Source organism: Aotus nancymaae, unplaced genomic scaffold (assembly GCF_030222135.1).
Source record: "Aotus nancymaae isolate 86718 unplaced genomic scaffold, 86718_ANA_hifiasm-v0.15.2.pri h1tg000008l, whole genome shotgun sequence".
Classification (NCBI taxonomy): domain Eukaryota; kingdom Metazoa; phylum Chordata; class Mammalia; order Primates; family Aotidae; genus Aotus; species Aotus nancymaae.
The window spans coordinates 64,101,983-64,242,669 of NW_026988419.1; the positions used below are offsets into that span (position 1 = coordinate 64,101,983).

The 140,687-nt window shown below is 48.4% G+C and overlaps 1 protein-coding gene across 1 annotated transcript; it reads left to right on the forward strand.

Annotated features, from left to right (window-relative positions):
* The first annotated feature begins 430 nt into the window (after positions 1-430).
* On the forward strand, positions 431-78,622 carry LOC135273589 (uncharacterized protein C2orf78-like). Its single transcript, XM_064372778.1, has 9 exons — positions 431-660; positions 1,717-1,838; positions 8,541-8,710; positions 10,112-10,213; positions 10,508-10,691; positions 11,468-11,624; positions 72,639-72,751; positions 75,124-75,888; positions 76,695-78,622. Exons 1-9 carry the CDS (start codon positions 431-433, stop codon positions 78,620-78,622), a joined length of 3,771 nt encoding a protein of 1,256 aa, XP_064228848.1.
* The last annotated feature ends 62,065 nt before the right edge of the window (positions 78,623-140,687 follow it).

Genomic DNA, 140,687 nt, shown 5'->3' on the forward strand with positions numbered 1-140,687 from the left:
GGAGGCCGAGGCGGGCGATCACGAGATCAAGAGATGGAGACCATCCTGGCCATGGTGATACCCCGTCTCAAAAAATAAATAAATAAAATAAAATAAAATAAAGAAAACCATCCTCATCAGACCTCCGGCCACCTAGAGGGCCAGGGGCAGGAGGGGGCGTGGGGGTGGGGGGTGGCGACCGGGGGGGTGAGGGGGGGCGAGCGGGAGCGGGTGGGGCTCCGCAGGTGGCTCCTCTTGGCCACTGGGCTGGTCTGTCTCTGTTTTCTAGCTGGGGAAACTGAGGCACTGAGGTGAAGGCAGCCCCCTCGCACATGAGGCCGCCGCTGGGGGCAGGAGTGATGGGGGTGGGTGCAGGGCGATAAGGGGGAACCACCGGGGACTTGGAGTCGGCAGTCCCACAGGCTCGGCCTGTCGGTCCATCCGTCCGACTATGGCTGCCTGCCTTGAGTCTGTGGCTTCTGGGCGGGGCTGGCAACGAGGGCAGCACGATGTCATGACTTTGGTCTGGATGACTCCCTGTCCCCGGCCCGCCTGGGCCCGCAGGGTGTTTGGTGAGGGTCACAAGTTGGACAAGAGGCGCCAGCTTGAGGAGTCCCAGGGGTCCAGGCCGCCGGTGGCGCCGGGCGAGGCCGAGTCCCTGCAGGCTGGGCTGGGCGCAGGGTGGAGCTGCTGGCAGGACTCAGAGACTGCAGGGCCAGGCACACCATGGGATTTGCCTATTTTTTAATAGGATTATTTAGGATTTTTGATTTTGAGTTATTAGATATTCTGGCTATTAATCCTTTGTTGGATGAATAGTGTGCAAAAATTTTCTCCCATTCTGTAGGTTATCTCTTCACTTTGTTTGTTTCTTTGTTTTTGACAGAGTCATCTCACTCTGTTGCCCAGGCTGGAGTGCAGTGGCATAATGCCAGCTCACCGCAACCTCCATCCCCTGGGTTCAAGCAATTCTCCTGCCTCACTCAGCCTCCCTAGTAGCTGGAATTACAGGTGTGCCCTACCATACCTGGATAATTTTTGTATTTTTAGCAGAGACGGGGTTTCACTATGTTGGCCGGGATAGTCTTGAATGCCTGAGCTCAGGCAATCTGTCCACCTAGGCCTGGGCTGGGATTATAGGCATGAGCCACTTCGCCTGACCTGTAGTTTCTTACATGTCAGTTTTTAATTAATTTTAATTTGATTTTATATACAGTGAAGCATAGGGGTCTAGTTTTACTCTTCACACGTAGATAGCTCTCATTTTCCCAGCACTGCTTATCGAAGACACCGTCTGTTCCCTAAGGTATGTTCTTGGTGCCTTGGTGAAAAAAAATCCATGGCTATAAATGCATGGATTATTTCCGGGTTCTCTATTGTGTTCCATTGGCCCATGACATCCTTCCTTTTTGATATTATAAAGTCACTATTTCCATCCTGTCAACCTCGTTGTGCTTGGGCCAAGCAGGGCCGGTAGGACCCAGATTTTAGTGTGGACTGGTGAGACCAGAGCTTCTCTAGGCTGCTCAAGAAATCTGTGCTCGGGGAAAAAAACAAAAAAAAGTAAACAAATCTGTGCTCAGGCCCTTGGTCTGCAGGGAAGACCAAATCCCCATGGATGACCCCACAAAAACACTGTTAGGTAAACCACAGTGTGAAACGGCTTGATAAATAGAATCTGTGTCATATCCAACATTTCCTCACACTCATGATTGTGCAACTGGGACACCTGAGCAGGAGGAACCAGAAGAGCACCCTCTTCACCTGCGTGTCCAGGTCCCCTTTGGGTCACCGAGGGTATGAGATGGAAGCAGGGGCGTCTGGGATGGGGCAGGTTATGGTCAGGGGCAGTGGGGCTGGTGAGCGCTGGGCAGTGGGGGTGGTGGTGTTAGTGAAAGGTCTGGGGCAGGGCAGAGATCAGGAGGAACAGCATTCCAGCAGGATTCAGAGACAGGTCAGTAGGTCAGCAGACACAGGAGCAGGTGGCCTGGGACTCAGAGGAGTAGTTGGCATTGGAGGAGAAGGGCTCTGTTTTCCTCTCATCTTCTGTTTGATGCTGCATGAGCACCCTACTGCACCGCCAACCCTGTCTCTCCCCTGCTCTCACTCCCAGGGTCTTCAAAACTCTTCCTTCAACCCTGGCACGCGCCTTCTTTTTCTTTCTTTTTTTTTTCTGTTTTTTTTTTTTGAGACGGAGTTTCGCTCTTGTTACCCAGGCTGGAGTGCAATGGCGCGATCTACGCTTACTGCAACCTCTGCCTCCTGGATTCAGGCAATTCTCCTGCCTCAGCCTCCTGAGTAGCTGGGATTACAGGCACGCGCCACCATGCCCAGCTAATTTTTTTGTATTTTTAGTAGAGACGGGGTATCACCATGTTGACCAGGATGGTCTCGATCTCTTGACCTCGTGATCCACCCGCCTCGGCCTCTCAAAGTGCTGGGATTACAGGCTTGAGCCACCGCCCTCGGCCCTGTTTTTGTTTTTTGAGATAGAGTCTTGCTCTGTTGCCAGGCTGGAGTGCAGTGGCGCGATCTCGGCTCACTGCAACCTCCACCTCCCAGGTACAAGCAATTCTCCTGCCTCAGTCTCCTGAGTGGCTGGGATTAGTGGTGCACACCACCATACCTGACTAATTTTTGTATTTTAGTAGAGACAGAGTTTCACCGTATTTGCCAGGCTATCTCGAACTCTTGACCTCAGGTGATCCACCTGCCTCTGCTTCCCAAAGTGCTGGGATTATAAGCGTGAGCCACCGCACCTGGCTGTAGCACACACCTTATTAAGGACAGTTCCTTTCTGGATTCTTCCTAAGGTTCTGATTTCTAATCCTCCCTAACCCAGCTCACTGCCCCATCCCCCACCCCATCCTCCCATTCTGCCTCACTTTCTCCTTGCCAGATTCCCACCATTTCCCACAATCCGTCTTAGCCTCAGATTCCTGACCTTCAGGTTCCAGTGTTCTCAGGAGTTTGCTACTAGCCTGGCCAACATGGTGAAACCCTGTCTCTACTAAAAATACAAAAATTAGCTGGGCATGGTGTTGGGTGCCTGCAGTCCCAGCTACTTGGGAGGCTGAGGCAGGAGAATCGCTTGAACTCAGGAGGTGGAGGTTGCAGTGAGCTGAAATCACACCACTGAACCCCAGCCTGGGTGACAGTGAGACTCCGTCTCAAAAAAAAATTAATCAACAATGTTTTAACTACAAGTTATAATTATAGAAACATTATCTTAATTGTATAGATTTTTTTGTTTTGCACTTTTTTGAACGTTTATGTTTCCTTGTTAGAGTTCTAGAACTTGTTTTTAGTTCATTGATTTTTATTTTAATTTTTGAGATAGTGTCTCACTCTGTCACCGAGGATGGAGTGCAGTGGCACAATTTAGGCTCACTGCAACCTCTGCCTCCCAGGTTGAAGCAATTCTGCCTCAGCCTCCTGGGTAGCTGGGATTACAGGCACGTGTCACCATAACCGGCTAATTTTTGTATTTTTAGTAGAGATGGGGGTTTCACCATGTTGGCCAGGCTGGTCTTGAACTCCTGACCTTAGGTGATCCGCCCACCTTGGCCTCCTAAAATGTTGGGATTATAGGCGTGAGCCACCATGCCTGGCAAATTAGTTATTCAATCATTTCTTTATCAGTATGAAATCATAGATATGTAGTTTATATTTTGGGTTATAATCCAATATTTATTTTGTTACTCAAATTGTTCCAGCTCTAGCCACTGGGAGATCTGTCAGTTGGCTCCTGGACCTCTGACATACTCTCATCATTGTGGGTTTGTGTTTGTTTGTTCAGCAGTTTTCTGCTTTCTGGAATGACAAGATGCTCCAGGCTTATCCTCTACATTTCCTGCTCCAATTTTAGAATCAGCCATCTCTTCGAAGAGCCCTGGTTCGTTTTTTGGAGAATGAGATTAGAAATCAATATCTGAGTGACAAGTGTGTTCTTTGCTACTGGGTGTCATTCCTTTTTAAGCCTCCCTCAACTGACAGAGCAAGGAAATGTGTATGTATGTACTACTCCATGCATATACATTACCTAAATATTTCTGTTCATAAGCATCCGTATCTAAATTAAATTAAACAGGAATTGCTGGACACAGTGGCTTATATCTGTAATCCCAGCACTTTGGGAGGCAGAGGCAGGTGGATCACCTGAGGTCAGGAGTTCAAGACCAGCCTGGACAACATAGCGAAACCCCTTCTCTACTAAAAATAAAAACATTAGCTGGCATGGCGGTGCATGCCTGTAATCCCAGCTACTTGGGAGGCTGAGGCAGAATTGCTTGAACTCGGGAGTCAGAAGTTGCATTGAGTAGAGGTTGTGCCACTGTACTCCAGCCTGGGCAACAGAGCGAGGCTCCATCTCAAAACAAACAAACAAACAAACAAAAAACAAACTAAACTAAAGATGAGTTCACAGTGATGACTCCAACTCTAATCCATTACCTCATGGATTATTCTTGCGTGAACTCACCCGTGCCCCCACTTATCTGTAACCTCCCATGCTGACAGTGAGAAACCTGGCTCCTACCATCTGCCATCTGTGTATTTAACTGTTCAGTTCTCTGTATATGTATAGCAGTGTTTCAACTGTTAATTAATACCCATGTGATAAGTGACTTTATCAACTGGTGACAGTGCTTGTGTATAGCTCCTTTTGCCCTTCACGTCATGGACTCCACTCATTTTCAGTGCTACTTAGGTTAGCACATTTCCCCCAAACCTCCTCTGTGAGGTTGTTTCATACATTTGTCCTGCAGTCAGATTGCCTTGTCCCATTCTGCATTTCATCCAGGGATTCCCCCAACCCTCTGAAGATTTTGTAAAATTTGTGTATATTAAGATTCACTCCTGGCTGGGCGTGGTGGCTCATGCCGGTGATCCCAGCACTTTGGGAGACCAAGGTGGGCAGATCACAAGGTCAGGAGTTCAAGACCGGCCTGACCAATATGGTGAAACCTTGTCTCTACTAAAAATACAAAAAATCATTCAGGCATGGTGGCTCATGCCTATAATCCCAGCTACCCAGGACGCTGAGGCAGGAGAATTGCTTGAACCCAGGAGGCTGAGGTTGCAGTGAGCCGACATTGCACTACTGCACTCCAGCCTGGGTGACGGAGAAAGACTCCAACTCAAAAAAAAAAAAGAAAGATTCACTCTTTGTGCCATTAAGTTCTATGAATTTTAATGAAACCCTATTATCATCTCTCCACCATTATTGTATCATTCAGAATAGTTTCATTCCCTGAAAGTCCCATGTGTTTTACGTATTCAACCCTTCCACTCTCCCCTGAACCCCTGGCAACCACTGATCTTTTTAATGTCTCTATAGTTTTGCCTTTTCCAGAACGTTACGTTAGTCCTTTTAGTGTAGCTAGAAAGAAATACCTGAGGCTGGGTAATTTATAAAGAGGTTTATTTGGCCCACAGATCTGCAGGCTATACAAGAAGCACGGCACCAGCATCTGCTTCTGGTGATGGCCTCAGCCTGCTTCTACGCATGGTGAAAGGCGAAAGGAACCGATGTGCAAAGATCACATAGTAAGAGAGAGGGGAGGAAGGTACTTTTTTAACCGGCTCTTTTTAACCACCAGCTGTCATGTAAACTAATAGAGTGAGTACTCATCCCATTGCATGTACCCCCTTCCCTTTCAGGGAGGGTGTGTTAGTCTGTTCTCATGTTGCTATAGAGAAGCACGTGAGACTTGGTAATTTACAAAGAAAAGAGGTTTAATTGGCTCATGGTTCGGTTTTGCGGGCTGTACAGGAAGCATGATGCTGGCTTCTGCTTCTGGGGAGGCCTTAGGAAGCTTCTAATCATGGCAGAAGGCAAAGGGGGAGTGAAGTGCCTCATATGGTGGGAACAGGAGCAAGAGAGTGAAGGAGGAGGTGCTATGCACTTTTAAACAATTAGATCTTACAAGAATCACTCACTATCAATTGTGAGGACAGTACCCAGGGGGATAGTGCTAAACCATTCATGAGAAATCCACCTCATGATACAATCACCTCCAGCACTGGGGATTACAATTAAACATCATGGGCTCTGGGTGGGGACACAGATCCAGATCATATCAGAGGATTTTAATCTATCCATGAGGGATCCACTCCCATGACCCAGATTCCTCCTATCAGGCTCCACCTCCAACATTGGGGTCAAGTTTCATCATGGGGCTGGGGGATAAATAGTCACATCCCTTTCAGACTGGCTCATTTCACTTAGCATCCATGGTTTTTCTATGTGTGGCTTGATAGCGCATTTCCTTTTGTTGCTGAAAAACATACCATTGTATTGATATACCACAGCTTGTTTATACATTCATCTATTGATGAGCATTTTGGCTGTTTCCAGTTTCGAGTGATAATGAATAAAGACGCTTAAACATTTGTGTGCAGGTTTTGTGTGAACATGAGTTTTCAAGTCAGTTGAGTAAATACCTAGGAGCATGATTGCTGGATCATATGGTTAAGAGTATTAAGTGTTATCTATTTAAGTCTATTGCGATTACTGTTTTAGATTTCCGTCTAAAATCTTAGTTTGGATCTAAGACCTGCTTTTCTATTTCTTTTTGTTCTTCCATCTGGTCTTCTTTTGAATTAACTGAGGTTTTTTTCTCCCATTACTGTAAAAGTTATACTCTCAAATTTTTTTTTTACTGTTACCTTGACTAAAATATTTTTGAAATGTACAAGTTTGCCAACCTCTTGAATACTTTGTAAAGGTCTAAGAATGCTTGAACTCCAATTAATCCCCCTTCAGTTTGTGTGCTCTTTTGTCCTGATTTTTAGTTGTATCTTATGTCCCAAACAAGACATTCTTTGTATTACTATGTGAAGTCAATGTTCATTCAGATTTTCACTCCCCTTTTTTAGCCACCATGCTTTCTTGAACCTTAGACCTTTCATCAGTTCATCACCTTTCTGCACAAAGCAAAGTCCCCTTTTTATTTATTTATTTTTTTTGAGATGAAGTTTCACTCTTGTTGCCCAGGCTGGAGTGCAATGGCATGGTCTCGACTCACTGCAACCTCTGCCTCCTGGGTTCAAGCGACTCTTCTGCCTCAGCCTCCCAAGTAGATGGGATTAAGGTGCCTGCCACCACACCAGCTAATTTTTGTAGTTTTGGTAGAGACAGGGTTTCACCATGTTGGCCAGGCTGGTCTTGAACTACAGACCTCAGGTGATCCACCTGCCTCAGCCTCCCAAAGTGCTGGGCTTACAGGCATGAGCCACCACACCTAGCTGCAAATTCCTTAACTTTCCTTTAGTGAGTGTCCACTGGTGACAAACACATCCATTCTGTGTCTGAAATGTCTCGTTCATCTAATTCATCTAGTTCATTCCTACAAGAGAGCTTCACTGGTTATAAACAACTTTGGGTGAAGAGTCGCTTTTTCCCTTAACTATTGATGACACTATTCCACTGTCTTCTGGCTTTCCTTGCTGCTGTTGGGAAGTAGGTAAGCCTCATCATTACTATCTCACAGGTCGTCTGACTTTTGCCACTGCCTTTACAAATTTCCCTGATATCCTGCAGCTTCAATATATGTGGAGGTATGGATTTATTTTATTTAATGCACTTAGGATTTGTGTAAGTTTCTAGATCTGCGTGAATCGGTGTCTTTCATTAATTCTGGAAAATGTCTTTATCTTTTTAAGTACTTTCTACTTCCGGTTCTCTCCTAAATTTCTGTGACACATACTAGACCACCTTAGTCTTCCACATCTTTTTTTCTTCCTTAAGAAAAGCAACAGGACCACATCTTTTTTTTTTTTTAATTGAAATGGAGTCTCGTTCTGTCGCCCAGGCTATGTAGTACAGTGGTTCGATCTCAGCTCACTGAAACCTCTGCCTCCCGGGTTCAAGCAATTCTCCTGCCTCAGCCTGCAGAGTAGCTGGGACAACAGGTGTGCACCACCACTCCTGGCTAATTTTTGTATTTTTTTTTGTAGATATGGGGTCCAGGCTACTCTCAAACTCCTAGACTCAAGTGATCCTCCCGCCTTGGCCTCCCAAAGTGCTGGGATTACAGGCATGAGCCACTGCGCTCGGCCTTCCAACCTTTTATTAGGAAAAAACTGCAAGCATTCAGAAGAGTTGGGTGAATGGTACGGTGATCACCAGCATCCTCTCATACTAGGTTCTGCTATTAACAGTTTACCCCACTTACCTCATCACCTCTCTCTCCACCTATCCAGCCCTCTAATTTTTTCCATGCAGTTCAAAGTAAGTTGTAGACATTGATACATTTCACCCTAAACGTTTCAGCGTGAGTTTCATTAAGCAGAGTGAAATGCATACATCTCCCTGAGTTTTGACAGATGTATACACCTGTGTGATCCAAATCCCTGTCTTGAGTCACAACATTGCTAATATCCTAGAAAGTTCCCTCATGCCTAGTTTTTCCCTGTTTTTCCCATCAAGGCTGTGATGAGACTCTGGGGACCTCTTGCTGCCTGCTAGAAGCTTCCTCTCTGCCTTGCATACCAGATTCTCCTTCTCTGTCTCTCACAGGAGCCTTGAACCTGGATAGTCCATGGCTGATGGTCTGCAGCTCAAAGGTTGTACTGGCCACACCAAGCTGAGTTCCAAGCTGTCCTGGAGCTGATGCTGGGCAAGGCCTGGACCCTAAAGGACTTGGTGGTCAGTGTGGCCTGCAGGAGTCAGGGCCCCAACAGGGAAGGCAATATCCAGGTCTACACCCCAGCTACCATCTACCTCCAGGTGAGCAGTGCTCAGCCCCCAGCACATGCCTGGTCCCCTGCCACTGAGATCTTTTTCTGGTACAGAGGCAGACAAAAGCGGAGGCCTGTGGGCAGATAGCAGCTCACAGATGTGTGAAGTTTGGCCCTCCCAGTCTCTACAACTATCAGAGTTAGTTCTTTTTGTGTGTGTGATGGAATTTTGCTCTTGTTGCGCAGGCTGGAGTACAATGGCATGATCTCGGCTCACTGCAACCTCCACCAACCAGGTTCAAGCGATTCTCCTGCCTCAGCCTCTGAGTAGCTGGGATTGCAAGCATGCACCACCACACCTGGCTAATTTTGTATTTTTAGTAGAGACAGGGTTTCTCCATGTTGTTCAGGCTGATCTTGAACTTCTGACCTCAGGTGATCTGCCTGCCTTGGCCTCGCAAAGTGTTGGGATTACAGGCAAGAGCCACTGTGCCTGGCCTCAGAGTTAGTTCTTAAGTGATGTAGGGAAGTAGACTTAAAAAAGACAATCTAGATTTCCCATCTTGCTGCTTAGCAGCTGATGGGTAGAGAAATAAGATAGGAAAGCAAGTGGAACCCTACTTTGGAGACAGGTAGATAGACATTCTACCTGACAAAAACAAAAGAGTGAAAACTTTTCAGACATAAGTCGCTTTTATGCCGACTACTGCATGTCATGAAGTTGCTACTCTGCAGGCGTTTGGTGCAGAAGCAAGAACGGGTTTGGGAGAAAACTCGTAAGTGTCATCCACAGAGCTGAGGGAACCTGGTGCACGGACTCTCTCCCTGTACTGGGTGATGGGAGGAGGTGGGGAAGGTCCGGGACTGACTGGGCTCAGCCGAGGGCAGCATAGTTCCCTCTGAGGCAGCGCTGGGTGGCATCAGGGTGGAGTCAAGGGCGGTGGTGATGTTAGGGACCACGAGGAGGCCTCTGTGTAGCAGAGGGTGCCAAGACAGGAGCTCGATGTGTGGACCACCAGCCGGCTCCCACCCTTCACCCAATCAGAGGGCATGGCTGCCTGGCCCAGGGTGGTGGCAGTGGAGGTGCCGGCAAGCGTCCAGATCCTGGAGATGCCAGATTTGCTGATGGATTGGCGGTGGGAAAGGAGTGACAGAAAGGAAATGTATGGCTCAGAGGTTTTGGCTCAAGCATCTGGTAGGATGCAAGTGTCATTTAAGGAAATGGGGAAGTTGGCAGTGGGGAACTGAGGGTCAGTGACATGGGACAAGGTGGTACAAAGTTCTGGTATTGGGTTGGAGGCTCAGCCACGCCCAAACCCTGTCTTGTCCTTTTCACTTCTCCCTGTGATGCCCCTGAGTTGTGTGAACAAGGGATGGGGGCCAGCAGGGCACAGAGTACCATGTGGGGCCTTGTGCCAGTTGGGGGCTGCAAGTGGCCTACCTCCCCCAGCCCCAAAACCAGCCAGATCACACCCAGCTCTTCCTAGGACTCCCAAAGACCACAATGATGGTGCAGGGAGAGAAGGCCACCTACCAGCGTGTACCCTTCAGGGTACAGACATCCTGCTACTAGTAATAGCGACCCAGTGAGGTCAGATTCTCTCCCCAAACTGGAGAGGAGACAGGGAAGTTATGTCTGTTCAAGGCTGGGGCAACAGAGAGGAGTATCTCTTCTTGCCTCAAGGCCCTGTAGAGACAACTAGCCTGCCTGCACTAGTCAGGTTAGGCCTCACAGAAATGGCACTGAAGGGCGTTTGAGGGATGAATAGAAAAGAGATGAAAGGGCATCCCAGGGGGAGGAAATAGGGTCTTCAAAGGCCTTGGTCCCCTCCCCACCTCATTGCAGGTTTCCACAGTGACAGTCTTGGTACAGAGCCTCTTCCACAGCTGGGGCAAACTCGAGTCAGCCTGGAACGCATCAGTGCAGGGTGAGATCCTTGCTGAGAAGAGCCAGGACCACAAAATCCTGCACTGCTGGTTCAAAGGCCCCCAGCAGGAGTTCAACCTAACAGCAGCCTACAGGCACCTGGGTGGGTGAGAGCCCAGGAAGCCGATGCAGCCAAGCGACCACCCAGTCCCTCCCCTGGCTCTCCTACCTCTCTCCCTGCTTGGGATGGAAAAGGGCTTTGTGCCACTGGCTCGGCCTGTGACCTCGGGCCTCCCTGAGCCTCTCTTTCTCTTTCCTTCTTCTCTTTTTCTGTATTTTTTGACAGTCTTGTTCTGCTGCCCAGGCTGGAGTTCAGTGATGCAGTCATAGCCCACTGCAGCCTCGAAGTTCTGGGCTTAAAGGATCCTCCCCACTCAGCCTCCCAAGCAGTTAGAACTATATCCACATGCCACCAGACATCGCTGACTTTCTTTTCCTTTTTCTTTTTTTATTAAGCAGAGATGAGTTATTGCCGTGTTGCCCAGGGTGGTCTGAAAGCCTTGGGCTCAAGTGATCCTCCCATCTCAGCCTCCCAAAGTGTTGGGATTACAGGGGTGAGCCATTGCGCCCAGACAAGCCTTAGTTTCTTGGTCTGTGAAATGGCCCCTGGTCACATTAGCTCAGATCCAGGAGCAAAGCTTGGCTCGTTTAGCTGAGAAGTCCAAGTTCTTTTTTCCCCCTGGGCACCTAGGGAGGTCTGGCCACGGTGGGAGCCGGTGGGATCCTGTGGTCTGATGAGGGTGGAGGCGGTGGCCCAGTTCAGCAGCTGTTCTTGGATAGCCATTTGTGGGGGTGATGGACAGGTTGTGGGGGGCTACCCCTTGCCTCTCTGTAAAGCGGGTCTGCAGCTTGGTCCTGTTGGCACATCCCTCTCTTCAGCCTGGATCTTGCTGCAGCCCTGGAAGACCCAGGTGCGACTGACAGCTCTGGGGACTGGTGCCCAGGGCCAGCCTCGGGGCCTGCAGTTGGAGAGAGAGCTGGAGGAGCTGAGGAGAGACAGGACATTGTACCAGAAATGGGGGACCTTGCTCCTTAGGTGCGTGCACCCCTTCTCCTAGGCGGACATCTCTGCAAGTGTTCCCTTTTCCAGCATGGAGGGTCCCCAGGGGGAACAGGATGGGCAGAGCTACCTGGAGAAACCCTGCTGACCTGCTGGGGCCTGGACAGAACCCAAATCCCAGAGAAGAGCCCCCTCCCCTGAAAGCTCCCACATCCCTAGCACCCTCCATTAGTTACTGAGGTGGGAGCAGACATCAGAGTCTCATCATCCTAGCCTGGAGCTGCTTGGGGAGTCTTCTCATTTGCTAGAGACAGAGCTCATTAAAAAGGTGGTTCCCTGTGTGCAGGGTACAGCATGAGGTTGGGATGAGCAGAGCCATCTTGGACTCCAGGCTATGCAATGAACAGCTGTGTGGCCTTAGGTAAGTCACCTAGAGCCTAAACAGCAGCAGTAATGACAAGGAACAGCAGCATCATTTGCAGATTTCATTTGTGTTTTACCTATTTACATTCATTGGGCACCTACTATGTACCAAGTGCTGTTCTGGGCATGTGGAAAATGGCAGAGAACAAGAAGGGCAGAAAACCTTGCCCTTGGGGAGCTTATGTTCATTTCATATTTGTTACCTCTAATCCAGATAATTGTGTCCAATGAATATTATTTTAGCCCCCGTTTTATAGATGGGGAAACTGAGGCACAGAGAGGTCAAGTCCTTTGCCTAAGGTCACACAGCTAGTGAAAGACTGTGCCTGGATTCCAGTCCCAGTCTGTGTGACACTAGATGCCGTGTGCTATCCATCCCTTTGGGTCTTTACTGTCAAATGGTGACAGAGACCCCAGCCATGCCCACCTCGCTGACACAGTGAGACGGTGAAGGGTGCAGGATGGCAAATTGTAAAAGCACGGGGCTGCCATGTGTCCTGATGTTCTCCTAACTCTGCACGCTCATGAAAGGCCCAGGCTGAGACTGTGGGGCCCAGTTGTCCCTGACACTGCCAGCTGCATTAGTGGCTTTGGCCTGTTTTTCCGTCTGCACACCAGGCACCCTTTGCACCTGCAAGGTGATCCTCCCACCTCAGCCTCCTGAGTAGCTGGGACCACAGGCACATGCCACCATGCCTGGCTAAGTTTTCACCCTGTTGCCTAGGCTGGTCTGGAACTTCTAGCTTAAGCAATCCACCTGCCTTGGCTTCCCAAAGTGCTGGGATTACAAGCCTGAGCCATGGCACTTGGCCTACCCAGTTGATTTTTTAAAATTATTTAGAGATGAGGGTCTCACTATATTAACCAGGGTGGTCTTCAACTCCTAGCCTCAAGTGATCCTCATGCCTCAGCCTCCCAAAAAGTGTTGAGATTACAAGTATGAGCCACTATGCCAGGCCAAATTTTGATAATTGCATTTTCTACTCAGAAAAAACTAGCTTGATGGACTTAGGGTGAGGGAACCTTTGCAGCACAGCGCCTTAGGTAATTTGCTTATTATCTTGTAGAGTTGGAGTGGAAACTGTCTGAATCTGGAGCAATTAGTACCGACCTGGAGGAAAACTCTAAGAAGCAGATTGAAGATGTCTTGTTGTCCTCAATGCGGCACTCTGTCCCCACGTGGAGGGACAGCGATTCCGACGAGGAGTGAGGCTGCAGCTGCAATCACATGCTGAACTTTCTGTGACAAATTGCCTGATTTTTTTTTAAAAAAGGAAAAAAAGCAAGAATGAATCCTTCTGATTTTTAGTTTTGTTTAAATTATGTTTTAAATCTTTACATTTTGGAAATCGTAACTGGAAATTCTGTTAAATATTTTACAACTTTTTTTTTAAATTATAGTATTTCCTCTAAAAAAAACTTAAAACCAGCTATTGGTATGGCAAATGTGTGTTTTCCTCATTTATACTTTAAGCAAGCCATAAAACCTATCACTATTTTTTGACATATAACTATAAAAAGAAATATTTAGGTTTAAATAAACATGAATAAATTATACTTGGAAAATTGCAAACTAAGTCATATAGACACATTGTTTTATTTCATAAAGAGCAGTGAGATTATCAACTCAATATAGGAATGGTCTCTAGGACAAAAGAATCTTAGTATTTATCCTATTTAGAAGAAACAGACCATTTTTGTGAAATATTCTCTTATTGAAGAAAAAACTGAAATATTTCAATTTACTGGCATATTTGGTTAAATGCGTTTTCTCTAGAATAAGTTATCTCAGACTGTTAACTAATTTTTTTTTTTCAGGTGCAGTTTTGCTCTGTTGCCCAGGCTGGAGTGCAGTGGCATAATCTCAGCTCACTGCAACCTCCACCTCCCGGGTTCAAGCGATTCTCCTGCCTCAGCCTCCTGAGTAGCTGGGATTACAGGTATGTGCCACCACGCCCAACTAATTTTTGTACTTTTAGTAGATACAGCTTTTAACAATTTTGGATGGGCTGGTCTCGAACTCCTGACCTCAGGTGATCCACCCACCTCGGACTCCCATAATGCTGAGATTACAGGCTGTGAGGCACCGCACCCAGCTTAAATGTTAAGAATCAGCACGGAGTTCTTTTAGATTATATTGTGAAATTTATTTTTACTCTAATTCAAAGAACAGCAAGGAGCTCTGACCAATTTTACTGTCAAAGAGTCTGAACTATTTGGGTTCCCCCACAGTCCTTTTTTTTTTTAAATGTAGAGTTGGGGTCTCCCTGTGTTGCCCAGGCTGGTCTTGAGCTCCTGGGCTCAAGTGATCCTCCCCGCTCTGCCTCCTAAAATGTTGGGATTACAGGTGTGAGCCACTGCACCTGGCCCACACACACAAGAGCCAGCGCTGCCAATAAAAACATTCCCTAGTGGTTTACCTTGAAGGTGCTTCATGGAATTTTAATTGCAGGGTTGGAACAAATTTGGTCAGTCCTCTTACCTGGATGCTGGTTCCGTGGGGTTTGTAGGAGAGCTGCCTTCTTGGATTTTTCTCTTGGTAGCTGACATTATAATGAGATCTTGGGGGAAGAACAAAGGTGGAAAGTTCAATGCTGTATTTTCCTGAAAGCTTAATATGCACATTTACAAGGAAAAAAAGGTGGTGGTTGAACAGGGGGCAGAGTCCACAGTGACGGAGAACAGCTTGAGTCCATTGTGAAGCCCACACAGGATGTAATTCTAAATATCTGCTGTGCCACTTTGATGAAAGTGTGAAAACTGCGCCTCATAATTTTGCTTGCACACCAGGCGAGTACAGAAAAAGCTCAGGTGCCTGTAGCATGGACAAATGAGGCCTGTCTGGCCCTCACAGCACCTGGGACCCAGGCAGCTATTGAGCTCTCTGACAACTTGATTCAGTGGTTTGGAACCTGACCTGCAAGTTCTCCAGGTTGATTAATTCTTGGAGACTTCCCTGGAATACTATCGTCTTCTTTCTAATTCCTTCAGCACATTAGTGATGTGACAGAGCTGATATGACTTAGTACTTAAGCATTGAGCTCCCCCAGTTCCATAGCAGGAACACAGCAGTGACCAGGTGATACACAAGGACACCTGGAAGCTGTCTTCTGTGCTTGGAGGAAAGGGCTGTGGGGAAGGTGCTAGGTAGCCCCTGACCTTTTTTTTTTTTTTTTTTTTGGACAGGATCTCACTCCGCTTGCCCAGGCTGGAGTGCAGTGGCACAATCTCAGTTCATTGCAGCCTCAACTTCCTGGGCTCAAGCGATTCTCCTTCCTCATCCTCCTGAGTAGCTGGGACTATGGGGAGCACCCCCTTACCAGGCTATTTCTTGTATTTTGTGTTGAGACAGAGTTTTGTCACGTTGGCCAGCTGGTATCGAACTCCTAGGGTCAAGCCATCCACCGACCTTGGCCTCCCAAGTGCTGAGATTACAGTTGTGAGCCACCTCACCCTCCCTAGGTAGCCCTTTCCAAAGTGGTTGGTGGAAAGTGTTCCGGAGAATTGGGATAGTAAATGACTGGGAATAGTGAAATTGATAAAATTATATAATCAAATACTTCCTTTTGTGGAGGAGAGAAAGGATGTGGATAGATTACATAAGCCTTCTGCATTGCACACCTAACTTCACCTTCTCACACTCGGAGGGGGCAGTGACTGCTTCTGCAGAGACCTGCAGCAGAGCCGCTCCCTGATAGTTCAGAAGGACTTCAGAAAGTTGAGCTGGCCTGGACTCGGTGGCTCACACCTGTGATCCCAGCACTCGGTGGCCTGAGGTGGGCAGATCCCCTGAGGATAGCAATTCAAGTACAGCCTGGCTACATGGTGAAATCTCTATTAAAAATACAAAAACTTAGCTGGGCATGGTGGTGCAACACCTGTAATCCCAGCTACTCGGGAGGCTGAGGCAGGAGAATCGCTTGAACCCAAGAGGTGGAGGTTGCAGTGAGCCAAGCACACCACTGCACACTCAGCCTAGGTGACAGAGTGAGACTCTGTCAAAAAAAAACAACAACAAAAAAAACTGTTGTGCTGGCTATGAAAGGCACCTATGAGAGAGATGGAAGGCAGTATAGAAGGGTGTCCCTCTGTCATCAGGGAGAGCCAAAAGTTTTTTTTTAAATTATTCTTTGGCATTTACTACCTCCAGCTTTAAACTCAACCTTTTTTTCTTTTTTTTGAGATGGAGTCTTGCTCTGTCACCCAGGCTAGAGTGCAGTGGCACGATCTTGGCTCACTGCAACTTCCACCTCTTGGGTTTAAGTGATTCTCCTGCCTCAGTCTCCCGAGTATCTTGGATTACAGGCACCGGCCACTAGCCTGGCTTAGTTTTGCATTTTTAGTAGAGATGGGGTTTCGCCACATTGGCCAGGATGGTCTCAAACTCCTGACCTCAGGTGATCTGCCTGCCTTGGCCTCTCAAAATGCTAGGATTACAGGCATGAGCCACTGCACCTGGCCTAATTTTTGTATTTTTTGTAGAGACAGGGTTTCACCATATTGGCCAGGCTGGTCTCCAACTCCTGACCTCAAGTGATCCACCCACCTGGGCCTCCCAAAATGCTGGGATTACAAGTGTGAGCCATTGTGCCCTGCCTCAACCTTCTATGTAATCCCAAATCTTGACCAACTACTTTTCAGGTATGGCAAGCAACAAGTGTTGTGACTGCAGCTTCTGCTTGAGACACATGCTCCTGTGAAAGGGGCTGGGTACAGTGGCTCACGCCTGTAATCCTCGCACTTTGGGAGTCCAAGGTGGGTGGAACACCTTAGGTCAGGAGTTCCAGACCAGCCTGACCAACATAGTGAAATCCAATCTCTACTAAATATAAAAATTAGCCATGCATGGTGGCGCACGCCTGTAACCCCAGTTACTTGGGAGGTTGAGGCAGAACTGTTTGAACCTGGGAGGCGTAGTTTGCAGTGAGCCAAGATTGTGCCACTGCACTTCAGCTTGGGTGACAGGGCAAGACGGTCTCAGATAAGTAAGTAAATAAGTAAATAAACAAGACTTTCTGATAGGACCATTCTGAAGGTCTTCAATGTAGTTTTTTCTTTCTAAGCAATGTCTCTGGCACCTATTCAATACTGAGGAGTGCATAAACTATTAGAAATAACTGTACAAAAAGCAAGTCTGGCCGGGCGCGGTGGCTCCCGGGTATAATCCCAGCACTTTGGGAGGCCGAGGTGGGTGGATCATGAGGTCAAAAGATGGAGACCATCCTGGTGAACATGGTGAAACCCCATCTCTACTAAAAATACAAAAAATTAGCTTGGCATGGTGGCTCGTGCCTGGAATCCCAGCTACTCGGGAGGCTGAGGCAGGAGAATTGCTTGAACCCAGGAGGCGGAGGTTGCGGTGAGCCGAGATCGTGCCATTGCACTCCAGCCTGGGTAACAAGAGCGAAACCCTATCTCAAAAATAAATAAATAAATAAATAAATAAATAAATAAATAAATAAATAAAGATGAATAAAATCTGCCTTAATTGGCATTAAAAAAAAAAAAAAGCAACTCTTTCCCAGAAAAAGTAAATTAGGCCGAAATGCACTATTCAGGCTGTGATATCTCACTACTTCCACAGACATCTATAGACTTTTTGGCAAGACTATCTTATATTGGAACAAATGAATTACAAACTTGTCTCCAAAATTTGAGAAATTCCTTTACATTTCCACCTTTAACTTTTATAAAAAGGGAAAAATAGTGACAACCCTCATACTTACATCCAATTGCATCACCTGGCCTCATGCCTTCTACATCAATCAAATAACAAGACAACATAATTTGGGTCATTTATATATATGAAAAGAAAACCAATCAAGTTTTTTCAAAAAAGGTCCTATTTCAACTTACAGACATAGATATGAAAGTCCTAATGAAATATCAGCATATCGAATCCAGCAATTATTAGAGGATGACAAACCATGACCACAAGAAGACATTTTTCAAGAATGCAAGGATGACTCAACTTCAGAAGATCTATTTACATATTTATTTACATTATTATGATTTAACTAATAAACAAAAGGAAATACAGAATCATTTTTTATCAAAATGCTTTATATACTAAAAACAGAAACAGACTTCCTTAATATGACAAAGTATTTATCAGAAACGAATGATAAAGACAAGACAAATTGGGAAAAAACGTGATATCTCAAAGAATACTGTATAACCAACAGAATGGGTCAAAAACTTGGGAGTCACCATCACTGTCAGCCATTTCATCCATACTCTCTTCAATCCACCACCAATTCCTGACAATAATATGACGTAAATATCTCTAGAATATGTCTATATCTTTCCACCAAAATGACCGCCATGGCCTGGTCCACTCCACCATTATGCCTTACTTCCTACAAACACCTCCTAACGTGTCTCCTTGCTTCTACCTTTCCCTCTGCAGTGTATTTTCAACTCAGCAGCAAAATGATAGGTTGAAAATGTAAATGTGATTATGTTTCCCACACCTATCCCCAACAACAAAAAATTCAACGGTTTTCTATTGTTTTTAAGATAGTGACAAAAACCTTACACATAGTTCTGCATGGTTTTAGCTCCTACCCCTACTTCCAGCTCCATTTTAATGCCATACTTCCACCATGGCCCAGTCTCCTGGCCACTTCTTCCAACACAGTATATGTTTTCCTGTGACATGGGCTTTGCTGATCCTTAATGTTCACAGTTCTCTCCACAACGGTCGTATCTGGTTAACACCTACTCATACTTCCGATAGTTGCTCAGACCTCTCCACAGAAATCTCTAGTCCTCTCGTTGAAGTCAAATCCTCCCTGTTCCATGCTCTCATTGTACCACGTTCCCTCTCCTTCTCAGCGCTCGTCAAGAGTTGTAATTCTATAGACATTTTTGTGATTCTTTAATATCTACTCCCTCCCTAGACTGTTAGGAGGCACAGGGCAGCTGAAGTCTCTTTGCTAGCACCCAGCACAGTGCCTACACATAACAGATGCTCAGGAGATATTTTCAGAATGAACAAACATAAATCAGCACAGTGTGGCAACATCCATGAAAAGCATAAGGACACATATGATTTGATTCAGAAATTCTACTTGGAGTGAAATTACCTCTGGGGCTATGGTGTATGCATTCAAAAATGTTTATATAAAAATGATAACGATGTCAATGTTTTTAATAATATCAAAAATTTCTGACTTTGGTGATCCTTGGTATGCAAAGGAAAACAGCCCTTAAAAAGAATGAAGAGTCCAAGTACATTCAAAGATGTCTATCACATATTAAAAAACAGAATGTATAACTATTATACCATTGAATCACATGTATGTTTGTATCTGCATTTTTAGAGTCTGAAAAGATGTGCACTAAATTATAAATGGTGGCAATCGTTGGGTGGGAGCAAGACTGCTTTCTACTTCATGTATTTCTATGCTGGTTCCTTTTTTTTACAACAGGATTACATTACCATTGTAAACAGACAAAGACAAATTTAAAATGGTCTCCCTCTGGGGTCAGCAACTTACCTACAAGTGAGGTAGCTAGTCCTGTTTAAACCATGGGTACAGTGGACACCAATAAGTTTGTCTATAAAAAGAAAATACAGGGTTAAGTAACCTAAGGACACACACAAGTGCATAACATTATCACTGCCCTGAAAATGAATAACTCTGAAGAGGAATTCTTTTTTTTAGGAACATACTATAAAGACTCACCTAACAGAATGCGAAAATTCACTGCTTCTGGGAAACTTGGCGTAGTCTCAATTAGACTCAGTGATGTAAACTACAGGCCTGGAAAGATACTAACAGCTTAATTGCAGTTTTGGACGGTGAATTAAAAGAAAAGAAAGATACTAACAGCTAAATCTGCAATGAGACAAACCCATCTATCTAAAAATAGAATGTCCAACAGTAATTAACTTAATTATACAAAAAGGGAGTGAAAGCAACAACAGGCTATGACAAGAATGAAATTTCTTTCTGAAAGAAACAAATGAAATGCCTTCACTCTTGATACTGACTAGTAAGGACAGTTTCCATAGAACTCGAGTTCCCAAAGGGCTTCCATTCCTTGTCTCATTCAGTGATCCACACCTGCCACAGGTGAAGTACTCAGGCAAATAGCACTATTCACAATCTACAACGAAAAGGCAAGGCTTGGAGATGCAAGTCAAACCAGGCAAACAGCACAAGACTAGAATCAAGTCTAATACTTTTACCATTAAACCACAGTGTTTCTTACCCCACCCTTTTAAAACATTATATGAGGAATTAAATAAAAAACATGTAGTTTATCGTTGTAAAATTTGTGTCTATGACTATGTAGCCCATCAACTTGGGAGTCTGAGGCGGGAGAATTGCTTGAACTGGGGAGATGGAACTTGGGGTGAGCCGAGATAAGGCCATTGCACTCCAGCCTGAAGGAAAAGAGCAAAAAAGCCAGCCATGACAAGCCATTGCACTCCAGCCTGAAGGAAAAGAGCAAAAAACCCAGGGAAGCCAAGCCATTGCACTCCAGCCAGAAGGACAAGAGCAAAAATTCCAGCCAGGCCAAGCCATTGCACCAAGAGTACCGATTGCACTCCGGCCTTAAGGACAAAAGCAAAAAAGCGAGCCATTCCAAGCCACTGCACCAAGCCAAGCCATTGCACTCCAGCCTGAAGGACAAGAGCAAAAAAGCCAGTCAAGCAAAGCCATTGCACTGCAGCCTGAAGGACAAGAGCAAAAAAGCCAGCCAAGCCAAGACATTGCTTTCCAGCCTGAAAGACAAGAGCAAAAAAGCCAGCGACACAAAGCCATTGCAACAAGCCAAGTCATTGCACTCCAGCCTAAAGGACAAGAGCAAAAAAGCCAGTTAAGCAAGCCATTGCACTCCAGCCTGAAGGAAAAGACGAATAAAGCCAGTCAAGCAAAGCCATTGCACTCCAGCATGAAGGACCAGAGCAAAAAAGCCAAGCAAAGTCAGCCAAGGCATTGCACTGCAGCCTGAAGGACAAGAGCAAAAAAGCCAATCCAAGCCAAGCCATGCCGTTGCACTCCAGCCTGAAGGACAAGAGCATAAAAGCCAGCCAAGCCAAGCCACTGCACTCCAGTCTGCAGGACAAGAATAAAAAAGCCAGCCAAGCCAAGCCATTGCATTCCAGCCTGATGGACAAGAGCAAAAAAGCCACCAAAGCCAAGCCATTGCACCAAGCCAAGCCACTGAAACCCAGCCTGAAGGACAAGAGCAAAAAAGCCAGAGAAGCCAAGCCATTGCACTCCAGCCTGAAAGACAAGAGCAAAAAAGCCAGCCAAGCCAAGCCATTGCACACCACCCTGAAAGACAAGAGCAAAAAAGCCAGCAAAGCCAAGCCATTGCACCCAGCCAAGCCATTGCAATCCAGCCTGAAGGACAAGCGCAAAAAAGCCAGCCAAGCCAAGCCATTGCACCAAGCCAAGCCAATGCACTCCAGCCTGAACGATAAGAGCAAAAAAGCAAGCCAAGCCAAGCCATTACACTCCAGCCTGAAGGACAAGAGCAAAAAATCCAGGAAAGATAAGCCATTGCACTCCAGTCTGAAGGGCAAGAGCAAAAAACGAGCCAAGCCAAACGACTGCACTCCAGCCTGAAGGACAAGAGCAAAAAACCAAGTCACGACAAGCAATTGCACTCCAGATTGAAAGATAAGAGCAGAAAATCCAGCCAAGCCAAGCCATAGGACTCTAGCCTCAAGGACAAGCGGAAAAAAGCCAACCAAGCCAATCCATTGCACCAAGCCATGCCATTGCACTGCCGCCTGAAAGACAAGAAGAAAAAAGCCAGCGAAGCCAAGCCATTGCAATCCAGCCTTAGGAGAAGAGCAAAAAAGGCAGCCAAGCGAAGCCATTGCACTCCAGCCTGAAGGACAAGAGAAAAAAGCCACAAAATCCAAGCCATTGCACTCCAGCCTGAAGGACAACAGCAAAAAAGGCAGCCAAACCAAGCCATTGCACTCCAGCCTGAAGCACAAGAGCAAACAAGCGAGCCAAGCCAAGCCATTGCACCTAGACAAGCCATTGCACTCCAGCCTGAAGGACAAGAGCAAAAAAGCCAGCCAAGCCAAGTCATTGCATCCAAGCCTGAAGGACAAGAGTAAAAAAGGGACTCAAAACAAGCCATTGCACCAAGCCAAGCCATTGCCCTAAAGCCGGAAGGACAAGAGGAAAAAAGTCAGCCAAGCCAAGCCATTGTACCAAGGCAAGTCATTGCAATCGAGTCTGAAGGACAAGAGCAAAAAAGCCAGCCAAGTCAAGCCATTGCACTCCAGCGTGAAGGACAAGAGGAAAAAAGCCAACCAAGCCAAGCCATTGCACCAAGCCAAGCCATTGCACTGCCGCCTGAAGTACAAGAGCAAAAAAGCCAGACAAGCCAAGACATTGCACTCCAGCCTGCAGGACAAGAGCGAAAAAGCCCGTCAAGCCAAGCCATTGCACCAATCCAAGACATTGCACTGCAGCCTGAAGGACAACAGCAAAAAAGCCAGCCAAGCCAAGCCACTGCAGTGCAACCTGAAGGACCAGAGCAAAAATGTCAGCCAAGGCAAGCCATTGCACTCCAACCTGAAGGAAAATCGCAAAAAAGCCAGCCAAGCCAAGCCTTTGCACCAAGCGAAGCCATGGCACTCCAACCTAAAGGATAAGAGCATAAAAGCCAGCCAAGCCAAGGCATTGCACTCCAGCCTGAAGGACAAGAGCAAAAAATCCAGGTAAGCCAAGGCATTGCACTCCAGCCTGAAAGAGAAGAGCAAAAAATCCGGCCAAACCAAGCCATAGCACTACATCCTGAAGGACAAGAGCAAAAAAGCCAACCAAGCCAAGCCATTGCACCAGGTCAAGCCATTGCACTGTCGCCTGAAGGACAAGAGCAAAAAAGCCAGCCAAGCCAAGCCATTGCACTCAAGCCTGAAGGACAAGAGAAAAAAGCCAACCAAGACAAGCCAGTGCACCAAGTTAAGCCATTGCACTGTCGCCTGAAGGACAAGAGCAAAAAAGCAAGCCAAGCCAAGACATTGCACCAAGCCAAGCCAAGCCATTGCACTCAAGCCTCAGGGACAAGAGCAAAAGAGTCAGCCAAGCCAAGACATTGCACCAAGCCAAGACATTGGACTCCAGCCTGAAGGACAAGAGCAAAAAAGCCAACCAAGCCGAGCCAATGAACTCCAGCCTGAAGGACAAGAGCAAAAACGCCAGCCACGCTAAGCGAAGGCACCAAGCCAAGCCATTGCACTCCAGCCTGAAGGACAAGACCAAAAAAGCCATCCAAGCGTAGCCATTGCACTCCAGCATGAAGGACAGAACAAAAAACCCTGCCAAGGCAAGTCATTGCAGCAAGGCCAGCCATTGCACTCCAGCCTGAAAGACAAGAGCAAAAAAGCCAACCATGGCAAGCCATTGCACTCTATCCTGAAGCACAATGGAAAAAAGCCAGCCAAGCCAAGCCATCGCACTCCACCCTGAAGGACAAGCGCGAAAAAACCAGCCAAGCCAAGCCATTGCACCAAGCATGCCATTGCACTCCAGCCTGAAGGACAAGAGCAAAAAGCCAGCCAAGCCAAGCCATTGCCCTCCAGTCTGAAGGACAAAAGTAAAAAAGAAAGCCAAGCCAAGCCATTGCACTCCAGCCTAAAGGACAAGAGCAAAAATCCATCCACGCCAAGTCACTGCACCAAGCCTAGCCACTGCACTCCAGTCTGAAGGACAAGAGCAATACACCTAGCCAAGCCAAGCCAAGCCATTGCACTCCAGCATGAAGGACAAGAGCAAAAACGCCAGTCAAGCCAAGCCATTGCACTCCAGCCTGAAGGATAAGACCAAAAAATCCAACCAAGCCAAGCCACTGCACCAAGCTAGCCATTGTACTGCAGCCTGAAGGACAAGAGCAAAAAAGCCAACGAAGTCAAAACATTGCACTCCAGCCTGAAGGATAAGACCAAAGAAGTCACCCAAGCCAAGCCATTTTACTCTGGCCTGAATTACAAGAGCAAAAAATCCAGCCAAGCCATGCCATTGCACTCCAGAATGAAGGACAAGACCAAAAAAGACAACCAAGCCAAGCCATTGCACCAAGCCAGCCATTGCACTGCAGCCTGAAGGACAAGAGCAAAAAAGCCAGCCAAGCCAAGCCGAGCCATTGCAATCCAGCCTGAAGGACAAGAGCAAAAAAGCCAGCCATGCAAGGTCATGACACCAAGCCAAGCCATTGCACTCCAGCCTGAAGGAAAAGAGCAAAAAAGCCAGCCAAGCGAAGCCATTGCACTCCATCTTGAAGGACAAGACCAAAAAATCCACCCAAGCCAAGCCATTGCACCAAGCCAGCCATTGAACTGCAGCCTGAAGGACAAGAGCAAAAAAGCTGGCCAAACCAAGCCATTGCACTCCAGCCTTAAGGACAAGAGCAAAAAAGCCAAACAAGCCAAGCCATTGCACCAAGCCAGGCCATTGCACTGCAGCCAGAAGGACAAGAGCAAAAAAGCCAGCCAAGCCCAACCATTGCACTCTAGACTGAAGGACAAGAGCAAAAAATGCAACCAAGCGGAGCCATTGCACCAAGCCAAGCCATTCCATTCCAGCCTGAAAGACAAGAGCTAAAAGCGAGTCAAGCCAAGCCATTGCACTCCAGCCTGAAGGACAAGAGCAAAAACCCAGCGAAGCCAAGCCATTGCACTCCAGCCTGAAGGACAAGAGTAAAAAACCCAGCCAAGCCAAGCCATTGCACTCTAGACAGAAGGACAAGCCCAAAAAACCCAGGAAAGCCAAGCCACTGCACCAAGGCAAGCCATTGCACTCCAGCCTGAAGGACAAGAGCAAAAAAGCCAGGCAAGCCGAGCCAAAGAACTCCAGCCTGAAGGACAAGAGCAAAAAAGCCAGCCACGCTAAGCGAAGGCACCAAGCCAAGCCATTGCACTCTAGTCTGAAGGACAAGAGCAAAAAAGCCTTTCAAGCCAAGCCATTGCACTCCAGCCTGAAGGACAAGAGCAAAAAAGCCATCCAAGCGTAGCCATTGCACTCCAGCATGAAGGAAAGAACAAAAAACCCTGCCAAGGAAAGTCATTGCAGCAAGGCCAGCCATTGCACTCCAGCCTGAAAGACAAGAGCAAAAAAGCCAGCGACACAAAGCCATTGCAACAAGCCAAGTCATTGCACTCCAGCCTAAAGGACAAGAGCAAAAAAGCCAGTTAAGCAAGCCATTGCACTCCAGCCTGAAGGAAAAGACGAATAAAGCCAGTCAAGCAAAGCCATTGCACTCCAGCATGAAGGACCAGAGCAAAAAAGCCAAGCAAAGTCAGCCAAGGCATTGCACTGCAGCCTGAAGGACAAGAGCAAAAAAGCCAATCCAAGCCAAGCCACGCCGTTGCACTCCAGCCTGAAGGACAAGAGCATAAAAGCCAGCCAAGCCAAGCCACTGCACTCCAGTCTGCAGGACAAGAATAAAAAAGCCAGCCAAGCCAAGCCATTGCATTCCAGCCCGATGGACAAGAGCAAAAAAGCCACCAAAGCCAAGCCATTGCACCAAGCCAAGCCACTGAAACCCAGCCTGAAGGACAAGAGCAAAAAAGCCAGAGAAGCCAAGCCATTGCACTCCAGCCTGAAAGACAAGAGCAAAAAAGCCAGCCAAGCCAAGCCATTGCACACCACCCTGAAAGACAAGAGCAAAAAAGCCAGCAAAGCCAAGCCATTGCACCCAGCCAAGCCATTGCAATCCAGCCTGAAGGACAAGAGCAAAAAAGTCAGCCAAGCCAAGCCATTGCACCAAGCCAAGCCAATGCACTCCAGCCTGAACGATAAGAGCAAAAAAGCAAGCCAAGCCAAGCCATTACACTCCAGCCTGAAGGACAAGAGCAAAAAATCCAGGAAAGATAAGCCATTGCACTCCAGTCTGAAGGGCAAGAGCAAAAAACGAGCCAAGCCAAACGACTGCACTCCAGCCTGAAGGACAAGAGCAAAAAACCAAGTCACGACAAGCAATTGCACTCCAGATTGAAAGATAAGAGCAGAAAATCCAGCCAAGCCAAGCCATAGGACTCTAGCCTCAAGGACAAGCGGAAAAAAGCCAACCAAGCCAATCCATTGCACCAAGCCATGCCATTGCACTGCCGCCTGAAAGACAAGAAGAAAAAAGCCAGCGAAGCCAAGCCATTGCAATCCAGCCTTAGGAGAAGAGCAAAAAAGGCAGCCAAGCGAAGCCATTGCACTCCAGCCTGAAGGACAAGAGAAAAAAGCCACAAAATCCAAGCCATTGCACTCCAGCCTGAAGGACAACAGCAAAAAAGGCAGCCAAACCAAGCCATTGCACTCCAGCCTGAAGCACAAGAGCAAACAAGCGAGCCAAGCCAAGCCATTGCACCTAGACAAGCCATTGCACTCCAGCCTGAAGGACAAGAGCAAAAAAGCCAGCCAAGCCAAGTCATTGCATCCAAGCCTGAAGGACAAGAGTAAAAAAGGGACTCAAAACAAGCCATTGCACCAAGCCAAGCCATTGCCCTAAAGCCGGAAGGACAAGAGGAAAAAAGTCAGCCAAGCCAAGCCATTGTACCAAGGCAAGTCATTGCAATCGAGTCTGAAGGACAAGAGCAAAAAAGCCAGCCAAGTCAAGCCATTGCACTCCAGCGTGAAGGACAAGAGGAAAAAAGCCAACCAAGCCAAGCCATTGCACCAAGCCAAGCCATTGCACTGCCGCCTGAAGTACAAGAGCAAAAAAGCCAGACAAGCCAAGACATTGCACTCCAGCCTGCAGGACAAGAGCGAAAAAGCCCGTCAAGCCAAGCCATTGCACCAATCCAAGACATTGCACTGCAGCCTGAAGGACAACAGCAAAAAAGCCAGCCAAGCCAAGCCACTGCAGTGCAACCTGAAGGACCAGAGCAAAAATGTCAGCCAAGGCAAGCCATTGCACTCCAACCTGAAGGAAAATCGCAAAAAAGCCAGCCAAGCCAAGCCTTTGCACCAAGCGAAGCCATGGCACTCCAACCTAAAGGATAAGAGCATAAAAGCCAGCCAAGCCAAGGCATTGCACTCCAGCCTGAAGGACAAGAGCAAAAAATCCAGGTAAGCCAAGGCATTGCACTCCAGCCTGAAAGAGAAGAGCAAAAAATCCGGCCAAACCAAGCCATAGCACTACATCCTGAAGGACAAGAGCAAAAAAGCCAACCAAGCCAAGCCATTGCACCAGGTCAAGCCATTGCACTGTCGCCTGAAGGACAAGAGCAAAAAAGCCAGCCAAGCCAAGCCATTGCACTCAAGCCTGAAGGACAAGAGAAAAAAGCCAACCAAGACAAGCCAGTGCACCAAGTTAAGCCATTGCACTGTCGCCTGAAGGACAAGAGCAAAAAAGCAAGCCAAGCCAAGACATTGCACCAAGCCAAGCCAAGCCATTGCACTCAAGCCTCAGGGACAAGAGCAAAAGAGTCAGCCAAGCCAAGACATTGCACCAAGCCAAGACATTGGACTCCAGCCTGAAGGACAAGAGCAAAAAAGCCAACCAAGCCGAGCCAATGAACTCCAGCCTGAAGGACAAGAGCAAAAACGCCAGCCACGCTAAGCGAAGGCACCAAGCCAAGCCATTGCACTCCAGCCTGAAGGACAAGACCAAAAAAGCCATCCAAGCGTAGCCATTGCACTCCAGCATGAAGGACAGAACAAAAAACCCTGCCAAGGCAAGTCATTGCAGCAAGGCCAGCCATTGCACTCCAGCCTGAAAGACAAGAGCAAAAAAGCCAACCATGGCAAGCCATTGCACTCTATCCTGAAGCACAATGGAAAAAAGCCAGCCAAGCCAAGCCATCGCACTCCACCCTGAAGGACAAGCGCGAAAAAACCAGCCAAGCCAAGCCATTGCACCAAGCATGCCATTGCACTCCAGCCTGAAGGACAAGAGCAAAAAGCCAGCCAAGCCAAGCCATTGCCCTCCAGTCTGAAGGACAAAAGTAAAAAAGAAAGCCAAGCCAAGCCATTGCACTCCAGCCTAAAGGACAAGAGCAAAAATCCATCCACGCCAAGTCACTGCACCAAGCCTAGCCATTGCACTCCAGTCTGAAGGACAAGAGCAATACACCTAGCCAAGCCAAGCCAAGCCATTGCACTCCAGCATGAAGGACAAGAGCAAAAACGCCAGTCAAGCCAAGCCATTGCACTCCAGCCTGAAGGATAAGACCAAAAAATCCAACCAAGCCAAGCCACTGCACCAAGCTAGCCATTGTACTGCAGCCTGAAGGACAAGAGCAAAAAAGCCAACGAAGTCAAAACATTGCACTCCAGCCTGAAGGATAAGACCAAAGAAGTCACCCAAGCCAAGCCATTTTACTCTGGCCTGAATTACAAGAGCAAAAAATCCAGCCAAGCCATGCCATTGCACTCCAGAATGAAGGACAAGACCAAAAAAGACAACCAAGCCAAGCCATTGCACCAAGCCAGCCATTGCACTGCAGCCTGAAGGACAAGAGCAAAAAAGCCAGCCAAGCCAAGCCGAGCCATTGCAATCCAGCCTGAAGGACAAGAGCAATACACCTAGCCAAGCCAAGCCAAGCCATTGCACTCCAGCCTGAAGGAAAAGAGCAAAAAAGCCAGCCAAGCGAAGCCATTGCACTCCATCTTGAAGGACAAGACCAAAAAATCCACCCAAGCCAAGCCATTGCACCAAGCCAGCCATTGAACTGCAGCCTGAAGGACAAGAGCAAAAAAGCTGGCCAAACCAAGCCATTGCACTCCAGCCTTAAGGACAAGAGCAAAAAAGCCAAACAAGCCAAGCCATTGCACCAAGCCAGGCCATTGCACTGCAGCCAGAAGGACAAGAGCAAAAAAGCCAGCCAAGCCCAACCATTGCACTCCAGCCTGAAGGACAAGAGCAAAAAAGCCAGGCAAGCCGAGCCAAAGAACTCCAGCCTGAAGGACAAGAGCAAAAAAGCCAGCCACGCTAAGCGAAGGCACCAAGCCAAGCCATTGCACTCTAGTCTGAAGGACAAGAGCAAAAAAGCCTTTCAAGCCAAGCCATTGCACTCCAGCCTGAAGGACAAGAGCAAAAAAGCCATCCAAGCGTAGCCATTGCACTCCAGCATGAAGGAAAGAACAAAAAACCCTGCCAAGGAAAGTCATTGCAGCAAGGCCAGCCATTGCACTCCAGCCTGAAAGACAAGAGCAAAAAAGCCAGCGACACAAAGCCATTGCAACAAGCCAAGTCATTGCACTCCAGCGTAAAGGACAAGAGCAAAAAAGCCAGTTAAGCAAGCCATTGCACTCCAGCCTGAAGGAAAAGACGAATAAAGCCAGTCAAGCAAAGCCATTGCACTCCAGCATGAAGGACCAGAGCAAAAAAGCCAAGCAAAGTCAGCCAAGGCATTGCACTGCAGCCTGAAGGACAAGAGCAAAAAAGCCAATCCAAGCCAAGCCACGCCGTTGCACTCCAGCCTGAAGGACAAGAGCATAAAAGCCAGCCAAGCCAAGCCACTGCACTCCAGTCTGCAGGACAAGAATAAAAAAGCCAGCCAAGCCAAGCCATTGCATTCCAGCCTGATGGACAAGAGCAAAAAAGCCACCAAAGCCAAGCCATTGCACCAAGCCAAGCCACTGAAACCCAGCCTGAAGGACAAGAGCAAAAAAGCCAGAGAAGCCAAGCCATTGCACTCCAGCCTGAAAGACAAGAGCAAAAAAGCCAGCCAAGCCAAGCCATTGCACACCACCCTGAAAGACAAGAGCAAAAAAGCCAGCAAAGCCAAGCCATTGCACCCAGCCAAGCCATTGCAATCCAGCCTGAAGGACAAGCGCAAAAAAGCCAGCCAAGCCAAGCCATTGCAATCCAGCCTGAAGGACAAGAGCAAAAAAGCCAGCCAAGCCAAGCCACTGCACTCCAGTCTGCAGGACAAGAATAAAAAAGCCAGCCAAGCCAAGCCATTGCATTCCAGCCTGATGGACAAGAGCAAAAAAGCCACCAAAGCCAAGCCATTGCACCAAGCCAAGCCACTGAAACCCAGCCTGAAGGACAAGAGCAAAAAAGCCAGAGAAGCCAAGCCATTGCACTCCAGCCTGAAAGACAAGAGCAAAAAAGCCAGCCAAGCCAAGCCATTGCACACCACCCTGAAAGACAAGAGCAAAAAAGCCAGCAAAGCCAAGCCATTGCACCCAGCCAAGCCATTGCAATCCAGCCTGAAGGACAAGAGCAAAAAAGCCAGCCAAGCCAAGCCATTGCACCAAGCCAAGCCAATGCACTCCAGCCTGAACGATAAGAGCAAAAAAGCAAGCCAAGCCAAGCCATTACACTCCAGCCTGAAGGACAAGAGCAAAAAATCCAGGAAAGATAAGCCATTGCACTCCAGTCTGAAGGGCAAGAGCAAAAAACGAGCCAAGCCAAACGACTGCACTCCAGCCTGAAGGACAAGAGCAAAAAACCAAGTCACGACAAGCAATTGCACTCCAGATTGAAAGATAAGAGCAGAAAATCCAGCCAAGCCAAGCCATAGGACTCTAGCCTCAAGGACAAGCGGAAAAAAGCCAACCAAGCCAATCCATTGCACCAAGCCATGCCATTGCACTGCCGCCTGAAAGACAAGAAGAAAAAAGCCAGCGAAGCCAAGCCATTGCAATCCAGCCTTAGGAGAAGAGCAAAAAAGGCAGCCAAGCGAAGCCATTGCACTCCAGCCTGAAGGACAAGAGAAAAAAGCCACAAAATCCAAGCCATTGCACTCCAGCCTGAAGGACAACAGCAAAAAAGGCAGCCAAACCAAGCCATTGCACTCCAGCCTGAAGCACAAGAGCAAACAAGCGAGCCAAGCCAAGCCATTGCACCTAGACAAGCCATTGCACTCCAGCCTGAAGGACAAGAGCAAAAAAGCCAGCCAAGCCAAGTCATTGCATCCAAGCCTGAAGGACAAGAGTAAAAAAGGGACTCAAAACAAGCCATTGCACCAAGCCAAGCCATTGCCCTAAAGCCGGAAGGACAAGAGGAAAAAAGTCAGCCAAGCCAAGCCATTGTACCAAGGCAAGTCATTGCAATCGAGTCTGAAGGACAAGAGCAAAAAAGCCAGCCAAGTCAAGCCATTGCACTCCAGCGTGAAGGACAAGAGGAAAAAAGCCAACCAAGCCAAGCCATTGCACCAAGCCAAGCCATTGCACTGCCGCCTGAAGTACAAGAGCAAAAAAGCCAGACAAGCCAAGACATTGCACTCCAGCCTGCAGGACAAGAGCGAAAAAGCCCGTCAAGCCAAGCCATTGCACCAATCCAAGACATTGCACTGCAGCCTGAAGGACAACAGCAAAAAAGCCAGCCAAGCCAAGCCACTGCAGTGCAACCTGAAGGACCAGAGCAAAAATGTCAGCCAAGGCAAGCCATTGCACTCCAACCTGAAGGAAAATCGCAAAAAAGCCAGCCAAGCCAAGCCTTTGCACCAAGCGAAGCCATGGCACTCCAACCTAAAGGATAAGAGCATAAAAGCCAGCCAAGCCAAGGCATTGCACTCCAGCCTGAAGGACAAGAGCAAAAAATCCAGGTAAGCCAAGGCATTGCACTCCAGCCTGAAAGAGAAGAGCAAAAAATCCGGCCAAACCAAGCCATAGCACTACATCCTGAAGGACAAGAGCAAAAAAGCCAACCAAGCCAAGCCATTGCACCAGGTCAAGCCATTGCACTGTCGCCTGAAGGACAAGAGCAAAAAAGCCAGCCAAGCCAAGCCATTGCACTCAAGCCTGAAGGACAAGAGAAAAAAGCCAACCAAGACAAGCCAGTGCACCAAGTTAAGCCATTGCACTGTCGCCTGAAGGACAAGAGCAAAAAAGCAAGCCAAGCCAAGACATTGCACCAAGCCAAGCCAAGCCATTGCACTCAAGCCTCAGGGACAAGAGCAAAAGAGTCAGCCAAGCCAAGACATTGCACCAAGCCAAGACATTGGACTCCAGCCTGAAGGACAAGAGCAAAAAAGCCAACCAAGCCGAGCCAATGAACTCCAGCCTGAAGGACAAGAGCAAAAACGCCAGCCACGCTAAGCGAAGGCACCAAGCCAAGCCATTGCACTCCAGCCTGAAGGACAAGACCAAAAAAGCCATCCAAGCGTAGCCATTGCACTCCAGCATGAAGGACAGAACAAAAAACCCTGCCAAGGCAAGTCATTGCAGCAAGGCCAGCCATTGCACTCCAGCCTGAAAGACAAGAGCAAAAAAGCCAACCATGGCAAGCCATTGCACTCTATCCTGAAGCACAATGGAAAAAAGCCAGCCAAGCCAAGCCATCGCACTCCACCCTGAAGGACAAGCGCGAAAAAACCAGCCAAGCCAAGCCATTGCACCAAGCATGCCATTGCACTCCAGCCTGAAGGACAAGAGCAAAAAGCCAGCCAAGCCAAGCCATTGCCCTCCAGTCTGAAGGACAAAAGTAAAAAAGAAAGCCAAGCCAAGCCATTGCACTCCAGCCTAAAGGACAAGAGCAAAAATCCATCCACGCCAAGTCACTGCACCAAGCCTAGCCATTGCACTCCAGTCTGAAGGACAAGAGCAATACACCTAGCCAAGCCAAGCCAAGCCATTGCACTCCAGCATGAAGGACAAGAGCAAAAACGCCAGTCAAGCCAAGCCATTGCACTCCAGCCTGAAGGATAAGACCAAAAAATCCAACCAAGCCAAGCCACTGCACCAAGCTAGCCATTGTACTGCAGCCTGAAGGACAAGAGCAAAAAAGCCAACGAAGTCAAAACATTGCACTCCAGCCTGAAGGATAAGACCAAAGAAGTCACCCAAGCCAAGCCATTTTACTCTGGCCTGAATTACAAGAGCAAAAAATCCAGCCAAGCCATGCCATTGCACTCCAGAATGAAGGACAAGACCAAAAAAGACAACCAAGCCAAGCCATTGCACCAAGCCAGCCATTGCACTGCAGCCTGAAGGACAAGAGCAAAAAAGCCAGCCAAGCCAAGCCGAGCCATTGCAATCCAGCCTGAAGGACAAGAGCAAAAAAGCCAGCCATGCAAGGTCATGACACCAAGCCAAGCCATTGCACTCCAGCCTGAAGGAAAAGAGCAAAAAAGCCAGCCAAGCGAAGCCATTGCACTCCATCTTGAAGGACAAGACCAAAAAATCCACCCAAGCCAAGCCATTGCACCAAGCCAGCCATTGAACTGCAGCCTGAAGGACAAGAGCAAAAAAGCTGGCCAAACCAAGCCATTGCACTCCAGCCTTAAGGACAAGAGCAAAAAAGCCAAACAAGCCAAGCCATTGCACCAAGCCAGGCCATTGCACTGCAGCCAGAAGGACAAGAGCAAAAAAGCCAGCCAAGCCCAACCATTGCACTCCAGCCTGAAGGACAAGAGCAAAAAAGCCAGGCAAGCCGAGCCAAAGAACTCCAGCCTGAAGGACAAGAGCAAAAAAGCCAGCCACGCTAAGCGAAGGCACCAAGCCAAGCCATTGCACTCTAGTCTGAAGGACAAGAGCAAAAAAGCCTTTCAAGCCAAGCCATTGCACTCCAGCCTGAAGGACAAGAGCAAAAAAGCCATCCAAGCGTAGCCATTGCACTCCAGCATGAAGGAAAGAACAAAAAACCCTGCCAAGGAAAGTCATTGCAGCAAGGCCAGCCATTGCACTCCAGCCTGAAAGACAAGAGCAAAAAAGCCAGCGACACAAAGCCATTGCAACAAGCCAAGTCATTGCACTCCAGCGTAAAGGACAAGAGCAAAAAAGCCAGTTAAGCAAGCCATTGCACTCCAGCCTGAAGGAAAAGACGAATAAAGCCAGTCAAGCAAAGCCATTGCACTCCAGCATGAAGGACCAGAGCAAAAAAGCCAAGCAAAGTCAGCCAAGGCATTGCACTGCAGCCTGAAGGACAAGAGCAAAAAAGCCAATCCAAGCCAAGCCACGCCGTTGCACTCCAGCCTGAAGGACAAGAGCATAAAAGCCAGCCAAGCCAAGCCACTGCACTCCAGTCTGCAGGACAAGAATAAAAAAGCCAGCCAAGCCAAGCCATTGCATTCCAGCCTGATGGACAAGAGCAAAAAAGCCACCAAAGCCAAGCCATTGCACCAAGCCAAGCCACTGAAACCCAGCCTGAAGGACAAGAGCAAAAAAGCCAGAGAAGCCAAGCCATTGCACTCCAGCCTGAAAGACAAGAGCAAAAAAGCCAGCCAAGCCAAGCCATTGCACACCACCCTGAAAGACAAGAGCAAAAAAGCCAGCAAAGCCAAGCCATTGCACCCAGCCAAGCCATTGCAATCCAGCCTGAAGGACAAGCGCAAAAAAGCCAGCCAAGCCAAGCCATTGCAATCCAGTCTGAAGGACAAGAGCAAAAAAGCCAGCCAAGCCAAGCCACTGCACTCCAGTCTGCAGGACAAGAATAAAAAAGCCAGCCAAGCCAAGCCATTGCATTCCAGCCTGATGGACAAGAGCAAAAAAGCCACCAAAGCCAAGCCATTGCACCAAGCCAAGCCACTGAAACCCAGCCTGAAGGACAAGAGCAAAAAAGCCAGAGAAGCCAAGCCATTGCACTCCAGCCTGAAAGACAAGAGCAAAAAAGCCAGCCAAGCCAAGCCATTGCACACCACCCTGAAAGACAAGAGCAAAAAAGCCAGCAAAGCCAAGCCATTGCACCCAGCCAAGCCATTGCAATCCAGCCTGAAGGACAAGAGCAAAAAAGCCAGCCAAGCCAAGCCATTGCACCAAGCCAAGCCAATGCACTCCAGCCTGAACGATAAGAGCAAAAAAGCAAGCCAAGCCAAGCCATTACACTCCAGCCTGAAGGACAAGAGCAAAAAATCCAGGAAAGATAAGCCATTGCACTCCAGTCTGAAGGGCAAGAGCAAAAAACGAGCCAAGCCAAACGACTGCACTCCAGCCTGAAGGACAAGAGCAAAAAACCAAGTCACGACAAGCAATTGCACTCCAGATTGAAAGATAAGAGCAGAAAATCCAGCCAAGCCAAGCCATAGGACTCTAGCCTCAAGGACAAGCGGAAAAAAGCCAACCAAGCCAATCCATTGCACCAAGCCATGCCATTGCACTGCCGCCTGAAAGACAAGAAGAAAAAAGCCAGCGAAGCCAAGCCATTGCAATCCAGCCTTAGGAGAAGAGCAAAAAAGGCAGCCAAGCGAAGCCATTGCACTCCAGCCTGAAGGACAAGAGAAAAAAGCCACAAAATCCAAGCCATTGCACTCCAGCCTGAAGGACAACAGCAAAAAAGGCAGCCAAACCAAGCCATTGCACTCCAGCCTGAAGCACAAGAGCAAACAAGCGAGCCAAGCCAAGCCATTGCACCTAGACAAGCCATTGCACTCCAGCCTGAAGGACAAGAGCAAAAAAGCCAGCCAAGCCAAGTCATTGCATCCAAGCCTGAAGGACAAGAGTAAAAAAGGGACTCAAAACAAGCCATTGCACCAAGCCAAGCCATTGCCCTAAAGCCGGAAGGACAAGAGGAAAAAAGTCAGCCAAGCCAAGCCATTGTACCAAGGCAAGTCATTGCAATCGAGTCTGAAGGACAAGAGCAAAAAAGCCAGCCAAGTCAAGCCATTGCACTCCAGCGTGAAGGACAAGAGGAAAAAAGCCAACCAAGCCAAGCCATTGCACCAAGCCAAGCCATTGCACTGCCGCCTGAAGTACAAGAGCAAAAAAGCCAGACAAGCCAAGACATTGCACTCCAGCCTGCAGGACAAGAGCGAAAAAGCCCGTCAAGCCAAGCCATTGCACCAATCCAAGACATTGCACTGCAGCCTGAAGGACAACAGCAAAAAAGCCAGCCAAGCCAAGCCACTGCAGTGCAACCTGAAGGACCAGAGCAAAAATGTCAGCCAAGGCAAGCCATTGCACTCCAACCTGAAGGAAAATCGCAAAAAAGCCAGCCAAGCCAAGCCTTTGCACCAAGCGAAGCCATGGCACTCCAACCTAAAGGATAAGAGCATAAAAGCCAGCCAAGCCAAGGCATTGCACTCCAGCCTGAAGGACAAGAGCAAAAAATCCAGGTAAGCCAAGGCATTGCACTCCAGCCTGAAAGAGAAGAGCAAAAAATCCGGCCAAACCAAGCCATAGCACTACATCCTGAAGGACAAGAGCAAAAAAGCCAACCAAGCCAAGCCATTGCACCAGGTCAAGCCATTGCACTGTCGCCTGAAGGACAAGAGCAAAAAAGCCAGCCAAGCCAAGCCATTGCACTCAAGCCTGAAGGACAAGAGAAAAAAGCCAACCAAGACAAGCCAGTGCACCAAGTTAAGCCATTGCACTGTCGCCTGAAGGACAAGAGCAAAAAAGCAAGCCAAGCCAAGACATTGCACCAAGCCAAGCCAAGCCATTGCACTCAAGCCTCAGGGACAAGAGCAAAAGAGTCAGCCAAGCCAAGACATTGCACCAAGCCAAGACATTGGACTCCAGCCTGAAGGACAAGAGCAAAAAAGCCAACCAAGCCGAGCCAATGAACTCCAGCCTGAAGGACAAGAGCAAAAACGCCAGCCACGCTAAGCGAAGGCACCAAGCCAAGCCATTGCACTCCAGCCTGAAGGACAAGACCAAAAAAGCCATCCAAGCGTAGCCATTGCACTCCAGCATGAAGGACAGAACAAAAAACCCTGCCAAGGCAAGTCATTGCAGCAAGGCCAGCCATTGCACTCCAGCCTGAAAGACAAGAGCAAAAAAGCCAACCATGGCAAGCCATTGCACTCTATCCTGAAGCACAATGGAAAAAAGCCAGCCAAGCCAAGCCATCGCACTCCACCCTGAAGGACAAGCGCGAAAAAACCAGCCAAGCCAAGCCATTGCACCAAGCATGCCATTGCACTCCAGCCTGAAGGACAAGAGCAAAAAGCCAGCCAAGCCAAGCCATTGCCCTCCAGTCTGAAGGACAAAAGTAAAAAAGAAAGCCAAGCCAAGCCATTGCACTCCAGCCTAAAGGACAAGAGCAAAAATCCATCCACGCCAAGTCACTGCACCAAGCCTAGCCATTGCACTCCAGTCTGAAGGACAAGAGCAATACACCTAGCCAAGCCAAGCCAAGCCATTGCACTCCAGCATGAAGGACAAGAGCAAAAACGCCAGTCAAGCCAAGCCATTGCACTCCAGCCTGAAGGATAAGACCAAAAAATCCAACCAAGCCAAGCCACTGCACCAAGCTAGCCATTGTACTGCAGCCTGAAGGACAAGAGCAAAAAAGCCAACGAAGTCAAAACATTGCACTCCAGCCTGAAGGATAAGACCAAAGAAGTCACCCAAGCCAAGCCATTTTACTCTGGCCTGAATTACAAGAGCAAAAAATCCAGCCAAGCCATGCCATTGCACTCCAGAATGAAGGACAAGACCAAAAAAGACAACCAAGCCAAGCCATTGCACCAAGCCAGCCATTGCACTGCAGCCTGAAGGACAAGAGCAAAAAAGCCAGCCAAGCCAAGCCGAGCCATTGCAATCCAGCCTGAAGGACAAGAGCAAAAAAGCCAGCCATGCAAGGTCATGACACCAAGCCAAGCCATTGCACTCCAGCCTGAAGGAAAAGAGCAAAAAAGCCAGCCAAGCGAAGCCATTGCACTCCATCTTGAAGGACAAGACCAAAAAATCCACCCAAGCCAAGCCATTGCACCAAGCCAGCCATTGAACTGCAGCCTGAAGGACAAGAGCAAAAAAGCTGGCCAAACCAAGCCATTGCACTCCAGCCTTAAGGACAAGAGCAAAAAAGCCAAACAAGCCAAGCCATTGCACCAAGCCAGGCCATTGCACTGCAGCCAGAAGGACAAGAGCAAAAAAGCCAGCCAAGCCCAACCATTGCACTCTAGACTGAAGGACAAGAGCAAAAAATGCAACCAAGCGGAGCCATTGCACCAAGCCAAGCCATTCCATTCCAGCCTGAAAGACAAGAGCTAAAAGCGAGTCAAGCCAAGCCATTGCACTCCAGCCTGAAGGACAAGAGCAAAAACCCAGCGAAGCCAAGCCATTGCACTCCAGCCTGAAGGACAAGAGTAAAAAACCCAGCCAAGCCAAGCCATTGCACTCTAGACAGAAGGACAAGCCCAAAAAACCCAGGAAAGCCAAGCCACTGCACCAAGGCAAGCCATTGCACTCCAGCCTGAAGGACAAGAGCAAAAAAGCCAGGTAAGCCGAGCCAAAGAACTCCAGCCTGAAGGACAAGAGCAAAAAAGCCAGCCACGCTAAGCGAAGGCACCAAGCCAAGTCATTGCACTCTAGTCTGAAGGACAAGAGCAAAAAAGCCTTTCAAGCCAAGCCATTGCACTCCAGCCTGAAGGACAAGAGCAAAAAAGCCATCCAAGCGTAGCCATTGCACTCCAGCATGAAGGAAAGAACAAAAAACCCTGCCAAGGAAAGTCATTGCAGCAAGGCCAGCCATTGCACTCCAGCCTGAAAGACAAGAGCAAAAAAGCCAACCATGGCAAGCCATTGCACTCTATCCTGAAGCACAATAGAAAAAAGCCAGCCAAGCCAAGCCATCGCACTCCACCCTGAAGGACAAGCGTGAAAAAACCAGCCAAGCCAAGCCATTGCACCAAGCATGCCATTGCACTCCAGCCTGAAGGACAAGAGCAAAAAGCCAGCCAAGCCAAGTCATTGCCCTCCAGTCTGAAGGACAAAAGTAAAAAAGAAAGCCAAGCCAAGGCATTGCACTCCAGCCTAAAGGACAAGAGCAAAAATCCATCCACGCCAAGTCACTGCACCAAGCCTAGCCATTGCACTCCAGTCTGAAGGACAAGAGCAATACACCTAGCCAAGCCAAGCCAAGCCATTGCACTCCAGCCTGAAGGAAAAGAGCAAAAAAGCCAGCCAAGCGAAGCCATTGCACTCCATCTTGAAGGACAAGACCAAAAAATCCAACCAAGCCAAGCCATTGCACCAAGCCAGCCATTGAACTGCAGCCTGAAGGACAAGAGCAAAAAAGCTGACCAAACCAAGCCATTGCACTCCAGCCTTAAGGACAAGAGCAAAAAAGCCAAACAAGCCAAGCCATTGCACCAAGCCAGGCCATTGCACTGCAGCCAGAAGGACAAGAGCAAAAAAGCCAGCCAAGCCCAACCATTGCACTCCAGACTGAAGGACAAGAGCAAAAACCCAGCGAAGCCAAGCCATTGCACTCCAGCCTGAAGGACAAGAGTAAAAAAGACAGCCAAGCCAAGCCATTGCACTCTAGACAGAAGGACAAGCCCAAAAAACCCAGGAAAGCCAAGCCATTACACCAAGGCAAGCCATTGCACTCCAGCCTGAAGGACAAGAGCAAAAAAGCCAGCCATGCCACGCCATTGCACTCCAGCCTGAAGGACAAGAGCAAAAAAGCCAAGCCAAGCCAAGCCATGCCACTGCACTCCAGCCTGAAGCACAAGAGCAAGAAAACCAACCAAGCGAAGCCACTGCACTCCAGCCTGCAGGACAAGACCAAAAAAGCCAGCCAAACCAAGCCATTACACTCCAGGCTGAAGGAAAAGAACAAAAAACCATCGAAGCCAAGCCAAGACATTACACTCCAGCCTGAAGGACAAGAGCAAAACAGCCAGCCAAGCCAAGCCATTGCACTGCGGACTGAAGGATAAGACAAAAAATGCCAGCGAAGCGAAGCCATAGCACCAAGTCAAGCCATTGCACTGCAGCCTGAAGGACAAGAGCAAAAATGCCAACGAAGTCAAACCACTGCACTTCAGCCTGGAGGACAAGTGCAAAGAAGTGAGCCAAGCGAAGCCATTGGACTCCAGCCTGAATGACAAGAGCAAAAAAGCCAGCCATGGCAAGCCATTGCATTCTAGCCTGAAGCAGAATAGCAAAAAAGCCAGCCAATCCAAGCCATTGCACTCCAGCCCGAAGGACAAACACGAAAAAACCAGCCAAGCCAAGCCATTGCACCAAGCATGCCTTTAAACTCCAGACTGAAGGACAAGAGCAAAAATCTAGCCAAGCCAAGCCATTGCACTCCAGCCTGAAGAACATCAGCAAAAAAGCCAGCCAAGTAAAGCCATTGCATCAAGCCAAGTCACTGACATCGAGCCAGAAGGACAAGAGCAAAAATGCCAGTGAAGCCAAGCCATTGCACTCCAGCCTGAAGAACAAGAGAAAAAACCCAGTAAAGCCACGCCGTTGCACTCCGGCCTGAAGAACAAGAGGAAAAAGCCAGTCAAGCAAAGCCATGGCAATCCAGCCTGATGGACATGAGCAAAAAAGCCAGGCAAGCAAAATCTTTGCACTCTAGTCTGAAGCCCACAGCCAAAAACGATTCAAGCCAAGCCATTGCACTCTAGCCTGAAGGAGAAGACCAAAAAATTCAGCGAAGCCAAGCCGTTGCACTCCAGCCTGAAGGGCAAGAGCAAAAAAGCCAGATAAGCCAAGCCATTGCATTCCAGCCTGATGGAAAAGAGCAAATAACACAGCCAAGCGAAGCCATTGCACTCCAGCCTGAAGGACAAGAGCACAAAGCCAGTCAAGCCAAGCCATTGCAGTCCAGCCTGATGGACAAGAGCAAAAAGGCCAGCCAAGCCAAACCATTGCACTCTAGCCTGAAGCACAACAGTAAAAAAGTCAGCCAAGTAATGCCATTGCACTCCAGCCTCAAGGCCAAGAGCAAAAAAGCGAGCCAAGCCAAGCCATTGCACTCCAGCCTGAAGAAAAAGAGCAGAAAGGAGCCAAGCCAATCCATTGCACTCCTGCATGAAGGACAAGAGCAAAAAAGCCAACCAAACTAAGCCATTGCACCAAGCCAGCCATTGCACTCCAGCTGGAAGGACAAGAGCAGAAAGCCAGCGAAGCCAAGCCAATGCACCAAGCCAAGCCATTGCACTCCAGAGTGAAGGACAAGAACAAAAAAGCGAGCCAAGTCAGGTCATTGGACTCCTGCCTAAAGGACAAGAGGAAAAAAGCCAGCAAACTCAAGCCATTGCACTCCAGCCTGAAGGACAAGAGCGTAAATGCCAGTGAAGCCAAACCATTGCACCCCAGCCTGAAGGAGAAGAGCAAAAAAGCCAAGCCAACCAAGTGAAGCCATTGCACTTCAGCATGAAGGACAAGAGGAAAAAACAAGCCAAGCCAAGGCATTGCACTCCAGCCGGAAGGACAAGAGCGTAAATGCCAGCCAATCCAAGTTATTGCAGCAAGCCAAGCCATTGCACTCGAGCCTGAAGGACAAGAGCAAATAAGCCTGCGAAGCCAAGCCATTGCACTCCAGCCTGCAGGACAAGAGCAGAAAAGCCAGCCAAGCCAAGGCATTGCTCTCCAGCCTGAAGGACAAGCACCAAAAAGCCAGCGAAGCCAAGCCATTGCACTGCAGCCTGAAGGACAAGAGCAATAAAGCCAGCCAAGCCAAGCCATTGCACTTCAGACTGAAGGAAAAGAGCAAAAAAGACAGCCAAGCCAAGTCATTGTACTGCAGACGCAAGGACGAGAGCAAAAAAGCCAGCCAAGCCAAGCCACTGCACACCAGCCTGAAGGACAAGAGATAAAACCAGCCAAGCCAAGCCATGGCATTTTAGAATGAGGGAGAAGAGCAAAAAAGCCAGAAAACAAAAGCCATTGCACTTCAGCCTGAAGGACAAGAGCAAAAAACTAGCCAAGCCAAGCCATTGCACTTCAGCCTGAAGAAAAACAGCAAAAAACCAGCCAAGCCAAGCCATTGGACTCCAGCCTGAAGGACAAGAGTATAAAATCCAAGCCAACCCAACCAAGACACTGCACTCCAGGCTGAAGAACAAGAGCAAAAAAGCCACCAAAGTCAAGCCATTGCACCAAGCCAAGCCACTGAAATCCAGCCTGAAGGACAAGAGCAAAAAAGCCAGAGAAGCCAAGCCATTGCACTCCAGCCCGAAAGACAAGAGCCAAAAAGCCAGCCAAGCCAAGCCATTGCACACCACCCTGAAGGACAAGAGCAAAAACGACAGCAAAGCCAAGCCATTGCACCCAGCCAAGCCATTGCAATAAAGCCTTAAGGACAAGCGCAAAAAAGCCAGCCAAGCCAAGCCATTGCAATCCAGCCTGAAGGATAAGAGCAAAAAAGCCAGCCAAGCCAAGCCACTGCAGTCCAGCCTGAAGGAATAGAGCAAAAAAGACAGCCAAGCCAAGCCATTACACTCCAGCCTGAAGTAAAAGAGCAAAAAATCCAGCCAAGCCAAGCCATTGCACTCCAGCCTGAAGCACAAGAGCGAAAAAGCCAGGCAAGCCAGGCCATTGCACCAAGCCAAGCCATTGAAATCCAGCCTGAAGGACAAGAGCCAAAAAGCCAGCCAAGCCAAGCCATTGCACCCCAGCTTGAAGGACAAGAGCAAAAAAGCCAGCCAAGCCAAGCCATTGCACCAAGCCAAGCCAATGCACTCCAGCCTGAACGATAAGAGCAAAAAAGCAAGCCAAGCCAAGCCATTACACTCCAGCCTGAAGGACAAGAGCAAAAAATCCAGGAAAGCCAAGCCATTGCACTCCAGCCTGAAGGGCAAGAGCAAAAAACGAGCCAAGCCAAACGACTGCACTCCAGCCTGAAGGACAAGAGCAAAAAACCAAGTCATGACAAGCCAATGCACTCCAGCTTGAAAGATAAGAGCAGAAAATCCAGCCAAGCCAAGCCATAGGACTCCAGCCTCAAGGACAAGCGGAAAAAAGCCAACCAAGCCAATCCATTGCACCAAGCCACGCCATTGTACTGCCGCCTGAAGGACAAGAAGAAAAAAGCCAGCGAAGCCAAGCCATTGCAATCCAGCCTTAGGAGAAGAGCAAAAAAGGCAGCCAAGCGAAGCCATTGCACTCCAGCCTGAAGGACAAGAGAAAAAAGCCACAACATCCAAGTCATTGCACTGCAGCCTGAAGGACAACAGCAAAAAAGGCAGCCAAACCAAGCAATTGCACTCCAGCCTGAAGCACAAGAGCAAACAAGCGAGCCAAGCCAAGCCATTGCACCTAGCCAAGCCATTGCACTCCAGCCTGAAGGACAAGAGCAAAAAAGCCAGCCAAGCCAAGTCATTGCATCCAAGCCTGAAGGACAAGAGTAAAAAAGGGACTCAAAACAAGCCATTGCACCAAGCCAAGCCATTGCCCTAAAGCCGGAAGGACAAGAGGAAAAAAGTCAGCCAAGCCAAGCCATTGTACCAAGGCAAGTCATTGCAATCGAGTCTGAAGGACAAGAGAAAAAAGCCAGCCAAATCAAGCCATTGCACTCCAGCGTGAAGGACAAGAGGAAAAAAGCCAACCAAGCCAAGCCATGGCACCAAGCCAAGCCATTGCACTGCCGCCTGAAGTACAAGAGCAAAAAAGCCAGACAAGCCAAGACATTGCACTCCAGCCTACAGGACAAGAGCGAAAAAGCCCGTCAAGCCAAGCCATTGCACCAATCCAAGACATTGCACTGCAGCCTGAAGGACAACAGCAAAAAAGCCAGCCAAGCCAAGCCACTGCAGTGCAACCTGAAGGACCAGAGCAAAAATGTCAGCCAAGGCAAGCCATTGCACTCCAACCTGAAGGACAATCACAAAAAAGCCAGCCAAGCCAAGCCTTTGCACCAAGCGAAGCCATGGCACTCCAGCCTAAACGACAAGAGCATAAAAGCCAGCCACGCCAAGCCGTTGCACTCCAGCCTGAAGGACAAGAGCAAAAAATCCAGGTAAGCCAAGGCATTGCACTCCAGCCTGAAAGAGAAGAGCAAAAAATCCGGCCAAACCAAGCCATAGCACTACATCCTGAAGGACAAGAGCAAAAAAGCCAACCAAGCCAAGCCATTGCAACAAGTCAAGCCATTGCACTGTCGCCTGAAGGACAAGAGCAAAAAAGCCAGCCAAGCCAAGCCAATGCACTCAAGCCTGAAGGACAAGAGAAAAAAGCCAACCAAGACAAGCCAGTGCACCAAGTTAAGCCATTGCACTGTCGCCTGAAGGACAAGAGCAAAAAAGCAAGCCAAGCCAAGCTATTGCACCAAGCCAAGCCATTGCACTCAAGCCTCAGGGACAAGAGCAAAAGAGTCAGCCAAGCCAAGACATTGCACCAAGCCAAGACATTGGACTCCAGCCTGAAGGACAAGAGCAAAAAAGCCAACCAAGCCGAGCCAATGAACTCCAGCCTGAAGGACAAGAGCAAAAAAGCCAGCCACGCTAAGCGAAGGCACCAAGCCAAGCCATTGCACTCTAGTCTGAAGGACAAGAGCAAAAAAGCCTTTCAAGCCAAGCCATTGCACTCCAGCCTGAAGGACAAGACCAAAAAAGCCATCCAAGCGTAGCCATTGCAATCCAGCATGAAGGACAGAACAAAAAACCCTGCCAAGGCAAGTCATTGCAGCAAGGCCAGCCATTGCACTCCAGCCTGAAAGACAAGAGCAAAAAAGCCAACCATGGCAAGCCATTGCACTCTATCCTGAAGCACAATAGAAAAAAGCCAGCCAAGCCAAGCCATTGCACTCCACCGTGAAGGACAAGCGCGAAAAAACCAGCTAAGCCAAGCCATCGCACCAAGCATGCCATTGCACTCCAGCCTGAAGGACAAGAGCAAAAAGCCAGCCAAGCCAAGCCATTGCCCTCCAGTCTGAAGGACAAAAGTAAAAAAGAAAGCCAAGCCAAGCCATTGCACTCCAGCCTAAAGGACAAGAGCAAAAATCCATCCACGCCAAGCCACTGCACCAAGCCTAGCCATTGCACTCCAGTCTGAAGGACAAGAGCAATACACCTAGCCAAGCCAAGCCATTGCACTCCAGCATGAAGGACAAGAGCAAAAACGCCAGTCAAGCCAAGCCATTGCACTCCAGCCTGAAGGATAAGACCAAAAAATCCAACCAAGCCAAGCCATTGCACCAAGCTAGCCATTGTACTGCAGCCTGAAGGACAAGAGCAAAAAAGCCAACGAAGTCAAAACATTGCACTCCAGCCTGAAGGATAAGACCAAAGAAGTCACCCAAGCCAAGCCATTTTAATCTGGCCTGAATTACAAGAGCAAAAAATCCAGCCAAGCCATGCCATTGCACTCCAGAATGAAGGACAAGACCAAAAAAGACAACCAAGCGAAGCCATTGCACCAAGCCAGCCATTGCACTGCAGCCTGAAGGACAAGAGCAAAAAAGCCAGCCAAGTCAGGCCATTGCACTCCAGCCTTAATGACAAGAGCAACAACGGTAGCGAAGCGAAGCCATTGCAATACAGCCTGAAGGACAATAGCAAAAAAGCCAGCCATGCAAGGTCATGACACCAAACCAAGCCATTGCACTCCAGCCTGAAGGAAAAGAGCAAAAAAGCCAGCCAAGCGAAGCCATTGCACGCCATCATGAAGGACAAGACCAAAAAATCCACCCAAGCCAAGCCATTGCACCAAGCCAGCCATTGAACTGCAGCCTGAAGGACAAGAGCAAAAAAGCTGGCCAAACCAAGCCATTGCACTCCAGCCTTAAGGACAAGAGCAAAAATGCCAGCTAAGCCAAGCCATTGCACTCCAGACTGAAGGACTAGAGGAAAAAAGCCAAATAAACCACGCCATTGCACCAAGCCAGGCCATTGCACTGCAGTCAGAAGGACAAGAGCAAAAAAGTCAGCCAAGTCCAACCATTGCACTCCAGACTGAAGGACAAGAGCAAAAAATGCAACCAAGCGGAACCATTGCACCAAGCCAAGCCATTCCATTCCAGTCTGAAAGACAAGTGCTAAAAGCGAGTCAAGCCAAGCCATTGCACTCCAGCCTGAAGGACAAGAGCAAAAACCCAGCGAAGCCAAGCCATTGCACTCCAGCCTGAAGGACAAGAGTAAAAAACCCAGCCAAGCCAAGCCATTGCACTCTAGACAGAAGGACAAGCCCAAAAAACCCAGGAAAGCCAAGCCACTGCACCAAGGCAAGCCATTGCACTCCAGCCTGAAGGACAAGAACAAAAAAGCCAGCCATACCACGCCATTGCATTCCAGCCTGAAGGACAAGAGCAAAAAAGCCAAGCCAAGCCAAGCCATGCCACTGCACTCCAGCCTGAAGCACAAGAGCAAGAAATCCAACCAAGCCAAGCCACTGCACTCCAGCCTGAAGGACAAGACCACAAAAGCCAGCCAAACCAAGCCATTGCACTCCAGCCTGAAGGAAAAGAGCAAAAAAGCCAGCCAAGCCAAGCCATTGCACTCCAGCCTGAAGGACAAGAGCAAAAAATGCATCTAAGCGAAGCATTTGCACTCCAGCCTTAAGGACAAGAGCAAAAAAGCCAGCCACACCAAGCTACTGCACCAAGGAAGCCATTACACTCCAGCCTGAAGGAAAAGAGCAAAAAAGCCAGCCAAGCCAAGTTATTGTACGCCAGCTTGAAAGACAGGAGCAAAAAAGCCAGCCAAGCCAAGACATTGCACTCCAGGTTGAAGGACAAGAGGAAAATCCCCAGCCAAGCCAAGCCATTGCACTCCAGTCTGAAGGACAAGAGCAAAAAGCCAAGGAAACCAAGCCATTGCACCAAGCCAGCCATGGCAGTCCAGCCTGAATGACAAGACCAAAAATGTCAGGCATGCCAAGCCATTGCATTCCAGAGTGAAGTACAAGAGAAAAAAAGCCAACGAAGGCAAGCAATTGCACCAAGCCAAGCCATTGCCATCCAGCCTGAAGGACAAGAGCAAAAAAGCCAGCGAAGTCAAGTCATGGCACTCCAGACTGAATGACAAGAGCAAAAATCCGGCCAAGCCAAGCCATTACATTCCAGCCTGAAGGACAAGAGCAAAAAAGCCAGCCAAGCCAAGCCATTGCACTCCAGCCTGAAGGACAAGAGCAAAAAAGCCACCTAAGCTAAGCCATTACATTCCAGCCTGAAGGACAAGAGCAAAAAACTGGGCAAGCCAAGCCATTGCACTTCAGCCTGAATTACAAGAGCAAAAAACCAGGCAAGCCAAGCCATTGCACTCCAGGCTGAAGGACAAGAGGAAAAAACCAGTCAAGCCAAGCCATTGCACTCCAGCCGGAAGGACAAGAGCGTAAATGCCAGCCAATCCAAGTTATTGCAGCAAGACAAGCCATTGCACTCGAGCCTGAAGGACAAGAGCAAATAAGCCTGCGAAGCCATGCCATTGCACTCCAGCCTGAAGGACAAGAGCAAAAAAGCCAGACAAGCCAAGCCATTGCACTTCAGCTTGAAGGACAAGAGCAAAAAAAGCCAGCCAAGCCAAGCCATTGCACTCCAGCCTGAAGGACAAGAGCAAGAAAGCCAGCCAAGCCAATCCATTGCACTCCAGCCTGAAGGACAAGAACAAAAAAGCCAGGCAAGACCAGCCATTGCACTCCAGCCTGAAGGAGAAAAGCAAAAAAGCCAGCCACCCTTAGCCATTGCACCAAGCCAAGCCATTGTTCTGCAGTCTGAAGGACAAGAGCAAAAAAGTCAGCCAAGCCAAGCCATTGCACTCCAGACTGAAGGACAAGAGCAAAAAAGCCAGCCACCCCAAGCCATTGCACCAAGCCAAGCCATTGCACTGCAGCCTGAAGTATAAGAGCGAAAAGCCAGTCTAGCCAAGCAATTGCACTCCAGCCTGAAGGAGAAGAGTAAAAAAGCCAGCCAAGCCAAGTTGTTGCACTCCAGCCTGGACTAGAGCAAAAAAGTCACTGAAGCCAAGCCATTGCACTCCAGCCTGAAGGACAAGAGCAAAAAACCGAACCAAGCCAAGCCATTGCACTCTAGCCTGAAGGACAAGAGCAAGAAAATCAGCCAAGACAAGACATTACACTGCAGCCTGAAGGACAAGAGCAAAAAAGCCAACCAAGCGAAGCCATTGCAAGAAGCCAAGCCATTGCACTCCAGCCTGAAGAAGAAGACCAAAAAAGCCAGCCAAGCCATACCACTGCACTATAGCCTGAAGCACAAGGTTAAAAAAGTCAGCCAAGTCAAGTCATTGCACTTCAGCATGAAGGACAAGGGTGAAAGAGCGTACCAAGCCAAGCCATTGCACCAAGCCAAGCCACTGCACTCCAGCCTGAAGGACAAGAGCAAAAAAGCCAGGCAAGCCAAGTCGTTACACTCCTGCCTGAAAGTCAAGAGCAAAAGAGCCAGCCAAGCCAAGCCATTGCACTCCAGCCTGAAGGACAAGAGCAAAAAAGCCAGCAAAGCCAAGACATTGCACTACAGCCTGACGGCCAAGAGGAAAACAGCCAGCCAAGCCAGGCCATTGCACTCCAGCCTGAAGGCCAAGAACAGAAAACCAGCCAAGCCAAGTCATTGCACCAAGCCAAGCCATTGCAATCTAGCCTGAAAGACAAGAGCAAAAAGAGCCACACAAGCCAAGCCATTGCACTCCAGCATGAAGGACAAGAGCAAAAAAAGCCAGCCAAGACAAGTCATTGCACCAAGCCAATCCATTGCACTCCAGCCAGAAGGACAAGAGAAAAAAAGCCACCCAAGCCAAGCAATTGCACTCCAGCCTGAAGGACAATAGCAAAAAAACCAATCGAGGCAAGCCGTTGCACTCCAGCCTGAAGGACAAGACCAAAAAAACCAGCCAAGCCAAGCCATTGCACTCCAGCCTTAAGGACAAGAGCAAAAAACCAGCCAAGCCAAGCCATTGCACTCCCGTCTGAAGGACAAGAGAAAAAAAGCCAGCCAAGGCAAGCCATTGCACTCTAGCCCGAAGCACAAGAGCAGAAAATGCAACCAAGCGAAGATATGGCACTGCAGCCTGACGGACAAGAGCGAAAAAGCTAGCCAAGCAAAGCCATTGCACCAAGCCAAGCCATTGCACACTAGCCTGAAGGACAAGAGCACAAAAAGCCAGCCAAGCCAAGCCATTGCACTCCAGCCTGAAGGACAAGAGCAAAAAAGCCAATCCACGCTAAGCCACGCCATTGGACTCCAGCATGAAGGGCAAGAGAAAACAAGCCAGCCAAGCGAAGCCATTGCACCAAGAAAAGCCATTGCACTCCAGGCTGAAGGACAAGTCCAAAAAAGCCAGCCAAGCCAAGCCATTGCAACAAGCCAAGGCATTGCAGTCCAGCCTGAAGGACAAGACCAAAAAAGCCAGCCAAGCCAAGCCATGGCACTCGAACCAGAAGGACACGGGCAGAAAACCAGCCAAGCCAAGCTATTGCACTCTAGCCTGAAGGACAAGAGACAAAAAGCCAGCCAAGCCAAGCAATTACAATACAACCTGAAGGACAAGACCAGAAACGCCAGCCAAGCCAAGCCATTGCACTTCAGCATGAAGGACAAGAGTAAAAAACCAGCCAAGCCAAGCCATTGCACCAAGCCAAGGCACTGCAATCCAGCCTGAAGGACAAGAGCAAAAAAGCGAGCCAAGCCAATCCATTGCACTCCAGCCTGAAGGACAAGAACAAAAAAGCCAGCCAAGACAAGCCACTGCACTCTAGCTTGAAGGAGAAGAGCAAAAAAGCCAGCCACCCCAAGCCATTGCACCAAGCCAAGCCATTGCACTACCGCCTGAAGGACAAGAGGAAAAAAGCCAGCCAAGCCAAGCCATTGCAGTCCAGGCTGAAGGACAAGAGCAAAAAAGCCAGCCAAGCCAAGCCATTGCACCAGGCCAAGCCATTGCAGTCCAGCCTGAAGGACAATACCAAAAAAGCCAGCGAAGCCAAGCCATTGCACTACAGCCTGACGGCCAAGAGGAAAATAGCCAGCCAAGCCAAGCCATTGCACTCCAGCCTGAAGGTCAAGAACAGAAAAGCAGCCAAGCCAATCCACTGCACCACGCCAAGCCATTGCAATCTAGCCTGAAAGACAAGAGCAAAAAAGCCACACAAGCCAAGCCATTGCACTCTAGCCTGAATGACAAGAGCAAAAAAAGCCAGCCAAGACAAGTCATTGCACCAAGCCAATCTATTGCACTGCAGCCTGAAGGACAAGAGCAAAAAGCCAGCCAATCCAAGCAATTGCACTCCAGCCTGAAGGACAAGAGCAAAAAACCCAGTCGAGGCAAGCCGTTGCACTCCAGCCTGAAGGACAAGAACAAAAAAGTCAGCCAAGCCAAGTCATTGCACTCCTGCCTTAAGGACAAGAGCAAAAAACCAGCCCAGCCAAGCCAAGCCATTGCACTCCAGTGTGAAGGACAAGAGAAAAAAAGCCATCCAAGGCAAGCCATTGCACTCTAGCCCGAAGCACAAGAGCAGAAAATGTAACCAAGCCAAGCCATGGCACTGCGGCCTGAGGGACAAGAGCGAAAAAGCTAGCCAAGCAAAGCCATTGCACCAAGTCAAGCCATTCCACACTAGCCTGAAGGACAAGAGCATAAAAAGCCAGCCAAGCCAAGCCATTGCACTGCAGCCTGAAGGACAAGAGCAAAAAAGCCAATCCACGCTAAGCCACGCCATTGGACTCCAGCATGAAGGGCAAGAGAAAACAAGCCAGCCAAGCGAAGCCATTGCACCAAGAAAAGCCATTGCACTCCAGGCTGAAGGACAAGTCCAAAAAAGCCAGCCAAGCCAAGCCATTGCAACAAGCCAAGGCATTGCAGTCCAGCCTGAAGGACAAGACCAAAAAAGCCAGCCAAGCCAAGCCATGGCACTCGAGCCAGAAGGACACGGGCAGAAAACCAGCCAAGCCAAGCTATTGCACTCTAGCCTGAAGGACAAGAGACAAAAAGCCAGCCAAGCCAAGCAATTACAATACAACCTGAAGGACAAGACCAGAAACGCCAGCCAAGCCAAGCCATTGCACTTCAGCATGAAGGACAAGAGTAAAAAACCAGCCAAGCCAAGCCATTGCACCAAGCCAAGGCACTGCAATCCAGCCTGAAGGACAAGAGCAAAAAAGCGAGCCAAGCCAATCCATTGCACTCCAGCCTGAAGGACAAGAACAAAAAAGCCAGCGAAGACAAGCCACTGCACTCTAGCTTGAAGGAGAAGAGCGAAAAAGTCAGCCACCCCAAGCCATTGCATCAAGCCAAGCCATTGCACTCTAGCCTGAAGGACAAGAGCAAAAAAGCCAGCCACCCCAAGCCATTGCACCAAGCCAAGCCATTGCACTCCCGCCTGAAGGACAAGAGGAAAAAAGCCAGCCAAGCCAAGCCATTGCAGTCCAGGCTGAAGGACAAGAGCAAAAAAGCCAGCCAAGCCAAGCCATTGCACCAAGCCAAGCCATTGCAGTCCAGCCTGAAGGACAATACCAAAAAAGCCAGCGAAGCCAAGCCATTGCACTACAGCCTGACGGCCAAGAGGAAAATAGCCAGCCAAGCCAAGCCATTGCACTCCAGCCTGAAGGTCAAGAACAGAAAAGCAGCCAAGCCAATCCATTGCACCACGCCAAGCCATTGCAATCTAGCCTGAAAGACAAGAGCAAAAAAGCCACACAAGCCAAGCCATTGCACTCCAGCCTGAATGACAAGAGCAAAAAAAGCCAGCCAAGACAAGTCATTGCACCAAGCCAATCTATTGCACTGCAGCCTGAAGGACAAGAGCAAAAAGCCAGCCAATCCAAGCAATTGCACTCCAGCCTGAAGGACAAGAGCAAAAAACCCAGTCGAGGCAAGCCGTTGCACTCCTGCCTTAAGGACAAGAGCAAAAAACCAGCCAAGCCAAGCCATTGCACTCCAGTGTGAAGGACAAGAGAAAAAAAGCCATCCAAGGCAAGCCATTGCACTCTAGCCCGAAGCACAAGAGCAGAAAATGTAACCAAGCCAAGCCATGGCACTGCAGCCTGAGGGACAAGAGCGAAAAAGCTAGCCAAGCAAAGCCATTGCACCGAGCCAAGCCATTGCACACTAGCCTGAAGGACAAGAGCATAAAAAGCCAGCCAAGCCAAGCCATTGCACTCCAGCCTGAAGGACAAGAGCAAAAAAGCCAATCCACGCCAAGCCACGCCATTGGACTCCAGCATGAAGGGCAAGAGAAAATAAGCCAGCCAAGCGAAGCCATTGCACCAAGAAAAGCCATTGCACTCCAGGCTGAAGGACAAGTCCAAAAAAGCCAGCCAAGCCAAGCCATTGCACCGAGCCAAGGCACTGCAATCCAGCCTGAAGGACAAGAGCAAAAAAGCGAGCCAAGACAAGACATTGCACTCCAGCCTGAAGGACAAGAGCAAAAAAGCCAGCCAAGCCAATCCATTGCACTCCAGCCTGAAGGACAAGAACAAAAAAGCCAGCCAAGACAAGCCATTGTACTCCAGCCTGAAGGAGAAGAGCGAAAAAGCCAGCCACCCCAAGCCATTGCACCAAGCCAAGCCATTGTACTGCAGCCTGAAGGACAAGAGCAAAAAATCAGCCAAGCCAAGTCATTGCACTCCAGGCTGAAGGACAAGAGCAAAAAAGCCAGCCACCACAAGGCATTGCACTAAGTCAAGCCATTGCACTCCAGCCTGAAGTATAAGAGCAAAAAGCCAGTCTAGCCAAGCAATTGCACTCCAGCCTGAAGGAGAAGAGTAAAAAAGCCAGCCAAGCCAAGTTGTTGCACTCCAGCCTGGACTAGAGCAAAAAAGTCACTGAAGCCAAGCCATTGCACTCCAGCCTGGAGGACAAGAGCAAAAAAGCAGGCAAAGCCAAGCCATTGCATGGCAGCCAGAAGGATAAGAGAAGAAATGAGCCAAGGCAAGGCATAGCACTCCAGACTGAAGGACAAGAACAGAAAACCAGCCAAGCCAAGCCATTGCAACTAGCCAAGCCATTGCACTCCAGCCAGAAAGACAAGAGCAAAAACGCCAGCCAAGGCAAGCCATTGCACTCCAGCCTGAAGGACAAGAGCAAAAAAAGCCAGGTAAGTGAAGTCAATGCACCAAGCCAATCCATTGTACTCCAGCCGCAAGGACAAGAGCAAAAAAGCCAGCCAAGCCACGCCACTGCACACCAGCCTGAAGGACAAGAGCAAAAAACCAGCAAAACCAAGCCATGGCACTCTCGAATGAGGGACAATAGCAAAAAAAGCCAGAAAACAAAAGCGATTGCACTCCAGCGTGAAGGACAAGAGCAAAAAACCAGCCAAGCCAAGCCATTGAACTGCAGCCTGAAGGACAAGAGCAAAAAAGCCAGCCAAGCCAAGCCATTGCACTCCAACCTGAAGGATAAGAGCAAGAAAGCCAGCCAAGCCAAGCCATTGCACTCCAGCCTGAAGGACAAACACAAAAAAGCCAGCCAAGCCAAGCCATTGCACTCCACCATGGAGGACAACAGCAAAGAAGCCAGTAAAGCCAAGTCGTTGCACTCCAGCCTGAAGGACTCGAGCAAAAACCCAGTCCAGGCAAGCCATTGCACTCCAGCCTGAAGGACAAGAGGAAAATAGCCAGCCAAGCAAAGCCATAGCACTCCAGCCTGAAGGACAAGAACAGAAACCCAGCCAAGCCAAGCCATTGCACCAAGCCAAGCCATTGCACTCCAGCTTGAAAGACAAGAGCAAAAAAGCCAGCCAAGCCATGTCATTGCAGCAAGCCAATCCATTGTACTCCAGCCGCAAGGACAAGAGCAAAAAAGCCAGCCAAGACAAGCCACTGCAGTTCAGCCTGATGGACAAGAGCAAAATACCAGCCAAGCCAAGTCATTGCACTGAGCCAAGGCACTGCAATGCAGCCTGAAGGACAAGAACAAAAAAGCGAGCTAAGACAAGCCATTGCACTCCAGCCTGAAGGGCAAGAGCAAGAAAGCCAGCCAAGCCAATCCATTGCACTCCAGCCTGAAGGACAAGAACAAAAAAGCGAGCCAAGACAAGCCATTGCACTCCAGCCTGAAGGACAAGAGCAAAAAAGCAAGCCAAGCCAAGCCATTGCACTCCAGCCTGAAGGACAAGAGCAAGAAATCCAGGCAAGACAAGCCATTGCACTGAAGCCTGAAGGACAAGAGCAAAAAAGCCAGTCAAGCCAAGCCGTTGCACTTCAGCCTGATGGACAAGAGCAAAAAATCCAGCCAAGCCAAGCCATTTTACTCCATCATGAAGAACAAGAGCAATAAAGCCAGCCAAGCTAAGCCACTGCACGCCAGGCTGAAAGACAAGAGCAAAAAACCAACTTAGCAAAGCCATTGCACTCCAGCCTGAAGGAGAAGAGTGAAAAAGCCAGCCACCACAAGCCATTGCATCAAGCCAAGCCATTGCACTCTAGCCTGAAGGACAAGAGCAAAAAAGCCAGCCACCCCAAGCCATTGCACCAAGCCAAGCCATTGCACTCCCGCCTGAAGGACAAGAGGAAAAAAGCCAGCCAAGCCAAGCCATTGCAGTCCAGGCTGAAGGACAAGAGCAAAAAAGCCAGCCAAGCCAAGCCATTGCACCATGCCAAGCCATTGCAGTCCAGCCTGAAGGACAATACCAAAAAAGCCAGCCAAGCCAAGCCATTGCACTGCAGCCTGAAGGAAAAGAGCAAAAAAGACAGCCAAGCCAAACCATTGTACTCCAGCCTGAAGGCCAAGAGGAAAATAGCCAGCCAAGCCAAGCCATAGCATGGCAGCCCGAAAGACAAGAACAGAAAACCAGCCAAGCCAAGCCATTGCACCAAGCCAAGCCATTGCAATCCAGCCTGAAAGACAAGAGCAAAAAAGCCACCGAAGCGAAGCCATTGCACTTCAGCCTGAAGGAGAAAAGCCAAAAAGCCAGCCAAGCCAAGACATTGCACCCAGGCAATCCATTGCACTCCAGCCTGAAGGACAAGAGCAAAAAAGTCAGTCAAGCCAAGCCATTGCACTCCAGCCTGAAATACAATAGTAAAAAACCCAGCCGAGCCAAGCCATTGCACTCCAGCCTTAAGGACAAGAGCAAAAAAGCAGGTCAAGCCAAGCCATTGCAAGGCAGCCAGAGGATAAGAGAAGAAACGAGCCAAGGCAAGGCATAGCACTCCAGTCTGAAGGATAAGAACAGAAAAACAGCCAAGCCAAGCCATTGCACCAAGCCAAGCCATTGCAATCTAGACTGAAAGACAAGAGCAAAAAAGCCACACAAGCCAAGCCATTGCACTCCAGCCTGAAGGACAAGAGAAAAAAGCCAGCCAAGACAAGTCATTGCACCAAGCCAATCCATTGCACTCCAGCCTGAAGGACAAGAGAAAAAAAGCCACCCAAGCCAAGCAATTGCACTCCAGCCTGAAGGACAATAGCAAAAAACCCACTCGAGGCAAGCCGTTGCACTCCAGCCTGAAGGACAAGAACAAAAAAGCCAGCCAAGCCAAGTCATTGCACTCCAGCCTGAAGGACAAGAGCAAAAAAAGCCAGCCAAGCCAAGTCACTGCACCAAGCCAATCCATTGTACTCCAGCCGCAAGGACAAGAGAAAAAAGCCAGCCAAGCCAAGCCACTTCACACCAGCCTGAAGGACAAGAGCAAAAAACCAGCCAAGCCAAGCCATGGCACTCTCGAATGAGGGACAAGAGCAAAAAAGCCAGAAAACAAAAGACATTGCACTCCAGCCTGGAGGACAAGAGCAAAAAACCAGCCAAGCCAAGCCATTGAACTGTGGCCTGAAGGACAAGAGCAAAAAAGCCAGCCAAGCCAAGCCATTGCACTCCAGCCTGAAGGACAAGAGCAAGAAAGCCATGCAAGCCAAGCCATTGCACTCCAGCCTGAAGGACAAGAGCAAAAAAGGAAGCCAAGCCAAGCCATTGCACTTCAGCCTGAAGGAGAACAGCAAAAAAGTCAGCCAAACCAAGCCATTGCACTCCAACCTGAAGGACAAGAGCAAAAATGCCAGAAAAGCCAAGCCACTGCACTCCAGCCTGAAGGACAAAAGCAAAAAACCCAACCAAGCGAAGCCACTGCACGAAGCCAAGCCATTGCACTCCAGCCTGAAGAAGAGGACCAAAAAAGCCAGCCAAGCCAGACCACTGCACTCTAGCCTGAAGCACAGTGTTAAAAAAGCCAGCCAATTCAAGACATTGCACTTCAGCCTGAAGGACAAGGGTGAAAGAGCGAACCAAGCCAAGCCATTGCACCAAGCCAAGCCATTGCACTCCAGCCTGAAAGACAAGAGTAAAAAAGCCAGGCAAGCCAAGTCATTGCACTCCTGCCTGAAAGTCAAGAGCAAAAGAGCCAGCCAAGACAAGCCATTGCAGTCCAGCCTGAAGGACAAGAGCAAAAAAGCCAGCCAAACCAAGCCATTGCACTACAGCCTGACGGCCAAGAGGAACATAGCCAGCCAAGCCAAGCCATTGCACTCCAGCCTGAAGGCCAACAACAGAAAACCAGCCAAGCCGAGCCATTGCACCAAGCCAAGCCATTGCAATCTAGCCTGAAAGACAAGAGCAAAAAAGCCACACAAGTAAGCCATTGTACTCCAGCCGGAAGGACAAGAGCAAATAAAGCCAGCCAAGACAAGTCATTGCACGAAGCCAATCCATTGCACTCCAGCCTGAAAGACAAGAGAAAAAAAGCCACCCAAGCCAAGCAATTGCACTCCAGCCTGAAGGACAATAGCAAAAAACCCAGTCGAGGCAAGCCGTTGCACTCCAGCCTGAAGGACAAGAACAAAAAAGCCAGCCAAGCCAAGCCATTGCACTCCAGCCTTAAGGACAAGAGCAAAAAACCAGCCAAGCCAAGTCATTGCACTCCTGTCTGAAGGACAAGAGAAAAAAAGCCAGCCAAGGCAAGCCATTGCACTCTAGCCCGAAGCACAAGAGCAGAAAATGCAACCAAGCCAAGCTATGGCACTGCAGCCTGACGGACAAGAGCGAAAAAGCTAGCCAAGCAAAGCCATTGCACCGAGCCAAGGCATTGCACACTAGCCTGAAGGACAAGAGCATAAAAAGCCAGCCAAGCCAAGCCATTGCACTCCAGAATGAAGGACAAGAGCAAAAAAGCCAATCCACGCTAAGCCACGCCATTGGACTCCAGCATGAAGGGCAAGAGAAAACAAGCCAGCCAAGCGAAGCCATTGCTCCAAGAAAAGCCATTGCACTCCAGGCTGAAGGACAAGTCCAAAAAAGCCAGCCAAGCCAAGCCATTGCAACAAGCCAAGGCATTGCAGTCCAGCCTGAAGGACAAGACCAAAAAAGCCAGCCAAGCCAAGCCATGGCACTCGAGCCAGAAGGACACGGGCAAAAAACTAGCCAAGCCAAGCCATTGCACTGCAGCCTGAAGGAAAAGAGCAAAAAAGACAGCCAAGCCAAACCATTGTACTCCAGCCTGAAGGCCAAGAGGAAAATAGCCAGCCAAGCCAAGCCATAGCATGGCAGCCCGAAAGACAAGAACAGAAAACCAGCCAAGCCAAGCCATTGCACCAAGCCAAGCCATTGCAATCCAGCCTGAAAGACAAGAGCAAAAAAGCCACCGAAGCGAAGCCATTGCACTTCAGCCTGAAGGAGAAAAGCAAAAAAGCCAGCCAAGGCAAGACATTGCACCCAGGCAATCCATTGCACTCCAGCCTGAAGGACAAGAGCAAAAAAGCCAGTCAAGCCAAGCCATTGCACTCCAGCCTGAAGGACAATAGCAAAAAACCCAGTCGAGGCAAGCCGTTGCACTCCAGCCTGAAGGACAAGAACAAAAAAGCCAGCCAAGCCAAGCGATTGCACTCCAGCCTGAAGGACAAGAGCAAAAAAAGCCAGCCAAGCCAAGTCACTGCACCAAGACAATCCATTGTACTCCAGCCGCAAGGACAAGAGAAAAAAGCCAGCCAAGCCAAGCCACTTCACACCAGCCTGAAGGACAAGAGCAAAAAACCAGCCAAGCCAAGCCATTGAACTGCGGCCTGAAGGACAAGAGCAAAAAAGCCAGCGAAGCCAAGCCCTTGCACTCCAGCCTTAAGGACAAGAGCAAAAAAGCAGGCCAAGTCAAGCCATTGCATGGAAGCCAGAAGGATAAGAGAAGAAACGAGCCAAGGCAAGGCATAGCACTCCAGCCTGAAGGATAAGAACAGAAAACTAGCCAAGCCAAACCTAGCTAAGGCCAAGCCATTGCACTCCAGCCTGAAAGACAAGAACAAAAAAGCCAGCCAAGCCAAGCCATTGCACTCCAGCCTGAAGGACAAGAGCAAAAAAAGCCAGTCAGGCCAAGTCATTGTACCAAGCCAATCCATTGTACTCCAGCCGCAAGGACAAGAGCAAAAAAGCCAGCCAAGCCAATCCACTTCACACCAGCCTGAAGGACAAGAGCAAAAAACCAGCCAAGCCAAGCCATGGCACTCTCGAATGAGGGACAAGAGCAAAAAAGCCAGAAAACAAAAGCCATTGCACTCCAGCGTGAAGGACAAGAGCAAAAAACCAGCCAAGCCAAGCCAATGAACTGCAGCCTGAAGGACAAGAGCAAAAAAGCCAGCCGAGCCAAGCCACTGCACTCCAGCCTGAAGGACAAGAGCAAGAAAGCCATGCAAGCCAAGCCATTGCACTCCAGCCTGAAGGACAAGAGCAAAAAAGGAAGCCAAGCCAAGCCATTGCACTTCAGCCTGAAGGAGAAGAGCAAAAAAGTCAGCCAAGCCAAGCCATTGCACTCCAACCTGAAGGACAAGAGCAAAAACGCCAGGAAAGCCAAGCCACTGCACTCCAGCCTGAAGGACAAAAGCAAAAAACCCAACCAAGCGAAGCCACTGCACGAAGCCAAGCCATTGCACTCCAGCCTGAAGAAGAGGAACAAAAAAGCCAGCCAAGCCAGACCACTGCACTCTAGCCTGAAGCACAGGGTTAAAAAAGCCAGCCAAGTCAAGCCATTGCACTTCAGCCTGAAGGACAAGGGTGAAAGAGCGAACCAAGCCAAGCCATTGCACCAAGCCAAGCAATTGAACTCCAGCCTGAAAGACAAGAGTAAAAAAGCCAGGCAAGCCAAGTCATTGCACTCCTGCCTGAAAGTCAAGAGCAAAAGAGCCAGCCAAGACAAGCCATTGCACTCCTGCCTGAAGGACAAGAGCAAAAAAGCCAGCCAAGCCAAGCCATTGCACTACAGCCTGACGGCCAAGAGAAAAATAGCCAGCCAAGCCAAGCCATTGCACTCCAGCCTGAAGGCCAACAACAGAAAACCAGCCAAGCCTAGCCATTGCACCAAGCCAAGCCACTGCAATCTAGCCTGAAAGACAAGAGCAAAAAAGCCACACAAGCCAAGTCATTGCACTCCAGCCTGAAGGACAAGAGCAAATAAAGCCAGCCAAGACAAGTCATTGCACGAAGCCAATCCATTGCACTCCAGCCTGAAAGACAAGAGAAAAAAAGCCACCCAAGCCAAGCAATTGCACTCCAGCCTGAAGGACAATAGCAAAAAACCCAGTCGAGGCAAGCCGTTGCACTCCAGCCTGAAGGACAAGAACAAAAAAGCCAGCCAAGCCAAGCCATTGCACTCCAGCCTTAAGGACAAGAGCAAAAAACCAGCCAAGCCAAGTCATTGCACTCCCGTCTGAAGGACAAGAGAAAAAAAGCCAGCCAAGGCAAGCCATTGCACTCTAGCCCGAAGCACAAGAGCAGAAAATGCAACCAAGCCAAGCTATGGCACTGCAGCCTGACGGACAAGAGCGAAAAAGCTAGCCAAGCAAAGCCATTGCACCGAGCCAAGGCATTGCACACTAGCCTGAAGGACAAGAGCATAAAAAGCCAGCCAAGCCAAGCCATTGCACTCCAGAATGAAGGACAAGAGCAAAAAAGCCAATCCACGCTAAGCCACGCCATTGGACTCCAGCATGAAGGGCAAGAGAAAACAAGCCAGCCAAGCGAAGCCATTGCTCCAAGAAAAGCCATTGCACTCCAGGCTGAAGGACAAGTCCAAAAAAGCCAGCCAAGCCAAGCCATTGCAACAAGCCAAGGCATTGCAGTCCAGCCTGAAGGACAAGACCAAAAAAGCCAGCCAAGCCAAGCCATGGCACTCGAGCCAGAAGGACACGGGCAAAAAACTAGCCAAGCCAAGCCATTGCACTGCAGCCTGAAGGAAAAGAGCAAAAAAGACAGCCAAGCCAAACCATTGTACTCCAGCCTGAAGGCCAAGAGGAAAATAGCCAGCCAAGCCAAGCCATAGCATGGCAGCCCGAAAGACAAGAACAGAAAACCAGCCAAGCCAAGCCATTGCACCAAGCCAAGCCATTGCAATCCAGCCTGAAAGACAAGAGCAAAAAAGCCACCGAAGCGAAGCCATTGCACTTCAGCCTGAAGGAGAAAAGCAAAAAAGCCAGCCAAGGCAAGACATTGCACCCAGGCAATCCATTGCACTCCAGCCTGAAGGACAAGAGCAAAAAAGCCAGTCAAGCCAAGCCATTGCACTCCAGCCTGAAGGACAATAGCAAAAAACCCAGTCGAGGCAAGCCGTTGCACTCCAGCCTGAAGGACAAGAACAAAAAAGCCAGCCAAGCCAAGCGATTGCACTCCAGCCTGAAGGACAAGAGCAAAAAAAGCCAGCCAAGCCAAGTCACTGCACCAAGACAATCCATTGTACTCCAGCCGCAAGGACAAGAGAAAAAAGCCAGCCAAGCCAAGCCACTTCACACCAGCCTGAAGGACAAGAGCAAAAAACCAGCCAAGCCAAGCCATTGAACTGCGGCCTGAAGGACAAGAGCAAAAAAGCCAGCGAAGCCAAGCCCTTGCACTCCAGCCTTAAGGACAAGAGCAAAAAAGCAGGCCAAGTCAAGCCATTGCATGGAAGCCAGAAGGATAAGAGAAGAAACGAGCCAAGGCAAGGCATAGCACTCCAGCCTGAAGGATAAGAACAGAAAACTAGCCAAGCCAAACCTAGCTAAGGCCAAGCCATTGCACTCCAGCCTGAAAGACAAGAACAAAAAAGCCAGCCAAGCCAAGCCATTGCACTCCAGCCTGAAGGACAAGAGCAAAAAAAGCCAGCCAGGCCAAGTCATTGTACCAAGCCAATCCATTGTACTCCAGCCGCAAGGACAAGAGCAAAAAAGCCAGCCAAGCCAATCCACTTCACACCAGCCTGAAGGACAAGAGCAAAAAACCAGCCAAGCCAAGCCATGGCACTCTCGAATGAGGGACAAGAGCAAAAAAGCCAGAAAACAAAAGCCATTGCACTCCAGCGTGAAGGACAAGAGCAAAAAACCAGCCAAGCCAAGCCAATGAACTGCAGCCTGAAGGACAAGAGCAAAAAAGCCAGCCGAGCCAAGCCACTGCACTCCAGCCTGAAGGACAAGAGCAAGAAAGCCATGCAAGCCAAGCCATTGCACTCCAGCCTGAAGGACAAGAGCAAAAAAGGAAGCCAAGCCAAGCCATTGCACTTCAGCCTGAAGGAGAAGAGCAAAAAAGTCAGCCAAGCCAAGCCATTGCACTCCAACCTGAAGGACAAGAGCAAAAACGCCAGGAAAGCCAAGCCACTGCACTCCAGCCTGAAGGACAAAAGCAAAAAACCCAACCAAGCGAAGCCACTGCACGAAGCCAAGCCATTGCACTCCAGCCTGAAGAAGAGGAACAAAAAAGCCAGCCAAGCCAGACCACTGCACTCTAGCCTGAAGCACAGGGTTAAAAAAGCCAGCCAAGTCAAGCCATTGCACTTCAGCCTGAAGGACAAGGGTGAAAGAGCGAACCAAGCCAAGCCATTGCACCAAGCCAAGCAATTGAACTCCAGCCTGAAAGACAAGAGTAAAAAAGCCAGGCAAGCCAAGTCATTGCACTCCTGCCTGAAAGTCAAGAGCAAAAGAGCCAGCCAAGACAAGCCATTGCACTCCTGCCTGAAGGACAAGAGCAAAAAAGCCAGCCAAGCCAAGCCATTGCACTACAGCCTGACGGCCAAGAGAAAAATAGCCAGCCAAGCCAAGCCATTGCACTCCAGCCTGAAGGCCAACAACAGAAAACCAGCCAAGCCTAGCCATTGCACCAAGCCAAGCCACTGCAATCTAGCCTGAAAGACAAGAGCAAAAAAGCCACACAAGCCAAGTCATTGCACTCCAGCCTGAAGGACAAGAGCAAATAAAGCCAGCCAAGACAAGTCATTGCACGAAGCCAATCCATTGCACTCCAGCCTGAAAGACAAGAGAAAAAAAGCCACCCAAGCCAAGCAATTGCACTCCAGCCTGAAGGACAATAGCAAAAAACCCAGTCGAGGCAAGCCGTTGCACTCCAGCCTGAAGGACAAGAACAAAAAAGCCAGCCAAGCCAAGCCATTGCACTCCAGCCTTAAGGACAAGAGCAAAAAACCAGCCAAGCCAAGCCATTGCACTCCCGTCTGAAGGACAAGAGAAAAAAAGCCAGCCAAGGCAAGCCATTGCACTCTAGCCCGAAGCACAAGAGCAGAAAATGCAACCAAGCCAAGCTATGGCACTGCAGCCTGATGGACAAGAGCGAAAAAGCTAGCCAAGCAAAGCCATTGCACCAAGCCAAGCCATTGCACACTAGCCTGAAGGACAAGAGCATAAAAAGCCAGCCAAGCCAAGCCATTGCACTCCAGAATGAAGGACAAGAGCAAAAAAGCCAATCCACGCTAAGCCACGCCACTGGACTCCAGCATGAAGGGCAAGAGAAAACAAGCCAGCCAAGCGAAGCCATTGCACCAAGAAAAGCCATTGCACTCCAGACTGAAGGACAAGTCCAAAAAAGCCAGCCAAGCCAAGCCATTGCAACAAGCCAAGGCATTGCAGTCCAGCCTGAAGGACAAGACCAAAAAAGCCAGCCAAGCCAAGCCATGGCACCCGAGCCAGAAGGACACGGGCAAAAAACCAGCTAAGCCAAGCTATTGCACTCTGGCCTGAAGGACAGGAGATAAAAAGTCAGCCAAGCCAAGCAATTACAATACAGCCTGAAGGACAAGACCAGAAATGCCAGCCAAGCCAAGCCATTGCACTTCAGGATGAAGGACAAGAGCAAAAAACCAGCCAAGCCAAGCCATTGCACCAAGCCAAGGCACTGCAATCCAGCCTGAAGGACAAGAGCAAAAAAGCGAGCCAAGACAAGCCATTGCACCCCAGCCTGAAGGACAAGAGCAAAAAAGCCAGCCAAGACAAGCCATTGCACTCCAGCCTGAAGGAGAAGAGCGAAAAACCCAGCCACCCCAAGCCATTGCATCAAGCCAAGCCATTGCAATCTAGCCTGAAGGACAAGAGCAAAAAAGCCAGCCACCCCAAGCCATTGCACCAAGCCAAGCCATTGCACTCCCGCCTTAAGGACAAGAGGAAAAAAGCCAGCCAAGCCAAGCCATTGCAGTCCAGGCTGAAGGACAAGAGCAAAAAAGCCAGCCAAGCCAAGCCATTGCACCATGCCAAGCCATTGCAGTCCAGCCTGAAGGACAATACCAAAAAAGCCAGCCAAGCCAAGCCATTGCACTGCAGCCTGAAGGAAAAGAGCAAAAAAGACAGCCAAGCCAAACCATTGTACTCCAGCCTGAAGGCTAAGAGGAAAATAGCCAGCCAAGCCAAGCCATAGCATGGCAGCCCGAAAGACAAGAACAGAAACCAGCCAAGCCAAGCCATTGCACCAAGCCAAGACATTGCAATCCAGCTTGAAATACAAGAGTAAAAAAGCCACCGAAGCAAAGCCATTGCACTTCAGCCTGAAGGAGAAAAGCCAAAAAGCCAGTCAAGCCAAGACATTGCACCCAGGCAATCCATTGCACTCCAGCCTGAAGGACAAGAGCAAAAAAGTAAGTCAAGCCAAGCCATTGCACTCCAGCCTGAAGGACAATAGTAAAAAACCCAGCCGAGCCAAGCCATTGCACTCCAGCCTGAAGGACAAGAACAAAAAAGCCAGCGAAGCCAAGCCATTGCACTCCAGCCTTAAGGACAAGAGCAAAAGAGCAGGCCAAGCCAAGCCATTGCATGGCAGCCAGAAGGATTAGAGAAGAAACAAGCCAAGGCAAGGCATAGCACTCCAGCCTGAAGGATAAGAACAGAAAACCAGCCAAGCCAAGCCATTGCACCTAGCCAAGCCATTGCACTCCAGCCTGAAAGACAAGAGCAAAAAAGCCAGCCAAGCGAAGCCATTGCACTCCAGCCTGAAGGACAAGAGCAAAAAAATCCAGCCAAGCCAAGTCATTGCACCAAGCCAATCCATTGTACTCCAGCCGCAAGGACAAGAGCAAAAAAGCCAGACAAGCCAAGCCACTTCACACCAGCCTGAAGGACAAGAGCAAAAAACCAGCCAAGCCAAGCCATGGTACTCTCGAATGAGGGACAAGAGCAAAAAAGCCAGAAAACAAAAGCCATTGTTCTCCAGCCTGCAGGACAAGAGCAAAAAACCAGCCAAGCCAAGCCATTGAATTGCAGCCTGAAGGACAAGAGCAAAAAAGCCAGCCGAGCCAAGCCATTGCACTCCAGCCTGAAGGACAAGAGCAAAAAAGCCATGCAAGCCAAGCCATTGCACTCCAGCCTGAAGGACAAGAGCAAAAAAGGAAGCCCAGCCAAGCCATTGCACTTCAGCCTGAAGGAGAAGAGCAAAAAAGTCAGCCAAGCCAAGCCATTGCACTCCAACCTGAAGGACAAGAACAAAAAATCCAGTCAAGCCAAGCCACTGCACTCCAGTCTGAAGGAAAAGAGCAAAAAATTGAGCCAAGCCAAGCTGTTGCACTCTACCCTGAAGGACAAGAGCAAGAAAGCCAGCCAAGTAAAGCCATTGCAGTTCAGCCTGAAGGACAAGAGCAAAAAAACCAGCCAAGCCAAGCCACTGCACTCCAGCCTGAAGGATAAGAGAAAAAACGCCAGCCAAGCCAAGCCATTGCACTCCAGCCTGAAGGACAAGAGTATAAAATCCAAGCCAACCCAGCCAAGACATTGCACTCCAGGCTGAATGACAGGAGCAAAAAAGCCATTCGAAGCCAAGCCACAACATTGCAGTCCAGCCTGAAGGACAGGAGCAAAAAAGCCAGCCAAGCTAATCCATTTTAATCCATCATGAAGGACAAGAACAAAAAAGCCAGCCAAACCAAACCACTGCACTCCAGTCTGAAGGACAAGAGCCAAAAAGCAAACCAAGCGAAGCCATTGCACGAAGCCAAGCCATTCACTCCAGCCTGAAGAAGAAGACCAAAAAAGCCAGCCACGCCAGACCACTGCACTATAGCCTGAAGCACAAGGTTAAAAAAGCCAGCCAAGTCAAGCCATTGCACTTCAGCCTGAAGGACAAGGGTGAAAGAGCGAACCAGGCCAAGCCATTGCCCGAAGCCAAGCCATTGCACTCCAGCCTGAAGGACAAGAGCAAAAAAGCCAGGCAAGCCAAGTCATTGCACTCCTGCCTGAAAGTCAAGAGCAAAAGAGCCAGCCAAGCCAAGCCATTGCACTCCAGCGTGAAGGACAAGAGCAAAAAAGCCAGCCAAGCCAAGCCATTGCACTACAGCCTGATGGCCAAGAGGAAAATAGCCAGCCAAGCCAAGCCATTGCACTCCAGTCTGAAGGCCAAGAACAGAAAACCAGACAAGCCAAGCCATTGCACCAAGCCAAGCCATTGCAATCTAGCCTGAAAGACAAGAGCAAAAAAGCCATACAAGCCAAGTCATTGCACTCCAGCCTGAAGGACAAGAGAAAAAAGGCCAGTCAATCCAAGCAATTGCACTCCAGCCTGAAGGACAATAGCAAAAAACCCAGTCGAGGCAAGCCATTGCACTCCAACCTGAAGGACAAGAGCAAAAAAGCGAGCCAAGCCAATCCATTGCACTCCAGCCTGAAGGACAAGAGCAAAAAAAGCCAGCCAAGCCATGTGATTGCACCAAGCCAATCCATTGCACTCTAGCCTGAAGGACAAGAGCAAAAAAGCCATGCAAGCCAAGCCATTGCACGCCAGCCTGAAGGACAAGAGCAAAAAACCCAGCAGAGCCAAGCCACTGCACTCCAGCCTGAAGGACAAGAACAGAAAAGCCACCGAAGCGAAGCCATTGCACTCCAGCCTGAAGGACAAGAGTAATAAAGCCAGTCAAGACAAGCCACTGCCCTGCAGCCTGAAGGACAAGAGCAAAAAAGCCTGTCAAGTCAAGCCATTGCACTTCAGCCTGATGGACAAGAGCAAAAAATCCAGCAAAGCCAAGCCATTTTACTCCATCATGAAGGACAAGAGCAAAAAAGCCAGCCAAACCAAACCACTGCACTCCAGCCTGAAGGACAAGAGCAAAAAAGCCACCCAAGCGAAGCCATTGCATGAAGCCAAGCCATTGCACTCCAGCCTAAAGAAGAAGACTGAAAAAGCCAGCCACGCCAGACCACGGCACTGTAGCCTGAAGCACAAGGTTAAAAAAGCCAGCCAAGTCAAGCCATTGCACTTCAGCCTGAAGGACAAGGGTGAAAGAGCGAACCAAGCCATGCCATTGCACCAAGCCAAGCCATTGCACACCAGCCTGAAGGACAAGAGCAAAAAAGCCAGCCAAGCCAAGCCATGGCACTCGAGCCTGAAGGACACGAGCAAAAAACCAGCCAAGCCAAGCTATTGCACTCTAACGTGAAGGACAAGAGCAAAAAAACCAGCCAAGCCTAGCAATTATAATACAGCCTGAAGGACAGGACCAGAAAAGCCAGCCAAGCCAAGCCATTGCACTCCAGCCTGAAGTACAAGAGCAAAAAAGCGAGCCAAGCCAATCCATTGCACTCCAGCCTGAAGGACAAGAACCAATAAGCCAGCCAAGACAAGCCATTGCACTCCAGCCTGAAGGAGAAGAGTGAAAAAGTCAGTCACTCCAAGCCATTGCACCAAGCGAAGCCATTGCACTCTAGCCTGAAGGACAAGAGAAAAAAAGCCAGCCAAGTCAAGCCATTGCACCAAGCCAAGCCATTGAACTCCAGCCTGAAGGACAAGATGAAAAAAGCAAGCCAAGCCAAGGCATTGCACCAAGCCAAGCCATTGCACTCCAGGCAGAAGGACAAGAGCAAAAAAGCCAGCCAAGCCAAGCCATTGCACCAAGCCAAGCCATTGAAGTACAGCCTGAAGGGCAAGATAAAAAAAGCCAGCCAAGCCAAGCCATTGCACAAAGTCAAGCCATTGCACTCCAGCCTGAAGCACAAGAGCGAAAAAGCCAGCCAAGCCAAGGCATTGCACCAAGCCAAGCCATTGCACTGCAGTCTGAAGGACAAGACCAAAAAAGCCAGTGAAGCCAAGCCATTGCACTCCAGCCAGAAGGACAGGGGCAAAAAACCAGGAAAGCCAAGCTATTGCATTCTAGCCTGAAGGACAAGAGCAAAAAAGCCAGACAAGCCAAGCCATTACACTCCAGCCTGAAGGACAAGACCAGAAAAGCCAGCCAAGCTCAGCCATTGCATTCCAGCCTGAAAGACAGGACCAGAAAAGCAAGCCAAGCCAAGCTATTGCACTTCAGCTTGAAGGAAAAGAGCAAAAAAATCAGCCAAGCCAAGCCATTACACCGAACCAAGGCACTGAAATCCAGATTGAAGGACAAGAGCAAAAAAATCCAGCCAAGACAAGCCATTGCAATCCAGCCTGAAGAACAAGAGCAAAACACCAGGCAAGCCAAGCCATTGCACTCCAGTCTGAAGGACAAGAGAAAAAAAGCCAGCCAAGGCAAGCCATTGCACTCTAGCCTGAAGCACAAGAGCAGAAAATGCAACCAAGCCAGGCCATGGCACTGCAGCCTGATGGACAAGTGCGAAAAAGCTGGCCAAGCAAAGACATTGCACCAAGCCAAGCCATTGCACTCCAGGCTGAAGGACAAGAGGAAAAAGCCAGCCAAGCGAAGCCGTTGCACTCCAGCCTGAAGGATAAGAGCAATAAAGCCAAACCATGCCCAGCCTCGCCATTGCACTCCAGCCTGAAGGATAAGAGCAAACAAGCCAGCCAAGCGAAGCCATTGTACCAAGCCAAGCCATTGCACTCCAGGCTGAAGGACAAGAGCAAAAAAGCCAGCCAAGCCAAGCCATTGCACTCCAGCCTGAAGGACAATAGCAAAAAACCCAGCCGAGCCAATCCATTGCACTCCAGCCTGAAGGACAAGAGCAATAAAGCCAGTCAAGCGAAGCCATCGCACTCCAGACTGAAGGACAAGAGCAAAAAAGCCAGCCAAGCCAAGCCATTGCACTCCACCATGGAGGACAACAGCAAAAAAGCCAGTAAAGCCAAGTGGTTGCACTTCAGCCTGAAGGACTCGAGCAAAAACCCAGTCAAGGCAAGCCATTGCACTCCAGCCTGAAGCACAAGAGTCAAAAAGACAGCCAAGCCAAGCCATTACAATCCAGCCTGAAGGACAAGAACAGAAAAGCCAGCCAAGCCAAGCCATAGCACTACAGCCTGAAGGACAAGAACAGAAAACCAGCCAAGCCAAGCCATTGCACCAAGCCAAGCCATTGCACTCCAGCGTGAAAGACAAGAGTAAAAAAGCCAGCCAAGCCAAGACATTGCACCCATGCAATCCATTGCATTCCAGCCTGAAGGACAAGAGCAAAAAAGCCAGTCAAGCCAAGCCATTGCACAACAGCCTGAAGGACAAGAACAAAAAAGCCAGCGAAGCCAAGCCATTGCACTCCAGCCTTAAGGACAAGAGCAAAAAAGAAGGCCAAGCTAAGCCATTGCACACCAGCCATAAGGATAAGAGAAAAAACGAGGCAAGCCAAGCCATTGCACTCTAGCCTGAAGGACAAAAGCAAAAATGCCAGCCAAGCCAAGCCATTACACTCCAGCCTGAAGGACAAGACCAGAAAAGCCAGCCAAGGCAAGCCATTGCACTTCAGCTTGAAGGACAAGAGTAAAAAAGCCAGCCAAGCCAAGCCATTGCACTCCAGCCTGAAGGACAATAGCAAAAAACCCAGCCGAGTCAAGCCATTGCACTCCAGCCTGAAGAACAAGACCAGAAAAGCCAGCGAAGCGAAGCCATTGCACTCCAGCCTGAAGGACAAGAGCAATAAAGCCAGCCAAGCCAAGCCGTTGCACTCCAGCCTGAAACACATTAGGTACAAAGCCAGTCAAGCGAAGCCATTGTACTCCAGCTGCAAGGACAAGAGCAAAAAAGCCAGCCCAGTCAAGCCACTGCACAGCAGCCTGAATGACAAGAGAAAAAACCAGCCAAGTCAAGCCATGGCACTCTAGAATGAGGGACAAGAACAAAAAAGCCAGAAAACAAAAGCCATTGCACTCCAGCCTGAAGGACAAGAGCAAAAAACCAGCCACGCCAAGCCATTGCACTCCTGCCTGAAAGTCAAGAGCAAAAGAGCCAGCCAAGCCAAGCTATAGCACTCCAGCCTGAAGGACAAGAGCAAAAAAGCCAGCCAAGCCAAGCCATTGCACTCCAGCCTGAAGGACAAGAGCAAAAAAGCCAGCCAAGCCAAGCCATTGCACTCCAGCCTGAAGGCCAAGAGGAAAATAGCCAGCCAAGCCAAGCCATTGCACTCCAGCCTGAAGGACAAGAAGTGAAAACCAGCCACGCCAAGCCATTGCACCAAGCCAAGCCATTGCAATCAAGCCTGAAAGACAAGAGCAAAAAAGGCAGCCAAGCCAAGCCGAGACATGGCAATCCAGCCTGAAGGACAAGAGCAAGAAAGCCAAGCCAAGCTACCCAAGCCATTGCACTCCAGCCTAAAGGACAAGAGCAGAAAACCAGCCAACCGAAGCCATTGCACTCCAGCCTGAAGGACAAGAGGAAAAAAGCCATCTAAGTAAAGCCATTGAACTTTAGCCTGAAGGAGAAGAGCGAAAAACCAGCCAAGCCAAGCCATTGCACTCCAGCCAGAAGGACAAGAGAAAAAAGCAAGCCAAGCCAATCCATTGCACTCCAACCTGATAGACTGGAGCGAAAAAGCCAGCCAAGCCAAGTCATTGCACTCTAGCCTGAAGCACAGGAGCAAAAAAGCCAGCCAAGACAAGCCATTGCACTCCAGCCTGAAGGACAAGAGCGAAAAAGCCAGCCAAGCCAAGGCATTGCACCAAGCCAAGCAATTGCACTCCAGCCTGAAAGACAAGAGCAAAAACGCCCGCCAAGCCAAGACATTGCACTCCAGCCTGAAGGACAAGAGCTAAAACGCCAGCCATGCCAAGCCATTGAGCTCCAGCCTGAAGCAGAAGATCAAAAAAGCCAGCCAAGCCAAGCCATTGCAATCCAGACTGAAGGACAAGAGCATAAAAGCTAAGCGAAGCCAGCCAAGCAATTGCACTGCAGACTGAAAGACAAGAGGAAAAAAGACAGCCAAGCCAAGCCATGGCACTGCAGCCTGAAGGACAAGATCAAAACAGTCATCCAAAAAAGCCATTGTACTGCAGCCTGAAGGACAAGAGCAAAAACGCCAGCCTACCCAAGCCATTGCACTCCAGCCTGAAGGACAAGAGCAAAAAAGCCAGCGACGCGAAGCCATTGCACCAATCCAAGCCATTGCACTACAGCCCGAAGGACAAGAGCAAAAAATGCAAGGGAAGCCAGCCAAGCCATTGTACTATAGCCTGAAGGACAAGAGCAAAACAGACAGTGAAGCCAAGCCATTGCACTCCAGCCAGAAGGACAGGGGCAAAAAACCAGCCAAGCCAAGCTATTGCACTCTAGCTTGAAGGACAAGAGCAAAAAAGCCAGCCAAGCCAAGCCATTACAATCCAGCCTGAAGGACAAGACCAGAAAAGCCAGCCAAGTCAAGCCATTACAGTTCAGCCTGAAGGACAAGAGCAAAAAAGCAGCCAAGCCAAGCCATTGCACCGAGCCAAGGCACTGCAATCCAGACTGAAGGACAAGAGCAAAAAAGCGAGCCAAGACAAGACATTGCACTCCAGCCTGAAGGACAAGAGCAAAAAAGCCAGCCAAGCCAATCCATTACACTCCAGCCTGAAGGACAAGACCAGAAAAGCCAAGCCAAGCCAAGCCCTTGCAAGAGAAGCGAAGCTAAGACAAGCCATGGCAAGCCAAGCCAAGACAAGCCATGCCAAGCCTAGATAAGCCACGGCAAGCCAAGCCAAGCCACGCCAAGCCATGGCAAGCCAAGCCAAGAGAAGACAAGCCATGGCATGCCAAGCCAAGACAAGCCAAGCCATGGTAAGGCAAGCCACGACAAGACAAGCCATGGCAAGCCAAGGCAAGCCAAGCCTAGACAAGACAATCCATGGCAAGCCAAGACAAGCCAAGACAAGCCAAGACAAGCCAAGACGAGCCAAGATAAGATAAGCCATGGCAAGCCAAGACAAGACAAGACAAACCGTGGAAAGCCAAGACAAGCCAAGACAAGCCAAGACAAGCCATGGCAAGCCAGGCATCTCTTTCTTTGAGCACACAGCACAACTCACAACAGTGCCTTTGTCACAGACCCCTCCTTGATTTCCTCCACAAAATCTATCAGGCCAAGATAGTTCATGATGTCTCAAAAGAAACAACCATTATGAGGAAAACATGCAGTATGTCTTGCAACATTGTATTCCTTAAAAATATGACAAGGAGAAAACATGTAGATAAACCAGGGCATTTAAAAGCAATCTACAGGTCGGGCATGGTGGCTCACGCCTATAATCCCAGCACTTTGGGAGGCTGAGGTGGGAAGATCACCTGAGGTCAGGAGCCAACGTGGTGAAACCTTATCTCTACTAAAAATACCAAAATTGGTCGGGCATGGTGGCGGGCACCTGTAATCTCAGCTACTCAAGAGGCTGAGGCAGGAAAATCGCTTGAACCCAGGAGGTGCAGGTTCCAGTGAGCTGAGATCGTGCCACTGCACTCCAGCCTGGGAGACAAGCGTGAAACGCTGTCTCAAAAATAAATAAATAAATAAAAATAATAAGATAAAGGCAATCTACATTCCATAGACATACTAATGAATGATATAAATGAGGCAATAGGACATAAAACAAAATGGAAAAATATGATTATTTTCTTCAGTGTACAAAAGTCATGCGAGTTTCTGGACTATCTAGCTACGTAAAAAATTATGAATTGTCTGTTCGGTTAATACAAAATAAGTGTGTGTAATTGTTCCTCACGGAAACCAAAAAATCCACAGAAATCTCTTTGTTCCTGTACCCTCACCTTGCCTCCTTCCTATTCTCCACTAAATTCAACTCTTCATTTTGCCTGGCCCATGTACCCAAGCATGGCCGACAGGGAATTCTAAAGGCCCAAGGTTCCATAGTGGCAGTTTGCAATGGAGAGGAGGCTGTAAGTAACTGCCACACTGGATCCTTTTACATGAGAAGAAAGAAAGTACCTTGAATGCCTCTCACGTATAGAAGGGCAAGATGGCAAGATGTCTGTGTGGCCCAAGGAGCCAGAGGTAGCAAACTATGGCCAAAAGAATTGTGGCCAAAGGCTAGAAAAGGGAAGGTCTGCAGTCAGCCTTGTCTTCTACCTCTCTGGTGTTTGCTTCTCATGAGCAGAGTCCGTTTTCCAATCGTCAGGACACTGAAAAGACCCCTGCTCTGGAAGTTGACAGGAAGTCACATCCATGAGTGTGAAAATGCGAGAACAAGGCTCGGCCCAGAAACAATGCCTAAAATCAAGGGGAAAAAAGAAGAGCAGAAGGGAGATCCAAGTCCAACCTGGCCCAGCCTGGGCCAGCCCAAGGAAGGCAGGATTCAAGGAGAAGAAATTAAGAGAGGAGCTTGGGACCACATCATTTCCTACAAGGGGCAGTCAACGAACTTAGCTCTTCAGCCAAGGTACAAAACAGGGCTCTTTAATCTCTTCCTTTGGCCCTTAAAAGCAGCAGTAAATTCATTAATCAGACTCACTGAAATGCTTTTACAACAACTGTAATTGCTCAGCATAGATGTCCCATCCCTTTCTCTGCGGGGATAATGTGCATGTACTGTACAATTATACAGGTGTAGTATTATATGCTATGAAATATGGCATATAAAATGTAAAAACTAGTCAATGATGTTAGTGCACACGTATAAGAAACACTGAGATGATCTTGCAGGACTTCACCTCCCTGGAACTCAGCCACTTAGGACTGTTTCAGCTTTCCTACCACCTCTGCCAGCCAATCCCATCTTCTCGGGTATCTGGCCTCCCTTTTGGCTATCACACACCTTCCAACTGCCTGCTTCATGACATCATTCTCTCAGCAAGCCTATCACCACCTGGTAGAATCTTGGGGTAGCCTATCAATTTGTAGCATCGCAGGTGGCCAGTGACCAGTGTGACCGGTAGCCTTCGTACCGGACACACGCACTCCTTGGCTTCAGCCACCCAGACATCCACTAGGATCGTCTCTTCATCCCCTGTATCTACAGTTGATGTTTCTTCTTCTCTGACCATGTCAGGTAAAGAGAGAAAATTTCTTGACAGTTTTTCATTCGACTTCTTTCCCCTAACTTTCGATTTCTTTACCCCTATAGTCCCAAACAGCTTGGAATAACAGGGAAAGTATTCAAGTAGAAATCTAGAGACCGCGTTTCAGTTTTGGCTTTGACATTGACTAGCTGCGTGACTTTAGAGGACTCTTTCATTCTCTCACAAAATCTGTTTCCTCATCTGTTACATTAGGATAATAGATTGGTTATTCCCTCTTGCCCCTTTCTTTTCTAATGCTGAGTCTTAAAGGGCACATGTATAGAAAATGAAATCAGACACTTTTGAGGGTGTTTGTTTCAACAGAAACCAAGAGAAAACCTAAGTGGCGTAGAAAACTAGCAACACATCCTGTGGTGGTTCATGTCTAACAGTCTCCCTCCACTGATATTTCAACTTCACTATTTTAAATTTAGTGATGTTTGAAATATTCAGCCAGGCACAGTGGCTCACACCTGTAATCTCAGCGCTTTGGGAGGACATCTCCCTCACTAATATTTCAACTTTTCTATTTTATATTTACTGATGTGTAGTGATGTTTTTAATATTCAGCTGGGCATGGTAGCTCCCGCCTGTAATCTCAGTGCTTTGGGAGGCCGAGATGGAAGAATCGCTTCAGCCTAGGAATTCGAGACCAGTCTGGGCAACATTGCAAGACTCCAGCTCTACAAATATTTTTTAAAAATCGGCCAGGTGTGGGGGCACGCCAGGTACTCAGGAGGCCGAGGTGGGAGGGTCAGTTGACTGTTTTGAGCCCAGGAGATTGAATCTGCAGTGAGCCATGTTCACACCGCTGGTCTTCAGCCTGTGTGACAAGGCGAGACCCTGTCTCAAACAAACAAACAAACAAAAGTAATAGTCATGCTCTGGAGATTCCTCTCTGAGCTAGATGGAAAGAGAAAATGAAGAGTACTGGGTTATAAGGAGGCAGCTATTCTAGGGTAGGAATTTGGGATTTTAAATGAAAGCTGAAGGGCCAGGTCCCCTACACTTAGCCTTGGGATATGCTCTGGAGAATGACACGATGATTTCAAGAGAAAATAAGGTATTTTAAATTTTAGAAGAAAAGCACAAAGACAACAGAGTGAAATCTATTCCAAATAGGGCAAAATGAAGTTGGTTTTAGCAAACGCTTAGATCAAGAAACTACGAAGGAAACAGGCTAGAATAGAGTATCCCTAGGAAAAGCAGCTTATCAGAAGTCACATTCAGTGGTTTTTTTTCTGTTGCCCTTTTCAACATAGATGACACTTGACGGTTTTTAATATAAACATTTTAGAAATATGTTTTAGAAATGATGCTTCCAGGCCGAACACGGTGGCTCACCTCATAATCCCAGTACTCTGGGAGGCCAAGGCGGGCAGATCACTTGATGTCAGGAGTTCGAGACCAGCCTGGCAAACAGAATGAAGCCCTGTCTCTATTAAAAATACAAAAACTCAGCCATGTGCAGTGGTGCGCGTCTATAATCCCAGCTCCTCGGGAGGCTGAGGCACGAGAATTGCTTGAGCCCAGGAGGCAGAGGTTGCAGTGAGCTGAGGTCAAGCCACTGCACTCCAACCTGGGTGACAGAGTAAGACTCCGTCAAAAAAGAAACAAACAAACACACGCACACGAAACCATTTCTCCTCAAACTATTAAGTAGGATTTTGACTTAGGATAAAAGGCCAGGCTTGAAGAGGGCAAAGAACGACGCTTCTGATTTACCAATGGCCTGGCTTAAAGGTATATGCTAGGAAATGTCACACGACCTGTAGAAGCAAAATGTGACAGTAAGGATTATAAAACTGATAGCTGTACTGTATTCTAGTAGGCCCAAATTGCCATATGAAAAGTTCTATTTCTCCTGGTTTCTGGTCTGTGCTCAGAGAAAAGAGTCCTAGCAAGGAAGTCACGGTAATGATATTAACATAATGGTAAAACTTAAACAGGTCAATCTGACCTCTCTCAGCCTCAGTTACTCATAAAATAAGGTCCCTTTCTAAGGACCTCCCAGTTCTAAAATGCTCCAATTCTAGGAAATAGTTAGGAGTCAATACTCACCCAGATTCAAGGGAAAGACAGGGAAGGGAGAAGGTTGCTTCTAGCCTAGGAAATAATGTACGAACCCAGACCTCTTGGGTCTTCTGCACATCTGTGCCCATATTGGACACAAAGGAAGTTCATCAGAACAAACTGCTTCAGCACTCATGGCCATCATCAAGTGTTTGGCTTTTGGTATCTCAGTGAGTGTCGGTATTAGAGGCTTCCTGATTGCAACGACCTTAAGATAATGCTGTTCTTCAAATAAGGTGAAATTTTCTCAATCTCACTAGTTTGTTCATCTCTCTCTTCTTTCCTGCAGGAGATTTCCAAAATACTTCTTTACGTGGAAGAGCAAATTATCTGCAGCTCTCTCTTCCTGTGGAGAGCAGTGAGGTTTCCTTAACAGGAAGCATCTCCAACTTCTCCAGAGCCTCTGTTCCAACTGTTGGCTCAGCATGGCTACTGCCATCAGCCTCTGGCACCTGTTTCCAGCCACTCACGGGCAGTGCCTACCTTTGCCAACATTCTAGGACAGCTATGTTGTCTGGGGTTAGTGGCCAGACCCACAGCTCTACTTCAGCTGCCTCTTACCCAGGTGTTTTTGAGTGGGACATTACAGCGAGCACAGCAAAGAAGTCATCCTCACTCAGGGACTTCACTGTGACTGTCATTGACCAGAACACAGCTGTCTCTTCTATGCCTATGACAGCCCAGCATAAAACTTCAGATGCCAATATTATGGTCTCTCTGTATCCAACACTATCTGACAGCCTTGTTCAGGGGATAAAATCTCAAATTCCAAATCAGCAGGGCCATAGCCTGTCACTTCCCTACCAGAAAGGAAGCAGCCAGGTCTATTACTATAATCCAGGCATACTGGGGCCTCAACTCTCTGGAGAACTTGGCCCCTGGCTGCAATCCCATGGCTCTGTGTCATCTACAGGAAATAGGGCCTCTGCCCATCAACCAGAAATGGTGATGGTGCTAAAGGAGGTTCAGCCCACAATTGTTCTACCAACAGTCTCCACTTCTGCGATGTATCACTCTGTGTCTGCTCAACCCATCACAGAAACCAGTTTTCAAGGTGAGTACAAACAACAAGAAAGGAGAAGAATAAATGCAGCATTGAAAGGGAGGGTCAAATTTATAGCTGAGTGGTAAGTCCAAGGATAGGCAGAATTTAAGTCCTGAGACTTTAACCACTATTCTTGGGCATTGCTCTCCATTTTCAGACTCTATCTAAGAACACCTTCTGAGCGGGAAAGTGGAACACTATAATGGCCATCTATGCCACCTTTAAGAGAGTCGCAAGAGATACCACACTTTTTAGTGCCCTGGCTGATCAGTTCCCCTGCATCAGATGCCGTAACTTCCTTCCTTGATGTATTACTTTAGTCTCTTCGGAAGGCACTTCAGAAGTCTTATCTTGGCAGTGACCTTCTGATTTTCCTTAACTTACAATAGGATTTAAGACCTTCTGCTCAGAGACCCTCTCCAAAACAAACAGGCTCAGAATCTGTGCTTGCTTTATATTTCATGAGGAAGGGCTCCACTCTCTCCCCTAGTGCATGATGTAAAGGGTTACCCTAATTGAGAATGTGAGGCTTTAGAAAACATCTCCTATTTAAAAATCACTTTCACTTTTTATTTGACTTACAACAACCCTATGAAATTCAAAGAAAGCAAAAGCCAAGAAACAATCATACCAAATGATAACCGGTAAGAGAAAAGTCATTGCCTATCCCCTAATGCAGGGTCTTGTCCACGGTCCTGAAGAAGAGCTAGTAGACATGCCCGACCCATGTTAGAAAGGTATCCGATTGCTGCATTGGTGTGTAGGGGGAGCATCTCACTTACCAAGGGTTGACTTCTTTCTTGATTCCTTTGTAGTGACGGAAACTTCCCTGGGGATGGACACTTCCCTGGGATTGCAATCTCCAAGCCAGGCATTTTGTCTGGCACAAACTTCAGATTTCTCCAAGTCCTGCAGTAACAGAAACACCCAGTTATTACTTGAGAGTAATCCATCACCACAGCTTGGGGACATTTCAATGATAGCTCCAGTCCAGAGTCCAACTAATCTCTTGATGCTGTCTCCAGCTCCAAGCCAGTACAGAACCGGGAATAAGAATTTGGATGAGATTAAAAACAACCTGCCAATGCCTCTAGATGCCTACCAGTTCCCAAAAGAAAATCAAGATCCTCCACTGCTTCCTTTAGAAATCCCTGATATTCACCAGCTTCTGTCCTGCATCGATCCTCTTGGCCAAGAGGAGCAGCCTGGTTCCGAAAATACCAATCTGAGAAAGAACAGCTGGAGTCTTGAGGGCCAAGGGATACTTGAAAATGGGATTGAGTCTAGCAGTGATTTTGCAGACGTCACTGCATTGGTGAAGAATACTCACCTCCCCTCGATCTTCAGTTCCTTACAAGATCTTGACCAACTCAAAAGCCCCTCCGCAAAGAAACCCAGAGATCCCAGTGCCATCAGGGTAGATCAGGTGCAGGAAAAGTCAAGTGTCATAAAGGGTCACTCTGATCAAGTCTGGAAGAACAAGCATAAAGCTGCTGAGCCTATCCAGGGTGCTCCCAAGGCCACAATCCAGCCAAAGAACCCAGAGAGCCTAGCAGAGGGAGAAGTGACTGCTTGCGGTGCTACCACCAGTGACGGCGGTTCTGTGAACAAGGGCAAGTATTCTAGCAACAAACCTCACAAAGCCGCATCCAGCAGGAGCAGCGCAACTAAGAGGCCTGGGCAGGAGAAGGCCAAAAGGAGCAGAGAGAACAGCTCCAGGAAATCTGAAGACAGTAAGCAGTCAGGGACCAAAGTCAAGGCAGAAGAGAAGCAAACCATTCCCAATATGAAGCGGAAGAAAATTCAGGCTGAGCTTAGCCAAGAAACCATCAAAAAGCCACGAAGCTCCCTAGCCATGCACATGCTAGAGTCTGTGCAAGTTTTCCATGCACTGGGGAAAAAGATCGACAAGAAAACTGGATTCTCTTCCTCCCAGACTCTGGGAAGCTCAAGCAACACCCAGAACACCCGGCCATTCTCAGCTCTCAAACCATGGCGGGATACCCGACGTGAGACCAAAGGCCCGGAGGAAACTCAAGTCAAGGCCCAGAAACTGGATGGTGCTGAAAAAGAGTGTCCATCTCCATCCCAGCATGAGTTGCCACTACCTGGAAAGGTCACGTTGGTACCTTTGCCCTTTCCAACCCTGGACAAACCTCAAGCTCGACCTGTTTCTCGGCAGCCACACCCTCCGGCCTCACGTAGGCCTGCTGTGGCTTGCCCTGCTCCACCTGGTTCTACTAACTCAGCTCAGTCGACTGCAGGCAGTTCGTCCCAACTGGCTTCTACCAACACATCTTTGACAGGTCCTGCCAGACCAGCTCAGCCAATTTCAACCAATGCAACCCAACGCGGTTCAGCCGACCCTAACCAGCCTCCTACTGCCTCTCAGTCTGCTGCTTCTAGGCCAGTGCCCTACAAAACATCATCTTGGTCTTCTCTCCAGCGGGAGCCTGTTTCCACTGCTGTGACCAATCTCCAGTCACTGCCCAAGCCTCAAAATGAATTTCCAATCCAGGACTTCAGCTTACAACCCAGGCCATGGAGGACACCCAACATTTCTGGGCCAGTAGTGTCAACGCCCATCACAAAAGAGCGGAGGCCAGAGCGTGAGGCCATGAAGAGGAAGGCTCAGCGAGAGCGTGAGAATGCTGCCAAATACACCTCTTTGGGAAAACTGCAGTTCTTCATCCAAAGGGAAAAAGATATGGCAATTTCTCAATACTACGGCGACAGAATCTAAGAGCTGCTGAGACTGTTGGCTTTACTTTGGATACCAGCTGGTTTTCCAAATTAATAGATAGATACTACTTCATCCATTCCGATAATATATTTTTAAAACTTAATGAAGAAATCTAATAGAAGTAACGGATAAGTAATAAAGAGGCTTTTGAGTTTTGAGATGCTGTTGACTGAGGGTTTTCTTTTGGCGGTTGGATCAAAGGCTGCCTTGCAAGGAATTATGGCTGGGCATGGTGGCTCATGCCTGTAATCCCAGCACTTTGGGAGGCCAAGGTGGGTGGATCACCGGAGGTCAGCAGGACAAGGACAAAAGGGCCAGCCAAGCCAGGCCATTGCACCAAGCCAAGCCACTGCATTCCAGCCTGAAGGACAAGAGCATAAAAGGCAGCCAAGTCATGCCGTTGCACTCCAGGCTGAGGGAAAAGAGCAAAAAAGCCTGCCAAGCCAAGCCATGGCACTCTAGCCTGAAAAACAAGAGCATAAAAGCGAGCAAAGCCAAGCCATTGCACCAAGCCAAGCCATTGCACTCCACCACGAAGGACAAGAGCAAAAAAGCCAGCCAAGCCAAGCCGTTGCACCAAGTGAAGCCATTGCACTCCAGCCTGAAGGACAAAAGCAAAAATGCTAGCAAAGCCAAGCCACTGCACTCCAGCCTGAAGGACAAGAGCGAAAAGGCCAGCCAAGTAAAGCTATTGCACTCCAGCCTTAAGGACAAGAGGAAAACAGCCAGTCACGCCAAGCCACAGCACCATGCCAATCCATTGCACTCCAGCCTGAAGGAAAAGAGAAAAAAGTCAGCCAAGGCAAGCCATTGCACTCCAGACTGAAGGACAAGAGGAAAAAAGCCAAGCCAAACAAGCAAGCCATTGCACTCCTGCCTGAAGGACAAGAGCAAAAAAGCCAGTCAAGCCAAGCCACTGCACTTCAGCCTGATGGACAAGAGCAAAAAATCCATCCAAGCGAAGCCATTTTACTCCATCATGAAGGACAAGAGCAAAAAAGCCAGCCAAGACAAGCCACTGCACTCCAGCCTAAAGGACTAGAGCAAAAAAGCCAAGCAAGCGAAGCCATTGCACGAAGCCAAGCCATTACACTCTAGCCTGAAGAAGAAGACCAAAAAAGCCAGCCAAGCCACGCCACTGCACTCTAGCCTGAAGCACAAGGTTAAAAAAGCCAGCCAAGTCAAGCCATTGCGCCTCAGCCTGAAGGACAAGGGTGAAAGAGCGAACCAAGCCAAGCCATTGCACCAAGCCAAGCCATTGCACTCCAGCCTGAAGGACAAGAGCAAAAAAGCCAGGCAAGCCAAGTCATTGCACTCCTTCCTGAAAGTCAAGAGCAAAAGAGCCAGCCAAGCCAAGCTATAGCACTCCACCGTGAAGGAAAAGAGCAAAAAACCAGGCAAGCCAAGCGATTGCACCGAGCCAAGGCACTGCAATCCAGCCTGAAGGACAAGAGCAAAAAAGCGAGCCGAGACAAGCCATTGCACTCCAGCCTGAAGCGCAAGAGCAAAAAAGCCAGCCAAGCCAATCCATTGTACTCCAGCCTGAAGGACAAGAACAAAAAACCCAGCCAAGACAAGCCATTGCACTCCAGCCTGAAGGACAAGAGCAAAAAACCAGCCAAGCCAAGCCATTGCACTCCCGTCTGAAGGACAAGAGAAAAAAAGCCAGCCAAGGCAAGCCATTGCACTCTAGCCTGAAGCACAAGAGCAGAAAATGCAACCAAGTCAAGCTATGTCACTGCAGCCTGACGAACAAGAGATAAAAAGCAAGCCAAGCAAAGCCATTGCACCAAGCCAAGCCATTGCACTCCAGCCTGAAGAATAAGAGCATAAAAAGCCAGCCAACCCAAGCCATTGCACTCCAGCCTGAAGGACAAGAGCAAAAAAGCCAATCCACGCCAAGCCATGCCATTGCACTCCAGACTGAAGGACAACAACAGAAAACCAGTCAAGCCAAGCCATTGCAACAAGCAAGCCATTGCATTCCAGCCTGAAGGACAAGAGCAAAAAAAGCCAGCCAAGCCAAGTCATTGCACCAAGCCAATCCATTGAACTCCAGCCTGAAGGACAAGAGCAAAAAAGCCATGCAAGCCAAGCCATTGCACTCCAGCCTGAAGGAAAAGAGCAAAAAACCCAGCCGAGCCAAGCCATTGCACTCCAACCTGAAGGACAAGAACAAAAAAGCCAGCGAAGCCAAGCCATTGCACTCCAGCCTGAAGGAAAAGAGCAATAAAGCCAGTCAAGCCAAGCCATCGCACTCCAGACTGAAGGACAACAGCAAAAAAGTCAGCCAAGCCAAGCCATTGTACTCCATCCGCAAGGACAAGAGCAAAAAAGCAAACCAAGCCAAGCCACTGCACACAAGCCCGAAGGAGAAGAGAAAAAACGAGCCAAGCCAAGCCATGGCACTCTCGAATGAGGGACAAGTGCAAAAAATCCAGAAACAAAAGCCATTGCACTCTAGCCTGAAGGACAAGAGCAAAAACGCCAGGCAAGCCAAGCCATTGCAGTCCAGCCTGAAGGACAAGAGTATAAAATCGAAGCCAACCCAGCCAAGACATTGCACTCCAGGCTGAAGGACAAGAGCAAAAAAGCCATTCGAAGCCAAGCCACACCATTGCAGTCCAGCCTGAAGGACAAGGGCAAAAAAGACAGCCAAGCCAAGCCATTGCACTGCAGCCTGAAGGCCAAGAGGAAAATAGCCAGGCAAGCAAAGCCATAGCACTCCGGCCTGAAGGACAAGAACAGAAAACCAGCCAAGTCAAGCCCTTGCACCAAGCCAAGCCATTGCACTACAGCCTGAAAGACAAGAGCAAAAAGCCAGCCAAGCCAAGCCATTGCACTCCAGCCTAAAGGACAAGAGCAAAAAAAGCCAGACAAGCCAAGTCACTGCCCCAAGGCAATCCATTGTATTCCAGCCACAAGTACAAGAGCAAAAAAGCCAGCCAAGCCAAGCCACTGCACACCAGCCAGAAGGACAAGAGAAAAAACCGGCCAAGCCAAGCCATGGCACTGTCGAATGAGCGACAAAGAGCAAAAAAGCCAGTAAACAAAAGCCATTGCACTCCAGTCTGAAGGACAAGAGCAAAAAACCAGCCAAGCGAAGCCATTGAACTCCAGCCTGAAGGACAAGAGCCAAAAAGCCAGCCAAGCCAAGCCACTGCACTCCAGCCTGAAGGACAAACGCAAAAAAGCCATGCAAGCCAAGCCATTGCACTCCAGCCTGAAGGACAAGAGCAAAAAAGCCATGCAAGCCAAGCCATTGCACTCCAGCCTGAAGGACAAGAGCAAAAAAGGAAGCTAATCCAAGCCATTGCACTTCAGCCTGAATGACAAGAGCAAAAAAGTCAGCCAAGCCAAGCCATTGCACTCCAGCCTGAAGAACAAGAACAAAAAGCCAGTCAAGCCAAGCCGTTGAACTCTAGCCTGAAGGACAAGAGCAAGAAAGCCAGCCATGTAAAGCCATTGCAGTTCAGCCTGAAGGACAAGAGAAAAAAGCCAGCCAAGCCAAGCCACTGCACCATGCCTAGACACTGCACTCCAGCCGGAAGGACTAGAGCAAAAAAGCCAGCCAAGCGAAGCCATTGCACTCCAGCCTGAAGGAAAAGAGCAAAAAAGGCAACCAAGCAAAGCCATTGCACCAAGCCTGGCCATTGCAGTCCAGCCTGAAGAAGAAGACCAAAAAAGCCAGTCAAGCCAGGTCACTGCACTCCAGCCTGAAGGACAAGACCATAAAAGCCAGCCAAGCCAAGCCATTGCACTTCAGCTTGAAGGACAAGAGTAAAAAAGCCAGCCAAGCCAAGCCATTGCACTCCAGCCTGAAGGACAATAGCAAAAAACCCAGACAAGCCAAGCCAATGAACTCCAGCCTGAAGGATAAGAACAAACAAGGCAGTGAAGTGAAGCCATTGCACTCCAGCCTGAAAGACAAGAGCAAAAAAGCCAGCCATGCCAAGCCATTGCACTCCAGCCTGAAGGAAAAGAGCAAAAAAAGCCAGCCAAGCCAAGTCATTGCACCAAGCCAATCCATTGCACTCCAGCCTGAAGGACAAGAGCAAAAAAGCCATGCAAGTCAAGCCATTGCACTCCAGCCTGAAGGACAGGAGCAAAAAACCCAGCCGAGCCAAGCCATTGCACTCCAGCCTGAAGGACAAGAACAAAAAAGCCAGCGAAGCCAAGCCATTGCACTCCAGCCTGAAGGAAAAGAGCAATAAAGCCAGTCAAGCCAAGCCATCGCACTCCAGCCTGAAGGAAAAGAGCAAAAAACCCAGCGAAGCAAAGCCATTGCACTCCAGGCTGAAGAACAAGAGCAAAAAACCAGGCATACCAAGCGGTGGCACAAAGCCAAGGCATTGGACTCTAGCCTGAAAGCCAAGAGCAAAAAAGCCAGCCAAGCCAAGACACTGCACTCCAGGCTGATGGACAAGAGGAAAAAAGCCAGCCAAGCCAAGCCATTGCAATCCAGACTGAATGACAAGAGGAAAAAAGCCAGCCACGCCAAGCCATTGCACTCCAGCCTGAAGGACAAGAGCACCAAAGCCAGCCAAGCGAAGTCATTGCACTCCAGCCTGAAGGAGAAGAGAAAAAAGGAAGCCAAGCCAAACAATTGCACTCCAGCATGAAGGATAAGAACAAAAAAGACAGCCAAGCCAAGTCACTGCACTAAGCTGAGCCATTGCACTCCAGCCTGAAGGACAAGAGAAAAAGCAAGCCAAGCGAATCCATTGCACTCCAGACTGAAGAACAAGAGCAAAAAAGCCAGCAAAGCCAAACCATAGCACTCCAGCCTGAAGGACAAGTAAAAAAAACCGAAGTGAAGCCAGTCAAGCCATTGCAATCCAGCCTGAAGGACAACAGCAAAAAAGCCAGCCAAGCCAAGCCATTGCACTCCAGCCTGAAGGATAAGAGCAAAAAAGCCAGGCATCCCAGGCCATTGCACTCCAGCCTGAAGGACAAGAGAAAAAAAGCCAGCCAAGCCAAACCACTGCACTCCAGCCTGAAGGATAAGAGCAAAAAAGCCAGGCATCCCAGGCCATTGCACTCCAGTCTGAAGGACAAGAGTAAAAAATCCAGCCAAGCCAAGCCATTGCATCTAGCTTGAAAGAGGATACCAAAAAAGCTGGCCAAGCCAAGCCATTGCACTCCAGACTGAAGGACAAGAGCGAAAAAGTCAGCCAAGCCAAGCCATGGCACTCCAGCCTGAAGAACAAGAGCAAAAAATCCAGCCAAGCCAATTCATTGCACTCCAGCCTGAACAACAAGAGAAAAAAGGCAGCCAAGCCAAGTCATTGCACTCCAGCCTGAAGGACAAGAGCAAAAAAGGGAGCCAAGCCAAGCGATTTCACTCCAGCCAGAAGGAAAAGAGCAAAAAGCCAAGCCAAGCCAGCCAAGCCACTGCACTCCAGTCTGAAGGACAAGAGCAAAAAAGCCAGCCAAGCCAAGCCATTGCACTCCAGCCTGAAGGACAAGAGCAAAAAAGCCGGCCAAGATAGGCCATTTTACAAAGACAAGCCATTGGATTCCAGCCTGAAGGACAATAGCAAAAAAGACAGCCAAGCCAAGCCATTGCACTCGAGACTGGAACACAAGAGCAATAAAGCCAGCCAAGACAAGCCATTGAACTCCAGCCTGAAGGACAAGTGCAAAAAACCCAGCCAAGCCAAGCCATTGCACCAAGCGAAGCCATTGCACTCGAGCCTGAAGGACATGAGTGAAAAAGCCAGCCAAGCCAAGCCATTGCACTCCAGCCTTCAGGACAAGAGGAAAACAGACAGTCACCCAAGTAACAACACCATGCCAAGCCATTGCACTCCAGCCTGAAGGACAAGAGAAGAAAAGCCACGCCAAGCCAGCCAAGCTATTGCACTCCAGCCTGAAGGACAAGAGGAAAAAAGCCAAGCCAAGCGACGCCACGCCATGGCAATCCAGCCTGAAGGAAAAGAGCAAAAAACGAGCCATGCCAAGTCATTGCACTTCAGCCTGAAGGAGAAGAGTAAAAAAGCCATCCAAGCGAAGCCATTGCACTGCAGTCTGAAGGACAAGAGCAAAAAAGCCAGCCAAGCTAAGCCATTGTACCAAGCCAAGCCATTGCACTCCAGTCTGAAGGACAATAGCAAAAAAGACAGCCAAGCCAAGCCATTGCACTCCAGACTGGAAGACAAGAGCAAAAAAGCCAGGAAAGGCTATGCATTGCACTCTATCTTGAAGAACAAGAGCAGGCGGTTGCACCAAGCCAAGCCATTGGATTCCAGCCTGAAAGACAAGAGCAAAAAAGCCAGCCAAGCCAAGCCATTGCACTCCATCCTGAAGGAAAAGAGCAAAAAAGCCAGCCAAGACAAGTCATTTTACAAAGACAAGCCATTGCACTCCAGCCTGAAGGACAATAGCAAAAAAGACAGCCAATCCAAGCCATAGCACTCCAGACTGGAGGACAAGAGCAATAAAGCCAGCCAAGCCAAGCCATTGAACTCCAGCCTGAAGGACAAGTGCAAAAAAGCCAGCCAAGCCAAGCCATTGCACCAAGCGAAGTCATTGCACTCCAGCCTGAAGGACAAGAGCGAAAAAGCCAGCCAAGCCTAGCCAATGTACTCCAGCCTTAAGGAGAAGAGGAAAACAACCAGTTACGCCAAGACACAGCACCACGCCAAGCCATTGCACTCCAGCCTGAAGGACAAGAGCAAAAAGCCAGGTAAGCCAAGCCATTGCACTCTGTCCTGAAGGACAAGAGCAAAAAGGCCAGCCAAGCCAAGCCATTGCACTCCAGCCTGAAGAACAAGAGCAAAAAATCCAGTGAAGCCAAGCCATTGCACTCCAGCCTGAAGGACAAGAGCGAAAAAACTAGCCAAGCCAAGTTATTGCACCAAGCCAAGCCACTGCACTCCCGCCTGAAGGACAAGAGCGAAAAGCAAGCCAAGCCAAGCCATTGCACTCCAGCCTGAAGGACAAGAGCAAAAAAGGCAGCCAAGCCAAGCCATTGTACTCCAGCCTGAAGGACAAGAGCAAAAAAGCCAGCCAAGCCAAGCCATTGCACTCCAGCCTGAAGGACAAGAGCAAAAAAGCCAGCCAAGCCAAGCCATTGCACTCCAGCCTGAAGGACAAGAGCAAAAAAGCCAGGAAAGGCTATGCATTGCACTCTATCCTGAAGGACAAGAGCAAAAAAGGCAGCCAAGCCAAGTCATTGGACTCCAGACGGAAGGACAAGTGCAAAAAAGCCAGTCAAGACAAGCCATTGCACTCCAGCCTGAAGGACAAGACCAAAAAAGCCAGCCAACCCAAGCCATTGCACTCCAGCCTGAAGGACAACAGCAAAAAAGCCAAGCCAAGCCAGCCATGCCATTGCACTCCAGCCTGAAGGACAAGAGCAAAAAGGCCAAGCCACGCCAAGCCAGCCATTGCAATCCAGCCTGAAGGACAAGAGTAAAAAAGCCAGCAATGCCAAGCCATTGCACTCCAGGCTGAAGGACAAGAGCAAAAAAGCCAGAGAAGCCAAGCCATTGCACTCTAGCCTGAAGGACAAGAACAAAAAGTCCAGTCAAGCCAAAACACTGCCTTCCAGCCTGAAGGACAAGAGCAAAAAACCAGACAAACCAAGCCATTGAATTCCAGCCTGAAGGACAAGAGGAGAAAAAGCATGAGAAGCCAAGGCGTTGCACTCCAGCCTGAACGATAAGAGGGAAAAAGCCAGCCAAGCCATGTTATTGCACCAAGCCAAGCCACGGCACTCCAGTCTGAAGAACAAGAGCCAAAAAGCCAGCCAAGGCAAGCCATTGCACTCCAGCCTGAAGGACAAGAGCAAAAAAGCCAGCCAAGCCACGCCATTGCACTCCAGCCTGAAGGACAAGAGCAAAAAAGCCAGCCAAGCCAAGCCATTGCACTCCAGCCTGAAGTACAACAGGAAAAAACCAAGCCAATCCAGCCAAGCCATTGCACTCTAGCCTGAAGAACAGGAGCAAAAAAGCCACGCCAAGCCAAGCCACGCCATTGCAATCCAGTCTGAAGGACAAGAGCAAAACAGCCATGCCAAGCCAAGCCACGCCATTGCAATCCAGTCTGAAGGACAAGAGCAAAACAGCCACGCCAAGCCAAGCCACGCCATTGCAATCCAGCCTGAAGGACAAGAGCAAAAAACCCCGCCATACCTAGTCATTGCACTCCAGGCTGAAGGACAAGAGCAAAAAGGCCAGTCAAGCCAAGGCACTGCACCACACCCTGAAAGACAAGAGCAAAAAACAAGTCAAGCTGAGCCATTGCATTCTAGCCTGAAGGACAACAGCAAAAAAGCAAGCCAAGCCAAGTCACTGCACTCCAGCCTGAAGGACAAGGGCAAAAAGGCCAGTCAAGCCAAGGCATTGCACTCCAGCCTGAAAGACAAGAGCAAAAAATGAGCCAAGCCAAGCCATTGCACTCTAGCCTGAAGGACAAGAGCAAAAAAGCCAGCCAAGTCAAGTCATTGCACTCCAGCCTGAAGGAAAAGAATGAAAAAGCCAGTCAAGACAAGTTACTGCACCAAGCCAAGCCATTGCACTCCAGCCTGAAGAACAAGAGCAAAAAACCAAGCCAAACCAAGCCACGCCATTGCAATCCAGTGTGAAGGACAAGAGCAAAAAAGCCATGCCAAGCCAAGTAACGACTTTGCAATCCAGTCTGAAGGACAAGAGCAAAAAAGCCACGCCAAGCCAAGCCACGCCATTGCAATCCAGCCTGAAGGACAAGAGCAAAAAAGCCACGCCAAGCCAAGCCACGCCATTGCAATCCAGCCTGAAGGACAAGAGCAAAAAAACCCGCCATACCAAGTCATTGCACTCCAGGCTGAAGGACAAGAGCAAAAAGGCCAGTCAAGCCAAGGCATTGCACCACACCCTGAAAGACAAGAGCAAAAAACAAGTCAAGCCGAGCCATTGCACTCTAGCCTGAAGGACAACAGCAAAAAAGCAAGCCAAGTCAAGTCACTGCACTCCAGCCTGAAGGACAAGAGCAAAAAGGCCAGTCAAGCCAAGGCATTGCACTCCAGCCTGAAAGACAAGAGCAAAAAATGAGCCAAGCCAAGCCATTGCACTCTAACCTGAAGGACAAGAGCAAAAAAGCCCGCCATGCCAAGCCATTGCACTCCAGGCTGAAGGACAAGAGCAAAAAAGCCAGACAAGCCAAGCCATTGCACTCCAGCCTGAAGGACAAGAACAAAAAATCCAGTCAGGCCAAGACATTGCCTGCCAGCCTGAAGGACAAGAGCAAAAAAGCAACAGAAGCCAAGCCGTTGCACTCCAGCCTGAACGACAAGAGGGAAAAAGCCAGCCAAGATATGCTATTGCACCAAGCCAAGCCACGACACTCCAGCCTGAAGAACAAGAGCAAAAAAGCCAGCCAAGGCAATCCATTGCACTCCAGTCTGAAGGACAAGAGCAAAAAAGCCAGCCAAGCCACGCCATTGCACTCCAGCCTGAAGGACAAGAGCAAAAAAGGCAGCCAAGCCAAGCCATTGCACTCCAGCCTGAAGGGCAACAACAAAAACGCCAAGCCAATCCAGCCAAGCCATTGCATGCCAGCCTGAAGAACAGGAGCAAAAAAGCCACGCCAAGCCAAGCCACGCCATTGCAATCCAGCCTGAAGGACAAGAGCAAAAAAACCCGCCATGCCAAGTCACTGCACTCCAGGCTGAAGGATAAGAGCAAAAATGCCAGCCAAGCCAAGTCATCGGACTCCAGACTGAAGGACAAGTGCAAAAAAGCCAGTCAAGACAAGCCATTGCACTCCAGCCTGAAGGACAAGACCAAAAAAGCCAGCCAAGCCACGCCATTGCACTCAAGCCTGATGGACTAGAGCAAAAAACCCAAGCCAAGTCAGCAAGCCATTGCACTCCAGCCTGAAGGACAAGAGTAAAAAAGCCAGGAGAGGCTATGCATTGCACTCTATCCTGAAGGACAAGAGCAAAACAGCCAGCCAAGACAAGCCATTGCACTCCAGCCTCAAGGACAAGAGCAAAAAAGCCAAGCAAAGCCAGCCAAGACATTGCACTCGAGCCTGAAGGAGAAGAGGAAAAAAGCCAAGCCAAGACAGCCAGACCATTGCACTCCAGCCTGAAGGACAAGAGCAAAAACCAGGAAAGCCAAGCCATTGCACTCTGTCCTGAAGGACAAGAGCAAAAAAGCCAGCCAAGCCAAGCCATTGCACTCCGGCCTAAAGGACAAGAGCAAAAAAGCCAAGCAAAGCCAGCCAAGCCATTGCACTCCAGTCTGAAGGACAAGAGCAAAAAGCCAGGTAAGCCAAGCCATTGCACTCTGTCCTGAAGGACAAGAGCAAAAAGGCCAGCCAAGCCAAGCCATTGCACTCCAGCCTGAAGGACAACAGCAAAAAAGCCAAGCCACGCCAAGCCACGCCATTGCAATCCAGCCTGAAGGACAAGAGCAAAAAAGCCCGCCATGCCAAGCCATTGCACTCCAGGCTGAAGGACAAGAGCAAAAAAGCCAGACAAGCCAAGCCATTTCACTCCAGCCTGAAGGACAAGAACAAAAAATCCAGTCAAGCCAAGACATTGCCTTCCAGCCTGAAGGACAAGAGCAAAAAAGCAAGAGAAGCCAAGCCGTTGCACTCCAGCCTGAACGACAAGAGGGAAAAAGCCAGCCAAGCCATGTGACTGCACCAAGCCAAGCCACGGCACTCCAGCCTGAAGAACAAGAGCAAAAAAGCCAGCCAAGGCAAGCCATTGGGCTCCAGACTGAAGGACAAGTGCAAAAAAGCCAGCCAAGACAAGCCATTGCACTCCAGCCTGAAGGACAAGACCAAAAAAGCCAGCCAAGCCAAGCCATTGCACTCAAGCCTGAAGGACAAGAGCAAAAAAGCCAGGAAAGGCTATGCATTGCACTCTATCCTGAAGGACAAGAGCAAAACAGCCAGCCAAGACAAGCCATTGCACTCCAACCTGAAGGACAAGAGCAAAAAAGCCCAGCCAAGCCATGCCATTGCACTCCAGCCTGAAGGACAAGAGCAAAAAGGCCAGTCAAGCCAAGGCATTGAACTCCAGCCTGAAAGACAAGAGCAAAAAACCAGCCAAGCCAAGCCATTGCACTCCAGCCTGAAGGACAACAGGATATATCCAAGACAATCCAGCGAAGCCATTGCACTCCAGCATGAAAAACAGGAGCAAAAAACCCACGCCAAGCAAAGCCACGCCATTGCAATCCAGTCTGAAGGACAAGAGCAAAAAGCCAGCCATGTCAAGTCATTGCACTCCAGGCTGAAGGACAAGAGCAACAAAGCCAGCCAAGCCAAGTCATTGGACTCCAGACTGAAGGACATGTGCAAAAAAGCCAGTCAAGACAAGCCATTGCACTCCAGCCTGAAAGACAAGAGCAATAAAGCCAGCCAAGCCAAACCATTGCACTCCAGCCTGAAGGACAAGAGCAAAAAATCCAGCCAAGCCAAGCCATTGCACTCCAGTTTGAAGGACAAGATCAAAAAAGCCAGCCAAGGCAAGCCATTGAACTCCAGCCTGAAGGACAAGAGCAAAAAAGCAAGAGAAGCCAAGCGGTTGCACTCCAGCCTGAATGACAAGAGCAAAAAAGCCAGCCAAGCCATGTTATTGCACTCCAGCCCGAAGGACAAGAGCAAAAAAGCCAGCCAATCGAAGCCATTGTACTCCAGCCTGAAGGACAAGAGCAAAAAAGGCAGCCAAGCCAAGCCCTTGCACTCCAGCCTGAAGGACAACAGGAAAAAACCAAGCCAATCCAGCCAAGCCATTGCAATCTAGCCTGAAGAACAGGAGCAAAAAAGCCACGCCAAGCCAAGCCACGCCATTGCAATCCAGTCTGAAGGACAAGAGCAAAAAAGCCACGCGAAGCCAAGCCATGCCATTGCTATCCAGCCTGAAGGACAAGAGCAAAAAAACCCGCTATGCCAAGTCATTGCACTCCAGGCTGAAGGACAACAGCAAAAATGCCAGTGAAGCCAAGTCATTGGACTCCAGACTGAAGGACAAGTGCAAAAAAGACACTCAAGACAAGCCATTGCACTACAGCCTGAAGGACAAGAGCAATAAGCCAGGTAAGCCAAGCCATTGCACTCTGTCCTGAAGAACAAGAGCAAAAAAGCAAGCCAAGCCAAGCCATTGCACTCCGGCCTAAAGGAAAAGAGCAAAAAAACCAAGCAAAGCCAGCCAAGCCATTGCACTCCAGTCTGAAGGACAAGAGCAAAAAGCCAGGTAAGCCAAGCCATTGCACTCTGTCCTGAAGGACAAGAGCAAAAAGGCCAGCCAAGCCAAGCCATTGCACTCCAGCCTGAAGAACAAGAGCAAAAAAGCCAGACAAGCCAAGCCATTTCACTCCAGCCTGAAGGACAAGAACAAAAAATCCAGTCAAGCCAAGACATTGCCTTCCAGCCTGAAGGACAAGAGCAAAAAAGCAAGAGAAGCCAAGCCGTTGCACTCCAGCCTGAACGACAAGAGGGAAAAAGCCAGCCAAGCCATGTGACTGCACCAAGCCAAGCCACGGCACTCCAGCCTGAAGAACAAGAGCAAAAAAGCCAGCCAAGGCAAGCCATTGGGCTCCAGACTGAAGGACAAGTGCAAAAAAGCCAGCCAAGACAAGCCATTGCACTCCAGCCTGAAGGACAAGACCAAAAAAGCCAGCCAAGCCAAGCCATTGCACTCAAGCCTGAAGGACAAGAGCAAAAAAGCCAGGAAAGGCTATGCATTGCACTCTATCCTGAAGGACAAGAGCAAAACAGCCAGCCAAGACAAGCCATTGCACTCCAGCCTGAAGGACAAGAGCAAAAAAGCCCAGCCAAGCCATGCCATTGCACTCCAGCCTGAAGGACAAGAGCAAAAAGGCCAGTCAAGCCAAGGCATTGCACTCCAGCCTGAAAGACAAGAGCAAAAAACCAGCCAAGCCAAGCCATTGCACTCTAGCATGAAGGACAAGAGCAAAAAAGCAAGCCAAGTCAAGTCATTGCACTCCAGCCTGAAGGAAAAGAGCGAAAAAGCCAGCCAAGCCAAGTCACTGCACTCCCGCCTAAAGGACAAGAGCAAAAAGCAAGCCAAGCCAAGCCATTGCACTCCAGCCTGAAGGACAAGACAAAAAAGGTAGCCAAGCCAAGCAATTGTACTCCAGCCTGAAGGAGAAGAGCAAAAAAGCCACCCAAGCCAAGCCATTGCACTCCAGCCTGAACGACAAGCGCAAAAAAGCCAGCCAAACCAAGTCATTGCACTCCAGCATGAAGGACGAGAGCAAAAAAGCCAGGAAAGAATATGCATTGCACACTATCCTGAAGGACAAGAGCAAAAATTGCAGCCAAGCCACGCCATTGCACTCCAGACTGAATGACAAGAGCAAAAAAGCCAGCCAAGCCAAGTCATTGCACTCCAGCCTGAAGGACAACAGGAAATACCCAAGACAATCCAGCCAAGCCATTGCACTCCAGCATGAAAAACAGGAGCAAAAAACCCACGCCAAGCAAAGCCACGCCATTGCAATCCAGTCTGAAGGACAAGAGCAAAAAAGTCAGCCATGCCAAGTCATTGCACTCCAGGCTGAAGGACAAGAGCAACAAAGCCAGCCAAGCCAAGCCAACTCATTGGACTCCAGACTGAAGGACATGTGCAAAAAAGCCAGTCAAGACAAGCCATTGCACTCCAGCCTGAAAGACAAGAGCAATAAAGCCAGCCAAGCCAAACCATTGCACTCCAGCCTGAAGGACAAGAGCAAAAAATCCAGCCAAGCCAAGCCATTGCACGCCAGTTTGAAGGACAAGATCAAAAAAGCCAGCCAAGGCAAGCCATTGAACTCCAGCCTGAAGGACAAGAGCAAAAAAGCAAGAGAAGCCAAGCCATTGCACTCCAGCCTGAAGGACAAGAGCAAAAAAGCCAGGAAAGGCTATGCATTGCACTCTATCCTGAAGGACAAGAGCAAAAATTGCAGCCAAGCCAAGTCATTGGACTCCAGACTGAAGGACAAGTGCAAAAAAGTCAGTCAAGACAAGCCATTGCACTCCAGCCTGAAGGACAAGACCAAAAAAGCCAGCCAACCCAAGCCATTGCACTCCAGCCTGAAGGACAACAGCAAAAAAGCCAAGCCAAGCCAGCCATGCCATTGCACTCCAGCCTGAAGGACAAGAGCAAAAAGGCCAAGCCACGCCAAGCCAGCCATTGCAATCCAGCCTGAAGGACAAGAGTAAAAAAGGCAGCAATGCCAAGCCATTGCACTCCAGGCTGAAGGACAAGAGCAAAAAAGCCAGAGAAGCCAAGCCATTGCACTCTAGCCTGAAGGACAAGAACAAAAAGTCCAGTCAAGCCAAACCACTGCCTTCCAGCCTGAAGGACAAGAGCAAAAAACCAGACAAACCAAGCCATTGAATTCCAGCCTGAAGGACAAGAGAAAAAAAAGCATGAGAAGACAAGGCGTTGCACTCCAGCCTGAACGATAAGAGGGAAAAAGCCAGCCAAGCCATGTTATTGCACCAAGCCAAGCCACGGCACTCCAGTCTGAAGAACAAGAGCCAAAAAGCCAGCCAAGGCAAGCCATTGCACTCCAGCCTGAAGGACAAGAGCAAAAAAGCCAGCCAAGCCAAGCCATTGCACTCCAGCCTGAAGGACAACAGGAAAAAACCAAGCCAATCCAGCCAAGCCATTGCACTCTAGCCTGAAGAACAGGAGCAAAAAAGCCACGCCAAGCCAAGCCACGCCATTGCAATCCAGTCTGAAGGACAAGAGCAAAACAGCCACGCCAAGCCAAGCCATGCCATTGCAATCCAGTCTGAAGGACAAGAGCAAAACAGCCACGCCAAGCCAAGCCACGCCATTGCAATCCAGCCTGAAGGACAAGAGCAAAAAACCCCGCCATACCAAGTCATTGCACTCCAGGCTGAAGGACAAGAGCAAAAAGGCCAGTCAATCCAAGGCACTGCACCACACCCTGAAAGACAAGAGCAAAAAACAAGTCAAGCTGAGCCATTGCATTCTAGCCTGAAGGACAACAGCAAAAAAGCAAGCCAAGCCAAGTCACTGCACTCCAGCCTGAAGGACAAGGGCAAAAAGGCCAGTCAAGCCAAGGCATTGCACTCCAGCCTGAAAGACAAGAGCAAAAAATGAGCCAAGCCAAGCCATTGCACTCTAGCCTGAAGGACAACAGCAAAAAAGCCAGCCAAGTCAAATCATTGCACTCCAGCCTGAAGGAAAAGAATGAAAAAGCCAGTCAAGACAAGTTACTGCACCAAGCCAAGCCATTGCACTCCAGCCTGAAGAACAAGAGCAAAAAACCAAGCCAAACCAAGCTACGCCATTGCAATCCAGTGTGAAGGACAAGAGCAAAAAAGCCATGCCAAGTCAAGTCACGACTTTGCAATCCAGTCTGAAGGACAAGAGCAAAAAAGCCACGCCAATCCAAGCCACGCCATTGCAATCCAGTCTAAAGGACAAGAGCAAAAAAGCCACGCCAAGCCAAGCCACGCCATTGCAATCCAGCCTGAAGGACAAGAGCAAAAAAACCCGCCATACCAAGTCATTGCACTCCAGGCTGAAGGACAAGAGCAAAAAGGCCAGTCAAGCCAAGGCATTGCACCACACCCTGAAAGACAAGAGCAAAAAACAAGTCAAGCCGAGCCATTGCACTCTAGCCTGAAGGATAACAGCAAAAAAGCAAGCCAAGCCAAGTCACTGCACTCCAGCCTGAAGGACAAGAGCAAAAAGGCCAGTCAAGCCAAGGCATTGCACTCCAGCCTGAAAGACAAGAGCAAAAAATGAGCCAAGCCAAGCCATTGCACTCTAACCTGAAGGACAAGAGCAAAAAAGCCCGCCATGCCAAGCCATTGCACTCCAGGCTGAAGGACAAGAGCAAAAAAGCCAGACAAGCCAAGCCATTGCACTCCAGCCTGAAGGACAAGAACAAAAAATCCAGTCAGGCCAAGACATTGCCTTCCAGCCTGAAGGACAAGAGCAAAAAAGCAACAGAAGCCAAGCCGTTGCACTCCAGCCTGAACGACAAGAGGGAAAAAGCCAGCCAAGATATGCTATTGCACCAAGCCAAGCCACGGCACTCCAGCCTGAAGAACAAGAGCAAAAAAGCCAGCCAAGGCAAGCCATTGCACTCCAGTCTGAAGGACAAGAGCAAAAAAGCCAGCCAAGCCACGTCATTGCACTCCAGCCTGAAGGACAAGAGCAAAAAAGCCAGCTAAGCCAAGCCATTGCACTCCAGCCTGAAGGGCAACAACAAAAACGCCAAGCCAATCCAGCCAAGCCATTGCATGCCAGCCTGAAGAACAGGAGCAAAAAAGCCACGCCAAGCCAAGTCACTGCACTCCAGGCTGAAGGATAAGAGCAAAAATGCCAGCCAAGCCAAGTCATCGGACTCCAGACTGAAGGACAAGTGCAAAAAAGCCAGTCAAGACAAGCCATTGCACTCCAGCCTGAAGGACAAGACCAAAAAAGCCAGCCAAGCCACGCCATTGCACTCAAGCCTGATGGACTAGAGCAAAAAACCCAAGCCAAGCCAGCAAGCCATTGCACTCCAGCCTGAAGGACAAGAGTAAAAAAGCCAGGAGAGGCTATGCATTGCACTCTATCCTGAAGGACAAGAGCAAAACAGCCAGCCAAGACAAGCCATTGCACTCCAGCCTCAAGGACAAGAGCAAAAAAGCCAAGCAAAGCCAGCCAAGACATTGCACTCGAGCCTGAAGGAGAAGAGCAAAAAAGCCAAGCCAAGACAGCCAGACCATTGCACTCCAGCCTGAAGGACAAGAGCAAAAACCAGGTAAGCCAAGTCATTGCACTCTGTCCTGAAGGACAAGAGCAAAAAAGCCAGCCAAGCCAAGCCATTGCACTCCGGCCTAAAGGACAAGAGCAAAAAAGCCAAGCAAAGCCAGCCAAGCCATTGCACTCCAGTCTGAAGGACAAGAGCAAAAAGCCAGGTAAGCCAAGCCATTGCACTCTGTCCTGAAGGACCAGAGCAAAAAGGCCAGCCAAGTCAAGCCATTGCACTCCAGCCTGAAGGACAACAGCAAAAAAGCCCGACATGCCAAGCCCTTGCACTCCAGGCTGAAGGACAAGAGCAAAAAAGCCAGACAAGCCAAGACATTGCCTTCCAGCCTGAAGGACAAGAGCAAAAAAGCAAGAGAAGCCAAGCCGTTGCACTCCAGCCTGAACGACAAGAGGGAAAAAGCCAGCCAAGTCATGTGACTGCACCAAGCCAAGCCACGGCACTCCAGCCTGAAGAACAAGAGCAAAAAAGCCAGCCAAGGCAAGCCATTGGGCTCCAGACTGAAGGACAAGTGCAAAAAAGCCAGCCAAGACAAGCCATTGCACTCCAGCCTGAAGGACAAGACCAAAAAAGCCAGCCAATCCAAGCCATTGCACTCAAGCCTGAAGGACAAGAGCAAAAAAGGCAGGAAAGGCTATGCATTGCACTCTATCCTGAAGGACAAGAGCAAAACAGCCAGCCAAGACAAGCCATTGCACTCCAGCCTGAAGGACAAGAGCAAAAAAGCCCAGCCAAGCCATGCCATTGCACTCCAGCCTGAAGGACAAGAGCAAAAAGGCCAGTCAAGCCAAGGCATTGCACTCCAGCCTGAAAGACAAGAGCAAAAAACCAGCCAAGCCAAGCCATTGCACTCTAGCATGAAGGACAAGAGCAAAAAAGCAAGCCAAGCCAAGTCATTGCACTCCAGCCTGAAGGAAAAGAGCGAAAAAGCCAGCCAAGCCAAGTTACTGCACCAAGCCAAGCCATTGCACTCCAGCCTGAAGAACAAGAGCAAAAAATCCAGTCAAGCCAAGCCATTGCACTCCAGCCTGAAGGACAAGAGCGAAAAAACTAGCCAAGCCAAGATATTGCACCAAGCCAAGTCACTGCACTCCCGCCTGAAGGACAAGAGCAAAAAGCAAGCCAAGTCAAGCCATTGCACTCCAGCCTGAAAGACAAGAGAAAAAAGGCAGCCAGGCCAAGCAATTGTACTCCAGCCTGAAGGACAAGAGCAAAAAAGCCAGCCAAGCCAAGCCATTGCACTCCAGCCTGAAGGACAAGAGCAAAAAAGCCAGCCAAACCAAGTCATTGCACTCCAGCATGAAGGACGAGAGCAAAAAAGCCAGGAAAGAATATGCATTGCACTCTATCCTGAAGGACAAGAGCAAAAATTGCAGCCAAGCCACGCCATTGCACTCCAGCCTGAATGACAAGAGCAAAAAAGTCAGCCAAGCCAAGCCATTGCACTCCAGCCTGAAGGACAACAGGAAATAACCAAGACAATCCAGCCAAGCCATTGCACTCCAGCCTGAAAAACAGGAGCAAAAAGCCCACGCCAAGCAAAGCCACGCCATTGCAATCCAGTCTGAAGGACAAGAGCAAAAAAGCCAGCCATGCCAAGTCATTGCACTCCAGGCTGAAGGACAAGAGCAACAAAGCCAGCCAAGCCAACTCATTGGACTCCAGACTGAAGGACATGTGCAAAAAAGCCAGTCTAGACAAGCCATTGCACTCCAGCCTGAAAGACAAGAGCAATAAAGCCAGCCAAGCCAAGCCATTGCACTTCAGCCTGAAGGACAAGAGCAAAAAATCCAGCCAAGCCAAGCCATTGCACTACAGTTTGAAGGACAAGATCAAAAAAGCCAGCCAAGGCAAGCCATTGAACTCCAGCCTGAAGGACAAGAGCAAAAAAGCAAGAGAAGCCAAGCGGTTGCACTCCAGCCTGAATGACAAGAGCAAAAAAGCCAGCCAAGCCATGTTATTGCACTCCAGCCCGAAGGAAAAGAGCAAAAAAGCCAGCCAAGCCAAGCCATTGTACTCCAGCCTGAAGGACAAGAGCAAAAAAGGCAGCCAAGCCAAGCCCTTGCACTCCAGCCTGAAGGACAACAGGAAAAAACCAAGCCAATCCAGCCAAGCCATTGCAATCTAGCCTGAAGAACAGGAGCAAAAAAGCCACGCCAAGCCAAGCCACGCCATTGCAATCCAGTCTGAAGGACAAGAGCAAAAAAGCCACGCGAAGCCAAGCCACGCCATTGCTATCCAGCCTGAAGGACAAGAGCAAAAAAACCCGCTATGCCAAGTCATTGCACTCCAGGCTGAAGGACAAGAGCAAAAAGCCAGGTAAGCCAAGCCATTGCACTCTGTCCTGAAGAACAAGAGCAAAAAAGCAAGCCAAGCCAAGCCATTGCACTCCGGCCTAAAGGAAAAGAGCAAAAAAACCAAGCAAAGCCAGCCAAGCCATTGCACTCCAGTCTGAAGGACAAGAGCAAAAAGCCAGGTAAGCCAAGCCACTGCACTCTGTCCTGAAGGACAAGAGCAAAAAGGCCAGCCAAGCCAAGCCATTGCACTCCAGCCTGAAGAACAAGAGCAAAAAATCCAGTGAAGGCAAGCCATTGCACTCCAGCCTGAAGGACAAGAGCGAAAAAACTAGCCAAGCCAAGTTATTGCACCAAGCCAAGCCACTGCACTCCCGCCTGAAGGACAAGAGCGAAAAGCAAGCCAAGCCAAGCCATTGCACTCCAGCCTGAAGGACAGGAGCAAAAAAGCCAGCCAAGCCAAGCCATTGTACTCCAGCCTGAAGGACAAGAGCAAAAAAGCCAGCCAAGTCAAGTCATTGCACTCCAGCCTGAAGGAAAAGAATGAAAAAGCCAGTCAAGACAAGTTACTGCACCAAGCCAAGCCGTTGCACTCTGGCCTAAAGGACAAGAGCAAAAAAGCCAAGCAAAGCCAGCCAAGCCATTGCACTCCAGCCTGAAGGACAAGAGGAAAAAACGCCAAGCCAAGAGAGCCAGACCATTGCACTCCAACCTGAAGGACAAGAGCAAAAAGCCAGGTAAGCCAAGCCATTGCACTCTATCCTGAAGGACAAGAGCAAAAAAGCCAGCCAAGCCAAGCCATTGCACTCCAGCCTGAAGGACAACAGCAAAAAAGCCAAGCCACGCCAAGCCACGCCATTGCAATCCAGCCTGAAGGACAAGAGCAAAAAAGCCCGCCATGCCAAGCCATTGCACTCCAGGCTGAAGGACAAGAGCAAAAAAGCCAGACAAGCCAAGCCATTGCACTTCAGCCTGAAGGACAAGAACAAAAAATCCAGTCAAGCCAAGACATTGCCTTCCAGCCTGTAGGACAAGAGCAAAAACGCATGAGAAGCCAAGCCATTGCACTCCAGCCTGAACGACAAGAGGGAAAAAGCCAGCCAAGCCATGTTATTGCACCAAGCCAAGCCACGGCACTCCAGCCTGAAGAACAAGAGCAAAAAAGCCAGCCAAGGCAAGCCATTGCACTCCAGTCTGAAGGACAAGAGCAAAAAAGCCAGTGAAGCCACGCCATTGCACTCCAGCCTGAAGGACAACAGGAAATAACCAAGCCAATCCAGCCAAGCCATTACACTCCAGCCTGAAGAACTGGAGCAAAAAAGCCACGCCAAGCCAAGCCATGCCATTGCAATCCAGTCTGAAGGACAAGAGCAAAAAAGCCAGCCATGCCAAGTCATTGCACTCCAATCTGAAGGACAAGAGCAACAAAGCCAGCCAATCCAAGTCACTGGACTCCAGACTGAAGGACATGTGCAAAAAAGCCAGTCAAGACAAGCCATTGCACTCCAGCCTGAAGGACAAAAGCAATAAAGCCAGCCAAGCCAAACCATTGCACTCCAGCCTGAAGGACAAGAGCAAAAATCCAGCCAAGCCAAGCCATTGCACTCCAGTTTGAAGGACAAGATCAAAAAAGCCAGCCAAGGCAAGCCATTGAACTCCAGCCTGAAGGACAAGAGCAAAAAAGCAAGAGAAGCCAAGCTGTTGCACTTCAGCCTGAATGACAAGAGCAAAAAAGCCAGCCAAGCCATGTTATTGCACTCCAGCCTGAAGGACAAGAGCAAGAAAGCCAAGCCAAGCCAATTCAAGCCATTGCACTCCAGTCTGAAGGACAAGGGCAAAAAATCCAGCCAAGCCAAGCCATTGCACTCCAGTCTGAAGGACAATAGCGAAAAATCCGGCCAAGCCAAGCCATTGCAGCAAGCCAAGCCATTGCACTCCAGTCTGAAGGACATGACCAAAAATGTCAGCCAAGCCAAGCCATTGCACTACAGACTGAAGAGCAAGATCAAAAAACCCAGCCAAGCAAATCCATTTCACCAAGCCAACCAATTGCACTCCAGCCTGAAGGACAAGAGTAAAAAAGCCAGCCAAGCCAATCCATTGCACTCCAGCCTGAAGGAGAAGAGCAAAAAAAGCAGCCTAGTCAAGCCATTGTACTCCAGCCTGAAGGACAAGAGCAAAAAAGCCAGCGAAGCCAAGCCATTGCGCCAAGCCAAGCCATTACCGGAAGCTCGGACACGCCTCCTTCCCTCGCAGGGACCTCGGACACACTTCCCTCCCTCGGGGACCTCGGACACCCCGGACACCCCCCCTCACGGGGACCTCGGACACACCCCCCTCCCTCGTGGGGACCTCAGACACACCCGCCCCCCAGCCGAGGGCCCGGGAAAAAAAGCCCCGTCAGGACCTACCTGATAGTTGTAAGGTCTGTTTTCGCCGAGGATAAAATGAAGAAACTGAGGCCAGCACAAAAATAATCCAATGTAAGGGAATTTATTCCAGCTCCCGGGTGAGGTTATGCGGTCCCACAGGAGGGGCCGGAGAAGTCACGCCGACTCCTCTCCGGCACAGGGTTTTATAGGGAGTGGAGTCGTTTGACTGGCTGTGCCCACGGTGAGTGAGACAAAATGGTGGGGATTGGGACCCGGATGGAGAGGAGTGGGGCCCAGATAGGACAAAATAGTTGTCAGGGAGTGCGGCCTGGATCGCACAAAATGGTATCAGGTAGGTCCACCTGGGGCTTTTTTCCCGTGCTCCCGTGGGGCGGGGAGCAGGTGTGTCCGAGCTCCCGGCAAGGTAAGGAGGCGTGTCTGAGCTCCCGGTGAGGGAAGGAGGCGTGTCCGAGCTCCCCACGAGGGGAGGGGGTGTGTCCAAACTCCCCGCAGGGTGGAGGGGGTGTGTCCGAACTCTCCGCGATGCAGCCAGCCTTACAATAGCATTTTGTCCCATCCAGGCCCCACTCCCTACCTACGATTTTGTGCTATCGAGGCCCCAATCCGTGTCTGCCATTTTGTTTTCCTGCTTAGCATTTTGTCCTATCCAGGCCCCACTCCGTACCTGCCATTTTGTCTTCCTGCTTACCATTTTGTCCTATCTGGGCCCCACTCCCTGCCTATCATTTTGTCCTATCTGGGCCCCACTCCCGGCCATTTTGTTCCATCTGGGCCCCACTCCCCACCATTTTGTCTCACTCACCTTGGGCACAGGCAATCAAACGCCTCGGCTCCCTATAAAACCCCCTGCCTGGGAGGAGTCGGCACGAGTTCTCCGGCCCTTCCTGTTGGACTGCAGAACCTCACCCGGGAGCCTGAATAAATTCCCTTGCTTTGGATTATTTTCCTTCTGACCTCAGTTTCTTCATTTTATCCTCAGGGAGAACAGACCTTACAGCTATCAGGTAGGTCCTGACGGGGCTTTTTTACCCGGGCTCCCGGCTGGGGGGAGGGGGTGTGTCCGAGGTCCCCATGGGGAGGGGGGTGTGTCCGAGGTCCCCGTGAGGGAGGGGGATGTTTCCGAGGTCCCCACGAGGGAAGGAGGCGTGTCCGAGCTCCCGGCGAGGGAAGGAGGCATGTCCGAACAAACTTGATTAAAATTAAGCTTGTGTTTCTTAATCATTTAAAAGTATGACGAAAACTTAGCAAGTAGCCAGAGTTAATTTGCCTCCTCTTTTTGAGCTCCCTTTTGCCTTTTTAAATCTGGGCAGTACCCTAAGCTCTGGATTTTGGCATACCGTATTTGTTTAGTATAATTTATTGCCCCCAGGGGCCATTTAGTCAGAGCCCTAACTCCTGCTTGAAAACCAAACAACCACTCATGAGCATTCACCCTCTTCCAGTGATATGTTTCAATCTGTTGGGAAGCTGTAGTTTGGATGCTTTAGGCTGGAACATGAGATGACACTTACATGCTTTGTGACAGGTTGAATTGGGGAGATTTTTTGACTGATGTGGTTGGTAAATATCTACTCCTTCTAAAAGCGGATGATGATTAGGTGCCCATCATGTACCTAGGACTTATTAGATGTGATGGATTTACAAAGTAAGGAGACAAAAGCATTCTTCCCTCTAAAAAGCGTTTTTACCTTACCATTATAAGAGGTGAAACAACCAGTAATCATTCTGTATAGTAGTTTTTAAGTATAGCCCTCATCTATGTGATCACATTGGAAGGGGAGGAAGTTAACTTAATAACTAGACAGTATACTAAGCCTTTATAAATATTGTCTCAATAATCTTATAAGGCAGATATTATCCGAATTTAGAGATAAGGAAACTAGAGCTCAGAGTATAAGGTCACACAGCCAAGATTCAGACCCAGGTCTCTCTGATTTTATACTTTGCTGTCTTTCTATGACATTATGCTCTTTTCCTGAGCATGGTAGAAAAGTTGTTTTGAATGTCCAGGGTAGATATACAAAATTTCCAAAGGCAGTATGGATCATATGATATATATATTTGCATTTTCTAGCAGAAGAGAAATGATGAGTATATGTTAATTGTAACAATGTTTTGCAGATGTTATCTAATACAATTCTTATTTGTAAATAAGATACTAACACTCTGAAACTTTAAATGATTGTGCATATAGTAAAGTGTAGAGTCAGAACCCCCATCTAGGTCTGCAGACTTCAATTATAGTCCTTGCAGTTTAGAGCAGAGTCTGTATCAGGGGTTGTACACTGGAGGCCTACTTGTACATGTGAGCCTGCTCAGTATTTTATTTTTTGAGACCAAGTTTCATTCTTGTTACCCCGACTGGAGTACAATGGCGTGATCTCAGCTCATTACAACCTCTGCCTCCCTGGCTCAAGTGATTCTCCTGACTCAACCTCCCAAGTAGCTGGGACTATAGGCACCTGCCACCATGCCTGGCTAATTTTTCTATTTTTAGTAGAGACAGGGTTTTTACCATATTGGCCAGGTTGGTCTCAAATTCCTGACTTCGGGAGATCCACCCCCTCAGCCTCCCAAAGTGCTGGGGTTTCAGGCATGAGCCACTACACCTGGCCACCTGCTCAGTATTTTAAATTTAAAAGTGCTGTCAAACATTTAAGAACTAAGAGAGTTTACATAAAACCCCTGCTTTTTGGCTTTTCTTGAAAAATGTGGGGCTCTGGCCACAAGCCCAGAACCAAGTAGTAGCCACCTCCTTTAGTCTGATCTGTCTCCAGTTAATCACAGCCGTTTACACCCTTTATTCATTAATAACCCCTGGTTTGACCCTTGAAAACTGAATTTAGGATCTCTAGACTGTGCTATGCTACTGTTTCTAGAAACCACTTGAGATAGGCTGGGAGTTGTAGTGGTGATATTGGTAGTTTATTTCTATTTGAGATTTAGTCCAAACAGAAATATTTTCAATACTTTAATAAAACTTCAGAGATGGAAGTGATACATGCTACTTCTAATAAAGATTGGTGTATTGTGATGCTTTAACCTTTACAAGATGTTTTCACATTATTTTATTTCATTTCATTGAACTTCTTATTTTTCATGAGAAATAGGCTCAGGGAGATTTACGTGACTTGTCCAGAGTCACAGGTGAATTAGTCAGAAAGCCAGGACTAGAAGTTGAATGTATTTATTGAAAGAAATAGCACTTAGGGAGGGACCTCAGATGTGACTTTTTCTTGGAAGCTCTGTTGGCTTCAATCTGAAGGCAGTGCCTTGAGGCAGAGTACTTGAGCCCCTGGGGTTGTCAGATTGGCTGTTTATTGTTATATTTATTTTTCAGTTTAGGATGTTAGCTAATGAATTGTTTTGTTTACTCACAGTGGCCGTGGTTATGAGATCTTTTTGAAATTATTCTACAACTTTTTGGTTACATCGAAAACTGATATTGGAAAACTTTCAAAACTTTCTCTGCTTTTCAGAGGTACTGAAATGCTGCATTTGGCTGTGCTGCATTCTAGAAAACTTTGTGTCTACTCTGTCTCAGGTAAGAAGACAATGTAAATTCCAATGTAGAATTTATATCACAAATTGGGCTTAATGTTATCTAAGAATAGATATTCCCTAGTGCTGACTTGGTAGAGAACACAAAACATTTACTTCAATGTTTTCTTGTCTTGGTTAGCATTTTCCCATTTTTCATTTATTCTTTCAGGCTATTACATTTTCTTGGTCTACTATTTTTGTGTATACGTATCTTTCTAGCAGAGGATTCCTCTTAATCACCTTTCTCTCCAGAATTGTTTCCAGGATTGCCTGTGACTAATAGAGGCCAATTCTGGGTACTTAGGACACATAAGTCTTAAGAAATGTTGTACAGTAACAGAATTGATTAGCTGCTGAGTCATAGTAGTTTGAAGTAGATTTTCTTTGGTGAACCTCAAGTATTTTGTCTTTACAGTTCCAATTTCTTGGTTTTTGGTTGTCTTCACTCAGATAGGGCTCAAGACACTTATTTTGAGGCTTCGTCAGGTTTCATTCTCTGACATGGTGCTGTGGGTACAAGTATAGTATGTGGTTTGGCTTTTATTATATTTTATTTTGGTCTTTATTAAATTTAAGATATAACTTAAAAATTTTATTTCAGTTATTAGATGAGTTTAGTTCAAGTTGAGAGTTACTTTAATGATGTCAGTATGGGGGCATTTTTTTGGGAGTATGATCAAACTAAGTGTCTGTGAGGCTGTTCCTTATACCAGAGATCCTCTCCTTTGGAGCTGGCTGTAAATGTTAGCTTCTCGGGTTTGGATTTCTCAGGCTTACTGTCTCGATTTGGGCTTTTTTTGTATTTTGCTTTCAATTTGAGTAATGATGCATATTTACTTACTGAGTTGGATATTCTTAGGCAGTCTTATTTCGGGGTGAAGATCTTTTAGATTTCCAAGGCGGGCTTGATAACCTGGAGTAGAATATGGTAGACATCCAGTAAATACTTGTTGAATGAATGAGTGAACAAATTTCTGGGTAGTGCTGAGGCAATTGACAGTGCCTTTCTTTATTACTCTTCACCATGTGCTGTATTCATCCCATTCTCTGTTACTACTATCATTTTATTTCCTACTCTGTTTATGCCAGAGGCCCGATAAAGTGTGCTCTCATTGATTTTGTGGGAAAGGACATGATTTCATGTTGTTCCCCTAGTGACAGGGCATTTAGCATGCTAGGGTAAATGAAGAAAGCATTATCATACGATGTAGGCTACTTTATTGCATGGATCTAGTTGTTCCTCTGTTTCTGACTGTAAGCCTGTTATTTTACTATGTGGGTTGCACAAGCCGTGGAGGAGAATTTGCCCACAGTTACAGTTACCCAGAATACTTCTTTGGAAATTAGTTCCTTCTGAAAGCTCTGTGGGGGCTCTAAAGCGGGGCAGAGAATAGGGTATCTTAGAAACTAGAAATTTGATTAGACACTAAGCCTTCAAGTCCTGCTTGAACTATGGACCAGAAAGACAGAACCCTCTGGAGTTCCACTGGGGCTTAGAGCATAGACAAGGGATAAAATGTGTACTTACCAAAAAAAGATACTGAAAGAAACTGGCATATTAGGTGACAATTCATTTATGGCACATTGGTATCCGCCTTCAAAGTAAAAGTTGTTTGCTATAGGCATGGTGATTTTATTCCTTTTTTATTCTTGTGTTCACTTAAAAGCTTTGTATTCAATGGTGACTAGAAGTTGTCCAAACTATGTTCTCTTATGCCCCACCTCCCTTCCCTTCTGCCTCTCATTTCTTCAGACTCTTATGATATTTGTGGGTTGACAATTTGTATATTTTTCCTGGCTTGGCTTAAATTGAGAAGCATGGGAAGTTAGTGTTTTTGTTCTCTTGAATGTGTTTCTTGAAGTTCCAGACTGAACTTTTACCTAGCTTTTATTGTACACAAACACTTCCTAATTTAAGTGAAACCACTAGTGTCAGCAGATGAATGTGTGAGCTGAACTTGACACCCTTTTCTTCAACTGCTCCCTTCTCAAATATTTTTTGTTTTTGTAAAACATTTGAGGCAAACTAGAGGAGACCTTCTAAGGTCAGTCTCCTGGACATACCTAACAACCCTTAACAGTCAGAGGTAACTTTGCTAACTTCTTTGTGGTGGCTTATATGTCATCAAACGTATGCTTAATATAGAGAAAAAACAGGGTCTTGCTGATCTGATGTTGGCCTATCTTATCATACTCTGGTAAAGAGAAAGCATCACATGGCATCTCCGATTTCTTTCTGATGGGCTTAGGTTTCTGAATAAATGGTTACAGATGTGTGAATGTAAGCCATGCTGATTATGTTGTTTTAAATATTCTTTTTCAAAAAAGTGTGCACTTCTCAAGAAGCATTTACTAAGCATCTGACGTATTTATAGAATTGTAATGGTTTCCACGAGGAGGGCAAAAGAGATGTGGTTCTTTACTTTTGACAGGCTTACGTAATCTAACTTGGTTACTTAACACAGTGCACCTTTACTTAATCTGTAATGACTTTGGGTTTATTTAATATCCTTAGATTGCTCACCAGTTACCTAAAATTGCACCGAAAACTTGTCAAAGTGACTGTTGATTTTCCAGAGAATTTTTTGGTTTAAATCAGATCTTGTTTAAGTAAGCCTGGCCAATTGCATAAACGTTTGAATATTAATGTATTTTCTAACTGATGAAAGTTTATAATAATTTTATGTAGACTATAATCATATATGCTATATTCAGTCTGTATATCCCAGGGCAAACCCTACGTAAATAATTTTAATATTATGTCACTGATACTTTTTTAGGGAAAAATGATCAGAAATATTAGATTCCCAAATACTTCTTTTATTCCAAGGTAGTTATCTAAGGAAAATTATCTTTTTCTCCATAGTTGCATTATTAAGTTTTTAAAGTGCAACTACCTGAAGTTTAAGATTTATCAGTGCATTTGGAGTTTTTATACAAAGCCGAGTGTCATTTCATGCCAAGTTTGTTTAAATACTGGCTGCTGACACCTATGTTCATTGACATGGGTTCCTAATGGTCCTGCTTTCATTTTGGCTAGCAGGCGTGTATAAATGCTTTTCTTATTCAAAGGGATTGATCTGGTTGTAGATGTTGTTAAAAGAAAAACCTTAGTCAAATGAAATTTAACAGAGTTTAATTGAAATTTAACAGAGTTTAATTGAGCACAGAATGATTTGTGAATTGGGCAGCCTCTTGAGCCAGAGCAGGCTCAGAATACTTCAGCACAGCCATGTGGTAGAAGATTTATAGACAGGAAAAGGATAGTGACAGACAGAAAAAAGAAAATGATGCATAGAAAATGGAATGAGGTACAGAAACAGCCAGATTAGTTACAGCTTGATGTTTTCCTTATCTGAACGTGGTTTGAACAGTTGGCCTCCTTTGATTGGCCAAAACTCAGCGATTGGCGCAAGAGTCAGTTACGGTCTGTTTATACCTCCATTTAGGTTATAGTTTACTATGTACAGAGAAACCTTTAGGCTAAAGTTGAACTATGTAAGTAGGCAGCTTTAGTTTAAACTTGATACAGCAGTTCTCCTCTTTTGGTCATCCTCTTAATTTTGAGAGATTGACCAAAACTAGTCATTGATGTCACTGTCACCACGTAAATGTACTTATTTCATCTTAAAATCCACTGGGAAATAGCAGAACAGTGGTTTTGTAAGGTAGGAACAAAGAACTCAGGTTATTTTCTTGTAGAGGTTAGAGTAGAGGGTACCTCCTTATGCTGTAATGTCCTGTTTATAGGAGAAAAACAAAACCTTGTCTGTTCTAACGAGCTATGTGTTTCCTTAAGATCTTAGTTTGGTTATGTCACATTTACCATGAGTGACTCCATTTTGGTTTGGTCTTGTCTCTTGGGACCTAGTGCATGAGCTCAGTCCAAAACAATGGCCTTCCATAATTTTATTTAAAAATTTCCCCTTTTAGTCAGGTTCTCACTATATAGGGAGACTATAACATCAGGAGGATAACACCAAGAGTTTGGAGCATGCTCCTTAGCCAGGGTCCCCATGAACCAAATGAGCTAAAATTAAATAGATCAAAGAATGAACTAGATAGAGTCTATTCACTTTAACTAAGCAGTCTCTTCATTAGTCCCCTACAACTGAATATCTATAATATCCGATGTGATGCATTTCTCCATGGCCAACAAGGAGTGCCAACAAGTGCACATATACTGCTGTTTAACCAGTAAGTAATCTAGAGTAGTTCTATTATTTGGCAAAACTTTCATAAGATAATTTAAAGTCTGTTGTGTGACTGTAGCCTTTACAGTGGAATCTGCTATAAAGCCTATCATGAGGGATAAATTTCTAATCATTACCTCATTTACTTCAAACCACAGAAAAAGAGACCTAACAAATGATGCCTATTTAGAAGAATGAAGACTTCCTTAAAGTGTTACTTTTATCTATGATGTAGGTTAAGAGGAGTGGGCCACTGTCCTGTTTCTGACTGAATATGAGACAACAAATGTGTCATGAAAGTTTCTCACCTGAATTGGGCCTTCATCTTTTATTTATTGAGGCATAAGATTGTCCATGCATAAGGCTGGCTGTAAAATCCTTCACAAATAAAAGTATACCCTATGAATGCACACAATAGATCCTCTTTTCACTTCTATTGTTCATAGAAGCATAAGCAAGAAAAAAACAAAAAAAAAAAAAACAAGATAAGAGTCTCCTAAGAGCAGAGAAGTCTTGATCCGTGATCTAGGGAAAAAGCTGTCTACCTTATGGATGCCGTTGTCTCCTGGAGAGAAACTTTCCTGTTTAGCTTTACCTTAGGGTTTCCAATGGGTGTACAGTTCCAAGAGTGGAGAGGTCCTTTTGAGTTGTGAGAGTATTAACTCAAAATTTCAAGGTCCCAAAGTTTTGCTGTAATGTGGATGGCAAGGGCAGTTTTTCTCTGGTATTCTCAGAAGATTTACTCTTTGGGTTCTAGATTGTGAAGGGGTTGATCGTCCTCAGTCAGTGGACTATCAAAGGCTTTCTTTCCTGGGTGAAAATATACTTTGATATATAGAGCTACTGTTATAACATTAGCCATCTTGCATGGGAAAGCTTTAATACAACCAGAAAACATGCATTGAAAATGACAATTGAATGAAATCTTTCTATAGATGTTTAATTGGCTCATCAGCTAGTAGAAATGGACCTGAAGTTTTGGTTGTCTTTCCAGGAACGTGTGTTTGACAAAGCAAACGTTGGTTGTAAGCTATTTTAGCAATATAGAACAGTCACCACACCAATAAATATATTTTTAATTTGGATAATTTTATTTCTTCCATGATGAGTCGTGGAATGCAGAGCTTTTAATAGCAAAAGCTTTAAGGACTCAGGAAGGACAAGGTGGCTGTTCAGGTTCTCCATGAGTCCACGCTTGATGTTGGGCTTAATGACCTCTTAAATAACAGTTGTTTCTCCCATTTAAGTATGTAGCACTGATAACTGAAAGTTACAGGTAATTTGACTTGGATCATGGAGTTCATTCAAATTGCATATATAAACAATTTCAGTACTGTCTGGTTTAGCATGAAAATCTGCCAAAGTATTTTCTTGGTATTCAGTATTTTTGTCCTGCTTGGGTTAGCAGTTTTATAAACTAGTCAGTCTGTTTGTTAAAGTTCTGGGAATTCTTAACCTCATCACAATGATGTGATCCTAAAGTTACCAGAAACCTGTATTCAGGAGTGCTTGTCAGGGTCCTTTCTATTCTTTCATGAACCTCCTTAAAGATACCATACACTAGGATTTTGGGTGCTTGTAAAGTTTTCAGAAACTGCATTAAGATTAAGCAATTAACTGTGGAAATGACTTTAAATGATCTTAATTAAACACAGAATTGACAAGGAAATTTTATCATTTATATGGCCTATGATAACTTAATATAATAACCATAAATATGACTGATAGCATATGCCCAGACATAATAGAATTTTAGAAATCCCATACAATTTTGGAACATATATTAATAACATTCATTAAAATATAACTTGAAGGTGAAACATCATTTCCTGTTTGATAGTACTTCCTGTGTAATTTAACATTTCAAATAATCCTGTATATCCCTCTTTTGGATGCTTCATGTGCCCTCTGTAGCATCCCAAAGTTAGAGGCTGAAAAAGACTTAATTTTGACCTGAAATTTGATTTTGGGAAGAGCGTCAAATTGTCAAAGGTTTTAAAACACTTGACCAAGATAGGATTGCAGGTCACCATAAAATAATGGTCATTCATTTAGCCAAAGTGATAATTACAAGACTTTTTTTTTTTAAAGGAAAAAAACTGTACTCTTTGATAGAGGAGACTCAGTCATTCAGTTTAAAGACCTAAGACTGCATGATAGAACCTGTCTCTTCTTTCTACTCCTTTCCCCCCCCTTTTTTGCAGTTTACTCAAAGCATGAACAAAAATATTTTCCTGTCTTATTAATAAATGCTTCAACAAAATTTTTATTCAAAAGAGAAATAAATTTTACTTTTGTATTGGTGTATTATAAATACTAAACCTAATTTTAATAAAATCTCATGGATAATTTTATCAGATCTGTCTTCTTTTAACCACACAGGATTTCCATAAACCTTTTATTTGGCATTTTTCAGTTTTCTATATTCATCTTGTTTTGTCTATTTTTTTTACCCCTTCAATTTGAAATCTTTTTTTTTTTTTTTTTTTTTGAGAGAGTTTTGCTCTTTTGCCCAGGCTGGAGTGCAATGGCGCGATCTCAGCTCACTGCATCCTCTGCCTTCCAGTTTCAAGTGATTCTTCTGCCTCAGCCTCCTGAGTAGCTGGGATTACAGGTGCCCGCCACCACGCCCAGCTAATGTTTGTACTTTTATTAGAGATGGGGTTTCACCATGTTGGCCAGGCTGGTCTTGAACTCCTGACCTTGTGATCCACCTGCCTCGGTCTCCCAAAGTGCTGGGATTACAGGCATGAGCTGTAATTTGAAACATTTAAGAAACTTCAAACCAGATAATATTTTTAATATATATTTTTGCACTTTTATATCTTTCCTCATCAAAAGTATATCTTACTTTTGTTTATGCACTATTTCTATAAAATTGTTTTATATCTAGTGGCTTTAATTACATATATTAACTACAATTTTAGCTCATAGTAATCCTTTCTGGTGAAAACCCTAGAAAATAATTGTGAACTAATTTTATATCAGTATTTGTAGGTAAAAACCATTTTATAAGTTTTTAGAAAGATTGTTCTTCAAATTATTTTTAACAGATCTAAATATATGGTAGGTTTTCTGTATTGCATAAAAATAGCATCAAGGCATATGGACTTGAAATCATGTTTAATAATTAATATTTCACTATTTTAACTTACAAATGACTCACACATTTTATGATTATTACTCAACATAACATGACTTGAAGATTTTTAATTACCGAAAAGAATTTTGAACACATGACACAGGTACCCTCCTTAATGTCGTCCCTCAGTCATTCTGGGTGCCAAGTAGCCTCATGGTACCCAGGAGGACTACGAAGGTCAAGGCCTGCCTGAGTCCTGACATACCAGGTGTATGTAGAGGTCAGGACAGAAGACACAGCGGTGAAGACTATGCCTGAATGATTCAACCCTTCCCCAGCCAGTAGGCAAGCAGGGAAAGCAGGGAAGAAGGGATCATATTAGGCTTGATTCTGGCTTGTAGCTGATGGTCTAGGCACTAAGAACATGCCTTTAGACCACGTCATGTCCACCTATGCAGACCCCTGACTCCAGAGGCTCTAAACCAGAAACAGCTCACAGTCAATCAAGCAAATACCTTGTTATATTTAACTAATTTTGAAGCCATTCCTATTTTAGCAACAATTTTAAAACTAGTTTTATTTACCAAATATTATCACAGACACATAACACACATGGATATGAAAGATTTTTATTTGCCAGCTTTTAAATAGTTTTTCTTTTCCCCATTTGGTCCACTAATCTTTCAGTTACTTGTTTCATTGCCCTAAGCAATTATTAACCAGGCAACAAATTTTGCATTTCTAAAATTAGAACTCTTAGGTAAAACAAAAAAAAGTTACGTTCCATAAGTACATAGTTAAGATTTTAGGCCTAAATATTGTATCATCATTTGCTCAAACTAAGGAAAAGTGGTGCTCTCATGAAAGTTTGGTTAAGACAAGATGGCCAGAAAGGCAAGTTAATCAAAGGTATGACTGACTTACGTCAGTTTAAAACAATGGTAAGAGTTTCTAATATACACAGGCAGACATCCTTAAAAATGGAGATTTCCTTAATAGATGTAAATTTCTTTTACAGAAGGGTTTCAAAATAGCCAATTAAGTTCCAGAAAGGCATATTTGAGTCCAATAGGTGTTGTTAATTTAGCTACTATTTCTCAGCTAAAATTACTTAGTTCAGAGTGGAGCCCATTAAGGAATAGGGTGAAGAAAGCATTCTCTATGCCAGGACTCGGCACGGTTGCATGTGAAAAAGAAGCAAGCCTATTTTGCCTGAGGGCCTACCTTTTATAAATACTTCATCTAGGATAACTTTCTTTTCACCTTTGGATCAGGATAGTAACTAAGACAAAAATTAGCACATTTAGTTTTTCTTATCAATTAGTTGCTTAAGCTTTTTATTTGCCTTTTATAAAGTGTCTTTTAATAAAAATATTGAAAAACTTTAGAAGCTTCTGCATGTCGATAGGCATCCCTAGATGAGACTATTTTGGGAGCCTTCATTTTCAAATGTACTTCTTTGGTGCAGTGTTGTTTATTTGAAGCATTCGGCATTTGAAACTTCAGTGAGATTTTGCCATTTCTGTGCATGTGTCCTTATAGTAGAACGATTTCGTAGAGATTTCGCCCACTTTTGAATGGGCTTGTTTGTTTTTGTCTTGTAAATCTGTTTTAGTTCTTTGTAGATTCTGGATATCAGGCCTCTGTCAGATGGGTAGATTGCAAAAATTGTTTCCCATTCTGTTGGTTGCCGATTCACTCTAATGACTATTTCTCTTGCTGTGCAGAAGCTGTGAAGTTTGATTAGGTCCCATTTGTCTATTTTGGCTTTTGTTGCCAGTGCTTTTGGTGTTTTGGTCATGAAGTCCTTGCCTATGCTTATGTCCTGAATGGTTTTGCCTAGGTTTTCTTCTAGGGTTTTTATGGTGTTAGGCCTTATGTTTAAGTCTTTAATCCATCTGGAGTTAATCTTAGTGTAAGGTGTCAGGGAGGGGTCCAGTTTCTGCTTTCTGCACATGGCTAGCCAGTTTTCCCAAGACCATTTATTAAACAGGGACTCCTTTCCCCATTGCTTGTTTTTGTGAGGTTTGTCAAAGATCAGATGGTTGTAGATGTGTGGCGTCGCCTCCGAGGCCTCTGTTCTGCTCCCTTGGTCTATATCTCTGTTTTGGGAAAATCAGTGTTCGAAATAAATTGTAGAATATGTTTAGTTTCTCCTTTTGTATAAAAATAGAGCACGCTTTGCAAAACCCATAGCGAAATAACATTTTGAGAAACTAAAAACAAAAAGGATATACGTATGTGTGAAAGTAAACATTTATACACAGTCTGCGAAATGTGAGTGTAAGCACTTGTAAATATCTAGAAGAATACACAAGGGCAGGGAGGGGTGCTGAGAGGAGGTACGGGGCAGGGACAGAGGGACTTCCCTGTGCCACACTGTTTGAATTCTGAAGGGTACATACACACCCTCATTGACCTGTGCTACCGGCCTCTGGCTAAAGAGGGCGCTGTAGCCACCAAAGTCTTGTGTATAAATCAAGCCTCTCAGTAAGCCTGCGCGGCTAGGCCCTCACAACCGATATGCCTAATAGCGAGACGCCGGAGCTCTGCGTGGCTGGCTTCCAAGTCTCTTTCGGTCTCGGGTCTTATCCTTGCATGGCACTGAGGGCGGCGGACTTGCGCTTTTGGCCGGCTTGGCATTGGGTACGCGGCTTTCGGGACCCACATGAGCCAATGGCACCATCCCCGCAGTGGCTGGGGCCTGGGACGCGGCTTTCCTGGACACTCCTCGGCGAAGAAGAAGAGCGGAAACCACATTCCTAAAAGGTAATATGTCTTGGTCCCTTGGCATGGCCTTTGCAGCTCGTGGCTTCTGGGCGTGGACTTCATCTTTTGTGGTCTCTGCCTCTCACTTTTGCTGTTGCAAGCTTGGCTTGTCCGCCCCTTGCTTTGAGGCTTTGACCCTCTTCGCCGCCTGCTGTAGCTGAAAGGGGGAATGTCTGTGATGTCCTGTGATTTCTCCTTAATCTTGTAAAAGTGAGGTTCTGGGCCGGGCGCGGTGGCTCAAGCCTGTAATCCCAGCACTTTGGGAGGCCGAGGTGGGTGGATCACGAGGTCAAGAGATCGAGACCATCCTGGTCAACATGGTGAAACCCTGTCTCTACTAAAAATGCAAAAATTAGCTGGGCATGGTGGCGCATGCCTATAATCCCAGCTACTCAGGAGGCTGAGGCAGGAGAATTGCCTGAACCCAGGAGGCGGAGGTTGCGGTGAGCCGAGATCGCGCCATTGCACTCCAGCCTGGGTAACAAGAGCGAAACTCCATCTCAAAACACTGCAGCCTGGGTAACAAGAGAGAAACTCCGTCTCAAAAAAAAAAAAAGTGAGGTTCTGGCCATTGCTCTTAGGTGAAATAGGGAAGGATTGCTTTAAGGCTGAAATGTTAATGTTACCTTTGGAGACACTCCTTAATTCCCAATATAGAACCTCCTCAATTCCTTGTTACTTGGCAGGGAAAGTGTAACCATTTGAGTTAGGAACCCAGCAGTAGTAGGCCCTGAGATCACACATGGAAAGTTAGTTTGTATCGTTTTCAGAAATCACAAAGAGCATAGGCTGTTAGGTCCTAACAGGCCTCATTTGAGAGATGTTCCTTTTTACGTACAAATGATTAATTTTGAGACTTTGCACATATGTGCAGCGAACTGTTTTTACTCCTTGAGACCATCCTCCACCATCCCATACCTCAATAAATCCTCTTCATATTATGTCCTATCTTTTGACTGTCACCTTCTGTCAGCCCCTAATACAGGTCTTGCCTGACCTATTGCAATTGGGTTCTAATTACTGCATCTCCTGTTTTCTTCGAATCCGTTTTTGTTTTTGTTGTTGTTGGTTTGGTTTGGTTCAGTTTGGTGCAGGTTTGCTTCAGGTTTGGCTTGGCTTTTTTGCTCTCATCCTTCAGGCTGGAGTGCAATGGCTTGGCTTGGCTTGGCTTGGCTAGCTTTTTTCCTCTTGTCCTTCAGGATGGAATGCAACGGATTGGCTTGGTGCAATGGTTTGGCTTGGCTGGCTTTTTTGCTATTGTCCTTCAGGCTGGAGTGCAATGGCGTGGCATGGTGCTGTTCCTTGGAGTGACTGGCTGTTTTCCTCTTGTCCTTAAGGCTGGAGTGCAATGGCTTGGCTTGGCTGGATTTTTCACTCATGTCCTTCAGGCTGGAGTGCAATGGCTTGGCTTGGCTGTCTTTTTTGCTATTGTCCTTCAGGCTGGAGTGCAATGGCTTGTCTTTGTAAAATGGCTTGTGTTGGCTGGCTTTTTTGCACTTGTCCTTCAGGCTGGAGTGCAATGGCTTGGCTTGGCTGTCTTTTTTGCTCTTGTCCTTCAAGCTGGAGTGCAATGGCTTGTCTTTGTAAAATGGCTTGTGTTGGCTGGCTTTTTTGCTCTTGTCCTTCAGGCTGGAGTGTAATGGCTTGGCTTGGCTGGCTTTTTTGGTCTTGTCGTTCAGGCTGGAGTGTAATGGCTTGGCTTGGCTGGATTTTTTACTCTTGTCCTTCACGCTGGAGTACAATGGCTTGACTTGGCTGGCTTTTTTGCTCTTGTCTTTCAGGCTGGAGTCCAATGGCTTGGCTTGGTGCAACCGCCTGGCATGGCTGGCTTTTTCGCTCTTGTCCTTCAGACTGGAGTGCAATGGCTTGGCTTGGCTTGGCTTTTTTCCTCTTGTCCTTCAGGCTGTAGTACAATGGCTGGGCTGGCTTGTCTTGGATTTTTAGCTCTTGTCCTTTAGGCTGGAGTGCAATGGCTTGGCTTGGCTGGCTTTTTTGCTCTTGTCCTTCAGGCTGGGGTGCAATGGCTTGGCTTGGCTGGCTTTTTTGCTCTTCTCCTTCAGGCGGGCGTGCAATGGGTTCGCTTGGTGCAATGGCTTGCCTTGGCTGCCTTTTTCCTTCTTTTCTTTCAGGCTGCAGTGCAATGGCTTGGCTTCGCTCGCTTTGATGCTCTTGTCCTTCACACTGGAGTGCAATGTCTTGGCTTGGTGCAATGGCTTGCCTTGGCTGGATTTTTGGTCTTGTCCTTCAGGCTGGAGTGCAATGTCTTGGCTTGGCTGGGTTTTTTGCTCTTGTCCTTCAGGCTGGAATGCAGAGCGATGGCTAGGCTTGGCTTGGCTTTTTTCCTCTTGTCCTTCAGGCTGGAGTGCAATGGCTTGGCTCGCTGGCTTTTTTCCTCTTGTCCTTCAGGGTGGAGTGCAATGACTTGGCTTGACTGGCTTTTTTGCTCTTGTCCTTCAGGCTAGAGTGCAATGGCTTGGCTTGGCTGCTTTTTTGCTCTTGTCCTTCAGGCCGGAGTGCAATGGCTTGGCTTCACTGGCTTTTTTGCTCTTGTCCGTCAGGGTGGAGTGCAATGGCGTGACTTGGCTGGCTTTTTTGGTCTTGTCGTTCAGGCTGGACTGCAATGGCTTCGCTTGGTGCAATGGCAAGGCTTGGCCGGTTTTTTGCTGTTGTCCTTCAGGCTGGAGTGCAATGGCTTGGCCTGGCTGGCTTTTTTACTCTTGTCCTCCAGTCTGGAGTGCAGTGGCATGGCTTGGCTGTCTTTTTTGCTATTGTCCTTCAGGCTGGAGTGCAATGGCTTGGCTTGGTGCAATGGCTTGGCTAGGTACAATGGCTTGCCTTGGCTGGATTTTTGGTCTTGTCCTTCAGGCTGGAATGCAGAGCGATGGCTTGGCTTGCCTTGGCTTTTTTCCTCTTGTCCTTCAGGGTGGAGTGCAATGACATGGCTTGACTGGCTTTTTCCTTCTTATCCTTCAGGCTGGAGTGCAATGGCTTGACTTCGCTGGCTTTGTTGCTCTTGTCCTTCACACTGGAGTGCAATGGCTTGGCTTGGTGCAATGGCTTGCCTTGGCTGGATTTTTGGTCTTGTCCTTCAGGCTGGAGTGCAATGTCTTGGCTTGGCTGGGTTTTTTGCTCTTGTCCTTCAGGCTGGAATGCAGAGCGATGGCTTGGCTTGGCTTGGCTTTTTTCCTCTTGTCCTTCAGGCTGGAGTGCAATGGCTTGGCTCGCTGGCTTTTTTCCTCTTGTCCTTCAGGGTGGAGTGCAATGACTTGGCTTGACTGGCTTTTTTGCTCTTGTCCTTCAGGCTAGAGTGCAATGGCTTGGCTTGGCTGCTTTTTTGCTCTTGTCCTTCAGGCTGGAGTGCAATGGCTTGGCTTCACTGGCTTTTTTGCTCTTGTCCTTCAGGGTGGAGTGCAATGGCGTGACTTGGCTGGCTTTTTTGGTCTTGTCGTTCAGGCTGGACTGCAATGGCTTCGCTTGGTGCAATGGCATGGCTTGGCCAGTTTTTTGCTGTTGTCCTTCAGGCTGGAGTGCAATGGCTTGGCCTGGCTGGCTTTTTTGCTCTTGTCCTCCAGTCTGGAGTGCAATGGCTTGGCTTGGCTGTCTTTTTTGCTCTTCTCGTTCAGGCTGGAGTGCAATGGCTTGGCTTGGTGCAATGGCTTGGCTAGGTACAATGGCTTGGCTTGGCTGGCTTTTTTGCTCTTGTCCTTCAGGCTGGAGTGCAATGACTTGGCATGGCTCGTTTTTTGCTCTTTTCCTTCAGGCTGGATTTCCATGGCATGGCGTGGCTTGACTTGGCTTTTTTCCTCTTGTCCTTCAGGCTGCAGTGCAATGGCTTGGCTGGCTTGGCTTGGCTTTTCTGCTCTTGTCCTTCAGGCTGCAGTGCAATGGCTTGGCATGGTGCTGTTACTTGGAGTGACTGGCTGTTTTCCTCTTGTCCTTAAGGCTGGAGTGCAATGGCTTGGCTTGGCTGGATTTTTCACTCATGTCCTTCAGGCTGGAGTGCAATGGCTTCGCTTGGTGCAATGGCTTGGCTTGGCTGGCTTTTTTGCACTTGTCCTTCAGGCTGGAGTGCAATGGCTTGGCTTGGCTGTCTTTTTTGCTATTGTCCTTCAGGCTGGAGTGCAATGGCTTGTCTTTGTAAAATGGCTTGTGTTGGCTGGTTTTTTTGCTCTTGTCCTTCAGGCTGGAGTGCAATGGCTTGGCTTGGCTGGATTTTTGGCTCTTGTCCTTCAGGCTGGAGTGCAATGACTTGGCATGGCTGCTCTTTGCTCTTTTCCTTCAGGCTGGATTGCAATGGCGTGGCTTGGCTTTGCTTGGCTTTTTTCCTCTTGTCCTTCAGGCTGGGGTGCAATGGCTTGGCTGGCTTGGCTTGGCTTTTTTGCTCTTGTCCTTCAGGCTGGAGTGAAATGGCTTGGCTTGGATTCCTTTTTTGCTCTTATCCTTCAGGCTGGAGTGCAATGACTTGGCTTGGCTGCCTTTTTTCTCTTGTCGCTCAGGCTGGAGTGCAATGAATTGGCTTGGCTGGCTTTTTTGCTCTTGTCTTTCAGGCTGGAGTCCAATGGCTTGGCTTGGTGCAACCGCCTGGCATGGCTGGCTTTTTCGCTCTTGTCCTTCAGACTGGTGTGCAATGGCTTGGCTTTGCTTGGCTTTTTTGCTCTTGTCCTTCAGGCTTGAGTACAATGGCTTGGCTGGGTTGTCTTGGATTTTTTCCTCTTGTCCTTTAGGCTGGAGTGCAATGGCTTGGCTTGGCTTGGCTGACTTTTTTGCTCTTGTCCTTCAGGCTGGCGTGCAATGGGTTCGCTTGGTGCAATGGCTTGCCTTGGCTGCCGTTTTCCTTCTTCTCCTTCAGGCTGGAGTGCAATGGCTTGACTTTGCTGGCTTTTTTGCTCTTGTCCTTCACACTGGAGTGCAATGGCTTGGCTTCGTCCAATGGCTTGCCTTCGCTGGATTTTTGGTCTTGTCCTTCAGGCTGGAGTGCAATGTCTTGGCTTGGCTGCTTTTTGGCCCTTGTCCTTCAGGCCGGAGTGCAATGGCTTGGCTTGGCTTGCTTTTTTCTCTTGTCCTTCAGACTGGAGTATAATGGCTTGGCTTCACTGTCTTTTTTACTCTTGTCCTTTAGGCTGGAGTGCAATGGCTTGGCCTGGCTGGCTTTTTTGCTCTTGTCCTTCAGGCTGGAGTGCAATGGCTTGGCTTGGCTGTCTTTTTTGCTCTTCTCCTTCAGGCTGGAGTGCAATGGCTTGGCTTGGTGCAATGGCTTGGCTAGGTACAATGGCTTGGCTTGGCTGGCTTTTTTGCTCTTGTCCTTCAGACTACAGTGCAATGGCTTGGCTTGGATGGCTTTTTTGCTCTTGTCCTTCAGGCTGGAGTGCAATGGCTTGGCTTGGCTAGTCTTTTGCTCTTTTCCTTCAGGCTGGATTGCCATGGCATGGCTTGGCTTGGCTTGGCTTTTTTCCTCTTGTCCTTCAGGCTGGAATGCAATGGCTTGGCTGGCTTGGCTTGGCTTTTCTGCTCTTGTCCTTTAGACTGCAGTGCAATGGCTTGGCATGGTGCTGTTCCTTGGAGTGACTGGCTGTTTTCCTCTTGTCCTTAAGGCTGGAGTGCAATGGCTTGGCTTGGCTGGATTTTTCACTCATGTCCTTCAGGCTGGAGTGCAATGGCTTCGCTTGGTGCAATGGCTTGGCTTGGCTGGCTTTTTTGCACTTGTCCTTCAGGCTGGAGTGCAATGGCTTGGCTTGGCTGTCTTTTTTGCTATTGTCCTTCAGGCTGGAGTGCAATGGCTTGTCTTTGTAAAATGGCTTGTGTTGGCTGGCTTTTTTGCACTTGTCCTTCAGGCTGGAGTGCAATGGCTTGGCTTGGCTGTCTTTTTTGCTCTTGTCCTTCAAGCTGGAGTGCAATGGCTTGTCTTTGTAAAATGGCTTGTGTTGGCTGGCTTTTTTGCTCTTGTCCTTCAGGCTGGAGTGTAATGGCTTGGCTTGGCTGGCTTTTTTGGTCTTGTCGTTCAGGCTGGAGTGTAATGGCTTGGCTTGGCTGGATTTTTTACTCTTGTCCTTCACGCTGGAGTACAATGGCTTGGCTTGGCTGGCTTTTTTGCTCTTGTCTTTCAGGCTGGAGTCCAATGGCTTGGCTTGGTGCAACCGCCTGGCATGGCTGGCTTTTTCGCTCTTGTCCTTCAGACTGGAGTGCAATGGCTTGGCTTGGCTTGGCTTTTTTCCTCTTGTCCTTCAGGCTGTAGTACAATGGCTGGGCTGGCTTGTCTTGGATTTTTAGCTCTTGTCCTTTAGGCTGGAGTGCAATGGCTTGGCTTGGCTGGCTTTTTTGCTCTTGTCCTTCAGGCTGGGGTGCAATGGCTTGGCTTGGCTGGCTTTTTTGCTCTTGTCCTTCAGGCTGGCGTGCAATGGGTTCGCTTGGTGCTGTGGCTTCCCTTGGCTGCCATTTTCCTTCTTCTCCTTCAGGCTGGAGTGCAATGGCTTGGCTTCGCTGGCTTTGTTGCTCTTGTCCTTCACACTGGATTGCAATGGCTTGGCTTGGTGCAATGGCTTGCCTTGGCTGCCGTTTTCCTTCTTCTCCTTCAGGCTGGAGTGCAATGGGTTGGCTTCACTGGCTTTTTTGTTCTTGTCCTTCACACTGGAGTGCAATGGCTTGGTTTCGTCCAATGGCTTGCCTTCGCTGGATTTTTGGCCCTTGTCCTTCAGGCCGGAGTGCAATGGCTTGGCTTGACTTTCTTTTTTCTCTTGTTCTTCAGGCTGCAGTATAATGGCTTGGCTTCACTGTCTTTTTTACTCTTGTCCTTTAGGCTGGAGTGCAATGGCTTGGCTTGGCTTGGCTGGATTGTTTGCTCTTGTCCTTCGGGCTGTAGTGCAATGTCTTGGCTTGGCTGGCTTTTTTTTCTCTTGTCCTTCAGGCTGGAGTGCAATGGCTTGACTTGATGCAATCGCTTGCCGTGGCTGGATTTTTGCTCTTCTCCTTCAGGCTGGAGTGCAACGGCGTTGCTTGGCTGGTTTTTTCCTCTTGTCCTTCAGGCTAGAGTGCAGTAGCTTGGCTTGGTGCAGTGGCTTGGCTTGGCTGGTTTTTCGCTCCTGTCCTTCAGGCTGGAGTGCAATGGCTTGGCTTGCTGGCTTTTTTCCTCTTGTCCTTCAGGGTGGAGTGCAATGACTTGGCTTGACTGGCTTTTTTGCTCTAGTCCTTCAGGCTAGAGTGCAATGGCTTGGCTTCCTGCAATGACTTGGCTTGGCTGGCTTATTCGCTCTTGTCCTTCACGCTGGAGTGCAGTGGATTGGCTTAGCTTGCTTTTTCTCTTGTCCTTCAGGCTGGAGTGCAATGGCTTGGCTCGCTGGCTTTTTTCCTCTTGTCCTTCAGGGTGGAGTGTAACGCCTTGGCTTGGGTGGCTTTTTTGCTCTTGTCCCTCAGGCTAGAGTGCAATGGCTTGGCTTGGCTGGTTTTTTGCTCTTGTCCGTCAGGCCAGAGTGCAATGGCTTGGCTTGGCTGGCTTTTTTGGTCTTGTCGTTCAGGCTGGAGTGTAATGGCTTGGCTTGACTGGATCTTTTACTCTTGTCCTTCACGCTGGAGTACAATGGCTTGACTTGGCTGGCTTTTTTGCTCTTGTCTTTCAGGCTGGAGTCCAATGGCTTGGCTTGGTGCAACCGCCTGGCATGGCTGGCTTTTTCGCTCTTGTCCTTCAGACTGGAGTGCAATGGCTTGGCTTGGCTTGGCTTTTTTCCTCTTGTCCTTCAGGCTGTAGTACAATGGCTGGGCTGGCTTGTCTTGGATTTTTAGCTATTGTCCTTTATGCTGGACTGCAATGGCTTGGCTTGGCTGGCTTTTTTGCTCTTGTCCTTCAGGCTGGGGTGCAATGGCTTGGCTTGGCTGACTTTTTTGCTCTTGTCCTTCAGGCTGGCGTGCAATGGGTTCGCTTGGTGCAATGGCTTGCCTTGGCTGCCTTTTTCCTTCTTCTCCTTCAGGCTGGAGTGCAATGGCTTGGCTTCGCTGGCTTTGTTGCTCTTGTCCTTCACACTGGAGTGCAATGGCTTGGCTTGGTGCAATGGCTTGCCTTGGCTGGATTTTTGGTCTTGTCCTTCAGGCTGGAGTGCAATGTCTTGGCTTGGCTGGGTTTTTTGCTCTTGTCCTTCAGGCTGGAATGCAGAGCGATGGCTTGGCTTGGCTTGGCTTTTTTCCTCTTGTCCTTCAGGCTGGAGTGCAATGGCTTGGCTTGGCTGCTTTTTTGCTCTTGTCCTTCAGGGTGGAGTGCAATGACTTGGCTTGACTGGCTTTTTTGCTCTTGTCCTTCAGGCTAGAGTGCAATGGCTTGGCTTGGCTGCTTTTTTGCTCTTGTCCTTCAGGCCGGAATGCAATGGCTTGGCTTCACTGGCTTTTTTGCTCTTGTCCTTCAGGGTGGAGTGCAATGGCGTGACTTGGCTGGCTTTTTTAGTCTTGTCGTTCAGGCTGGACTGCAATGGCTTCGCTTGGTGCAATGGCATGGCTTGGCCAGTTTTTTGCTGTGGTCCTTCAGGCTGGAGTGCAATGGCTTGGCTTGGTGCAATGGCTTGGCCTGGCTGGCTTTTTTGCTCTTGTCCTCCAGTTTGGAGTGGAATGGCTTGGCTTGGCTGTCTTTTTTGCTATTGTCCTTCAGGCTGGAGTGCAATGGCTTGGCTTGGTTCAATGGCTTGGCTAGGTACACTGGCTTGGCTTGGCTGGCTTTTTTGCTCTTGTCCTTCAGACTACAGTCCAATGGCTTGGCTTGGATGGCTTTTTTGCTCTTGTCCTTCAGGGTGGAATGCAGAGCGATGGCTTGGCTTGGCTTGGCTTTTTTTCCTCTTGTCCTTCAGGCTGGAGTGCAATGGCATGGCTTGGCTGCTTTTTTTCTCTTGTCCTTCAGGCCGGAGTGCAATGGCTGGCTTGACTGGCTTTTTTGCTCTCCTCCTTCATGGTGGAGTGCAATGGTGTGGCTTGGCTGGCTTTTTTGGTCTTGTCATTCAGGCAGGAGTGCAATGGCTTGGCTTGGTTGGCTTTTTTACTCTTGTCTTCCAGGCTGGAGTCCAATGGCTTGCTTTGGTGCCACAGCTTGTCTTGGCTGCCTTTTTTTGCTCTTCTCCTTCAGCCTGGAGTGCAATGGCTTGGCTTGGCTGGCTTTTTTGCTCTTGTCCTTCAGGTTGGAGTGCAATGGCTTGGCTGGTTTGGCTTGACTTTTTTCCTCTTGTTCTTCAGGCTGGAGTGCAATGGCTTGCCTTGGCTGACTTTTTTGCTCTTGTCTTTCAGGTTGGAATGCAATGGCTTGGCACGGTGCTGTAGCTTGGCGTGACTGGCTCTTTTCCTCTTGTCCTTAAGGCTGGATTGCAATGGCTTGGCTTGGCTGGATTTTTTGCTCTTGTCCTTCAGGCTGGAGTTCAATGGCTTGGCTTTGCTGGCATTTTTGCTCTTGTGCTTCAGGCTGGACTACAATGGCTTCGCTTGGTGCAATGGCTTGGCTTGGCTCGCTTTTTTGCTCTTGTCCTTCAGGCTGGAGTGCAATTGCTTGGCTCGGTGCAATGGCTTGGCCTGGCTGGCTTTTTTGCTCTTGTCTTCTAGTCTGGAGTGCAATGGCTTGGCTTGGCTGTCTTTTTTGCTATTGTCCTTCAGGCTGGAGTGCAATGGCTTGGCTTGGTACAATGGCTTGGCTTGGCTGGGTTTTTTTCTCTTGTCCTTCAGACTGCAGTGCAATGGCTTGGCTTGGATGGCTTTTTTGCTCTTGTCCTTCAGGCCGGAGTGCAATGACTTGGCATGGCTCGTTTTTTGCTCTTTTCCTTCAGGCTGGATTGCCATGGCGTGACGTCGCTTGGCTTGGCTTTTTTCCTCTTGTCCTTCAGGCTGGAGTGCAATAGCTTGGCTGGCTTGGCGTGGCTTTTCTGCTCTTGTCCTTCAGGCTGGAGTGCAATGGCCTGGCATGGTGTTGTTACTTGGAGTGACTGTCTGTTTTCCTCTTGTCCTTAAGGCTGGAGTGCAATGGCTTGGCTTGGCTGGCTTTTTCACTCATGTCCTTCAGGCTCGAGTGCAATGGCTTCTCTTGGTGCAATGTCTTGGCTTGGCTGGGTTTTTTGCACTTGTCCTTCAGGCTGGAGTTCAATGGCTTTGCTTGGCTGGCTTTATTGCTCTTGTCTTCCAGTCTGGAGTGCAATGGCTTGGCTTGGCTCTCTTTTTTGCTATTGTCCTTCAGGCTGGAGTCCAATGGCTTGTCTTTGTAAAATTTCCTATCTTGGCTGGCTTTTTTGCTGTTGTCCTTCACGCTGGAGTGTAATGGCTTGGCTTGGCTGGCTTTTTTGCTGTTGTTCTTCAGGCTGGATTGCAATGGCTTGGCTGGCTTCACTTCGGTTTTTTGAACTTGTCCTTCAGGCTGGAGTGCTATGGCTTGGCTTGGCTGGCTTTTTTGCTCTTGTTCTTCAGGCTGGAGTGCAATGGATTCGCTTGGCTTGCTTTTTCTCTTGTCCTTCAGGCTGGAGTGCAATGGCTTGGCTTAGTGCAGTGACTTGGCTTGGTTGACTATTTTGTTCTTATCCTTCTTGCTGGAGTGCAATAGTTTGGCTTGGCTTCCTTTTTTCTCCTCTCCTTCAGGCTGGAGTGCAATGACTTCGCTTGGCTGGCTTTGTTGCTCTTGTCCTTCAGACTGGAGTGCAATGGCTTGGCGTGGCTGGCTTTTTTCCTCTTGTCATTCAGTCTGGATTGCAATGGCTTGGCTTGGCTGGCTTTTTTCCTCTTGTCCATCAGCCTGGAGTGCAGTGTCTTCTGGCTTTTTTGCTCTTGGCTTTCAGGCTCGAGTCCAATGCCTTGGCTTTGTTCCACCGCTTGGTATGCCTGGCTTTTTTGCTCTTGTTCTTCAGCCTGGAGTGCAATGGCTTTGCTTCGCTGGCTTTTTTGCTCTTGTCCTTCAGGCTGGATTGCAATGGCGTGGTTTGGCGTGGCTTGGCTTTTTTACTGTTGTCCTTCAGGCTGGAGTGCATTGTCTTGGCTTGGCTGGCTTTTTTGCTCTTGTCCTTCAGGACAGAGTGCAAAGGCTAGGCTTACCTGGCTTTTTGCTCTTGTCCTTCAGGCTGGAGTGCAATGGCTTGGCTTGTCTGGCTTTTTTGCTCTTGTCCTTCAGGCTGGAGTGCAATGGCTTGGCTTGGCTGGCTTTTTTGCTCTTGTCCTTCAGGCTGGAGTACAATGGCTTGGCTTGGCTGGCTTTTTTGCTCTTGTCCTTCAGACTGGAGTGCAATGGCTTGGCTTGGCTTGCTTTTCGCTCTTGTCCTTCAGGCGGGAGTGCAGTGGCTTGGCTTGGTGCAATAACTTCGCTTGGCTAGTTTTTTCGCTCTTGTCCTTCAGGCTGGAGTGCAATGGCTTGGCTTGACTGGATTTTTTGCTCTTGTTCTTCAGGCTGGAGTGCAATGGCTTGGCTTGGCTGGCCTTTTTGCTCTTGTCCTTCAGGACAGAGTGCAATGGCTTGGCTTACCTGGCTTTTTGCTCTTGTCCTTCAGACTGGAGTGCAATGGCTTGGCTGGCTTTGCTTGGTTTTTTTGCTCTTTTCCTTTAGGCCGGAGTGCAATGGCTTGGCTTGGCTTGCTTTTTTGCTCTTGTTCTTCAGGACAGAGTGCAATGGCTTGGCTTACCTGGCTTTTTGCTCTTGTCCTTCAGGCTGTAGTGCAATGGCTTGTCTTGAGTGTCTTTTTTGCACTTGTCCTTCAGTCTGGAGTCCAATGACTTGGCTTCGCTGGCATTTTTGCTCTTGTCCTTCATCCTGGAGTGCAATGACTTGGCATAGCGGGTTTTTTTGCTCTTGTCCTTCAGGCTGGATAGCAATGGCGTGGCTTGGCTTCGCGTGGCTTTTTTGCTCTTGTCCTTCAGACTGGATTGCAATGGCGTGGCTTGGCTTGGCGTGGCTTTTTTGCTCCTGTTCTTCAGGCTAGATTGCAATGGCTTGGCTGGATTGGCTTGGTTTTTTCCTGTTGTCCTTCAGGCTGGAGTGCAAGGGCTTGGCTTGGTTGCCTTTTTTGCTCTTGTCCTTCAGGCTGGAGTACAATGGCTTGGCTTGGCTGGCCTTTTTGCTCTTGTCCTTCGGGCTGGAGTGCAATAACATGGCTTGGCTGGCTTTTTTGCTCTTGTCATTCAGGCTGGAGTGCAACAGCTTGGCTTCTCTTGCTTTTTTGCTCTTGTCCTTCAGGCTGGAGTTCAATGGCTTGCCTTGGCTGGCTTTTTTGATCTTGTCCTTCAAACTGGCGTGCAATGGCTTGCCTTGGCTGGATTTTTTGCTCTTGTCCTTCAGGCTGGAGTGCAATGGTTTGGCTTGGCTGGCTTTATTGCTCTTGTCTTTCAGGCTGGAGTGCAATGGCTTGTCTTGACTGGCTTTTTTGCACATGTCCTTCAGTCTGGAGTCCAGTGACTTGGCTTGGCTGGCTTTGTTGCTCTTGTCCTTCAGCCTGGAGTGCAATGACTTGGCATGGCTGGCTTTTTTGCTCTTGTCCTTCAGACTGGATTGCAATGGCGTGGCTTTGCTTGGCGTGGGTTTTTTGCTCCTGTTTTTCAGGCTGGAGTGCAATGGCTTGGCTGGATTGTCTTGGTTATTTCCTGTTGTCCTTCAGGCTGGAGTGCAATGGCTTGGCTTGGCTGGCTTTTTTGCTCTTGTCATTCAGGCTGGAGTGCAATGGCGTGACTTGGCTGCAATTTTTGCTCTTGTCCTTCAGGATAGAGTGCAATGCATATTCTTTCCTGGCTTTTTTGCTCTCGTCCTTCATGCTGGAGTGCAATGACTTGGTTTGGCTGGCTTTTTTGCTCTTGTCCTTCAGGCTGGAGTGCAATGGCTTGGCTTGGCTGACTTTTTTGCTCTTGTCCTTCAGCCTGGAGTACAATTGCTTGGCCTGGCTGCCTTTTTTCTCTTGTCTTTCAGGCTGCAGTGCAATGGCTTGGCTTGGCTTGCTTTTTGCTCTTGTCCTTCAGGCGGGAGTGCAGTGACTTGGCTTGGTGCAATATCTTGGCTTGGCTAGTTTTTTCGCTCTTGTCCTTCAGGCTGGAGTGCAATGGCTTGGCTTGACTGGATTTTTTGCTCTTGTCCTTCAGGCTGGAGTACAATTGCTTGGCTTGGCTGCCTTTTTTCTCTTGTCCTTCAGGCTGGAGTGCAATGGCTTGGCTTGGCTTGCTTTTTGCTCTTGTCCTTCAGGCGGGAGTGCAGTGACTTGGCTTGGTGCAATAACTTGGCTTGGCTAGTTTTTTCGCTCTTGTCCTTCAGGCTGGAGTGCAATGGCTTGGCTTGACTGGATTTTTTGCTCTTGTTCTTCAGGCTGGAGTGCAATGGCTTGGCTTGGTGCAGTAACTTGGCTTGGCTGGCTTTTTCGCTCTTTTCCTTCAGGCTGGAGTGCAATGACTTGGCTTGGCTTGCTTTTTTGCTCTTGTCCTTCATGCTAGAGTGCAATGGCTTGGCTTGGCTGGTTTTTTGCTCTTGTCTTTCAGGCTGGAGTGCAATGCCTTGGCTTGACTGGCCTTTTCGTCTTGTCCTTCAGGCTGGAGTGCAATGGCATGGCTTGGCTGGGCTTTTTTGCTCTTGTCCTTCAGGCTGGAGTGCAATGGCTTGTCTTGGCTGGCTGTTTTGCTCTTGTCCTTCAGGATAGAGTGCAATGCATAGCCTTTCCTGGCTTTTCTGCTCTTGTCCTTCAGGCTTGAGTGCAATGGCTTGGCTTGGCTGGCTTTTTTGGTCTTGTCCTTCAGGCTGGAGTGCAATGGCTTGTCTTGGCTGGCTTTTTTGCACTTGTCCTTCAGTCTGGAGCCCAATGGCTAGCCTTGGCTGGCTTTTTTGCTCTTGTTCTTCAGGCTGGAGTGCCGTGGCTTGGCTTGGTGCAGTCACATGGCTTGGCTGGCTTTTTCCCTCTTGTCGTTCAGGCTGGAGTGCAACGGCTTGGCTTCTCTTGCATTTTTGCTCTTGTCCTTCAGGCTGGAAGGCAATGTCTTGGCTTGACTGGATTTTTTGTTCTTGTCCTTCAGGCTGGAGTGCAATGGCTTGGCTTGTCTGGCTTTTTTGCTCTTGTCCTTCAGCCTGGAGTGCAATGGCTTGGCATGGCGGGCTTTTTTGCTCTTGTCCTTCAGGCTGGATTGCAATGGCGTGGCTTGGCGTGGCTTGGCTTTTTTGCTGTTGTCCTTCAGGCTGGAGTGCAATGGCTTGGCTTGGCTGGCCTTTTTGCTCTTGTCCTTCAGGACAGAGTGCAATGGCTTGGCTTACCTGGCTTTTTGCTCTTGTCCTTCAGACTGGAGTGCAATGGTTTGGCTGGCTTTGCTTGGCTTTTTTGCTCTTGTCCTTTAGGCCGGAGTGCAATGGCTTGGCTTGGCTGGCTTTTTTGCTCTTGTCCTTCAGGACAGAGTGCAATGGCTTGGCTTACCTGGTTTTTGCTCTTGTCCTTCAGGCTGGAGTGCAATGGTCTGGCTGTCTTCGCTTGGCTTTTTTGCTCTTCTCCTTCAGACTCGAGTGCAATGTCTTGGCTGGCTTTGCTTGGATTTTTGCTCTTGTCCTTGAGGCTGGAGTGCAATGGCTTGTCTTGGCTGGCTGTTTTGCTCTTGTCCTTCAGGATAGAGTGCAATGCATAGCCTCTCCTGGCTTTTTTACTCTTGTCCTTCAGGCTGGAGTGCAATGGCTTGCTGGCTTGGCTTGGGTTTTTTGCTCTAGTCCATCAGGCTTGAGTGCAATGGCGTGGCTTGGCTGGCTTTTTTGGTCTTGTCCTTCAGGCTGGAGTGCAATGGCTTGTCTTGACTGGCTTTTTTGCACTTGTCCTTCAGTCTGGAGTCCGATGACTTGGCTTGGCTGGCATTTTTGCTCTTATCCTTCAGCCTGGAGTGCAGTGACTTGGCATGGCGGGTTTTTTTGCTCTTGTCCTTCAGGCTGGATTGCAATGGCGTGGCTTGGCTTGGCGTGGCTTTTTTGCTCCTGTTCTTCAGGCTGGCATGCAATGGCTTGGCTGGATTGGCTTGGCGTTTTTGTTGTTGCCCTTCAGGCTGGAGTGCAATGGCTTGGCTTGGCTGCCTTTTTTGCTCTTGTCCTTCAGGCTGGAGTGCAATGGCTTGCCTTGGCTGGCTTTTTTGCTCTTGTTCTTCAGGCTGGAGTGCAGTGGCTTGGCTTGGTGCAATAGCATGTCTTGGCTGGCTTTTTCCCTCTTGTCATTCAGGCTGGAGTGCAACGGCTTGGCTTCTGTTGCTTTTTTGCTCTTGTCCTTCAGGCTGGCAGGCAATGTCTTGGCCTGACTGGATTTTTTGTTCTTGTCCTTCAGGCTGGAGTGCAATGGCTTGGCTTGTCTGGCTTTTTTGCTCTTGTCCTTCAGCCTGGAGTGCAATGGCTTTGCATGGCGGGCTTTTTTGCTCTTGTCCTTCAGGTTAGAGTGCAATGGCCTGGCTTGGCTCATTTTTTGCTCTTGTCTTTCAGGCTGGAGTGCAATGCCTTGGCTTGACTGGCCTTTTTGCCCTTGTCCTTCAGGCTGGAGTGCAGTGACTTGGCTTGGCTTGCTTTTTTGCTGTTGTCCTTCAGGCTAGAGTGCAATGGCTCAGCTTGACTTGTTTTTTGCTCTTGTCTTTCAGGGTGTGGTGCAATGCCTTGGCTTGACAGGCCTTTTTGCTCTTGTCCTTCAGCCTGGAGTGCAATGACTTGGTATGGCAGGTTTTTTTGCTCTTGTCCTTAAGGCTGGATTGCAATGGCGTGGCTTGGCTTGGCGTGGCTGTTTTGCTCTTGTCCTTCAGACTGGATTGCAATGGCGTGGCTTGGCTTGGCGTGGCTTTTTTGCTCCTGTTCTTCAGGCTAGAGTGCAATGGCTTGGCTGGATTGGCTTGGTTTTTTCCTGTTGTCCTTCAGGCTGGAGTGCAATGGCTTGGCTTGGCTGGCTTTTTTGCTCTTGTCCTTCAGGCTGGAGTGCAATGGCTTGCCTTGGCTGGCTTTTTGGCTCTTGTTCTTCAGACTGGAGTGCCGTGGCTTGGCTTGGTGCAATAACATGGCTTGGCTGGCTTTTTCCCTCTTATCGTTCAGGCTGGAGTGCAACGCCTTGTCTTCTCATGCTTTTTTTCCTCTTGTCCTTCAGGCTGGAATTCAATGGCTTGGTTTGGCTGGTTTTTTGCTCTTGTCCTTCAGGCTGGAAGGCAGTGGTTTGGCTTGACTGGACTTTTTGTTCTTGTCCTTCAGGCTAGAGTGCAATGGCTTGGCTTCTCTGGCTTTTTTGCTCTTGTCCTTCAGCCTGGAGTGCAATGGCTTGGCATTGCTGGCTTTTTTACTCTTGTCCTTCAGGCTGGATTGCAATGGCTGGCTTGGCGTGGCTTGGCCTTTTTGCTCTTGTCCTTCAGGCTGGAGTGCAATGGCATGGCTGGCTTGGCTTGGCTTTTTTGCTGTTGTCCTTCAGGCTGAAGTGCAATGGCTTGGGTTGGCTGGCTTTTTTGGTCTTGTCCTTCAGGCTGGATTGCAATGGCTGGCTTGGCGTGGCTTGGCCTTTTTGCTCTTGTCCTTCAGGCTGGAGTGCAATGGCATGGCTGGCTTGGCTTGGCTTTTTTGCTGTTGTCCTTCAGGCTGGAGTGCAATGGCTTGTCTTGACTGGCTTTTTTGCACTTGTCCTTCAGTCTGGAGTCCAATGACTTGGCTTGGCTGCAATTTTTGCTCTTGTCCTTCAAGATAGAGTGCAATGCATAGCCTTTCCTGGCTTTTTTGCTCTTGTCCTTCAGGCTGGAGTGCAATGGCTTGGCTTGGCTGGCTTTTTTGCTCTTGTCCTTCAGGCTGGAGTGCAATGGCTTGGCTTGGCTGGCTTTTTTGCTCTTGTCCTTCAGGCTGGAGTACAATGGCTTGGCTTGGCTGCCTTTTTTGCTCTTGTCCTTCAGGCTGGAGTGCAATGGCTTGGCTTGGCTTGCTTTTCGCTCTTGTCCTTCAGGCGGGAGTGCAGTGGCTTGGCTTGGTGCAATAACTTGGCTTGGCTAGTTTTTTCGCTCTTGTCCTTCAGGCTGGAGTGCAATGGCTTGGCTTCACTGGATTTTTTGCTCTTGTTCTTCAGGCTGGAGTGCAATGGCTTGGCTTGGCTGGCCTTTTTGCTCTTGTCCTTCAGGACAGAGTGCAATGGCTTGGCTTACCTGGCTTTTTGCTCTTGTCCTTCAGACTGGAGTGCAATGGCTTGGCTGGCTTTGCTTGGTTTTTTTGCTCTTTTCCTTTAGGCCGGAGTGCAATGGCTTGGCTTGGCTTGCTTTTTTGCTCTTGTTCTTCAGGACAGAGTGCAATGGCTTGGCTTACCCGGCTTTTTGCTCTTGTCCTTCAGGCTGTAGTGCAATGGCTTGTCTTGAGTGTCTTTTTTGCACTTGTCCTTCAGTCTGGAGTCCAATGACTTGGCTTCGCTGGCATTTTTGCTCTTGTCCTTCAGCCTGGAGTGCAATGACTTGGCATAGCAGGTTTTTTTGCTCTTGTCCTTCAGGCTGGATAGCAATGGCGTGGCTTGGCTTCGCGTGGCTTTTTTGCTCTTGTCCTTCAGACTGGATTGCAATGGCGTGGCTTGGCTTGGCGTGGCTTTTTTGCTCCTGTTCTTCAGGCTAGATTGCAATGGCTTGGCTGGATTGGCTTGGTTTTTTCCTGTTGTCCTTCAGGCTGGAGTGCAAGGGCTTGGCTTGGTTGCCTTTTTTGCTCTTGTCCTTCAGGCTGGAGTACAATGGCTTGGCTTGGCTGGCCTTTTTGCTCTTGTCCTTCGGGCTGGAGTGCAATAACATGGCTTGGCTGGCTTTTTTGCTCTTGTCATTCAGGCTGGAGTGCAACAGCTTGGCTTCTCTTGCTTTTTTGCTCTTGTCCTTCAGGCTGGAGTTCAATGGCTTGCTTTGGCTAGCTTTTTTGATCTTGTCCTTCAAACTGGCGTGCAATGGCTTGCCTTGGCTGGATTTTTTGCTCTTGTCCTTCAGGCTGGAGTGCAATGGTTTGGCTTGGCTGGCTTTATTGCTCTTGTCTTTCAGGCTGGAGTGCAATGGCTTGTCTTGACTGGCTTTTTTGCACATGTCCTTCAGTCTGGAGTCCAGTGACTTGGCTTGGCTGGCTTTGTTGCTCTTGTCCTTCAGCCTGGAGTGCAATGACTTGGCATGGCTGGCTTTTTTGCTCTTGTCCTTCAGACTGGATTGCAATGGCGTGGCTTTGCTTGGCGTGGGTTATTTGCTCCTGTTTTTCAGGCTGGAGTGCAATGGCTTGGCTGGATTGTCTTGGTTATTTCCTGTTGTCCTTCAGGCTGGAGTGCAATGGCTTGACTTGGCTGGCTTTTTTGCTCTTGTCATTCAGGCTGGAGTGCAATGGCGTGGCTTGGCTGCAATTTTTGCTCTTGTCCTTCAGGATAGAGTGCAATGCATATTCTTTCCTGGCTTTTTTGCTCTCGTCCTTCATGCTGGAGTGCAATGACTTGGTTTGGCTGGCTGTTTTGCTCTTGTCCTTCAGGCTGGAGTGCAATGGCTTGGCTTGGCTGGCTTTTTTGCTCTTGTCCTTCAGGCTGGAGTACAATTGCTTGGCTTGGCTGCCTTTTTTCTCTTGTCCTTCAGGCTGGAGTGCAATGGCTTGGCTTGGCTTGCTTTTTGCTCTTGTCCTTCAGGCGGGAGTGCAGTGACTTGGCTTGGTGCAATAACTTGGCTTGGCTAGTTTTTTCGCTCTTGTCCTTCAGGCTGGAGTGCAATGGCTTGACTTGACTGGATTTTTTGCTCTTGTTCTTCAGGCTGGAGTGCAATGGCTTGGCTTGGTGCAGTAACTTGGCTTGGCTGGCTTTTTCGCTCTTTTCCTTCAGGCTGGAGTGCAATGACTTGGCTTGGCTTGCTTTTTTGCTCTTGTCCTTCATGCTAGAGTGCAATGGCTTGGCTTGGCTGGTTTTTTCCTCTTGTCTTTCAGGCTGGAGTGCAATGCCTTGGCTTGACTGGCCTTTTTGCTCTTGTCCTTCAGGCTGGAGTGCAATGGCATGGCTTGGCTGGGCTTTTTTGCTCTTGTCCTTCAGTCTGGAGTGCAATGGCTTGTCTTGGCTGGCTGTTTTGCTCTTGTCCTTCAGGATAGAGTGCAATGCATAGCCTTTCCTGGCTTTTTTGCTCTTGTCCTTCAGTCTTGAGTGCAATGGCTTGGCTTGGCTGGCTTTTTTGGTCTTGTCCTTCAGGCTGGAGTGCAATGGCTTGTCTTGGCTGGCTTTTTTGCACTTGTCCTTCAGTCTGGAGCCCAATGGCTTGCCTTGGCTGGCTTTTTTGCTCTTGTTCTTCAGGCTGGAGTGCCGTGGCTTGGCTTGGTGGTCACATGACTTGGCTGGCTTTTTCCCTCTTGTCGTTCAGGCTGGAGTGCAACGGCTTGGCTTCTCTTGCTTTTTTGCTCTTGTCCTTCAGGCTGGAAGGCAATGTCTTGGCTTGACTGGATTTTTTGTTCTTGTCCTTCAGGCTGGGGTGCAATGGCTTGGCTTGGCTGGCTTTTTTGCTCTTGTCCTTCAGGCTGGCGTGCAATGGGTTCGCTTGGTGCAATGGCTTGCCTTGGCTGCCTTTTTCCTTCTTTTCTTTCAGGCTGCAGTGCAATGGCTTGGCTTCGCTCGCTTTGTTGCTCTTGTCCTTCACACTGGAGTGCAATGGCTTGGCTTGGTGCAATGACTTGCCTTGGCTTGATTTTTGGTCTTGTCCTTCAGGCTGGAGTGCAATGTCTTGGCTTGGCTGGGTTTTTTGCTCTTGTCCTTCAGGCTGGAATGCAGAGTGATGGCTTGGCTTGGCTTGGCTCTTTTCCTCTTGTCCTTCAGGCTGGAGTGCAATGGCTTGGCTCGCTGGCTTTTTTCCTCTTGTCCTTCAGGGTGGAGTGCAATGACTTGGCTTGACTGGCTTTTTTGCTCTTGTCCTTCAGGCTGGAGTGCAATGGCTTGGCTTGGCTGCTTTTTTGCTCTTGTCCTTCAGGCCGGAGTGCAATGGCTTGGCTTCACTGGCTTTTTTGCTCTTGTCCGTCAGGGTGGAGTGCAATGGCTTGGCTTGGCTGGCCTTTTTGCTCTTCTCCTTCAGGTTGGGGTGTAATGGCTTGACGTGGCTTGGCTTGGCTTTTTTGCTCTTGTCCTTCAGGCTGGAGTGCAATGCACAGCCTTTCCTGGCTTTTTTGCTCTTGTCCTTCAGGCTAGAGTGCAATGGCTTGGCTTGGTGCAATAACTTGGCTTCGCTGGCTTTTTCGCTCATGTACTTCAGGCTGGAGTGTAATAGCTTGGCTTGGCTTGGCTTCCATTTTTACTCTTGTCCTTCAGGCTGGAACGCAATGGCTTTGCTCGTCTGGTTTTTTGCTCTTGTCCTTCAGGCTGAAATACAATGACTTGGCTTGGCTGTCTTTTTTGCTCTTGTCCTTCAGACTGGAGTGCAATGGCTTGGCTTAGCTGGCTTTTTTGCTCTTGTTCTTCAGGATGGAGTACAATGGCTTTCTTGGTGCAATAACATGGCTTGGCTGGCTTTTTTGCTCTTCTCCTTCAGGCTGGAGTGCAATGGCTTGGCTTGACTGGCTTTTTTGCTCTTGTCCTTCAGGCTGGATTGCAATGGCGTGGCTTGGCGTGGCTTGGCTTTTTTACTGTTGTCCTTCAGGCTGGAGTGCATTGTCTTGGCTTGGCTGGCTTTTTTGCTCTTGTCCTTCAGGACAGAGTGCAAAGGCTTGGCTTACCTGGCTTTTTGCTCTTGTCCTTCAGGCTGGAGTGCAATGGCTTGGCTTGTCTGGCTTTTTGCTCTTGTCCTACAGCCTGGATTGCAATGGCTTGGCATGGCGGGCTTTTTTGCTCTTGTCCTTCAGGCTGGAGTGCAATGGCTTCGCTGGCTTGGCTTGCTTTTTTGCTCTTGTTCTTCAGGGTGGAGTGCAATGGTTTGGCTTGGTGCAGTAACTTGTCTTGGTTGGCTTTTTCACTCTTTTCCTTCAGGCTGCAGTGCAATGACTTGACTTGGCTGGCTTTTTTGCTCTTGTCCTTCAGGCTAGAGTGCAATGGCTTGACTTGGCTCATTTTTTGCTCTTGTCTTTCAGACTGGAGTGCAATGCCTTGGCTTGACTGGCCTTTTTGCCCTTGTCCTTCAGGTTGGAGTGCAATGGCATGGCTAGGCTGTCTTTTTTGCTCTTGTTCTTCAGGCTGGAGTGCAATGGCTTGGCTTGGCTGGCCTTTTTGCTCTTCTCCTTCAGGCTGGGGTGTAATGGCTTGACGTGGCTTGGCTTGGCTTTTTTGCTCTTGTCCTTCAGGCTGGAGTGCAATGCACAGCCTTTCCTGGCTTTTTTGCTCTTGTCCTTCAGGCTGGAGTGCAATGGCTTGGCTTGGTGCAATAACTTGGCTTCGCTGGCTTTTTCGCTCATGTACTTCAGGCTGGAGTGCAATAGCTTGGCTTGGCTTGGCTTTCATTTTTACTCTTGTCCTTCAGGCTGGAACGCAATGGCTTTGCTTGTCTGGTTTTTTGCTCTTGTCCTTCAGGCTGGAGTGCAATGTCTTGACTTGACTGGCTTTTTTGCTCTTGTTCTTCAGGCTGGAGTGCAATGGCTTGGTTTAGCTGGCGTTTTTGCTCTTGTCCTTCACGCGGGAGTGCAATGGCTTGGCTTGGCTGGCGTTTTTGCTCTTGTCCTTCAGGCGGGAGTGCAATGGCTTGGCTTGTCTTGTTTTTGCTCTTCTCCTTCAGGCTGGAGTGCAATGTCTTGGCTTAACTGGCTTTTTTGCGCTTGTCCTTCAGGGTGGAGTGCAATGGCTTGACTTCACTGGCTTTTTTGCTCTTGTTCTTCAGGCTGGAGTGCAATGACTTTCTTGGTGCAATAATATGGCTTGGCTGGCTTTTTCGCTCTTTTCCTCAGGCTGGAGTGCAGTGTCTTGGCTTCTCTTGCTTTTTTGCTCTTGTCCTTCAGGCTAGAATGCAATGGCTTGGCTTAGCTGGTTTTTTGCTCTTCTCCTTCATGCTGGAGTGCAATGGCTTGGCTTGAGTCTCTTCTTTGCTCTTGTCCTTCAGGCTGGAGTGCAACGGCTTGGCTAGCTTGGCTTGGCTTTTTTGCTCTTGTCCTTCAGGCTGGAGTGCAATGGCTTGGCTTGGCTGCTTTTTGCTCTTGTCCTTCAGGCTGGAGTGCAATGGCCTTGCTTGACTGGCCTTTTTCTCTTGTCCTTCAGGCTGGAGTGCAATGGCTTTGGCTGGCTTTCCTGCTCTTGTTCTTCAGACTGGATTGCAATGGCTGGCTTGACTGGCAGTTTTGTCCTTGTCCATCATCCTGGAGTGCAATGACTTGGCTTGGCTGGCTTTTTTCCTCTTGTCCTTCAGGATGGATTGCAATGGCTTGGCTTGTTCGGTTTTTTTGCTCTTGTCCTTCAGGCTGGGGTGCAATCACTTGGCTTGGCTGACTTTGTTGCTCTTGTCCTTCAGGCTAGATAGCCATGGTGTGGCTTGTCTTGTCTTGGCTTTTTTGCTCTTGTCCTTCAGGCTGGAGTGCAATGGCTTGGCTGGCTTCGGTTGGCTTTTTTGCTATTGTCCTTCAGGCTGGAGTGCAATAGCTGGGCTTGATTGGCTTTTTTGCCCTTGTCCTTCAGGCTGGAGTGCAATGGCTTCGATTGGCTGCCTTTTTTGCTCTTGTACTTCAGGCTGGAGTGAAATGGCTTGGCTTGCCTTGTTTTTTGCTCTTCTCCTTCAGGCTGGAGTGCAATGGCTTGGCTTGACTGGCTTTTTTGCTCTTGTACTTCAGGCTGGACTGCAATGGCTTGGCTTGGCTAGCGTTTTTGCTCTTGTGTTTCAGGCTGAAGTGCAATGGCTTGGCTTCGCATGCTTATTTGCTCTTGTCCTTCAGGCTCGAGTGCAATGGCTTGGCTTGGCTTGGTGCAATAACTTGGATTGGCTGGCATTTATGCCCTTGTCCTTCCGGCTGGAGTGCAATGGCTTGGCTTGGCTGGTTTTTTCCTCTTGTCAATACGGCTGGAGTGCAATGGCTTGGCTTGACTGGCTTTTTTGGTCTTGTCCTTCAGGCTGGAGTGCAGTGGCTTGGCTTGGCTGGGTTTTTTGTTCTTGTCCTTCCGGCTGGAGTGTAATGGCTTGGCTTGGCTGGCTTTTTTGCTCTATTCCTTCAGACTGGAGTGCAATGGCTTCGCTTGGTGCAATGGCTTGGTTTGGTGGGCTTTTATGCTCTTGGCCTCTGGGCTGGAGTGCAATGTCTTGGCTTGTTGCAATAGCTTGGGTTCCTGACTTTTTTGCTCTTGTCCTTCAGGCTGCTTGGAGTGCAATGGCTTGGCTTGTTGCAATGGCTTGGCTTGGCTGGCTTTTTCACTCTTGTGCTTCAGGCTGCAGTGCAATCGCTTGGCCTGGCTGCCTTTTTTGCTCATGTCCTTCAGGCCGAAGTGCAATGGGTTTGCTTGGCTGACTTTTTTGCTCTTGTCTTTCATGCTAGAGTGCAATGGCTTGACTTTTCTGGTTTTTTGCTCTTGTCCTTCAAACCAGAGTGCAATGGTTTGGCTTGACTGGCTTTTTTCTCTTTTCCTTCACGCTGGAGTGTAATGGCTTGGCATGGCTGTTCTTTTTGCTCTTGTCCTTCAGGCCGGAGTGCAGTGGCTTCGCTTGGTGCAATGGCTTGTCTTGGCTGGCTTTTTCCCTCTTGTCTTTCACGCTGGTGTACAATGACTTGGATTCGCTGGCTTTTTTGCTCTTGTCCTTCAGGCTGGAGTGCAAGGGCTTGGCATGGATTGCTTTTTTGCTCCTGTCCTTCAGGCTGGAGTTCAGTGGCTAGGCTTGGCTTGGCATGGCTTTTTTGCTCTTGTCCTTCAGACTGGAGTACAATCGCGTGGCTTGGCTTGAATTGGCTTTCTTCTCTTGTCCTTCAGGCTGAAGCGCAATGGCTTGGCTGCCTTGACTGGGTTTTTCGCTCTTGTGCTTCAGGCTCGAGTGGAATGGCTCGGCCTGGCTGCCTTTTTTGCTCTTGTCCTTCAGGCTGGAGTGCAATGGCTTGTCTTGGCTGGCTGTTTTGCTCTTGTCCTTCAGGCTGGAGTGCAATGGCTTGGCTTGGCTGTTTTTTTGCTCTTGTCCTTCAGGCTGGATTGCAATGTCTTAGCTTGACTGGCTTTTTTGCTCTTGTCCTTGAGCCTGGAGTATAATGGCTTGGCTTGGCTGGCTTTTTTGCTCTTCTCCTTCAGACTGTGCTGCAATGGCTTGGCTTGTCTGGCTGTTTCCTCTTGTCTTTCAGGCTGGAGTGCAATGGCTTGGCTTGCCTGGCTTTTTTACTCTTGTCCTTCAGGCTGTGCTGCAATGTCTTGGCTTGTCTGGCTCTTTCCTCTTGTCTTTCAGGCTGGAGTGCAATGGCTTGGCTTGCCTGGCTTTCTTGATCTTGTCCTACATGCAGGACTGCAATGGCTTGCTTTGGCTTGTTTCTTGCTCTTGTCCTTCAGAGTGGAGCGCAGTGGCTAGGCTTGGCTGGCTTTTTTGCTCTTCTCCTTCAGCCTGGAGTGCCATGGGTTGGCTAGGTGCAATGGCTTGGCTTGGCTGGCTTTTTTATTCCTGTCTTTCAGGCTGGAGTGCAATGGCTTGGCTTGTCTGGTTTTTTTGCTCTTGTCCTTCTGGCTGGAGTGCAATGGCTTTACTTGGCTGCCTTTTTTGCTCTTGTCTTTCAGGCTGGGGTGCAATCACTTGGCTTGGCTTACTTTGTTGCTCTTGTCCTTCAGGCTAGATAGCCATGGTGTGGCTTGTCTTGTCTTGGCTTTTTTGCTCTTGTCCTTCAGGCTGGAGTGCAATGGCTTGGCTGGCTTCGGTTGGCTTTTTTGCTATTGTCCTTCAGGCTGGAGTTCAATGGCTTGGCTTGGCTGACTTTTTTGCTCTTGTCCTTCAGGCTGGAGTGCAATGGCTTGGCATGGTGCTGTGGCTTGGCATGACTGGCTGTTTTCCTCTTGTCCTTAAAGCTGGAGTGCAATGGCTTGTCTTGGTGCAATGGCTTGGCTAGGCTGCCTTTTTTGCTCTTGTCTTTTAGACTGGAGTGCAATGGCTTGGCTTGGCTGGCTTTTTTTGTCTTTTCCTTCAGGCTGAGTGCAATGGCTTGGCTTGACTGGCTTTTTTGCTCTTGTCCTTCAGGCTGGAATGCAATGACTTGGCTTGGCTGGCTGTTTCGCTCTTGTCCTTCAGGCTGAAGTGCAATGGCTTGGCTTCGCTGGTTTTTTGCTCTTGTCCTTCAGGCTGCAGTGCAGTGGATTGGCTTGTCTGGTTTTTTGCTCTTGTCCTTCAGGCTGGAATACAATGACTTGGCTTGGCTGTCTTTTTTGTTCTTCTCCTTCATACTGGAGTGCAATGACTTGGCTTAGCTGGCTTTTTTGCTCTTGTTCTTCAGGCTGGAGTACAGTGGCTTTCTTGGTGCAATAACATGGCTTTTCTGGCTTTTTTGCTCTTCTCCTTCAGGCTGGAGTGCAATGACTTGGCTTGACTGGCTTTTTTGCTCTTGTCCTTCAGGCTGGAGTGCAATGACTTGGCTTGGCTGGATTTTTTCTCTTGTCCTTCAGGCTGGAGTGCAATGTCTTGACTTGCCTGGCTTTTTTGCTCTTGTCCTTCAGGCTGGAGTGCAATGGCTTGACTTGGCTTGGCTTGGCTTTTTTGCTCTTGTCCTTTAGGCTGGAGTGCAATGGCTTGGCTAGCTTGGCCTGGCTTTTTTGCTCTTGTCCTTCAGGCTGGAGTGCAATGGCTTGGCTTGACTGGCTTTTTTGCTCTTGTCCTTCAGGCTGGAGTGCAATGGCTTGGCTTGGCTGGCTTTGTTACTCTTGTTCTTCAGGCTGGATTGCAATGGCTTGGCTTGACTGGCAGTTTTGCTCTTGTCCATCATCCTGGAGTGCAATGGCTTGGCTTGCCTGGCTTTTTTCCTCTTGTTCTTCAGGATGGATTGTAATGGCTTGGCTTGTTCGGCTTTTTTGCTCTTGTACTTCAGGCTGGGGTGCAATCACTTGGCTTGGCTTACTTTTTTGCTCTTGTCTTTCAGGCTCGATACCCATGGTGTGGCTTGGCTTGGCTTGGCTTTTTTGCTCTTGTCCTTCAGGCTGGAGCGCAATGGCTTGACTTGGTGCAATGGTTTGGCTTAACTGCCTTTTTGCGCTTGTCTTTTAGACTGGAGTCCAATGGCTTGGCTTGGCTGGCTTTTTTCGTCTGTTCCTTCAGGCTGAGTGCAATGGCTTGGCTTGACTGGCTTTTTTGCTCTTGTCCTTCAGGCTGGAATGCAATGGCTTGGCTTGGTGCAATGGCTTGGCATGGTTAGCTTTATTGCTCTTGTCCTTCAGGCTGAGTCCTATGGCTTTGCTTGGCTGACTTTTTTGGTCTTGTCCTTCAGGCTGGGGTGCAATGGCTTGGCTTGCCTGGCGTTTTTACTCTTTTCCTTCAGGCTTGAGAGTAATGTCTTGGGTAGCTTGGCTTGGCTTTTTTGCTCTTGTCCTTCAGGCTGGAGTGCAATGGCTTGGCTAGCTTGGCCTGGCGTTTTTGCTCTTGTCCTTCAGGCTAGAATGCACTGGAATGGCTTGGCTTAGCAGCCTTTTTTGCTCTTGTGCTTCAGGCTAGAGTGCCATGGCTTGGCTTGCGTGGCTTGCCTTTTTTGCTCTTGTCCTTCCGGCTGGATTGCAGTGCCTTGGCTTGGTGCAATGGCTTGGCTTGGCTGGTTTTTTGCTCTTGTCCTTCAGGCTGAACTGCAATGGCTAGTCTTGGCTGGCTTTTTTGCTCTTGTCCTTTAGGCTGGAGTGCAATGGCTTCTCTTGGCTGCCTTTTTTGCTCTTATCCTTCAGTGTGGAGTGCAATGGCTTGGCTTGGCTGGTTTTTTACTCTTTTCCTTCAGGCTGGAGTGCAAAGGCTTGGCTTGACTGGCTTTTTTACTCTTGTCCTTCAGGGTGGAGTGCAATGGCTTTGCTTGACTGGCTTTTTTGCTCTTGTCCTTCAGGCTGGATTGCAGTGACTTGGCTTGGTTGGGTTTTTTTGCTCTTGTCCTTCAGGCTGGAGTGCAATGGCTTGGATTGGTGCAGTAACTTGGCGTGGCTGGCTCTTTCGCTCTTTTCCTCAGGCTGGAGTGCAATGGCTCGGCTTGGCTTGCTTTTTTGCTCTTGTCCTTCAGGCTCGATTTCAATGGCTTGGCTTGGCCGGTTTTTTGCTGTTG

Coding starts and splice junctions, on each gene's coding strand:
- LOC135273589 (XM_064372778.1), top strand. CDS start 431: ATGGCTGCCTGCCTTGAGTCTGTGGCTTCTGGGCGGGGCTGGCAACGA. Junction 1,839..8,540: donor GGTCAGGGGCAGTGGGGCTG/GTGAGCGCTGGG, acceptor GATGGTCTGCAG/CTCAAAGGTTGTACTGGCCA. Junction 8,711..10,111: donor CAGCTACCATCTACCTCCAG/GTGAGCAGTGCT, acceptor TACCTCCCCCAG/CCCCAAAACCAGCCAGATCA.